This window comes from Myotis myotis, unplaced genomic scaffold (genome assembly GCF_014108235.1).
Source record: "Myotis myotis isolate mMyoMyo1 unplaced genomic scaffold, mMyoMyo1.p scaffold_m19_p_12, whole genome shotgun sequence".
Taxonomy (NCBI): domain Eukaryota; kingdom Metazoa; phylum Chordata; class Mammalia; order Chiroptera; family Vespertilionidae; genus Myotis; species Myotis myotis.
This window is the reverse complement of record NW_023416316.1, coordinates 23,306,131-23,416,818: the sequence shown is the minus strand read 5'-3', so window position 1 is coordinate 23,416,818 and position 110,688 is coordinate 23,306,131. Positions and strand designations below refer to the sequence as shown.

Here is a 110,688-nt window from a genome sequence, read left to right as displayed (position 1 = left end):
GGAACTAAGAATGTAGCTACTTTGAGGGAGAAATTTCGTTTAGATTTCTACATCCTGTCATGTTTGTTTTATTAAAAGAAAAGACTTGCAATTTTATAGTCACACTGTGTATGTTCTTTAAAGGTGCTGCCTCCTCCACTGTGTGCCAGGTTTGGCCTTCCCGCTGTAGTTTTCCCCGTATGTTGTACTATTGAGTTAATGGTTGCCGTTGTTTCTAATCTTTAGCCACCTTAGGATCCTTCCCTCAGCGTGCTCCTGGTGCTAGCTAATAGTGATGCTATATAGTTTACATTACACAGTTAGCATTGGGCTTTTAAGAACCCATTATCAACTTATTTGGAAATATGGATTGATAAATGGATATTTTGGTTGAGCTGTGATATGGCTTCTCCTGCATCCTAGTGTTAAAAACAGCCCTGAGAGTTGGGCACAGCAGTAGCTGGCAGAAGGAAAGTGACAGTTACGGCTGGTCAGCAACTTCTGAGAATGAGATTTCAAGGCCGTGGGTTGGGGAGGGAGAAATAGGTATGGCAAAGGCTGTAGAGGGAGTGCAGGACTAGGAGTCAGGGCCTGAATTCTGAGCTTGGTTCTGCCTCAAGTGCTCTGGGACCTTGGGTAACTCCTTTTAATCCTTGACTGTGGTCTTTCCACTCCATAAAGCAAGAGAGTTGGTCTAGATAATGTTCAGAATTTGCTACAACTCCTTGACTATAGGGTGGTCTGCACAGTGTTAGGTGGGTACTGCTAACATCATAATTGTCCCAGGGCATGGGTCAATAGTTTACTGCATTGGCTAAGCTTCCCTCCCTCATAATTTTGGAATTTGGGTCTTAGGGACTGTAAGTTCAGTAAGGTACACAAATACTTGTTATTTATGAGCTGCATGAAACAAATGGGTTTCAATTCATTTTATACATTATCATTTTTTTAAAAAAAATATTTTTATTGATTTCAAAGAGGAAGGGAGAGGGAGAGAGAGGAAAAAAAAAATCAATGATGAGAGGGAATCACTGATCGGCTGCCTCCTGCATGCCCCCTACTGGGGATCCAGCCTAAAACCCAGGCATGTGCCCTGACCGGGAATCGAACCATGGCCTCCTGGTTCATAGGTTGATGCTTAACCACTGAGCCATGCCAGCCAGACTATACATGATCATATTTTAAATCTCTTAAAGGAACTGGTTATTTAAAGGATCCCTGTGAAGACTAGTCTTCTTCAAAAGAAAGGATCTGTGTTCTTCACTTAATTTTTACAAAATGGACCTTATGGTGAAGAAGCATCTGGATAAAGACCCAAACTTCAATAGTTTACGGGAGACAGAACTTGACTTTCCATGTCCTCCCGCCCCCTCGGGAGCACAGGTGTGGAATGAGAAAATGCCTTTGCCTCACCTGTCCATCTGGAAATCTTGTTCATACGCAGGTTCTGCAGCTGGACCTGAGATTTTGCATTTCTTACAAGCTCCCAGGTTATGCCAAGTTCTACTTGTCTAGTCACCACCCTTCTCGGTAGCAAGGCTTTAGAGGACCCTAAGAAGATGTTTAGACCTATTCTAAAAAAAATTGGGGTTAGGTACATCTTTGTGTACACAGTGTGCTGGGTATTATTTGCTCAGAATTGACCCAAACAGCAATGTAGGACACAAGAAAATGCTCACACACGTAATGGAACTATAAAAGCATCCAACTAATTCCTCACTGAACAAATCAAGGATAATTGAGTCAGCAGCCAAAAGCCCCTTGTTCTACCATTAGTGGTATTTATGAGTTCCTAACAGTAGTTTTCAACCTTGACTGTGCATTAGAAACGGTATTTTATAAATAATTAATCCCACTGGGTCCTGGTACTGGAGGATTCTGATTCAGTTGACCTGGGTTGGGGCCTGGTCTGCTATAGTTTTTGGCAGCTTTTTAGGGGGCTATGATATATAATTGGGGATTGAGAAACATTGGAGTAGAGTTCATATCCTGTGAGGCCATGCAGAAGTAAGGAAATAATGCTCAGAGAAGAACCACCTGGCACCAGGCCCATAGCTAGTGAATGGCAAAGCAGAACCTCAGTCCCAGGTCTCTTGACTCAAAAAAAAAAAAAAGTCCCACCTACCTGCCCCTGCCCCATCCCTCAAAGCTATATAGTGGATTTGTTATATCTTGAGAGCCAGGTCACATTACATGGTACTTGTAGTGTCTCTATTCAAGAACAGGTCCATCCCAATTCATTTTACTTTTATTTTTTAAAAAATATTGTTATTGATTTCAGAGAGGAAGGGAGAGGGAGAGAGAAACAGAAACATCAATGATGAGAATCATGGATCGGCTACCTCCTACATGCCCCACATTGACTGGGAATCAAACCGTGACCTCCCCGTTCATAGGTTGTGCTCCAGGAGGCAGATTAGAAGACAGACTGCGGTTAGAGGAGACTGGGATCTGTGAGATGAGGCAAGAAGGTTTGGTCCTGATTAGGATGAGATGATAGGAGGACCCAGAGGAGGCTGTAGAGAAAATGAGGGAGACCAATGTGAAGGGCATTGCAGAAGTGAAATCAGACAGGATGGGCAGTTGATTGCTTTTGTTGGGGAAGAGGGATAGAGTTTAAAGCTAGATGCCTGAAAGAATGATGCTTGCCCTAGCTGGTTTGGCTCAGTGGCATCAGCCTGAGGACTGAAGGGTCCTGGATTCGATTCCAGTCAAGGGTACATGCCCAGGTTGCAGGCTTGATCTCCAGTAGGGGGCGTGCAGGAGGCAGCCAATTAATGATGCTCATCATTGATGTTTCTTTCTCCCTCTCCCTTCCTCTTTGAAATCAATAAAAATATATTTTAAAAAATAATGATGCTGCCTCTTGAAATAAAGGAAGAAAGGATGCATTTCTGGCTTTGACCCATCTTAAGAGAGACCCACACACAAACTAGTGCATTGCCTCAAACACTGGCATCTCCTCTCATTTCCTTGGCTGTCACTCTTTGCTCTGATTTCTGCCTCTTCAGCTGCCTGTTCATCTGACACGTTAGCCCCTCCCTGCTGGGTCCTTGTCACCCCACTCATTTGGTACTGCCTCTGCCATCATCACCTTCATTGCAGCTGGTGGTGTGTCAGTCCCCTTCTCTTATACTGACTTCATACTAGAAAGATCAGAAAACACAATTTCTTTACCTTGAGCTTTAGTTATTTTCTAGACAGATGGTATCTATAAATCTCATTTTAAAAAAATGTCCCATGTTGTATAAAGGAGCACTGGCTGGGAGGGGTTGTTATTCCCCGTGTATGCTTGTTGCAGCCCCTAAACGCATTGGCTTTCTTTTTTTTAAGAGAACAGAGGAAGAGGGGTGGTATGGTGAGAGAGTGCATCTGAGTTGTCGGCAGCCACCGCGGTGTCAGATCAATCACATCAGCACTTGGTCTGGACCAGGGGAAAGGAGTGGTTCTCCTGCCTCCTGGGAATGTCAGAAGGACCCGATAATTATATTTGGCAAAGCCAGGAAGAGTGGCTCTGTAATGTCATTGCTAAGAATTACCCTTTCGATAGCATTTCTGGATGTCTGGGCTTTTCAGATGGAATGACACTCCCTTTCCACGGTGGCTTCCCTTTCTGTTGGGCAGCTTCCCAGCTGGTCCTGTTCGTTCTTGCCCTCACGTTGAGATGTTTGTTTTTTCTTCTGTTTTCCTCCTTCCCAGCCCTGTTTCTCCAACCCCTCTGTCTGTACCTACAACGTTCCCACTTTCCCTGTTTTAGAGATGTAGTCGTGTGAAAATGCGTGTGAGGGAAGTACTTGCTTAAGGACAGCAGACAACATCTGGTGTCAGCGAGGTGAAGTATAGCCTTAAACTGGCCCAACTACCAATGACTTGCTTCCAGGCTGCACCCGCTGCTTCTGTGCCGGTGGTACTCAGAAGTCATGGGAGAGGTCGCCAAGGATCCGTGACTACAACACATTCTTTTCCTAATTGCGCCATATGTCATGCCCTTCAACACAACTTACTAATCTCTGCCTCAGTTTTTCCATCTGTGAAAGTGGTGTAATACTTATCTACCTCCCTTGAATGTTGTGAAGATTAGTCTGTTAGCAAAACACTTTTGAAATAAAGAGTGATGTAAAGCATTTTAACATTATTGTTGTCATTGTGAAATGGATGCCCTTCTGCAGAAATGCCGCCCTGTGGGGGAAGACCCCGTGCTGGAGTCCAGCCCCAGCGGTCCGGGGGTTCCCAAAGGTGTGGACGGAGTCCGCGAAGAATGTTTTACACAGAGACAGCGTTCAGAACTCTCTAGCTTTCCTTAGTCTCCGTGGATCTTCATGTGCCTGGCTGAGGCCACAGAGAAAGATCCCAAGGCAAGCTGAGCCTTTATTTTATAGTGAGAGGTAAACAAGGTAGTGGTTACCAAAGTTACACTGTTCTTGTGAGTTTCACTTGTTTACACTGTTCTTGTGAGTTTCACTTGTTTACACCATGGTTATACTTCCTGCACTTCCTCAGCCCATTAGCTTCCCAGATAAGATCTAGGGAGTGTTACAAGGTCAAGCCTAATTATGCTAAGAGGACTGTGCCCTCTAAGCTGGGAATTGTTTGTGACTTTGCCCACAGGTCAGTCCGAGGCTTAACCCTATATCAGCTCCCCACAGTCCCGGGTGTGCCATGGTTTAGGAACACCCAGTATAGAAAAATTCCATAACAGATACAAGAGTGTGATTATTTGTGAAAAATTTCAACATGGCATTTCCTTAAATAGCCTTTTGGTGCAGTTAGCATGAGATTCAATTTATAGAATGGTGATTTGCATAAGATTTTTAAAGTATACATCTATTGAACTTGTATTACACAATGTAATTGTTGGATTTGCAAGCTGAGTGTTAACCTAACTGTGCAGTTTATCATTATTAGATGGGAAACTTCTATTTCTACATTATCCAGATCCCCAGATTGTGTGTGAAGGCTTCTCTCACGGTTGCCACTGATTGGAATGGGTTTGTTGGGGAGAAAATTCCAAATTCTGTTATTTAAAATGGGTTAGTTTTAATCAAAAGGATACTTGTTATAGCAGATTCCAGTTCCTTTTCTGTCCCATCATCTGATTCAACTTCCAGAATAACAAAGAATGGAAGGTCAGAGGCTGGTACTGTGCTGGTGAGCTACATATGGATCTAGAATTCTAGATTCTTATCTTTGAGTCTCAAAAGTATCTTTAGATGGGCTGATATTATACTTTCTACAGGACTGGAGAGTGGTCACTCCAGTCACTCAGCGATTGGGAAATCTGGTGGGTAGCTGGGGAAGATCTACTCTCATGTGGTCATGCTGAGCCCCATGCTAAAGGGGTAGAAGCTCTCCTCGTTGTGACAGCAGAAGTACAAGAGGGCAGCCCAACTGTGGAAGCACAGCTCAAATTGCAGTGTTATATCTGCTAATATCTCCCTGGCCAAGGCAAGTCTTCTGATTGAGCCCAAAGTCAAGGGGAGAGAAGTAGACTCCTCCTAAGAAGGTAAGAAAAGGAGGTGAATATTTTTGCACAATAATCAAATCTACCACAGTGTCACAAGTGGGAAGGGAACTAGTGGAGTACCAAGAAATTGAGTCCAAGACTCTCTTCTCCCATCACAAACCTTCATCCTAATCTCTCCTTCCAGCTTACCCACTCTGCGACCCTTCCCAAACATACTCATTGGTCTCTTGGTTGCAGAACCAGGCTCTGTGAAATTCTATTGATCCCTCTACCCGGAGTGCTCTCAGCTTCTCTACAACTCCTTCTCATCACCCATGCTGCTGAAGTGTCACCCATTCTTCAAGGTCATATGACATCAGGACACATTCCTGGAACCTGGGCTGTGGTCCCAGCTTTGCCAGTAACTCACCATGTGATTGAGGACAACTTAACTACATTTCTCTGGATATTAACTTGATTTCCTCATTTGTAAAATAAAAGTGTTGGAAGAGAGGATCTTTAAATTCCCTTCACCTATTTTATTTTATTTTAAATATATTTTTATTGATTTCAGAGAGGAAGGGAGAGGGAGAGGGAGACAGAAAAGAAAAATCAATGATGAGAGAGAATCATTGATTGGCTGCCTCCTGCATGCCCCACACTGGGGATTGAGCCTGCAACCCGGGCATGTGTTCCTGGCTGGATTCGAACCTGGGACCCCTCATTCTGCAGGCTGATGCTGTATCCACTGAGCCAAACTGGCTAGGGCAGTGATGGCGAACCTATGAACTCATTTTTTTTGGTTGATTTTTCTTTGTTAAATGGCATTTAAATATATAAAATGAATATCAAAAATATAAGTCTTTGTTTTACTATGGTTGCAAATATCAAAAAATTTCTATATGTGACATGGCACCAGAGTTAAGTTAGGGTTTTTCAAAATGCTGACATGCCGAACTCAACAGGTTCGCCATCACTGGGCTAGGGCATTCCTTCACCTATTTTAAATAGTCTAATTCTGAAGCTAAAGTTACATCATGTAACCCAAGTTTTCAATTTCACATTCTCTTTAAAAGGTAATGTATACTGCCTGGCTGGTGTGGTTAAGTGGTTGAGCATCAACCCATGAACCAGGAGGTCATGGTTTGATTCCTGGTCAAGGCATATGCCTGGGTTGCAGGCTCAATCCTGGGGGCATGCAGGTGATAGCCAATCAATGATTTTCTTTCATCATTGATGTTTCTATCTCTCCCTTCCTCTCTCTAAAATCAATAAAAAAATTCTTTTAAAAAAAGATAATGTGTACATAAATGGAGTTCAAATGCTTTATCCAAGTTGATCAGCTCCAAGGTTGAAAGCACCATTTGTGAAATTTATTGATGAGAGTATAATGATGTTCATAAAACAATCTAAATATAGTCAGTACAGAATTTCTATATAATGGGCACAAAAGGGTTGTTGCTTTCCGAAATATAATTTTCCCAACAAAATGTAATTGGCTGCTGTTTACTTATCTGTTTCAAATTGCCCAATTCTCTAGAATATAGAATCCTTCTACTTTCTAAGTTGCTCCATTCTAAGGCATACTGTGCCCAGAATATGTACATTTTTGAATATGCTTTTAAAATTCTCATCAGTTGATTCCAGTAGATGATATTTGTTATAAACATCCAGGGCAGTCTAAAAACCTACTTCAGCCCTAACCAGTTTGGCTCAGTGGATAGAGCGTTGGCCTGTGGACTGAAGGGTCCCAGGTTCGATTCCGGTCAAGGGCATGTACCTTGATTGTGGCACATCCCCAGTAGGGGGCGTGCAAGAGGCAGCTGATCGATGTTTCTCTCCCCTCGATGTTTCTAGCTCTCTATCCCTCTCCCTTCCTCTCTGTAAGAAAATCAATAAAATATATTTTTAAAAAATAAAAGCCTACTTCAAATGTGAGGAAGGAAGTTAGCATTTATTGAACATTTTCTGTGGGTCCTAGGCACATTTGTATATTATTTTGCTTAATTCTTAAAGTAACCTGCAGAAGTAGGTAATATTATTCATGTATTAAAGATAACAAAATGGCCGAAACCGGTTTGGCTCAGTGGATAGAGCGTCGGCCTGCGGACTGAAAGGTCCCAGGTTCGATTCAGGTCAAGGGCATGTACCTGGGTTGCGGGCACATCCCCGTTGGGGGATGTGCAGGAGGCGGCTGGTCGATGTTTCTTTCTCATCGATGTTTCTGACTCTCTATCTCTCTCCCTTCCTCTCTGTAAAAAAATCAATAAAATATATTTTTAAAAAATCTTGCCGAAACCGGTTTGGCTCAGTGGATAGAGCGTCGGCCTGCAGACTGAAAGGTCCCAGGTTCGATTCCGGTCAAGGGCATGTACCTGGGTTGCGTGCACATCCCCAGTAGGAGATGTGCAGGAGGCAGCTGATCGATGTTTCTCTCTCATCGATGTTTCTAACTCTCTATCTCTCTCCCTTCCTCTCTGTAAAAAAATCAATAAAATATATTTTAAAAAAATCTTAAAAAAAAAAAAATAAAGATAACAAAATGAAGCTTAGAGAGGTTAAGTGACATTCAAAATCACACAGCAAAAGTTCTGGAGATGATTGCATAAATGTGAATGTATTTAATGTCACTGAACTGTACACCTAAAAAAGAGTAAAATGGTAAATTTTATGTTATTTCACCACAATAAAAAATAAAAAAACACACTTAGCTTAGCTAGATTTAGATCCCAGTATGCTTTGGTTAGGCAGTTAAAGGTATGGAAGGAAATAAACACTTTGTCTGGTTATATTTATGAAGGCATGTTAGGACTGTGGAGCCAGAAACAAAGCGAAGCAGAGAGAAGAGATGAGTGATGTTAGTAAAGATGTCCGCAGGGGCAAAGGTGGTACCCGAATCTGTCTGAGAGCAGACGGGGAATCAGTGCCCAAGACAAAAAGGAGAAGTCACCCATCAGTCTTGCCAGGCAGATGAGTGTTTCTCCAGTATTCTGAGTGTGCAAAGGAACCACCTGGGCATGCTGTTGTAAACACAGATTCTGATTCAGTAGGTCTGGGGTGGACCCAGATGTTGCATTTGACAATCATGGGCCACACACTGAGTAGCAAGGATTTTAGATCACGGTGACCTCCAGGGCAGCTCGCTGGGCGTCGTTTCAGATCCCTTGCACAGGAGAATCGGGGGTGCTTTCTCCAAGCAAATAATGGGCCCCAGCCCAGACCTACTGAATCAGAACCTCTGAGGGCAGGGTGGGAATCTACACTTGGCACCAAGCTTCCCAGTTGCTTGTCAAGTATCAACGTTCGGGAATCCCTGCTGATAGGACATCACCATGGTCTTACAATGAGAATCGCTTCACTTGCATCCCTGTTTCCCGTTTGTAAAGGCTTTCACATCCTGTCTCTCCTGAACCTGTACAGCAGACTCACGAAGGGGATACCATTAGTCCTATGCTGAAGACAGGAAGCTGACTTCTCCAGTGGCTAAGTGCTGGATGCAAAGATTTTCTGACTTCCAGGAAAGTTCCTCTTATTATTTCACGGCTTTCTCTCTCATTTTACCACATCCTCACTTATACTGCTGCACAATTAGAAGTTCTTTTATGTCAAAAAGCTTTGCAGAGCGATTTTCTTGCTATGATGCTTTTAAAGATTTCAATCTAATTTAGCACATTAAAGACAGTTTATGCTTATAGGCCTAAAGTGATCCAAGGTCATGGCAAAAAAAAAGTTTCAAGTATTGAAGAAATAGACTGCATTGAGTTCTTTTTTCACCTTTTTTTTTTTTTTCATCTGGATATACCAGTTGTTAACATTTTGCTTTTCTCTCTCTCTCCTCTTTCAACCACTTGAAAGTTGCAGACAGTATGACACTTCACCTCTAAATTCTTCAGTGTGCATGCACTAAAAACATTCTCCTACATTACCACAATCCCATTATGACACCTAAGAAAAATAACATCAAAGATAATATCATCTATATGTAGTCTACATCCAATTTCTTCAGTTGTCTTAAGAATGCCTTTATTGCTTTTTACGTACTTGGATCCAACCCAGGCTTATTGCGTTTGCTTGTCTTGTCTCTTTAGTCTGACTTAATCTAGAACAAGCCTCTCTCATTTTTTTATCTTTCATGACATTCAATTTCTTTTTAGTTCAGGCCCTGTCAGTGCACCCTACATTCTGGATTTATTTTATTACTTCCTTGTGATTAGATTCAGGTTAAACTCCTTTGGCAAGACTATCATGTAGATAATGTCATCTACTTCTCATTACATCATTTCGGGAGCTACATGAGCAAAAGCTGCCCCACCATTGGTGAGGCTAAATTTGATCACCTGGTGAAGGCTATATCTGCTAGATCTCTCCATTATAAAGCTATTTCCTTTCAGTCATAGTTAATAGGTTGTCTGTGGAGTAATACTTTAAGACTGTGAATATTCTTTTCCCTAACAACCTTTCATACAATGGTCTTAGCATCCATGGATGATCATCCATTACTCAGTTATTTCATGGGGATTGAAAAATGATTAGGTCAACCTTTGCCATTTGCCAGGATTCATATGGAAGAAAGGTATGCCAGATGTGAGAACATCTGAATTCAGGTCACCTCAAGTCACACTGGCTACTCAGAAAGCAAAGGCTCCACTTTGCCCCAACGTTCTTAAGAGATCAGCTCCTTTAGAATTCCTTTGCTGGAGGTGAGTAGTAGGAAAGATAGTTTTTTCTCCAATGCGGATAAATGCTCACCTGAGAAAGAAGGCTCCTAACTCTCCTCTCCTCGGCACCCCTGTTCCAGGCTGCTTCTCTACCTAGAGTCTGTGGCCGGTGCTATCCATCTCTCTTGAACTCTTCTGGGGGAATTCACACGCGTTCGCTCCCCTTATCATCAATGACCACTTCAATTTTTTCCCCCCTTCTCAAATCTGATCCAAAATTTCTGTGTAATAAGGATTTGGGACAGTAATCTGGTCGAAAGTGATATCTGTTATATACATGGCATGTTATAAATCATTTTTTAAAAAGTAACTTTTTATGTAAGATTGAGGAAGCAATTGCCTACATCAAAGATGATGATGAAGTTTGGGGTGGAAAGGCTAAGAGGGGGCTGATGACGATTATGGTGGCATCAAAGCTACCTTAAGCTACCTTTTGATGCAGCCACTCCCCCTCGCCCCCCCAATACCCCCACCTGACTCTACTGCCCTTCTCTAGCACCTAGAAGCCAGGATTCAAGAATTTCCTCAGTATTTCACTACCGTACCCACAAAACCACGTGTATCAGCTTTCATTCTCTCTACCTTCCTCTTTGATTACAAAGAAGAAAATGTCTACTCTAAAAAGTTAGTCATTCCATCTGTGCTTTGACTTTCACCCCTTCATGCCTTATACAACTGGTAATTATCTTTCACCTGTGTTGTGTAATCAACTCTCTCCCACCCCCTGAAATTGTTACAGTCTCTTCTAGAAACGTCCCCCCTCCAGCCACAGTCACCTCTAGCTTTGTTGCTCTTCTCTTCACAGCCAAGCTGTCTAAATGTTCTGCCTCCAATTCCCACTTCCTACTCATGTCTCAGTAAACTCTAATCTGGATTCTGCCCCAACCACTTCACCAAATGGCTCTTGCTAAGATCACCGATGACTTCAAGTGACTGTATGCATTGGACACTATTCAGTATTTATCTTGCTTGACCTCTCAGCAGCCTCTGACCAGTTGACCACGTCCTGCTTTTTGAAACACTTTTGTTCCTTGGTTTTCCTCCTATTTTCTGGTAGTTCGTTCATTGTTCCCTCCACTGGAGCCCCTCAGGGCTTCAGCCTAGGCCCTCTTCTAATTTTATGGTATCTCATTAAGTCATCACGCCCACTTCCAGGACTTCAATTAATTTATCCTCTGATGACTCCCACACTTATAGGTCCATCAGACTTAAAATCCAACCGCCGCAGGACAGATCAGTACAGATACTTCACTGGCCCCTCATAACTGAACTCATCACCCTTTCTCCAAACCTGCTTTTTCTCCAAAGATGGATATTTTAGGAAATGCTGCCGAACAAGGAATGGCCCTGGCTTGACACTTTCTCTCCCTCACCTCCCAGTTAGTCACCAAATTCTATTGAGTTTAGCTTCTTAATCTAATTCATTGACTTGTCCCTATCTTCCCTAGTCAGAGCCATGATCATCACTCACCTAGACCCTGGCCATAGCTCTTCCACGGTTTTCTTGGGTATGTTTTGCCTTTCCAGTCCATTTTGCACACTGCAGCCCAAGTGATTTTTAAAAATAGCTTAATTGAAATACAATTAACATACCTCACATTTAACCAAGTAATCTTTTAAAAACGCAATTCTGAGCAGGGTTGTTCCTTGTTTATAATCTTAGGCCCTAGTCTGAATCTGGATTCTGGCTTAAAAGGCCCTGTATGTCCAGCCCTTATTTCCGGGGGTCTCCAACTTTTTTCTTTGTGTGATTCGCCTCCTCACTGGGATCAGCCACAGATGCCTTATCTCTGTTTCTTGCCCTACTCTTTATTTCATTTTTACACATGGAACTTTATAGAATACTGTTCCCTCTTTACCCCCTTCTAACTCTTCATCAGTCTTTTAGCCTTAATTTAAATATCACTTCTTTTTTTAAAAAATTTTTTTTATTGATTTCAGAGAAGAAGGGAGAGGGAGAGAGAGATAGAAACATCAATGATGAGAGAGAATCATTGATCGGCTGCCTCCAGCACGCCTCACACTAGGGATCGAGCCTGCAACCTGGGCACATGCCCTGACTGGGAATTGAACCTTGACCTCCTGGTTCATAGGTCAATGCTCAACCACTGAGCCACACAGGCCAGACTAAATATTACTTCTTTGGGGGAAGTTTTCTTAATACCTCCAGCCCTTGGTACCTTAGGGGGTCCCTGTCTGATGCGTTCACGCATCCCTCATAAAACTCTTCACAATTGTAAATGGTTGTTTAAAGTCTGACTTCCTGGTAGACTGTAGGACAGACACTGTGTCTATTGTTCCTTTCCATCCTCACTGCCTAACATGGCTGCCTGGCACGGAACACAAATACTGTTAGATAAATGTTGGATGAATGGTGGTGCTCTCCATGCCCTGCCCTGCCCCTGCTCCATTGTTGTTGAAGCCACCACTGCTAGAGCTGCTCTAAATCTTACCGCTGTTGCTCTGTGTTGAGAGGGACAGCATCAGAATGTGGTCTGTTTTACAACTTGTTTAATTAGGAACCCAGACTAAGTGCCGAGTCTAACGGTATTAACCCTGAGGTTGAGTCCTGAGGCCATCAGACTGTAGGGAATACTTTTCAACTGGGAGCCAAGGGAGGAGAGTTAGAAAACAGCTGTCACAATTCAAGTTCACATGTACTGTACAGATGAGTGGCTATATACAGTAATGTGTGCATGGATACACATATGTAAGTGTGCATGTACAAACACAGGGCCCAGCTGTCACACTCAAATATGCATGCATGCATGCTCTCACAGAAGCAACCTGATACATACTCATTTCTAACATATGTGCACAGAATGCAAATTGACATATGCTTGGCACTTATGCATATGTACCAAGGCAAGCTGATACATTCACTACATATGTACACACACAGGCAAAGGACATATGTTCAATACATATGTATACATACAGAGGCAAGCTGACATATTTAAGCACATGCAGTAGTAAAATATAATTATTTAGCTCCATTTGACTCACTCTAATTCTTTCATGTACTTAGCTTCTTGCTTTCTCTCTCTTTCATATTTCTTAGCTCAGTGGGTGCCAGGCTCAAGTTTCCAGGCTCTTGGCTGTAACCTCGTGTCCTTCCCTTTGACCCACCTGGCTCTTAGTCATGACTTTTCTTCCCAGTCGTTTGGCTGTCCCTGCCAGCACCCTCCTGCAGGTGTCTCTAGTAGCCAGACAGCTCAGATCAACTCTTTTGACTGCTGACTTTCAGTCCTTACGTTTTGTTTTGGACCATAAGCTTTGGAGTCAGAGAGATCTCAATTTGAGTCCCAATCCTGCTGCCCACTCGCTATGTGACCTCTGACAAGTTACTTAACCTCACCCAACCTCACTTTTCTCATCTACAGGATAATAATAGCACCTTCCACACTAGGTTTTTGGGAGCATTAATTAGATAATCCATGTGGAGCTCTTAGCCTCGCATATATATGCAGTTAATGGCTGCTGCTACTAATAATAGCTAACACTTATAATGTGCTTACTATGCCACTATTCTTTCTAGCCAATTATTTATTGAGTACACTTACAATGTACCTAACATGATTCTAAGCACTTTACTTATACAGACCCATTTTATCCTTACAACAACCCTGTGAAGTAGGTACAAATTTTAGCTCCAACATTACAGATTATGGGGCTAAGGCATAGAGAAGTTGAGTAACTTGTCCAAGGTCATAGAGCTGGCAAGTGGCAGAGTTCAGATGCACAACCAGATGGTTCAGTTCCAGAGCTTACACTCTTAATTACGATGCAATACCTCTTACCATTCATGTCTGATTAGCTTTGTCAGAAAAACTATTTCTTCGGTATAATCCTTTATGACTTAAACCCTTGGAGAAATTTTGGATTGCAGCTGAAAATTTCCATTTGCTGAAAGATGGAGAAATGTCTTCATTCTGTATTCAGAGCAATACTGAACAATAAAATGACAAGACCTGTAGGAAAAACCCAGACGTGCCTCCTCGGTCTCTCCACCCACTCACGGGGACTGTTTGGGTGAGAAGTGTTTCACATCGACAGTGGGGAAGCCTGCTCTCCTCCAGGCAGAGTGAGGCTGCCTCTCTGGGTTCCCACTGCACTTTTTGTTCAGATATCGGTGATCCTTGGCTCCTCGGCTTCTGTGCATCGATGTAATTGAGGGCCATTAAGGGGATGTGGGTAGCAATAATAGTGCCTTCAACTGGAGTTGTAATTATAAGCAATGCGATCACAACAGTCCCTGGCTGCAGGCACAGAAGCCTCCACAAAAGAAAGCCACCTGCTACATTGGCAGGGGGCTCAGGATGCTCAGGGTGGCTCGCGCACACTCCGTGGTGGTGGCAGTCTTAGCGATGCCAGTCTTTGCTCCGTCTTGTATCAGGTGATGACGCTTCTCCACCTGTTCATGCTAGTGATGTGGTGGGGCTTTGAGGTCAGATGGAACCAGGTAACTCCAACTTCCTAGCTTTGTGGTTTGGGCAGGTCACTTACTCTTACGCATCTCCATTTCCTCATTTATAAAATGGAAATAATACCTACCAATGGGGCGGGTGGGAAGATTAGTGACAATAAATACGAAGTGCCTGGCAGTACCTGGGATGTATGTAGCAGGTCTTCAGTAAATGATAACTGCTATTGTTATGGCTGGATCCAACAAGTAGTCTCTCTCACCAATATTATTATGATGGGGGTCTCCCTTACTAGACTAAAAGTTCTATGAGAAGCAGGGTCTTTGTTTTGTTCACTGCTCTTTCTCTGCTTCTAGAACAGTGCCCAGATCCTAGTAGGTGCTCAGTAAGTATTTGTTGGATCAATGAACGAAATTTAAAACAAGTTGACCTTGCTCTCTGTCCTTATTGGACTGGCCTGCACTCAGACCTTATACTCACAGGCCCTTTGCTTATGATGTTCCCTCTGCCTGAAACACATTCTCTTCACTTGGTGAAGTTCTACTCACCCTTCTGATCTGTGCCAGTCTAACAGGTAAACCCTCTGACCTTCCCCTTCATAGCATTTATCAATATTGTTGTAGTTTTATTTGTATAATTGTTTAATATTTGACTGTAAACTTCATAAGGACCATTGACCAAGTCTGTTATACTCATCATTGTATCGTCAAGGACCAGGAATAGGCCTTCAATAAAAAATTACTGTCCTAACTGGTTTGGCTCAGTGGATAGAGCATCAGCCTGAGGACTGAAGGTCCCGGGTTCAATTCCAGTCAAGGGCACATGCCCAGGTTGCGGGCTCGATCCCCAGTAGGGGTGTGCAGGAAGCAGCTGATCAATGATTCTCCCTAATCATTGATGTTTCTATCTCTCTCTATCCCTCTCCCTTCCTCTCTGAAGTCAATAAAAATATATTTAAAAAATTACTGAACAAATTTTTTTTTAAAGACCCCTTTCTCTAGAAAATGAGGTCCGATATCTCGTGCTGGGCCGGAGGCCAATCCCAGGCTTGCTCCAGCGCTGCCCCATGAATCATTCCGACGCTCCCTGATGGAGCTCAAGCGCTGTGACTTTCTCCTACGGGGGCCAATTTGTCAGCCCCAAATTGTCTCATTACTGCATATCAGGGCTCTATTATGCCGCAATACCCTTCAGCAGGAGGTCCAGAAAAGCCAGACTTTTGTCTGGGCTGGGAGTGTGGCTTAGGATTTACCATTTACTCTTCCCTCCTACATCCCCAAACACACACACACACACTGCTCCATTTTGATTTATCGTTTAGCACACTGAGTTGTAGTTGTTAATTTTCAGATTTCCCTTCTCCCACCCGTCACATCCCCCCTCCCATTGAGGCAGAGCTGTCTCTGGCCCCCAGAGGCTACCGAGGTGCCTAGCATGCAGTGAGTGGATGCTCACAAAGACTTCTTGAAGGAATGTAATGTTTTCCATGAGCAGAGCTTTGTTGAGGACAAAAACCAACTCATTTGAGAGGACACTACCTCTGGTTTTTTTTTAAAAAAAGAGCGGAGCCAATCTGTGTTTTGGTTTGTGTTTTCTGCTACTTGGAACTGAAAACATTCAGCAGAGCATAAATAATAGTGTTTAATTATAGGATTTCTTTCAGATAGATTGTTAAAAAAAATACTCATTGTGTATTCACTCTCACTCACTTCCTTAAGAAGAACAGACTTCCGTACCTACTGTCTTTGAGCTCAGCTATGAGACTTGCCTTATCCAGTGGGATGTTAGCAGACGGACAAGCAGGGGTGTGAAATGTATAGTGGGAATGTGCCCTTGGACACAGGCCCACTATACATTTCCATAAGAAGATTTTTCCCTTGATGGACCTAGAGCAGTGATGGCGAATCTATGACATGCGTGTCAGTGGTGACATGCAAACTCATTTTTTTGGTTGATTTTTCTTTGTTAAATGGCATTTAAATATATAAAATAAATATCAAAAATATAAGTCTTTGTTTTACTATGGTTGCAAATATCAGAAAATTTCTATATGTGACACGGCACCAGAGTTAAGTTAGGGTTTTTCAAAATGCTAACACGCCGAGCACAAAAGGTTCGCCATCACTGAGTCCTAGAGGGTATTATGCTGAGTGAAGTCAGACAGAGAACGACAAATACCATATGATTTCACTTATATGTGGAATCTAAAGGGCAAAATAAACAAACAAAATAGAAACAGACTCAGAGATGCAGAGATGGTTGCCAGAGGGAAGAGGATGGGGGTGGGGCTGGGTGAAAAAGGTGAAGGGATTAAGAAGTACAGATTGGTAGTTACAAAACAGTCATGAGGATATAAAAATGGCCCTTGCCAGTTTGGCTTAGTGGATAGAGCGTCGGCCTACGGACTGAAGGGTCCTGGGTTCGATTCTGGTCAGGTACCTCGGTTGCAGGCTCCACCCTGGCCTGGGCCCTGGTCAGGGCATGTGCAGGAGGCAACCAATCGATGTGTTTCTCTCACATCAATATTTCTCTCTGTCTTTCCCTCTCTCTAAAAATCAATGGAAAAGTATCATCGGGTGAGGATCAAAATATAAAATAAAAATATAGCACAGGGAATATAGTCAATAATATTGTAAACAGCTTTGTATGGTGCCAGGTGGATACTTGAAATATTGGGGGATCACTTAGTAAGGTATATTATTGTCTAAGCATTATGCTGTACACCTGAAAATAATACAGAATAATACTGAATGTCAACTGTCATTGGAAAATAAAATTTAAAAAATAAAGAGAATAATTCCTCCTGGATAGTTGCTGCGCCTTCAGCCAGGCCCCAAAATGAATAATACTGGAGCAGACCAGAGCTCCATCAGCTTGAAGCAGAGCCATTCAGCCAACCCTAGCCTAGATTAGTCAACACCCAGACCTATAAAAAAATGAATGTTTATTGTGACACGAGGCTGACATTTTGAGGTTGTTAGTAAAAGAGCAACAATAACTGGCTGATCAAGGTTAGGCCTGGGGTTTTCAAAGTGGCAGTGCAGCTGAGTTACTTACAGAACTCTAATATAAATAAGGGAGACTTGAATTTCCCCCAGGATGTCTGGAGTGATGTTCAGAAATCTACATTCTTTAAAACACTCTGAGGTGGTTTCATGTAGCAAATTCCACACTCTTTGCTCTCTGACATTTTGGCGTTACTAATATTAAAGCATGTGATGGGGGTCGTATTAGATGACCACTAAGACCTTTTTTCCTCTCTGAGATTGGAAGTCAGAGAAATCCTGTTTCTGAAGTAGGGTCCTTTTCAATTTGAAAACTTTTGAATCTGTGTTGAATTTTTCTTACCTAATTTGTAGAAAGATGCAGATGTAAATTAATTTTTCATTTATGGCTACAGGGTTTTTGCTGTTTATTTAAGAATCATCTCGCCCTAGCCGGTTTTGCTCAGTGGATAGAGCGTCGGCCTGCAGACCCAAGGGTTCCAGGTTCAGTTCTGGTCAAGGGCATCTACCTCAGTTGTAGGCTCCTCCCCAGCCTGAGCCCTGGTCGGGCTACTGCAGGAGGCAACCAATCGATGTGTTTCTCTCACATCAATATTTCTGTCTTTCCCTCTTCCACTCTCTGTAAAAATCAATGGAAAAATATCCTTGGATGAGGATTAAAAAAAAAAAAAAGAATCATCTCCTCTTAATATTTCTGCCTGGGCTGTGGTTAGCAGTCAAATGAAAGAGGCAGAATACTGAGGCTGGGAGAGCCAAGACGTAGAGCAGGAAAGAAGCACAGGGAAGGTCAAGTTTACCAGAGAAGCTGCTGGAGAAGGGGTCTGGGGAGGAGCCCTCAGCTGTAGTTGAGCAGTGAGGAACCTGGATCATACTTGATTCAAAAGCCAGAAGTTGAATCTCAGTTGTAACAACTGCCATGCCACTGCTTATAGGTTAGAGGTTTGGGGTAAATCTTAATAAAATGTTAAAGATGTGAACTTATGTAAAAAGCTTCATGAAAGTAAAATCTAAAAGGAAAAAGCTTTTTCAAATATAACAATAAAAACTTCTATTGAAAAGAATTCAGACAAAACAGCCCACCTTACAGAATTTTAATATATTACTGTATATTCTTTTTGACATTTTTTCCTATGGATGCATACACACACGGATATTTTAGGAAAATAGGATTTTCTTATACCTACTCATTAGTACCCTGATTTTCTCCATGTTCATAAACACTAACCCCATCATCACTGTATAATACTCCAATGTTCAAAGAGGCACCATATTTTATTTCTCATGGATAGACATGTAGAATATATAAGCTGTGATGAACATTCATATATACATTTGTTGTTGTTGTTAATCCTCACCCAAGGATACTTTCCCCAATGATTTCTAGAGAGAATGGGAGGGAGCAGAGGGAGAGAGAGAAGGAAGCATTGATTGGCTGCCTCCCTCATGAGCCCCTAGTGGGGTTGGGGAACCTGTAACTGAGATACATGCCCTTGACCAGAAATCGATCCTACCACCCGGTGCTTTAACCACTGAGCCAAACCAGCAGGGCAAACATTTATATATATTGTGTGTGTGTGCGCGCACTTGTCCAATTATTTCCTTAAAATAAATTCCAATATGTAGAGTTGTTAGATTAAAGGGTAAACATATTTTAAAAGTTTTCATACATGGTTGAATTGCCCTCCCAAAATGTATAAATTAATAGTGCTAGGTTTTGTCCATTCTTTTAGGTATTTATTTTTAATCATCTATGGAAAAGAGTTGTGGTTTTAATTTGCTTTTTATTACTGAATATCTTTTTATATATTTACTAGAGGCCTGTTGCATGAAAAGATTCATGCAATAGGCCTTTCCTTCCCCTGGCTGCCGGCACCCGGGACCCAGGCGTTTGCTCCGGCCAGAGCCGCCTCCACGCCCCTCGCTGCTTCAGTGGGAGCCGCCTTCAAGCCCCTCACTGCTCCTGCCAGAGCCGCCCTCAGTCTTCGCTCCTCCGCTTCTCGCCTAAGTATGCAAATTAACCGCCATCTTTGTTGGAGGTTAATTTGCATATCGCTCCGATTAGCCAATGGTAGGTGTAGCAAAGGTATGGTCAATTTGAATCTTTGTCTATTATTAGATAGGATTGTCTGTATTTTATGTGATAAGGCATAAAATACAGATAGCTTCCCATTTTTCTGTTATGTCAACGTTTTCTTCTTGATTTATATTAGTTCTTTATATTATTTACACTGAAAATATTTTCCCTAATGTGGCTTTGCCTATGGTGGCTTTTCACAAGTTTAAAGAAATGTTATGAGTAAAATTTATCAGTTTTTCAATGAGATTAGAAAAGTCCTTCTTGGGTGAGAGGCAGCATAATGGGATGAAAAAAGGCAGAGATCTTTTAAACAATTTAGCCCATAATCTTCCTGCCTATGACTGGTTCTTCCTTATCATAATGTGATAGGAAGAGCACTGGACTGGGAGTCACTTTACCTCTCTGGGTTCCAACTTCCTCATCTGTAAAATTAGGATGAGAATGAAAACTCCCTTGTCGAGCTATAAAAAAGAATTGGAGAGAATGCACGTAAAGAGCTTGGTCCAGGTCGGGTATATAGCAAATCTCTCTATATTAGCTATAATTAGTGGGAGAGGGCAATATAGAATCTTTTGTTGACAGAGCATAAATGAGCTCAGGAGGCTTTGGCTAGAAATAAATGATAATGATTTGTTCAGGGGTCTTAGGTTTTGCAAACCGTTAACTAGGTAATACCAGAGTGTTGCAAAGAAGAAAGAAAAGCTGAGGGTTCTTACAGTAAAAAGTACATTTTTGAGAAGAATCAGTCCTGGGTTGGTTTTCAATGATAATCCTCGATGACCAGTGGTCTGGATAGTGGATGTCAGGTTAAGTGACATTCTGCGTATGTGAACATTCTTTCCTTAATCCCTCAAGTGGTTATCAGAGGGTTTTCTGGTGGTTTCCAGTCCCTATGCAGCACTAGAAAGCTCAAGGGTGAAGGGATTAAGCAATCCTATAAAATAAAAGCCTAATATGCTAAGTGTCTGGTCGTCCAGTCGTCTGTTCAACCAATCAAAGCGTAATATGCTAATGATATGCTAAGGCCACTCAACCATTGGCTATGAAGTGCACTGACCACCAGGGGGCAGATGCTCAATGCAGTAGCTGCCTCCTGATGGTCAGTGCATTCCCACAGGGGGAGTGCTGCTCAGCCAGAAGCCAGGTTCATGGCTGGCAGGGGCGGTGGTGGAAGCCTCTCCCACCTCAGCAGCAGCGCTGAGGAGGTCCAACTGCCAGCTTAGGCCCATTTCCCGCCCCTGCCCCCGCAACCCCAGCTGTCAGCGGGACATCCCCCAAAGGTTCCTGGACTGAGACAGGGTGCAGACTGGGCTGAGGGACCCTCCCTCCCCCCCCCACTCCCAGAATTTCATGCACCCAGCCTCTAGCAAATAAATAAATAAATAAATAAATAAATAAATAAATAAATAAATAAATAAATAATAGTTCTTTTAAAAAAATTAAAATTAAAAAAGTTTAAGTTCCCAGGCTAGTTAAAACAAGTACAGGATCATTTTCTCATACCTCCATCTACTTGATTTCAGTAATTTGCCAGCTTGACTATGGTGACTCCCTTTTATTTCTTCACTCTATTCCTTACTTTAAAACAGTATTTTAAATTCAGTTGGTGTATGTGGGAATGGGGTACAGAGGTGAGGATCCCAGAAATTTAGCCATTTACCCCCGTCTCTACGAACTGCATAACTGGAGCCACAACTTGGGTTCCAATTCTGGTCCTGCCCATTTCTTGGCCGTGACCTTGGACGAGTCTCCTTCACCTCTCCAGGGTTCAGTTTGTTCACCGAGAAAACAGATAGGGAATAGACACTTGTCTTATTTCCCACCCCGCTGCTGGGCGAAGGAAGGACTTCAAACACCGTACAGAGGACGGCAGAGATGCCGGCTAGGGCTGTGCCCACGGAGCACCCCCGGCGCGGGCTGGCCCACCGTGACCGGCCCGCGGGGTGGCCGCGACCCCCGCTCTCCGCGCGCGCCCCGCCGCAGGAACAATAGCTCCCCCGGAGGCGGCGCCGGCCACGGGCGGGGACCGGGCTGCCGGCGCGGGCGCCGGGGGTGTGCGCGGGGCGGGGTCGCCGCCGCCCCTCCCGCCGCCCGATTTGTCACGCGCCCCTCACCGGGCGGGCCGGGGTCTTTGTGACGCGGTGGCGACAGCCGCGGACACAAAGGGAAGGCGAGGAGGCGAGCAAGGGGCTGGGCCCGCCCCCGTCCCCGCCCCCGCGACCCCCGCCGGCCGCACGCGCGCGCCCGCTCGCTCCCCCAGCCTCGGTCTCCCCTACGCGGGCTCGCAGCCCCGCGCGCACCCGACCCTCGCCGGCGCCCCGACCCTCCGACTGCCCAGGTCGCCGCGGTGGGACCGGGATGCCGAGGGGCTGCCCGCGGGCTCCCCGGCGCGGCTGCTAGGAGGCGCCGAGGCGGCGGCGGGGCTCCCGGCGCGCGGCTGGATGCCCCGGGCCTGCGGCTCCCTGCGCTTCCCGCCGTCCAGGGGCGCCAGCCATGGGCGCCGCGGCCGCTGAGGCGCCGCTCCGGCTGCCCGCCGCGCCCCCGCTCGCCTTCTGCTGCTACACGTCGGTGCTTTTGCTCTTCGCCTTCTCTCTGCCCGGGAGCCGCGCGTCCAACCAGCCCGCCGGTGGCGGCAGCGGCAGCGGCAGCGGCGGGGAGTGTCCCGGCGGCAAAGGCAAGAGCATCAACTGCTCAGGTAGGACCGGCCGGAGCCTGCCCGGAGCCTGCCCGGCGGGCCCTCCCTCCCCGGCGCCTCCGCCACGCTCCGGGTCTCCGCGGCCGGTCTGGGAAAGGCCCCGCGCGCGCGGGGGTCCCGGGGAGCGGGCCCGCGGGCGATCGAGGGCGATCGAGGGCGGAGGGCGTGGAGCCGGGGGAGCCGTGCGGGCTGGGGGACCGGCGCTGGGCATGGGGAGTGGCGGTGCGTGCGTCCGTGTGTGTGGGCGGCGGGGCGAGGGTGGCCCGGCGTGGAGGGAGGTGGGGAGGCCGGGGCACAGCGCGGCGGAGGCAGCCTGCCAGGGCTCCCCGTGTGATCGCGGGTGTGCAGGCGGGAGCGCGTGTTTATGTTGTGAAGGCTCCGGGGAGAGAGTGGGGCCCCAGGCAGGGAGTGGGGTGTGTGTGTGTGTGTGTGTGTGTGTGTGTGTGTGTGTGGCGGTTGAAGGGCCGGGGGACCGAGACTGTCGGCCAGGGGAGTGACCATGTGCTGGGGAGGTTCTTAGGGCACTGGGTCTCGAAGCAGTGGTGTGAGTAGAGGGAACAGGAGGCCCAGAGGACGAAGGTTGGCGATGTAGAGTCACTGTGTGTGTGTGTGTGTGTGTGTGTGTGTGTGTGTGTCCTTTGGGTGCAGAGGTGGGCGCGCTGGGAGGTGACACCGGCTCTGTGGATCTGAGCCAGGAATAGTTCTGGGGCCCAGGAAGTGACCCTATGTTTTTATGTGTCGTGCATGGGTGAAGTTTGGGGCTCAGGGATATGCCCCGGGGTATGCATTAGGAGAAGGTCGGGGTCCTGGAGTGAACCCCGTTGTGCCGATTCAGAAGGAAGGAACTAGGGAGTCATCCTGTGTAATAGAAAGAGGTAATTAGGTTCCAGAGAGTGCCTCGTGTAGCAAGGTGTGACCCTGGGTTATTGAGGGGGTACGGAACGAGGGGGTGATCCTGTATGTGTGTGCGTATGTTTTGCGGGAGAGCCTGGATGTTGGCAACAACCGGAGCTAGGGAGTGAGTGACCTCTCCCCTCACTCTGAGGCCGCCTGCCTCCCCCACGGCCCCCCCCCCCCCCAACACACACACACACAGCTGTTGGAAACAAAGAGCTTTCTGGGACTCTAATGGATGAGGCTGGGGAGGAGGGTCTTTGGGCAGTCAAGTTCCCTCTTCCTTTCCGTAGGGGTCCCAGAGGAGCCCTGGGGCTAGGAGAGGCAGGCAGGTCTCATTTAGGGGTGGGTGGGTCCTCCTGGAGCTGGCCTAGCAGATGCTAGTGATCATAGCCACAGCCTTGCCAACTTCCCCTTTTATCAATTCTCAAGTCTCCATTTGTCTTCTTTAAACTAAGGGGGTGGGACTAGAGGCTTGGGGTGGGGAAGGGAATGTGAGGGGAGGGGAGGGGAAGGAGGAGGATGGACATTAGGCCACTGGGGATCCACTCGCGTGCCTGACAAGACAACCTTTGTACCTTTGAGCTATCGAAGGGGCTTTGTTTCTGGGAGGAGGAAGCAAGAGGGCCTTAGCACAGACTCCTATGCTACCCTAAGTGAAGAAAACCTTTGGCCCGCTGTTTCGGTTTAGAGGTCTAAAACCTTTTAATAATTTTCATAATGGTATGTTTTATGATGGGGGCAGGATTTTGAGCACAGTAAACAATGGCATGCCATTAAAAGCCTTTCCCTCCATGTAATAACTTTTACTTTATTTTTCTAATGTTAAATGGGATATGGGGTAATGCTTTAATAAATAATCACACGCTAATGGTTGAGAATAAAAGCCATTTGTATTTTAGAGTGCCTTTTGGTAACATTGGTTATCAAACTTGGTAAGTGATCACACCATGTCAAAGTATTTTATGGGCTAATGTGCTGTGGTTATGTGATCTTGCTAAGCTAATTTTTCCTTAGCATCATATACTGTTGATGGATGTTTTGTGTATGTTTTCTAACCCTAGTGCATAGTACAAATTTTAAGGAAGGACACAGAGGGCTGGGAAACCATGTGGTGTGGGAAAAGGGAACTAACTGATTTGGGGGTCATGGCGCTTGTTAAGCAGCTGCATTATTGGAGCAAATTAATTTTTCTTACTTTCTCTTCTATTAAAAGAAGGGCTTGGATTTAATAATATCTGAATCTTATTTAAGGATATATTTATATAAATGTCAATAAATTAGGCTGATCAAATAAAATGTTTTCTAGTGCTAAGATACACTTGAATAATTCTAGTCTAAAACTAGTTTTCCTCTTTTTTAAAAAAAAATTTCAGAGAGGAAAGGAGAGGGAGAGAGAGAGAGAGAGAAACACCAATGGTGAGAGAGAATAATTGATTGGCTGCCTCCTGCATGCCCCCATTAGGGATCAGCCCATAACCCCGTGTGTGTGCCCCAGCTGGGAATCTGAACCATGACCTCCGGGTTCATAGGTCGACCCTCAGCCACTGAGCCACACCAGCCAGACAAGCTAGAGTTTTAACTAAATGCATTTGTAAATTCTTGTCAGGATGAAGACCTGGGAATGATTCATATGGAAACAAAATTTTTTAACTTGATTAATTAGACAATTAGAGTAATTGAGCCTGGACATATGCATCTATTAAGCATCTTGAGATTATGTAGATTTTTTGTTGTTGCTTTTATTACCTAGATATTTCCCACATTGTCTCCTTTTGTAGAATCTAAATGCTGGCCTTCACTCCCTGTTGATTTTTGGTTTTGGACCCTCAATTCAGCCCACTCTGACCTCTTTCTCAAGAGGTCAGATTCATGGAAAAGGCTGGAATTCTGTGATATTTTACTGGAGACTTCCTTCCAAATTGGTTGATGTTCATACATTAATCAAACAGATGTTCAACCAGCTAGCTATACATCTTCCTAGTAAAGTTTAACAGATTTATGAGCTTCTGCTGTTCCACATTTTCCCATTTTTTCCACCAGTCTATCATTAACAGATTCTGTTAGAATCTTTTATGTATTTGTATGTATTACCCTCCCTTTTTTCATTTTAGTAATCCTATCAAAAAGCAAATGTTGCGTAGCCTGCCTCAATAAAGACCCCACGGTGGCATTTTCTTTTTATTGTGTTCAAAAACTTATTTAGCCATTCTAAAATTTTTCCAGGGATTCATAGCAAATTTACCCTAGATATTTTTCTGGATTCATATTTGCTCCCTTTTTGAAAACTGAGAATACATTCTTTCATTCCTGGCCTTTTCGGCTACTTGTCAAGATAGGCTAGATAATCAGCAATCAGATCTAAAAGTTTTGTCAGTATCACGAAGTGTGATTTGTTTGGGTCAGAAAGCAAATTCTTTTGAGCTAGCTCTGTATTCCATTACCATCCACTCGCCATGCCACTTACCTTAAATGTTAGCCCCCTTCTATCAGAGTGGTGCCCTTCCCAGTTTAAAGATCATATTCCTTGATGAAGAATAACCAAAGCAAATAAGAAGCTAAGTGGATCTGCATTTATCCCTGTCATCTCTTGATATTACATCATCTTCCTTAAGCAGTGAGTTCTTTGTTGAGCTCTCTTAAGTCTACACAAGCTTTTATTTTTTTAAATTATTCTCCTTTTGCCGCAGCTTTCCAATCATTCTTGACTTTATGCTTATTGCTTTATTTGTACCTATTCTTTTAAAATCTAACTTATTAGAAAGTTCCCTGTTTATCTAAAGAGAAGAGAGTTTGGAAATGCATGATTCATGTGAAGAAAGATGAACTTTGAAGAAAGGTGGCCTCAGACATTGATTTTTTTTTCCATTTGTAACATGAAGATAATGACCCTTTTTGGCTCTAGAATGAGGAGGAGGAGGAGGCCAAATATGTGAATATTTCTATTTTAGGGAATGTGGTTAAAGAGGTAGAAAAACATGGTTGGAGCATCATCTTGTGCACCAGTAGGTTGCGGGTTCGATTCCCAGTCAGGGCACATACCTCGGTTGTGGGTTCCTTCCCCCATTGAGGGACGTAGGGAAGGCAACCGATCGATGTATCTTTCCCACATCAATGTTTCTCTCTGTCCCTCTCTCTCTAAAATCAATTAAAAAATGCTAAAAAAGTCATGGAAGTTAGAAGTTGTCCTCAGTTGTGATATGGTGGTAAGGCTGGTTTAAATGGATGACATACATTTTAGATTAAGAGAAATGCCTTGTTAGTGGTAGTGCAGGATTCTGGGAAATGAAAAGTGAGTTTTCCCTAATTAGCATGGAATCATGGTCAGGGCACTTCTAGATCCCTGGTATATAACATGTGGGTATTTATTAATTTATTTGGTGAACCTTGATTGACTGCCCGTTTAGTGTAATCTAATATACTAGACCAGAGGCCCGGTGCACGAATTCGTGCACCAGTGTGGCTCCTTGGCCTGGCCTGCGGGATCAGGCCGAAACCAGCTCTTCAACATCCCCTGAGGGGTCCTGGATTGCGAGAGGGCACAGGCCAGGCTGAGGGACCCCACCAGTGCATGATCGGGGCTGGGGAGGAACGTGGGAGGTTGGCCAGCCAAGGACGGACTGCGGGAGGGCTCCAGGGTATGTCCGGTCGCCTGGCTCAGTCCCAATCGGCCAGACCCCAGCAGCAAGCTAACTTACCAGTTGGTGTGTCTTCCCCTTGGTGGTCAGTGCACATCATAGCGACTGGTCGACTGGTTGACTGTCTGCCCCCTGGTGGTCAGTGCACATCATAGTGAGTGGTTGAATGGCCTTAGCATATCATTAGCATATTATGCTTTGATTGGTTGAACAGATGACTGGACACTTAGCACAATAGGCTTTTATTATATAGGATGTTAAGGGAAATACTATTTATGAGAAGCTATCCCTGCTTTTAAGGGCCTTATATTTCTAAAAGAGGTGGTTATTAGCCTCTTGGAAATATATACAGTGGAAATTTCTGTTTAACACACCTGGGGTTTCTCTCCCATCAATAAGCACTTATTGAATGCTGACAGTACTGAAAAATTTTAAGGTCTGCAGTTGTTTTCAGTATATTCACAAAGTGAGGCAACCATCACCACTATGTAATTCCAGAACATGTTCATCACACCAACAAGAATCCCTCATACTTATTAATAGTCATTGCATGTTCCTCTCTTCCCCCAGTCCCTGACAACTATTCTACTTTCTGCCTTTATGGATTTGTCTGTTTTGGACATTTGCATATAAATGGAATAATATAAGATGTGGCCTTTTGTAATTGGCTTCTTTCACTTTGTGTGCTGTTTTCAAGATTCATTATGTAGCGTGTATCAGAACTTCATTCCTTTTTGTGGCTGAGTAGTATTTCATTGTATGGATATATATCACATTTTGTTTATCCATTCATCAGTTGATGGACATTTGAGCTGTTTCCACTTTTTGGCTATTATGAATAATGCTGCTATGGACATTCATGTGCTAGTTTTTGTGTGGACATATGTTTTTAATTCTCTTGGGTATATACCTAGGGGTAGAATGGCTGGGTCACATGGTAGCTGTTTAACATTTTGGGGAACTGCCAAATTGTTTCCCAAAGCGGCTGTACCATTTTGGGTTTTTACTAGCAATGTTTGAAGGTTCCAGTTTCTTCACATTCTTGTCAACACTTATTATTATCTTTTTGATTATATTCATCCTAGTGGGGGTGAAGTTGCGTATCAGTGTGGTTTAGATGTACATTTCCCTAAGGACTGATGACCGTGAGCACATTTTCATGTACTTGTTGACCCTGTAAATGGCCATATACATTTCTTATTTGGAGAAATCCCTATTCAGATTCTTTATTGGGTGTAATTTTAAACTATACTAACCACATTCCACAGCACAGGGATGCTCAAACTGGTAGGTTAGTTCTAGTTTGCCATTTGGTTTCTCTGCCTGCCAAGAAGAATTCCATTGTGTTTGTTCTCAAATTTATTTGTACTTCGGGTATTTGTGAGTATAAATTAATAAGTATTAGTCACATTGATTAAATATGAGTGCAGAAAGACTTGTTTTTGTGAAATGCTTTGAAAAGACTTGATAAAAGCATGAGGCTGAAAGAATTGCCTTTCAGTGAATTAGATTGTGGTCAAGATAGCTGAAGCAGATTGGAGAAACCTTGTCAATCTCTGGAAGGATTCTGCTCCTACAAAACTTTGCAAGTATTTTTTGAAGTCCTTGTTAAAGGGAAAGAAAATAGACGTTGTGGGTAATGGATTATGGGTGTGGTTTAGCCAAGAAAGTGACCCCCATACTCAAGAAATTTTGGTGCTACGTGGGGAAAGGAATGTACATTTATATGTTTGAAGTTAAAAATGATTAAAATATGTACATAACATTTCTACACGACTCCCCGCCTTACGTGACTTTTTTGCTTAATTGGTCAGCGATTACTTTTGTATGTTTTTGAAAAGAGGGTTTCCACCGTACATAGTTCTCTGTGGAAGATACAAACACAGTGACAAGGGAATGAGTACTTTTGATTTGTAGGAACCAAAATCACTTTTCCTGAGTAAGTGGCACTTGAACTGGGCTTTACAGACAGAGTGGAATGTCATCTCGGAACTCCAGGCACACTTGCCTGAGGCCTTTGCTGTTGACGTTCCTTTTGCCTGGAACCTTCTTGTCCCAGTTATGTACCCCTCAGCTCTGTCAGGCACTTCCAAAATGATGCCTCAGAATCGCAGCCTTTTCTGCCTTCCATCTCCTCTGCCCCTCTGCCATCCTCTTCTTCCTTTGTCCTTTTTTCCTGCTCCAAAGCACCTTTTCCTGTGTGATGTGTTACTTACGTCTCCTCTGGGTAGCTCCATGAGGACAGGTGTTTTTGGCTGTTTTGTTCACTGCTACAGAATCAGTGGCCCTTACATATTTAATGTATGTGGAATGAATGAGTGACTGAAGGAACACAGAAACTGAGGAGGGTTGGGAAGGATATTCTAGGCGGAGGGAATGGCATTAGAAAAGGCACAAAAATGGAGCAGTGAAGGGAATATTTGGGGATCCTTGGATATGGGGGCTTGGGTAGGAGATGCGTCACATGCTGCACCACATTAGGTTAGTGGAGGGCCTTGGAGTCTGATCTGATGAAGACAAAGGGAAACTTTTAACAGATTTGAGTAACATGGTTTTAAAAAGCAAAGTCTGAATTGCTGAAGATGAGAAGGAGAAGGGAGGAGACTAGGAGTGTGGTGAAAGATAACAGTGGAAATGGGGGGAACCCAGAGGACTTATTTGGCTTACATGGTGTTTTTAAAAATTGCCATTAAAAATCTGGAGGTTTCACTTAAAAATCTGGATTTCGGTCTCTTGTCTGAAGTTGGAGGTATTGGCAACATTGGGCTCTCATTTCTACATGGCAGAAATCAGCCAGAGCTGTTCAGTGGAGCTGAGCTCTTGACTTGGCTGGCCTTTCATTGATCTTTTTCTTCCGTAGCTTTGGCTCCTGGTGTAGGAGACGGGGTGAATTGTGATGCTCTTAATTTGGGATGGAGAGCCAGTTTGGAAGAGAGTCAAATTGGCGAATATTTCTTCACTCATTCTTGTTATTCACAATCAGCAGGTCGGATGGAAATCTTTACTTCTGCAGTGCCACCCTTCCTGTCTGAAACCCCTCCAGCCTGTACTCCTTGCAATTCCACTGGACTCTGTTCTTTTCAACTTTTTCCTTAAATCCACCTCCGACCCCTTTGTATTTGAAAGCTACGCTGCTATCTTTCATTATACCATGCTCTTGAAATGCTTTCTAATGATTTTTTTAATCATATCTATTTTCCATTATTAATTTTACTAGAGGCCTAATGCAGGAAATTCGTGCAAGAATAGGCCTTCCTTCCCCTGGCTGCCGACACCGGCTTCTCTCTGGGACCCAGGCTTCCCTCGCAGCCCTGGCTTTGTCCGGAAGGTCATCCGGAAGGATGTTCGGTCTAATTAGCATATTACGCTTTTATTATAATAGAAGATATCTTAGTTTTAGTACTTCCCCCTTTTCAACTTTACTTTTCTTTTTTTGCCTTTCTAAATTTTTAGGTGGAAATAGATCATCATGTTTCTTTTTCCTTTCCACTGATAAAATCCCTTTCACTATTGTTATAAAATATATGAATTTAGATGTGTTTACAGTTTGTTTTGTTTTTTTTTTGCATTATGGTCTAAGAATGCATCATGGAATTTCTAGCTTTTGTATTGAAATTAGGTGTGTCTCTGAGTCCTAGTATGAGAACAAGTTATGTGAAAGATCTTTATACTCCAGGAAAGAAAGTGTTATTTCCTTGGCTTCTAAGTCCGCTATTATATACCTTACTTTTACTTGGTCATTTTTATTTTGAGTTAATTTCAAACTTAGAGAAAAGTTGCAGGTTTCCCAGTTGTTAAAATTTTACTACATTTGCCGTATTGTCTCTTTCTGTATCTATCTAAATCTTTCTTTTTCTGAACCTGACTCTGTCAAGTTGCCCTACTTAGGGGAATGGTTTAAAATATACTTCATGTCAGTTCTGTAATTTTCTTTGTTTTGTCACCTCCTGGTAATGAACTATTGAAGCCTCCAATTACAATGATACAGGTTTATTTTTCACAGTTTTCCAGTTTATCTTATATTTTTGTTACTCTACTTAGGACATATACATTTTCCCAAAGAAACAAAATTTTATTTTGTTTCATATTTTTTTTGTACTTTTAATTTTTGTGTAGGGTGGATTTAAGGAATCTCCGTAAATCATAAAGATACCCATCTTTTTCTGGATTTGTGTTTATCTTTTAGTTTTTTAGTGTTAGGATTTGTTTCCCAATACAGATATAGACCATTATTCTGCCTTCATAGGCATTCACCCATTTACATTAAATGGAGTAATTATGATAATTGTGTTACTGTCCATCATCATCATTTTTTTAAAAATATATTTTATTGATTTTTTACAGAGAGGAAGGGAGAGAGATAGAGAGTTAGAAACATCGATGGGAGAGAAACATCGATCAGCCGCCTCCTGCACATCTCCCACTGGGGATGTGCCCGCAGCCCAGGTACATGCCCTTGACCAGAATCGAACCTGGGACCCCTCAGTCCGCAGGCCGATGCTCTATCCACTGAGCCAAACTGGTTTCGGCCATCATCATCATTTTTAAAAGTGTATAACCAAGTATTTTTTTTAGTATAGCCCCAAGGTTCTGCAGCTGTCTCCACAATCAGTATTAGAACATGAATGTCTTCCTCCCAAAAAGAAACTTCATATTGTTTAGCAGTCACCCCGCAAACCCCACTTCCCCAGCCCTAGGCAACCATTAATCTACTATCTTTGCTGTATATTTGCCTATTCTGGACATTTCCTATGAATGGAGTCATGCCATATGTGGCCTTTTGTGATTGGCTTCTTTCACTTAGCATCATGTTTTCAAGGTTCATCCGTGTTGTAGCATGCATTAGTATGTCATTCTTTTTAAAAATATATATATATTTTATTGATTTTTTACAGAAAGGAAGGGAGAGGGATAGAGAGTCAGAAACATCGATGAGAGAGAAACATCCATCAGCTGCCTCCTGCACACCCCCTACTGGGGATGTGCCTGCAACCAAGGTACATGCCCTTGACCGGAATCGAACCTGGGACCCTTCAGTCTGCAGGCCGACGCTCCATCCACTGAGCCAAACCGGTCAGGGCAGTACGTCATTCTTTTTGTGTCTGAATAGTATTCCATTGTATAGCTATAGATAGATATAGATATAGATATAGATATAGATATAGATATAGATATAGATATAGATATACAGACTATATATCTAAGTAGATATATAGTCTATAGTCTATAGACTTAGATAGATATATAGTCTATATCTATATCACATTTTGTTTATCCTTTCATCAGTTGATGGACATTTGGGATGTTTCCACTTTTTGGCTATTATGAATAATGGTGCTGTGAACATTTATGTACAAGTTTTTGTGTAGAAATATGTTTTTAGTTCTCTTGGATTTATTCCTAGGGCTAGAATTACTGGGTCAATGGTAACTCTGTGTTTAACATTTTGAGGAACCTGCCAAACTGTTTTCCAAAGTGCCTGCACCATTTTATGTTTTCATCAACAATGCTTGATGGTTCCAGTTTCTCCACATCCTAGCCATTGTTATTGTCTTTTTTTTTAACTTCATTTATTATAACCAAGCTTATTCTTTTTTTTTTTAAATTGACTTTTAGAGAGAGAGAAGAAGGGAGAGGGAGAGAGGGAAACATTGATGTGAGATAAGTTCCTTTAAGTTCATATTTTTTTTATCCCTCATTTCTCTAGTATACATATGTGGTTTCTTTAATGGAATTTGAATTCTCTCTTCTTTTTAAGCTGGATTGGAAGGTAATGCCATCCATCCTCCTTCTCCCTCTTTTTTTTTTCTCCCATTGTTAGAAACATGGTTCTAACAAAATTGTTTTCATTTTTCCTACTATTAGTTTCATTATTAGCTTCTCTCATGGGAGAAATGAAGCATTTAGGGCTCGGCCTACTTCTCATGCACTTAAAAATTCTATGTTTAAATCTTAAAATTCCCTTAGTATTTGCTTTTAGTTTATCAAATGATTTTAATCCTTTGCTACTATTTTAATATATATATTTTACCAGTGTCATGTATTTTTCATGGCTCAGTTGTTTCATCAGTTTTTGAAAAGTCACTTCAGGTTCTGATGTTCTTAGCATATTCTTCCAATTTCAAAAACCCTGACAGGTATTATGCTTTCAGCCACATCTCCATTTCTCTCACTTTTGTGCAAGTGTTCTGAGCCTCTCTTTTCCATGGTTTCAAAAAAAAAAAAAAAAAAAAGAAAAAGAAAAAAAAAATCACACCTTTTTTCTTGGTTATAAAGGCAGTATTTGTTCGATATAAAAAATTTGAGGAATATGGAAAAATATACAGAAATGTGTGATGATTGCCATCTGCCTCTCTAATAACTTAATGTGTATGCTGAAGTTATTGCATTTTATGCCAGCCACATTTTGAACCTTTTTCTTGATATTAGTGTTTGCTTTGACATTTTTGGTTTAACCTGGAAGTCACTATTGTTCACAGGTCAGATCTCCTTTCAGAATTTTAAAATTCAGTTTATTTTGTCTTGTCAGCTTTCCTCTAATACTGTTTTGTAAGTGAATCTAAACTGCTGATATTTCTATATCAGTTCTGTTGTTTACAGCCTTATTGATATATTTAGTTTCTTCATTGTTCACTGGTCAGCGCAGTTGTTTAGTATGCTGTGTTCATTTTTCATAGTATTTTTTCTCTTCAGAGTAATTTGAGATATTTTTTAGGTGGTGCAATTGTGTTACCATTATTGTTTCCCTTTTCTAGTTTAGACCATAGTGCTTCCTAATTGGCATTTAATTAGACTTAGTTATTTTTTTTTAGTTCTTCACTATTTCACAACATTTTGCTGGGGTTTAAGGTTGTGGTTGCTTTAGAGTTTGGGGTATGGTTGTTTCAACCAAAGAAGAGAAGTATCCTTTATAGTTTCCGATGCTCTTTTGTAAAGATCTCACTCATCAGCTATGTTTAGCAAAAATATCAAAATTTAATATTATTTATCTCACTTAGTCCTTGCAGTCGTAGAAGGGATTATTATTATACCTGTTTTTACTCCAGGCAGCTGTGATTGGCCAAGATCATGTAGTTAATCAAATAATTAGAACCCCTACAACTCGGAGCTCTTTCTAATGCACCAGAGTTTTGTGAAGTCCTTTAAAAATTCTCTTTTAAAATAGTTAATATCGTGTTCTCCAGTGCCCCCCGGTTGTTTTGTAGATTTTTGTCTTTGTGGGTGACGTCCTTGGATTCTGGCTACCTCCTATTCCACTTGGTGTTGCAGACACTAAGGTATAGTGTTTAGAAATAAAGGCAGAGGACGATGTTCTTATGTTCAGGTTTATTTATTGATATTTAAAAAATTTTGATGAAGGAAATGTGTTGAATGTACTTAGAAAATCTTAAAATATAAACATGTACATGTTGCAAAATAAAAATGGGGTTATAACTCTTTATGTAGTTTTATAACCTTTTTTTCACTTCACTTCCCCTTAGAGAGAAAGGGAAAGGGAGAGAAGGAGAGAAACATCAATGATGAAAGAGAATCACTGATTGGCTGCCCTCCTGCACACCTCCCACTGGGTATGGAACCCCTAACCCGGGCATGTTCCCAACTGGGAATCCAACTGTGACCTCCTGGTTCATAGGTCAACGCTCAACCACTGAGGCACACTGGCCAGGAGAGAAGCTAACTTTTAATATAACCCTTATGATGTGTCCTACACTACTCTGAGTGCCTTCCATGTCTTTATTTAGGTCCCCATCAGCATTATGAGATAGGTATTATTATTCTCTTGTACAGATGTGGGAATGGAGGCACAGAGGTAAATTACTAAGGTCAAATAAAGCTGATGAGTGACAGAGCCAGGATACTCATCTAGGTGGTCTGGTTCTGGAATCTGCTCCTTAAATACCAAATTATAATGCCTGTTCATTTTTTTCAACATTTAATATGATTTATCTGATTTTTAAAATTATTTTTATTGAGATATCATTCACATAACATAAATTTTACCACTTTAAAGTACACAGTTCAGTGATTTTTAATATATTCACTAAGTTGTGCAACCATCACCAATATCTACTGTCTAATTACAGAACATTTTCATTACCCCCAAAAGAATTTCCAGACCTATTTACAGTTTAGTCCCACTATTTCTCCGCCCCCATCCTCAGGCAACTACATAGAGATTTGGTGTCTTTATGGATTTACCTATTCTGGACATTTCATATGAATGGAATCATACAGTATGCAGTATTTTATGCTTTAACATATATTTTAAAGATATACTACATGTTGTAGTATACAATTGTTTGATCTGATTTTTAAAAGTAATAAAAGTTCATTGTAAAACTCAATTCAGGAAAACATAGAATTAAAGGAGAAAGTTTAAATTTTACCAAGAGATAACTGTGGTTCCTATTTTGGTGTATATACCTTCCGAATTTTTAAAATAGGCATTAAAACACAAGTAGTGTTTTACATTTTTGAAAATCTGCCTTGTAAAAAAAACTTCATGTTATCACGTTAGGAAATGTGCAGAGTCTCCATTATTCATTTAAAAAACTGTAATATAGCAGAGTTAGTTAATGGGTCTGTGAGAAGGAAACACACAGGTTTGGCAAGCTAGTCATAAACAGGAGTACGGGAGAGTACCTGTTCAAGACCTTTGGCTGGAGCTGGATAGGGCTAGAAAGACCGTGAATGCCTTTAGTCCCCAGCTGGGGATCTAGGTCTTTTTTTCTTTCTGATCATGCAGTAGGTTGTCCTCCCCGTCACCGTGGCCGAGCATCCTGACACAGGCATTTAGAACTGAAGGCGGCAGCAGGGAATGATGGTAGGTGTTCGGGTGGAGGATTGACACCATCAAAGGGGCGTTTAACAAAGGGTAGGTTGACAGTAGTAGTATGTAGAATGGGATGAAAAATATTGGAGTTAGATAACTGTGTGGCATATGTGAAATTTCTCTGCATAAATATAGCTTAGAGAAGTTTTAGTCATCTCTGCTGTCAATGCTTTTTAATATTAATGTACACTGCTTTTGGTTTTGTATTGTGAAATACTGAGTACAGGTTATTTTCTCCCTTATGTCTTCAGAGTTGAAGATAACTACTGGTTAATTTAGTAAATAATTTGAAGATAATTTCATTTCTAATTCATCCCATTTCCTGGGACTGGAGTCAACATTTCTCAAATCTCTTATTCAATTTCACCCTGAAGTGTTTTTTTGTTTTGTTTTGTTTATTTTGGTCATTTGTGTCATTAAAGGTGTCCCTTGCATTGGTCTGAGGAAATAAAAGAAGTGAAGTTTTATTTAATACCCATTTGGTCTAGGCTTTTTAGTACAGATCTAATCATTACAATATCTAAGGAAGGTGTTATTATCCTAAAAGGTGAAGAGCTAGCATGTGAATCTGGCCCTACTGATCTCCAAACTAATGCTTTGTCAATTATATAGCCAACTAGAGTCCCGGTGCACAAAAATTTGTGCACTCGGGAGGGGGGGTCCCTCAGCCCTGCCTGTGCCTTCTCGCAGTCTGGGACCACTCGGGGGATGACCACCTGCTGGCTTAGGCCCGCTTTCTGGGGGATTGGGCCTAAGCTGGCAGTCAGACATCCCTCTGGCAGCCCGGTCGTTCTGCTGTTAGGGTCAATTTGCATATAATCCTTTTATTATATAGGATAGAGGCCTGGTGCATGGGTGGGGGCCGGCTGGTTTGCCCTTGAAGGGTGTCCCGGATCAGGATGGGGGTCCCACTGGAGTGCCTGGCCAGCCTGGGTGAGGGGCTGAGGGCCGTTTTCAGGCTGGCCACAGCCCCTTCAGTGTGGGGGTCCCTGCTGGGGTGCCTGGTCAGCCTGGGTGAGGGGCTGATGGCTGTTTGCAGGCTTGCCACAGCCCCTTCAGGGTAGGGCCCCCCCTGGGGTGCCTGACCAGCCTTGGTGAGGGGCTGATGGCTGTTTGTAGGCTGGCCACAGCCCCTTCAGTGTGGGGGTCCCCACTGGGGTGCCTGGCCAGTCTGGGTGAGGGGCTGAGGGCCGTTTGCAGGCTGGCCACAGCCCCTTCAGGGTCGGGGGTCCTGCTGGGGTGCCTGGCCAGTCTGGGTGAGGGGCTGAGGGCCGTTTGCAGGCTGGCTAAACTCCCCAGCGGGGACCCTCACCCCATGAGGGTGTGGCCAGCCTGGGTGAGGGGCTGATGGCTGTTTGCAGCTGGCCATGGTCCCAAGCCACCCAAGCTCCCAGTGGAGGCTGGCTGGAAGCAGGTATCTGGGATTTATTTGTCTTCTATAATTGAAACTTTGTTGCCATGAGCGGAGGCCACAGCTGGCTCAGGGCAGGCGAGAAGCTTGGCTTCCTCCATCGCCCAGGCAACCAAGCCTCCTGCTTGCTCCAGCTCCGTGGCTGCCGGCTGCCATCTTCATTGGGTTAATTTGCATACAGCCGTTCTGATTGGCTGGTGGGCGTGGCTTGGGGCCATAGCGAAGGTACAGTCAATTAGCATCTTTGTCTTTTATTAGTGTAGATTGTCTCTGGGGTTGTGTTAGAAATCACCCCCTGTACCCCCATATAACCATATAGACTAGAGCAGCCGTGGGCAAACTACGGCCCGCGGGCCAGATCCAGCCCGTTTGAAATGAATAAAACTATTGAAATAAAAGACCGTACCCTTTTATGTAATGATGTTTACTTTGAATTTATATTAGTTCACACAAACACTCCATCCATGCTTTTGTTCCGGCCCTCCGGTCCAGTTTAAGAACCCATTGTGGCCCTCGAGTCAAAAAGTTTGCCCACCCCTGGACTAGAGGAAAAAAATCATCATTTAACTGGTTGTATATACAGTCCCTGTTACCATTTTTGTTTTTTCCTGGCTGGATTTTCCTACATGTGTTTTTCATGCGCAATCATAGCGCTTTTGTTAATTTTTGCCTTCTGCTTTGTCACTTGATATTCATCTGCATATTTTCATATTGTCAGATAAATATTGTCTGTATAATATTCCATGGCTGCACCACACCATTCCCTGGTGTGGAGTATTTTCAATGTTTAAATGTTTTAAATGTGTTTTCAGTGTAGAGATTGTGGAACTGTCTCCTAGACAATTGGCTGCAGCATCGGGAACAAGCTGGACTTGTTTTGGGAGTGAAACCGTCCCACAGGGGTGCTGTCAGATTGGATTGCTGTGCTTTTCTAAAGAATGGAAGGTTTTCCAAGTACTATTAACACCTCAACAATGTGTATAAATCCATTGAAATTGGGTTATTCTATCGAACAAGGTAAAAAGTTTGAACGTGTCCTGGGGGGAGTCAATAAGGAATCACTTACAAGTGCACTGAAGATTTCCACATGTTGATAAGTACTCTTGAGAGCATTAATTTATAGGGCTTTCCCCAGTAGTGCTCTGGAGACTGGAAATAGCACTGGCTAAAGCAGATGAGATGGCTTCAGTAGGGTTGGGGAAAACCAGATTTGAAGACTCAGAGTGGTGGCAGTGGATGAGACTACTGCGGGAGAAGAGACAGGATGAGATAACATAATGGGATGGCTGAGGGCAGGACATTTTTATAGACAGTGTGAGCAAAAATAGGTTTACACCTGTTTGTATGGGAAATAATACGATGACTAATAAATAATCATACAAGAATAAATTGTGTTTCACATACTGACATCTGTAAACCTACTTTTGCCTCATTCTGTATAGTAGGAGACCCCCTTGTCTTGCTGCTGTAAGCTTCTGGTAGTTACTTGGTTAATCAAGGGAGTTATTTAAATTGGGGAGTCACAAAAAGTGATTTATAAATGTATGTGGCATTTTATTTTAACGTAAAAGGTATAAACTTAATAAACAACATTTTGAATGAAGTTGTTTTATATATATATATACATATTATATATATATACATATATATATATGTGTATATATATATATGTATATATATATATATATATATATATATATATATATATATATATTGGTTTGAGGGAGATGGGAAGAGAGAGAGAGAGAGAGAGAGAGAGAGAGAGAGATGGAAACATCCCTGCATACCCCCAGCAGGGATCGAACCTGCGACCTCCCGGTTCCCTGGTTGATGCTAAACCACCAAACCACACCATTGGCAAAATTTTTTTTGAGAATAGTTGAAATTTCCCCTTTCTTGAATAAACCCCATTCATAATACATTGATTTTAATTTCCAGTTTTAATCTTTTAAGAAAGGAACTGATAGACTTGTGGATGCAGAAGTCTAGATTATCTTGTTATCTTGTCTTTACCTAATGCAACAGTGATTTTTAAAAAGCACCTTGCTTTTTTAAAAAGTCTTTTCAATTTTGTTTTCAGAGATACAATTTATTTTCACTTTTATACAATTTATTGTCACTTTTATAGCTGGCATCTAATGGGTAGATGTTGCTAAACACCCTCCAGTGCACAGGAGAGTCCCCTACAACAAAGAATAATCTAACCCAAAATTTAGTCATGCCCAGGTTGAGAAGCCCTGAATTCTGCAGTAACAGCTTGCATAGTTTAATCACTTTTGGCCCTCTGTGTTAGTTAACTCATAAGATCCTCAGAATTGCACTCGGTTTAATGGCAGGGTGGTAGAAAAGTCAGAAATATTATTCTAGGGGGCCAATGGGTCCCATTTTGAACTGCAGCCTGAATCCAGTTAGTGCTGCCAAAAGTTAGGGATTTTGACACCTCCGGTTCATAGGTAAGGAGGGTTCCTCCCCTAGTGTGTATTGTTTCCCAGCTTTGAAATGTTAATGAAAACTGAGACAAGTCTTACATGTAGAGAGTTGTGTGATGGGCAGATTTGCAACCAAAGCAAAATATTTCTGTTTAGAGCCACTCTTCTGAGTGCTTCTTTGTGTGAAATATTTCTATTTGGAGAGCTGAGCTTTGAGGGCTTCAATAATGGTTCCTCTATTTTGCTGAATTTCCATCTTGGGCTCAGGAAGGCAGGTGTGTAATCATCATCACCACTGACAGGTGTAGAGTCCCCTCTTGATGGCTGGTACTGTACAGAATACTTGAAATAACATTCAGAAGGTGATCCCAAAATAGAATTCCTCCTGTTCTGAGTTTGAGCTAAGGCTGTGATTCTCATATTTGTGAGGAATCAGAGCACCAGGAAGTCATGATGGTCTTGATAAATCAATTTTATTACATGACATAGCATCAACTTAAGACTTTTGCACAGAAGTTATCTTAATTAAATTTATATGCAAACATTATATCAGGATTGTGTTTAATTACATGTGCCAATAACTTGTGGCTTGAATAAGGGCTTTATTTATGTGTGTGTTTATTTCTTACTAGAGGCCCGGTGCATGAAATTTGTGCATTCAGGGAGGGGGTGTCCCTCAACCTGACCTGCGCCCTCTTGCAGTCCAGGAGCTCCCCTATGGGGAGTGGGCCTAAGCGGGCAGTCGGACATCCTTAGCGTTGCCATGGAGGTGCGAGACGCTCCCGCCACCGCCTCTGTGCTCACCAGCCATGAGCCCGGCTTGTGACAGAGTGGCACTCCCCCTGTGGGAGCACACTGACCACCAGGAGCCAGCTCCTGAGTTGAGCATCTGCCCCCTGGTGGTCAGTGTGCGTCATAGTGGCCAGTCGTTCCGTGTTCAGTCTATTTGCATATTAGCCTTTTATTATATAGGACTAGGAGCCCTGCGCACGAATCTGTGCGCCAGTAGCTCGCTGCCGTCCTCCAGTAGCTCTCCGCCCACTGCCCCGCCCTCCTGTAGCTCCCTCTGCCACCCCTCCCCCCTCTCCCCCTACCCCGCTCATAGCTTGCTGCTCTGCCCCCTCCTGTACCTCTCCGCCATCCGCTTGTAGCTCGCTGCCCCAACCTCCTGCAGATCCGTGATCTGGTCATTACACAGTTGGTCTTTATGCTTCACGGTGTAACGACCATTTGCATATTACATCTTTAGTATATAGGATAACAGTAAGTCTGGAGGGATGAAATCAGGCTAGTTGTGGTGATTCCCTAATACTCCTTCTGCATTCTTGCTCCTGTCTTTCCAGTCTATCTATAGCTTGTAGCTTTCATCTGCTTGCATGTAAGATAGCTGCCATAACCTTGGGCGCAGGTTTGCTCTCCAGGCAGGAAGAGGAATGGAAGAATGAGGGAGGAAGGGGCAGTGCTTACTGATGAACTGTGGCATGGAGTGAGGGAATTTGGGAAATACAGATTATTTCACTGAGTACCTTTTTTCCGGGACAAAATCGAGGTTCCCTTATTAAGTAAGAAGGGGAGAATAGATTCAAAGAAGGCAATTAGCAGTGACTGCCACAATAACAAAACAATTTAAAAGGTACATTCATGACCTTGTGACACTCAGGATGATGTGTTCTCATAAAACACGGCTGGAACTTTCTACTAATATTCTTTACTTACTTGTCGAACCTTAGTTTTGTTGACAGCTAGCAATCTCAAATATTGACAATTTAGAAATATAAGCGAAGAAAACTCTAAAATGAGAACATTCTTTCCATTGAGGAAATGAAATTCTTACTTTTTTAAAAGATGAAGGTACACTATGACACTTAGTTTTCCTAGACTATTAGTTTTCCTAATATCAGTAGTTTGGGAACCACTGATATTAATATTTGTGTGTACTATTAAATGATGTATGTCTCTTTCACTAAGGTTGTTTTCCTAGATAAGAACATGCTTTTCTCTCTTGATATGACTCATATATTGAGGGCAATTCAAACATTCTTTATTTTTAAACATCTTTCCTAAATTCTGTATAATGATCCTGTATTAATTTAAAATATATAATTATTGATTTCAGAGAAGAAGGGAAAGGGTGAGAGAGATAGAAACATAATTGAAGAGAGAGAATCATTGATCGGCTATCTCCTGCACGCCCGACACTGGGGATCCAGCCCACAACCCGGGCATGTGTCCTGACCTGGAATTGAACCGTGATCTGGTTCATAGGTCAATGCTCAACCACTGAGCCATGCCGGCTTGGCCTATATTAGTTTTATAATCAGAATAAACGTCTTACTAATTTTTTAGAATCAATGCAAGTCTTACTATCTCTGACATTGTACCTTGTGCTTCAAATCTATTTTTTAAAATTTCCTACTTCTTGAAATTTCAAGAGCTGTCTTAGTCTGTACTACACAGCTCTCCTGTTAATTATAGGCTACATTGAATTCATCACTAATTGCTCCATATGTTAGCAAGGCCATACGCTCCCTCTTACGTATTTTTCTGAATCCCAAATTCTTAGCATAGGATTAGTTACATAGTAGATAATTAATTGCTTCTGATCAAATAAATAATCACATTTAATACATTAGCACAGGAAAAGAACATGGATTTGTTAGCAGGCTAGGCATAAAGTAAAACGACTAATAATCAGGTAATCAGAATTTCATTACTTTTACCTTTTCCTATTAAGGTAGGACTTCTAGCTCCTCTAGGGATGAGGGATAGCTGGAGAATTGCTCCCGGAGATCTGCTTGCCAAGACCTCACCTTGATCTAGAGCTGCAGGAGACCCCGTGCTCAGCCCAGAGTTTCAGCTATGAGTGTCAGTCAGAAGCTAACTTAGGTCTCTCTGCTCCCACTGCACTGGGATGTGCTTTTTAAACAATCATTTGTTTATTGTTTGCATAAAAGCATTTGTTGTAGCTCTCATTCCCCACATGCAAAATGTGAAAACTGCTTTGTAGTGGTTTTTACCCAATTCCGCATGATTGGCAGCTTTACATAGCACTACCTTGAAGCAATTTATTAGGTTTCCTAGAAACCTAAATTTGATGCTTTTAGAGCAAGACTGACAGTCTTGGAGTAGGAGCAAAATGACCACAGAATGCTAGTATTGGCTGTGTTTCCTGTAGTAGAAAAAAATTAAATCAGTGATTAAAAATTTTTAAGTCTGATAGATTTTGAATCTCTTTAATTTTGTGCACATAAATGCTCCATATATATCTATTGTATGAAATTCAAGTTCACTTTATAATATTTGTAATTAAAATGGTTTATTTGCCTAGACGAGTAAGTAATGATCACCCTAAATTTATTCCAGGCACCACAATAATTATTATTCCTTTTAGTTACTTTTATTCCTTTTTCTCTTTCATTTTTTTTGGCTTCTTAAATGATGATTGAAAATGCTTAAAGTCTTGTCATGTAATATTTTATCATCTAATAAAAGAATACCCCTAAACTAAACAATGTTGTATTTTTCATGGTTTAGAGCTTTGTGTAAATGGTGTTATTCTGGATGTGACTTGTCTTTTTTTTTCTTTTTCTTTTTTTTTTTATTGAGGCTTAATTGATATATTAGTTTCAGGTTACAACATAATGAATCCATACTTGTATACATCGTGTAGTTATTTGTTATCCTTAAAAGTAGAAATCATTAGAAAAATAATTTAAAATATTAAAACAATGTTAAGAAGATTACTCTAAGGTCTTGGGAGTCCAAAATAGAAAAGTTGTTGATTTACCTTTGGAATTATGTGAAATCCTGAAATTTAAATCTTGAGTTTTATTTTGGTTTGGATTACTTGCATTTCATTATGCAAGAGTCTCATTGGGGAATCCTGAACATTTTGTGTCCTATAGAACTTGCTTTTTGTATGTCTTATTATTATTATTCTTGTGAATGAAATGCTCTACAAATTTTAAGGATTTTTTTCATTTACTTACATATGTATATTTTGATACAAAAAGACAAACACTTATATATGAAACAATTTTTCCTCTTTTACAGAATTAAATGTGAGGGAGTCTGATGTAAGAGTTTGTGATGAATCATCATGTAAATACGGAGGTGTCTGTAAAGAAGATGGAGATGGCTTGAAATGTGCATGTCAATTTCAGGTGAGAAAACCCAACCCTATTTTGAAATCTTTTTACATTTCTCATGTTTTATAATTCTTCATTCTTCAAATTACAAAGCTTAAAACACCTTGGACCCCACAAGGAAGTTGGGCTCAGGGCCCACTAATTCTTTCTTATCAGATGAAGTGCTATTACCTCTGCTTCTTTCCTTGAACTACTAGTAAATGGAGGGACTGACAATAGCAGGTGTGAAGATACTTTGAAAAAATATTAAAGTTTTATTCAAATGTATAATTGTCACCGACAGGAAACAAAGTACAGGTGGTAGTTGAGTCTCTTATTTAAAATGTGGACATTTCCCCCCTTTCCTTCTCTTTCTAGTCCATTTCTTTCCCTCCTTATTTGCTGCGTTCTCATCTTTTTAGGACAAAGAACATCACTGACTTAATGCCTGAGGGTAGGTCATGGTTAGAGGTGGACTCGAATGGGTAACCTCAGACTAAGATCTTTGCTTTTCAGGTGCTGTTTTAGTTGTAATTCTATTGTTTAAAAAGAAGTATAAAGAAAGGAAGCAAGCCCGGCCAGATTTGCTCAGTGTTTGCGCATCGATCTATGAGCCAGAAGGTCACGGTTCGATTCTCAGTCAGGACACATGCCTGGGTTGCTGGCTTGAACTTGGTGTGGGGTGTGCAGAAGGCAGCAGCTGGTCAAGGATTCACTCTCATCATTGATGTTTCTCACTCTCTCTCTCTTTCTCTCTCTCCCTCCCTTCCTCTCTAAAATCAATAAAAATATATTTTTTAAAAATAAAGGAAGCAAAATGTGTTACCCTCAGTTGTTTCTTTTTGTTCATTTGATATGATTGAATTACAATCTGTTTTTAGTATGTTGCTCACAAGATGGTCCCTGATTCAGGATTCCAGATGAGACAAAGAAGGAGCTAGAATCCCCCCCCCCCCCCCCCCCCCCGCAATCATAATCTTATTCTAATCATACCCACTGTTTCATTGATGAAACAATTGAATTGGCTGAACTCACATGGCAAAATCTTGTTTTCCCTATTGTGGCAGCAACACAAAAATCAGTTCATTTTTTTTAGCCTTAGCTTGGCGGCTTGGAATATGCCCCATGAGTGGTTCGAAGTCAGCCAGAAATTTGGTCTGAGTTTGTATACAGAAGCTGGACTTCCCTCTGACTCTCCTTTCAGGTATTTTCTCTCTCACTTTTCAGTTGCCCTGAACTCTGACCTCTGGTTCTGCAACCCAGAAAGATTGTAGTTTTTTTTATTTATTAGTGTTTTAGCTACCCTGTATCAAGAAGACTGGGACTGTTTCTCTCTTTCAATTGTCTTATAATTTCCTTAGATAAATTCCTTGATGTGGAATTGTTGGGTGAATGGGCGGCTTATGTGCAGATTAACATTTTCACCAACAGCAATATATTAGACCGCTTATTTCTCCTGGGCTTGTGGGTAGTAGATTTTGAAGTCCTTTTACATTTTATAAATCTGAAAGGCAAAAACATTTTAATTTTTATTTGATAACCAGAGCTATTAAAAATGTTTAATATTTACTGGCTACTTTTTTATGAATTAATATTTCATATTCTTTGCCTATTGTGGGGAGTATTTTCTTTTTCCCTTATAATGGCTTGTAGAGATATATTTATATATATATATATATATATATGTATGTATATATATGTTATATACAACTGTTTCATACATATATATGTATATGTATGTGTGTACATGATATGCAATACATTATTTGAGCACTTACATATTGTTTACTGTGCTGAGCATTTTATTATTATTTAATATATTATTATTTAATATTTTATTATTATTTAATATATTATTATTTAATATATATAAATATATATTATATATAATATATATAAAAGTTTGTAAAATCTCATGAGAATCTACATGTAGGTACTGTTCTGATATTTTTAAGAGAGTAATACTATATGCTCATAGTAAACAACTTGAACAATATTTAAGAATATCCTATCCCATGTACTAAAAGTGCAATATGCTAAGTGTCTGACCAATCAGTCAGCCAGTCGCTATGATGTGCATTGACCACCAGGGGGCAGATGCTCTGACCAGTAGGTTAGCTTGCTGCTGGGGTCGAGCTGATCAGAATTGGGCAAGAGGGCCAGACATGCCATGGAGCCCTTCCGCAGTCCCTTCTGGGCCAGTTGGCCAACCTCCCTTGATCCCAACCCAGCCAGCCAGCCCCCATCGGCTCCGATTGGGACCGGGTGAGATGGCCCTGATCGCCCCGATCACCAGCCAGGCCGAGGTACCTCACCTGTGCACAAATTTGTGCACTGGGTCTCTAGTACAGTGGTTCTCAACCTTCCTAATGCCGCGACCCTTTAATACAGTTCCTCATGTTGTGGTGACCCCCAATCATAAAATTATTTTCGTTGCTACTTCATAACTGTAATTTTGCTACTGTAAACAATATGTGCAATCATATATGTATTTTCTGATGGTCTTAGGCGACCCCTGTGAAAGGGTTGTTTGACCCCCAAAGGGGTCGCGACCCACAGGTTGAGAACCGCTTCTCTAGTAGCTGCTATAAAGAAAAATGTCTGCTTTCCATTCCAGACTACCAATTGCTTTTCTCAGAGGCAACATCTATTACTTCTTGTATTTCCTTCTAGAAATAGTCTGTCGTATACAAATGTGTCCTCTTTCTATTTCTTTTTCTTTTTTTTTTCTGCAAAAAGCTTATTGTTTCATTTGGTCCAATGCATGGGAGAGGGCTTTATGGTGGTAAAGAATGGCTACCAGTTTGGGGAGAGGCTCAGGTAAAAGCAGACACCAGGGAATGCCGAGGGGCCCCTCAAAGGCCTCTGAGCTCCAAAGCCGCCTCCTCGTGCTTGAGGGTGAGCCTTTCCAGAGATATTCGCCCAGCCCAGCCTGGGGGCCGGCTGGCCTGCAAATGTGAACCAGGTGGTCGCCCACCTTCTTGATGAGTTTCACCTCCTCATCCCGGAAGTGGTTCTCCGGGAAGTCACGGAGATGAGGTGTGCGGGTAGAACCCAGGGCCAGCAGCTCCAAAAGAGCCTGTTTCAGGTTCCTCTCCAAGGCCAGGGCGGCGTCCATGGCCCTGAATTTTGCCCATTCATTTGGGGAGGCTTCAGCACGTCCTGGAAGAGGATGCAGCCACGGCGCTGGTTTTGCAACTTTTAAGAGACGCTCAGCGCCCTTGCGCTTCTTCTCTGCCAACTCATGGAAGAAGCAGCCCACGCCCTCCAGAGCCACATCTCATTGTCGAAATAGAAGCCCAGAGAGAGGTAGGTGTGTGAGGCCCGCAGATGCGGGTTGACCAGGCTTGACCGCAGCCTCTGCCTTGGTGGAATAATTCTGACGAATTTGGGAGCACATGGCTGTTCAGCAATAAGGAATGAAGTTATAAAAAGAAAAACACACAAAACGGTGTGTTGGCAGGTCCTGGAGGTGGTTCTGAAGGTGGTGACTGGATAAGACGCAGGAGAGTAGCCAGAGGCTGGAAGAAGGGGCGTCCCTGGGTCTGCTCTGCCCAAACAGTGTTGAAGCAAGAGATGGTTACGGGACCACCGAGGGCACTGCCTAATTTCTCTTTTAAGCACTAAATCACTTAGTAGGTTTACCTTAGAGATGGTTCCTTTTCTGTTTAGATTAGAACTCTGTATTTTAAAGAAGTTATCCTGTTGTCATTTTCATTTTTGATAGTATTAAATTTTCACATCATGTTTGTCTATTTTTGTCTTTATGATTGTGATGTTCATTCTTTGGAAGTCTTTCCCTGTAACTCTTAAAGACAGTGTTTTTGACCTTTTAAACAAACGTGAACAGCTAGAAAATCCTCTCATGATCTGCCTGAATCCCTTGCATTCTTACTGGTGGCAACGAAGGAAAGGGAAATAAAAGTTAGGAGTTGAGAGCAGTAGACACTTATCCAGTGCTTGCTTTGTACTATGTGCTAGGCTAGATGCTGAGGATATAAAGATGTTTAAAGTTCCTTGCCTTATAGGAGCAAACTGCCTAAGGGCTTACAGCTGATTTGATCCTGCTGCTGGGCCAACCTTCCTTTGACTACTACTCTGCCTCCTTATAAGCTTATAAATGACTTAGACTCTTGCTAGTTTAAGAACAACGACCTCATAAGCCAGTTGAACATATGAGGGTGCTTTAGCTATATCTTTCAATTCATTTAAAAAACTTGGTTATGATTTAGCATGCTTTCAGTGTTAATATAAGCTTCCAGGGATGTCATTGTAATAAAAAATAACAAGATTTTAAATAAAGTCTAATTTTTTTTTGTCTACAAATAAGAGCTATGATATTTTGCCACATTATGTACACAAAGCTACTTTTATTAATTTGGTACAAAGAGAAATGATCAATACTGCATCTTTCCATTAAAACTTGAGTAATATATGAAGAGGAGTGCCTGCGATGTTTTCCCTGCTTTCTTTCTTCCTCTTTGTTCCAGTTCAAGTCTGAAGATCTGCGAATCAGGTGAGCTGATAATGTAAGTCTCAGTCTGAGTCAGACACCCGAGAACCAGAAGACTAACCCATGTTCCCATTCAATAGGCAGAGAGAGGGAATTCTTTCTTCCTCCACTATTTCATTCTATTCAGGCCCTCAGTGGGTTGGATGATCCCAACTATAATGGGGAGAGCACTTAGTTTGCTGATTCAACTGTGAATCTCATCTAGAAACACACTCACAGACACATCCAGAAATAATGTTTAATCTGGGCAACCTAGGTTCCAGTCAATTGACCCACTAAATCAACCATCACAACATTATTATTTTCTAAACTACTTCAAAACACTTCCTGCTCAAGAGAAGGTATAGTGGAGAGTTCTTTTCCCCAGTAAGGGAGGTGGTATAGAGAAGGCAGACCTTAGGCTAGAGTCAGTGCCTAAGTCAGGAGTTGCCATGTGAAAATTGCCCACATCCCTTAATTTGCCCATAGCATAAGGAGAGGTTCCTAAGAAAGACCCTTGGAAATGGACTGACCAAGGAATAGCTGGTCTACTTCTCCTATCCTATGCTCACTCCTAGGTATGAGCTTGTTAGGTTGAATTTGAGGGACATTGCTCAGGCTATGTTAAGTCCTCTGTTGCTACCACCAGGTGACGTATGACTTGTGTAGTGTTTAGAGTATATCAATTGTGAGGAAATGAGGTCTTCCACTTATTAGCTATGACCCTGGGCCTACTTAAGAGTCAGAAATGATAATAGCAATACCCAAACCAGCTAATGTTGATTGAGAATTTACTGTGGCCAGATATAAATGCTAAAGATGAATATCTTTTATTTAATCCTCATAACATCTTTATTAGGTAGATATTATAATTACCATTTTCCAGGTGGGGAAAATGGCACTGGTGTTAGCCCATAATCACATAGATGGTGGACCCAGGTTTGGAGTTCAACGCTTACTTGAGAGCCCAGGCTCTAAGCCAGCCGTGGGCAAACTACGGCCCGCGGGCCGGATCCGGCCCGTTTTAAATTAATAAAACTAAAAAAAAAAAAAAGACCGTGCCCTTTTATGTAATGATGTTTACTTTGAATTTATATTAGTTCACACAAACATTCCATCCATGCTTTTGTCCCGGCCCTCCCGTCCAGTTTAATAACCCATTGTGGCCCTCTAGTCAAAAAGTTTGCCCACCCCTGCTCTAAGCACTGTCATGTGCTTCACAGGATTGTTACGATATTTAAGTTAGATAGGACATAACTTGTCACTAGTGTTGACTAGATGTAAACTCTTGAATAAGTGTTAGCTATTACCTTAGAGATTTTCAGCCCTATCAGACTTAATGACCCTTTTTTATAACCAATAATTTGTATTCTGTTTCTTTACTATTCTTTAATGAAATTCATAGATAATGCAACCTACATAAACACATAATTAAAGAAATCAATATAATATATAATTGCAATGTAAAGGAGAAATAAAAAAATTATAGTAAAATAAATTATTCTACTATAAATTATTCAACATGTAAATGCTTGGGCATGATTACAGTAGAAGAAAATACAGTAGTCACATGCTTATATCTATCTACTTGTGATGAATGTTTTCATTTACTAAAGATTAGTGCTATTTTATAGCAGAAATATCTAAAGACAAAAATGTAGAGGTATGGTGGATGCTAGAATAAGAACTAATATTAGGATAAGTTATAGCAGAGCAGCCTTACTTATCTATAGTAAGTCTTGCCATAGTTCCCATATGAATGGCTACAGATGCATTCAGAAATTGTATAGTGTGTGTGTCTTTGTTGTGTGGTACTGTTTTTTCCTTTGCAGGACATACATCTAGCTAGCATCCATGGAATCCATCTGCTAAATGACAGTGATGTTCTTTATCATTGTAACAACCAGAAAATCTTTCTGCTAAATGACAGTATCATTCTAACAACCAAAATTCTTTCATAGGGACATCTCTGCCTAGGGAGCGCTATTAACACCTTTGAGAGCACACCATTAAAAAGTCATTAAGCATTTGTTGAGCAAAGAGTTGGTTGAAAAGTTCATAGAGTTAGCACTTGACATCTTGGAGCTTATGATCTCCTTTACAATTATGCATTGTTTAATTACAAAAAAAATATTGACTCCTGCAGACATCATACAAGTTATTATGTACAATTTAGGGGAAGAGAATGGAGGGATGTGATTCATGAATATTGGAGCAATAAAGTAAAACTTTAATTTTAATTGAAGTTATTGTAGGAGTCTGCTGATAATGGATAGCATGCAAACTTGCTCATAAAATATTTTATTAGAGATTGTTTTTACCAGTGCTTGACTTGTGGTAGCATGTCATATTTAAGAGTAAACAAATGATAAAAATAAATCTTGTGCATTGGAGAAAAATTGAGGAAAACACAAAATAATGGAAATAAAAAATCATGACAAGTAATCTGAAAAACTTACTGATGTTTTGTTCCAGGATATACTTTATGAATGTTTATTTTTCTAAGTAATTGAGAATATATATATATATATGTATATATATATATACACACACACATATATATATAATTTTCTTGCTGTATTTTTACTTATATCATTTTAAAAGTTGCATTCAGTTTTGTGAACTAAATAATACATTTTAAAATGGCACAGAATTCTCAGAAGTTTATATATGTGGCATTGTTGCCTGCTTTATATCTAACAATATGTTACCTTTATCTGCCACACAGTATTCTTTTAAAAGGTAATTCTCAGTGACTGTAATATTAATTACTTGAACAGATATAACATGCTTTATATTGTTTTTACATTTTTTTATACTAATACATTTTTGTTTGAAATTTGAACAGACTCATATATACCTAGAAGAAATGGATGATTGTCAGAGGGAGGAGGCTTGGGGGACTGGGTGAAAAAGGTGAAGGGATTTAAGAAGTACAAATAGGTAGTTACAAAATAGTCAGGAATGTAAGGTACAGCATAGGGAATATAGTTGATATTGTAATAACTATGTATGGTGCCAGGTAAGTACTGGTAATATTGGGGGAAACACTTTAAAAACTATATATACATTGATTTCAGAGATGAAGGGAGAGGGAGAGAAAGATAGAAACTTCAATTGTTAGAGAGAATAATCCATCAGCTGTCTCCTGTACACCCCACACTGTGGATTGAGCCTGCAACCTGGGCATGTGTGCTGACTGGGACGATTTGAACTCTTAACTCCTGGTCCAACTCCTGGTCAATGTGCAACCACCTGCCATGCCAGCTGGGCTTGGGGGAAGCACTTTGTAAAGTATGTGATTACCTAACCACTATGCTGTACACCTGAAACTGATACAAAATCATATTAACTATAATTGAAAAAATAAATTTGTAATAGTTTCCTTCAGATAGATCCCTAAATATGTAATTCTGGATCAAAAACTGCATTCCTTTTTCAAGACTCTTGAAATGTGTTGTTAAATTATGTTCTCGCCCACCAAGATGAAGTTTTTGTTTCTTTAATAGCCAGTTCTGTAAGCTAAAAGTAGTATTTCACTTTATTGATTACTAGAGAAGGTCAGCATTTTTTGTATGTTAATTGGCCATTTGTAATTGTTCTGTAAATTTGTCTTTTGTCCATTTTTTTATTAATTTATATAATCTCTTTTTTAGTAATGATAATAACTTGTGTCATATATTCTCTCCAGATTTTAAGACTTTAGTTGTTTTTGACATTTTTGACATATAGAAGTTTAAAATTTTTTAAAACATACAGGTCTTGTGTCATTTCTTCACCTGTCTTATTTCTACTCATCCTTCAGGGCCCAGTTCACATTTCACTTTCTCTGAGAAGGCTTTTCTTTTTTTTTTTTTTTTTAAATATGTTTTATTGACTTTTTACAGAGAGGAAGGGAGAGAGATAGAGAGTTAGAAACATCGATGAGAGAGAAACATCGATCAGCTGCCTCCTGCACACCTCCTACTGGGGATGTGCCCGCAACCAAGGTATATGCCCTTGACCAGAATCGAACCTGGGACCCTTCAGTCCGCAGGCCGACGCTCTATCCACTGAGCCAAACCGGTTAGGGCGAGAAGGCTTTTCTTGAATACTCTAGCTTACAGTAGTAGGTATTAGATATTGTACTTATTGTCTACTCTTTTGATTTAGTACATGCTTTATCACATATATGTACTAAAATATATATAGAGAAGAAAGATCATGTATTTCTTTGTGTCATCTAGCATTTACCTTGGGACTGTACCAGAGGTATTGAATAAATGAATTTTGATCATAATAAAAAGACATTTAATTTTTAGCACTCATTATAAACATTGCCAGCAATTTCCTCTTAACTTATCTCACTGGATCTTTATAGCAAGCGTATAAAGTGGATAGGAAAGGGATTTTCATTCTTATTTTTATGGGTAGTTAATAGTTCTTTTCATTATGAATATGCAAAAGGTAGGAGAAAGTAGTCTCTTTTTTTAAACCAAATAAAAGAAAAAACTATTCTGTAGTTAGAAGTGTGTCATACTGCTATGGTAGTGCACTCGTGAATACGAAATAAACTATTAATATTCATGCCTATTTCTGATACTTACTTTTGTTTGTTTTGTAGTGCCATACAAATTACATTCCTGTCTGTGCATCAAATGGGGACACATATCAAAATGAATGCTTTCTCAGAAGAGCTGCTTGTAAACACCAGAAAGAGATAACAGTGGTAGCAAGAGGACCATGCTACTCTGGTATGTTGTGATATTTTTCTCAGTAAATGCAAGAAATGGTTCTGCCATATTTCCTAAAAGGAAGTTTGCAGTCAGAGGTGTATTCTCAGAACTGCTGTATGGATTGGTGGGGATTGTGTAGGGAATAGGGGGCTCTTTTCCTCCATATCATTTTTTTAACCCCCAGTGGTCATGAATCAACAGTATACTTTTTTTTTTAATATATATTTTTATTGATGTCAGAGAGGAAGGGAGAGGGAAAGAGAGAGAGAAACATCAGTGATGAGAGAGAATCATTGATTGGCTGCCTCCTGCACGCCCCCCACTGGGGATCGAGCCCACAACCTAGAATCAAACCTATGACCTCTTGGTTCCTGGGTCAACAACGCTCAACCACTGAGCCATACCCGGCTGGGCTTCTCAGTATACTTTTGATGCTTAATGCCTTTTTTTTGTGGGGACTTGGCATTTCTTTCGCTTGTGGTTTGACTATTAGAATAAGATCTGGGGTGGGACATGATATGAGCCCCATTTTGTTGATTTTTATTTTTTGGTGGGAGGAAGGGGTGGGAAATATTCATAGAAAGCCATTAGTGGCCTCCCAGGATGTGTCTATTTCCAAGCCCTTCTTTTCCTGTCTTCTTTTTTCTGTCTGTCAACACTCGTCACCCCTCTCCTCCCACTTGTTTATATTTACTTCCTTCTCGCTTCCTTCCTGAATGGGTGATGGTTTATTTTGGAAAGCATCAATGTAAGTTTCCTACTTGCATTTGTATTTGGGGGCAGTGATGAAGATAAGGTATTGTAATTAGAATTATTGTATGAAGGTTAGCAGTAAAGATAGCGACTACTCTTATATGATGTATCCATTCCTTTCTTTCCCTACTTATTACAGTGCCTATGTTCAGAGTTATTATTGGGCCTCCTTTACATAAGCATGATTGATTGATTGTCCATGTGGTTGATTTTAAACTCCAAAGCCCCCACTTTAAATTACATGGTTGGTCTTTAACCCAAAGACTATTGAATGTGGCAGGCCACACCCTAAGATCTGATGTGGTCAGTACCTTTCCTAAAAAAGACACTTCTAGAAGGTATGACATAGATGCCCTTCCAGAAGCTGAGGACAAAGGCCAGACATCTCTTTGGGCAAGGCCAAATTCTTTTCCAGACACTAAATCATTAGGCGCTTGGTGAAATTATTATGTTCTTAGGCCAGTTAACTATCATTTGGTGTGATTCTTATATATGTTGTGTTTCAAATACCTAATTTAGAGACCATAAAGGAATATGGGGTTCTCTGCAGTCCCCAATTAATCGTGCATTATTTGTGAAGAGTATGTATTTAAGACACCAAATGCTTTGATAGGCAGTGAATGTTAAACATTTGAAGGCAGAGTGGTAACTTGGAAAGAGCACCACATAAGGGTTAAAAAACCTGCCTTTGAAGTAGCTCCAGCTCTTATTCACTGTCTGACTTGGACAAGCCCCTTAACCAAACTCGGAGCCTCAAACCGTGAAGTGCATATCGCCTCTTGGGGTAGTTAAATGAGGACTGAATAAGCTCAGCTCTAAGGCACTATATCAACGTGTTGTTTGCTGGACGGGCCAGTGTTATTCTTGTCATTTGCTCCTTGATTGGTCCTATTCCCTGTGCTAAAAATAGCATTTTCTTTTGTTTACTTGAAAACTCTTAATGATTTAAGATCAAGGTTAAGCCTTTGCTCCTCTGTGAAATCTTTCTTCCATGCCATCTCCTGGCAGAGTTTGTTCACACTTTGTGCATATGCCTCACTGTATTTCATTTATCGGACATACCTGTTTCTAGCCAGGTCAGTTATTTCTCAACTGGAAGGCAGTATGCCCTGCCTAGGGAGGCACATCATAATCCTAGGGATGGGTGGAGTTGTGTGGGCTGGGGAAGGCGTGTGTACAGTGAAAATACAGAATTCATCCTCATTAGCAGAGTAGTCATGATGCTCCCAAGCAATGGCTTGCTGCCCGTGCATAGAAGCCAATACAAAATATTGGCTTTTGAGAAAAGAAAAGGCTTTATTGGCATGTCCACAGGCAAGGAGGCAAGGCTCAAATCTGTCTCCCCATTGAGGGTTTGGGGTGGAAGTTAATGGGTTAGGGTAGGAGGGGCAGGTTTCAATTGGAGGGCTTTAAGTACTGGATCTTCCTGGACCCTTTGCTTCTGAAAGGATTCCCATGATTGAGTTCAGGTCCAGTCTCAGCTCTTTGGTTGGGGAAGGGGCAGGGGATGTGAAACTTTGGTTCCTGTTTTATTGGTCAGAATTCTCTCCTCTGCATGTGCTACGGCTGCAGGACATAGATTTGTTCTGTTGTTTTTGAAAAACCAACTCAGTATCTGGTTAGACACAGGATAAGACCAGTTTGAACTGGCTATGCAGTTATAACAATATTTAATTTATTGGGAAATTCTAAATAACACTAAAAGAAGGTATTAGATATTTTATTTTTTAACTTGGACATGGGTTGTAAAAAGATTGGAAGTGATTAAGTATCTCATCCGCTGGGACTGCCTTATTTATCAATTTATTCCTCACATTTACCATGTTGTCCAGCATATACTATATATACCCAATCAGTGTGGGATAGAAGAAAAAGGGAGTGTTTTCCTGAGAAAATTTTAGTCATAAAAACTATTTTAAATTGAGTTCCCCTCTTCTCTCTTTTTCTTTTTCTGCTTTCACTCCTTATTTTCCTTACTACTTAGAGAAGATGTATTGTTTTTTTTTTTATGGCTGATCAAAATTGAACGCAATGGAAGACTTTCCATAAAACCCCATGAAGATTTTGCAGTGGGCACTACATAGAAAATGTTTTTCCAATTTCTGCCCCATCTGGGGATTCGATGACTGTCTGAAGGAGCTGGAAGAGAAGGCAGCAGTGTTGTTATAGGTGTTGTCTCCCACTCTAGAGAACTGTTTGGAGAGCTGGTGGGTTCTCCAGTATACCCTCCCCTGCAGAGTGCTGATAAAGTGGGAGGCTCTTTACAGGCCGTTCCTGCTATTTTACTGCTGGGTGCCGATGATCCTGCAGCATGACTCTCTATCCAGCGTGCTCTGTGCCATATGTTGGTTCTCTTAGGATTATAAAATCAGTATTTTACATTCATTACGTTTTAGCCTGGCTTCTTGCTGGTAACTTTGAGGGAGGCTTTTTCGTTTCACTAGTAACAAGTCTCCCACCTACATCTTGGTGAGATTCCTTCTGGTTAGGTTTCCTAGAGGAAGTGAATTTTCATCAAGAATATGAAAACCGTAACCCTGAGGGTTTTTTCCTTCTGAACCTTGGGGCATTTCTTAACCTTTTGGCTTTGGGGTTTTAGCCACAGATTTCATTAAGAAGATATTTGGAGCAAGACCCAAAGCTCTTTCTCTCCCTTTCTCATAAAAACAGCTTCTTCCGTATTTCTCTCACGCTTTAGCAAAATCAAAGTTTTCTTCTACCTTTTAAGTGAGTTCATTAAAATATTTTCTATTTAGCCATTTGCTTTACAATATTTATTGGTCTCTACTCTGTGCAAGGCCCCTGGATATTTCCTGAATGGGCTACAAAGACGTCTGAGGTATAGATGGTTATGTGTCCAAAGAATTTATATTTTGAGAAAGGTACAAAATAGGTATGTAAGAATGAACTGGTAGATAGTAAAAAGAAAATGAGAAAAGGGCTGCCTGAGAATGGATATCCCAGTTTGATTTTTGATAAGAAAATTTCTGTTTGATGAAATGTCCAGGAAAAGTGTTCATCTATACTCTTTTCTTTTTTTTCTCTCAGATAATGGCTCTGGATCTGGAGAAGGAGGTAAGTTTCAGGTACCTTGTGAAGGGCATTTGTTTTCTTTCACTTTGTAAAATAGCTTTATTGAGCTAAAATTCACATACCATGCAGTCTGCCCATTTAAAGTGTACGATTCAGTGGCTTTTGGTATGTTCACAGAGTTGTACATCACACAGTCAATTTTAGAACATTTTCATTATCCAGGAAAAACTCCCACCCTTAGCCATAGCCCCCCCTCCCCCAGTCCCCCTGTCCCCCGTAGCCTGGCATCTTTGTTTCAGGCAGTTATTTTTTTCACTAAAGATTTGTTGTTAGAGGAAGGGGAAATGTAGCTCCTGTTGAGCTGAGGTTGTTCCCGAGTGCCTCTCCTGGGATCACCCCCACAAGTGATTCTAGCTTGGACCAGGGTATTTGTAACTCTCTCCCACCCCATGCTTACACAGTTTTACTCCCAAGGAATTTTCAGGATACAGGTTTTCAAAAACTCTAGCGTGAGTTGTGCACAGCAAAGAGAAGACTTGCGGAACAAACTCTGGTGAATCTAAAGTTTAATTTAAACCATTAAAATGTTCCTGTTTGGTTTTAATTTTATTGTGCAAATATATGAATTATTTCTGCTATAGAAAACTAATATTTGGGAACAGCCTATAACAAAGTTTACTCTAGATGAGAAGAATTAAGAGTGACTAATCTATCTCAGAGTTTAATGAAGCTGTGATTCTTAATGAGTATCCACTGTCTACAAAATAATGTTTGAGGTTCTATGGGGATACACTAACAGAAAACTCACTGGTAAGGTTCACACTTATACAGATGAAACAAATATAGTGTGATCCTTTCAGCACGATTTAAAACCTTACTCCAGACTTAGCGCATTTCATAGAATCCTAAAATTTTACGTTTGGTAAGGATTTTAAGTCACCTAGAGAATAGAAGAACTGTCCTGAGGAAGAAGTTCAGGTATGACAGTTTCAGCTTAAAAAAAAAAAAAAAAAAAAAAGATTACAGCTGTTGAACAATAGAATTTGATTTAAATGGACATATTTAAGCAGAGACTTCATGATCATGTGTGAAAGGTCAGGTCATAAGTTCCAGATCTTAGAGCTGGAAAGGATTTTAAGAGATCATGTGGTCAGACATTAATTAGGAAACTGCCCTCATTATTATATTGAAGAAATGGAAGTTGATCACAGATATTGGATGTCTTGCCCTGTGGATGTAAACTGAATTGAGTTAGAAAGGCTGAGAGGTTTGCTCAGATTAATACACGAACATATGCGAGCTCCAGGTGACTGTGTAATTTCTAGATCTCATGATGTTTCTGGGCCTTAAATATATGTAGGATTATGGTCCTTGGAATCTGTTTGGGAGTGTTCATGAGAATCCGGGCTTAAAATATAGGCAGACACTAAAAATTGGAAGTTTTATCAAAAGGGCACCTTAGGTTTGGGTACTTTCCTTTTAATACCTTTTTACTGATTGATATGCCTTGAATAAGGTGTTTTTCCCCAAACCAGATTGGGAAATTCCTTGAGTAAAGAGTAAATTGGCCTCAAAATGAATCTCTCTGTCCAGTTTGAGATCATTAGGATAGGGTCCACTCAAATTGAGACCCACAAATATTGGGCTCCCTAAAATATGGGATGTGAGCTGAATTGGGGTCTGGTGGTAGTTATTGTTTTTTTGAGATGAATCATGGGATTCCCACACACTTCTGCATTCTGGGTGTTTTTGGCTGTGCTAAGTGGCAAAGCAGAAAAAGGGGCACCCTTTGTAAAGAGACGCCCTTTCCTTCTTGGAATTTGAGGATTTTTTAAAAAAACTCTGGAATTAGTTGTTATCTAGTTAGAAAGGCAATTTCAATAGAGTAATCACTGGACTAAAATTATTGCTCATGTTTTTTCCCCCCTCTCTCTCTTAAATAATGTTATATGGTAATTCTTGTAAAGGAACTAATTATTAAAACCTACTGTATTGCTCCTTTGTGCATAATTTAGTGGATTATTTTGCCAGCACCAATACTTGTTTTTCTCACAGAATATGTTGTACTCAGTATTGGCAACCTTCTTGGACTTTATCGTTGATAGATTTTGGAAGTAATTGTTTTTAAGAGCTTGCGTACCTTTCCCCCAGAAATAGAATATTTGCTGCTGAAATATGAAGCATATCTGGGAAGGATCCTAAATCTTGGTTGAAAATTTAATTTTTCTTTTTAAACAGAAGAGGAAGGGTCAGGGGCAGAAGTTCACAGAAAACACTCCAAGTGTGGACCTTGCAAATATAAAGCTGAGTGTGATGAAGATGCAGAAAACGTTGGGTGAGTTGACTGAGGAAAAGGGATAAACTTATGTGGAGGGTTTTTGTTTTTGTTTTGTTTTTAAATTATGTTATAGGAAGGTATCATTTAACCTGCTTCTGTATATTTTATGTGCCTTTTATTTTATTTTTCTATTTAATGCTAGTCTATTGACTTCTCTCTTAAGTTGATATAATGCTGTAGTTATTCAAGTCAGTTTAAAATGTTATATTTTAGAATGAAAATCCATTTGTAATATTTTTTGGTTTTACCTCTGTCTTTTTTTTTTCATTGGTAATTTTATACCAAAGGCTAAAGCAGAAGTACTCTTATTCTAAATTATCCTATTATACTTTCAACTAGTATCAATACTAGTTTCTTCTTACCTTGAATTTTTACACAAAAATTTTTACGGATATTTTCATGTATTAAAAATTCCAAAACCGCTTCAAAATTTTAGATGATAGTAAGTAAATATTTTATATAAGTAAAATTTATGTATAGAAATCCCAGTTGCACAGACTGACATTATATTGTTTTATTTTTTCGCTCATGTTCAGCCTGGGTAGCATTGTCCAATTTTCCATTCATTCCCTGTAAGAAGCGGTGTTGTTTGGTGGAGTAGTAATAATTAATCATCAACACAGTCATGTCTGTTTCTTCCTTTCATCAGGTTGCTGTTTATTCCTAGCCTCAACCTTCTTTTATTTCCCTGTGGTGCTTGCCTTTTTTATGGTTGATTCTAAAAGCCTTACTGCTGACTCCAGGACCTTAGAGCACAAATGGATCTTCCCTGCTTCAATTTACCCTTAGTGCATATTTTAAAATACTTATAGAGATTTACTCATTCTCTCTTACTCATGTGTATTTTTTTGCTGTGTATTTTTCAGTCCTGTGCCTTATTCAGCCTTAAATGCTATTCAAGCCTTTCACTGAGTAGTAGGAATATGCTTTAATTAGCACTAATGCCCAAAGCGAGTTTTACAACTCGCTTACAACAGGATAACACCATTTTCGGCATTATATAATGTCAAAATCAGCTATTTGGATGGGAATTGGTAAAATTAATGTCTGATAATGTACTTGGAATGTATTTCAAAATAGGTGAGAATTGGCCAAAGACCAGTAAGTGCAGTAAAAAGTGAATTCACCAAAGCCCGAATTTGCTGTTTCCGCTCGCTGGTCACTTGGATTGACGTGTCTATCCATTTCAATCTGAGTGGTTTGATTTGGAAGAACATGTTTTCCAAAGTCGATATCAGTCCAAAGACAAGAGAGAAATGAGTAATATGGACTTGCAGAAAGAACAGATAATAGATGTTACACTCTCTTCTTCTCATTTTGTATTAATAATATGGCATGATGAAACACCATTGTGTGTGTGTGTGTGTGTGTGTGTGTGTGTGTGTGTGTACAGATTTAGTTCTTTTCGGTGTTTTTCCTCAGGACTGTTTTATAATAGTGTCCAGAGTCAAAATAGTTGTCCGTGATTGATTGGCTTGGTCTATTGATCTGTTTTTATTCCTTTGACAGTATCTCTCTTCAGTCCTATTTCGTACATTTTTTCTGCTCTCATTTTTCACCCCTAAATTGAAAGAGATCTTGGGCTTAGAAGTGGAACAGATTCCATCTAGTCTCAGAGGTGGCCCCAAATGTGACATCCGCACGGTGACATACTCATCTTTCTATGAACACCTCCCCGTGATATAATGGGTAGTCTGTGCCCAATCAAGGCAACCCTGTTGTATGTACTGAATCAATTTTGTGTGTTCTATTTATTTGAGAACTTGCAACCACTGTTCTTGCAGATACAGACTCTCAGCGTAAGGAAGTGGGCACAGACTAGGGGAGGGCTTCCCAGCAATGAGCATGCAGACTAAGGAACCAACACACACTGGGACGGGCAGCTTTGTCCAGGCCAAGAGGTGATGTAATCACCGGGGAAAACATGAAGGAACAAATTGGTTCCTTTACCTACACAGTAAGTGATTAAGTGACAATGGTTGTTCCTACCACGGAAGGAGACAAAAAATAAATGTTAGGGGCATCTAATCTTTTAGTCTATAAAATATTTATTATTGATTGTGGTCAAGTTTAACCATTTATATGTATCTCAGTGATGACTGTGATTTTAAAAAATTCTACTTTTAAATGGGTCAAGGTACCAAGAAAGATATATACAGTTTTTATAACTACTTCAAGGTCCCTTCTATATGCTTTTCATGAATAGTAACATTTGTCTGAAGGTAATTTTGACCCAGCTATCTAGACCTTTTGGGTATAGAAAACTGAGATGCTGAAATATGGTATTAGCCAGCGTGCCTTGACTTTTATGTAAAAAACCTATTATTTATTAAGAAGGTGTTATATAATTTTTTATTAAAAGATAACATTGTATTTATTAAATACAAGGTCTAAGTTATAAACCACATATTCCTTTCATGACTTAATTATTATAAATTCTACCAGAATCAGAGAATGTTAAGGTTGAATAGGATCTTGAAATTTATTTTCTAATTTAATCCTCTCACTTTACAGATGAGAAAATTGAGGACTGAAGTCAGAGGGTTTTGTAGGGCGGATTCTCCTAAGTTCTAGAACAGTGTGTTTCTTACATCTACCTCCCTGTATTTGTCTGTTTTATTCCTAGAATGAAAGCTATTATCTTTTTCCTACTTCATAGACTGATGCTTAATGACTTTTTAAACGTTATACTTACAAATATGTTTTTATTGATTTTTTTAGAGAGAGAGGGAGGAAGGGAGAAGGAAAGAGAAACATTGATGAGAGAGAATCATTGATTGGCTGCCTCTTATACACCCCCTACTGGGGATTGAGCCCGCAACCCTGGCATGTGATGACCTCTTGGTTCCTAGGTCAATGCCAACTGCTGAGCTACACAGGGGCTGGGCTGCTTGATGACTTTTTAAAAATAATGCCCTCTTCTTCAGCCTGGTCCCAGCTATGAATACAGTATGCCCTTATCATCTCCTCTTCACTCTGAGTACTAGGTGCTTTAAAATTTTGTTTAGTTTTTATCTAGACCACCATATGCCAGTTTATCGATTTGCTTATCAGTGAATTTCAGACGTTTTGACCACAACTCCATTTACACTGTGACCCAGCACTGGTATACACATACATATGGTAATAATGCATATTAAGTAAAACAAAATTCTATGAAATATTACATGCAGTGCACTTTAATATTTCTATCCTATTTTCTTAACAATTGCTGGTAGTGATTCACTAAATTGACTTCATAATCCACTAGTGACTATGACCTTCCGTTTGAAAAATATTGCTCTATAACTATAATAGGTATGATATTTCATGTCATACTTTCAGATATGGGCATTCATTTCAAATATTTTATTCTTTCTCATTTTGAAATGTCTTCCCTGTCAGAAGAGTTGTTATATAACCTATCTGGTTTCCCAAGGGCAGCTAAACTCTTTCTCTTGCTTTAGAAAGCCTTTTCTCTTTATCTTGATCATAGTTTTTAAAAAATCTGGCATTTGGCAAGAGGGGATAAATGGTACCTTGTTGATTTTCTGGTGGTAAGAGAAGTGCTAATTTTTTATTTAGCCATTTAAATGGAAATCGATTTAAGTGTATTGTCATCTTAAACAGAGTGTACAGAACATATTTCAACAACATTAGTGTTTAGACGTTGTTACATAAATTACTTTTAGCTCTGTATGGTGGGTAGGGCGAGGAAGCATTATCCAGGCTTTCCAGGTGAGGCTGAATGGCTTGTAGCTAAGCAGCAAAACCACTGTGCTGTGCGTACACGTGTTTACCATACTGTTCTCAGGGGCCACTGGTGTTCTCAGTAACAGTTTGTTTCACCCCTACGCCTAAAAACCAATTCTGCTTTGTGTTTTGAGTTCTTATATAGTTTCTTTTTAAATATATTTTATTGATTTTTTTACAGAGAGGAAAGGAGAGGGATAGAGAGTTAGCAACATCGATCAGCTGCCTCCTGCACACCCCCCACTGGGGATGTGCCTGCAACCAAGGTACATGCCCCTGACCGGAATCAAACCTGGGACCCTTTAGTCCACAGGCTGACACTCTATCCACTGAGCCAAACTGGTCAGGGCACTTACATAGTTTTTAAAAAATAATTTTTCTTCTCCAGTAGGACTCTTAGCTTCTAGGTCTGTCAGTGTGCCTTGCCAGTGGGCCTGACTGTAGATGGCCCCAGCTCTTTTTTTTTTTTTAGATTAGAACCTTCTTCAACTTTATTTTATTATTTTAAAAAATATATTTTTATTGATTTCAGATAGGAAGGTGGGGGCGGGGGGAGAGGGAGAGAGAGGGAGAGGAAGAGAGAGATACATACATCAAGGCTGCCTCCCCAGTGGGGATCAAGCCCACAACCCAGGCATGTGCCATGACCGGAAATTGAACCATGACCTCCTGGTTCATAGGTCCAAGCTGGCCAGGCAGCCCCAACTCTTAACTTGCTTCTCCACTTCTCTCGCATAAGAAACAAAATGCATGTAGGAACTGTAGCCAATGTAAGAATAAATTCTAAATGTAAAATCAGAGTAAATAGGTCCTTGAGTGAAATGCAGAAACTTTACTCATTGCATGTATTTTATCTCTCTTGTCTGCTCGGTGGCTATTTTAAATTTTTATAGTTTGAACTAGAGGCCTGGTGCTCGTGTACTGGTGGGGTCCCTCAGCCTGACCTGTGCCCTCTCACAGTCCGGACCCCTCGGGGGATGTTGGACTGCCGGTTTTGGCCCCATCCCTGTGTGCGAAGCAGCAGGCGGCCGGGGAAGAGCCCGAGCTCGGGCCGGGCGCAGCACCGTTCCTGCGTTCCGCTCATCCCAACTCCGCTGTGCCTGCTGCTGCCACCATCATGGAGGCGGGAGAGGCACGTGCCACCACAGCTGTGCTTGCCAGCCTTGAGCCCTGCATCTGGTGCTGTCAGTCAGCTGAGGGGTGCTCCCGCTGTGGGAGTGCACTGACCACCAGGGGGAAGCTCCTGCATTCAATGTCTGCCACCTGGTGGTCAGTGCATGTGATAGTGACTGGTTGACTGGTTGTTTGGTCATTTGGTTGCTTAGGCTTTTATATATATAGATAGATTATTTTTGCTTCTGAGAGGCTTCTTCTGCCCCTTCTTCCTGAAGCATTGTCTCTCCAGTGGCATTATGGGCTCTGCATGGATTTGTGATGGATATCTTCATTCATGCTTAGCTTTTGAATTGATATGTATGGTGAGGAAGTTGAGCTTCCCAGAAATTCGACTCCCGCATGGGTGAGGTTTCAGTATCCCATTGTGACTTTTGTGAAATGTAGAGGATCGACTTTGTACTTAGGCTTATAAGTTGAAGTACCTGTTTTACAGGAAGTTGTGTTTCTTAAACCACATATTCTTAGCAATCAAACCCCGTCTTTATCTAAACCGTGTTTCTAATCTGAAGTTATTGTTGCAAGATAGCCGTCAGCCGTTATCTGGACGGTGGGCCAGGTAATCATAGAACTCCTTCACATCAGTGTCTTTTATTTTTTTTTTTTAATTTATTTTTTTATTTTTATTTTTTTACCAAAGTGAGTCATTACTTTATTTTTTTTTTCTTTCTTTTTTTTTTCTTTTTTCCCCCCGCCCTAGACAGTCCCCTAGCCCCCCCCCCATCCCCCAATGTCTTATGTCCACTGGTTATGCTTCTATGCATGCATACAAGTCCTTTAGTTGATCTCTTACCCCCCTACCTCCTGCCCCGAAACCCTCCCCGGCCTTCCTGCTGCAGTTTGACAATCTGTTTGAGGCGGCTCTGCCTCTGTATCTATTATTGTTCAAAAGTTTATAATGGTCTCTATTATCCATGAATGAGTGAGATCATGTGGTATTTTTCCTTCATTGACTGGCTTATTTCACTTAGCATAATGCTCTCCAGTTCCATCCATGACGTTGCAAATGGTAAGAGTTCCTTCCTTTTTAGAGCAGCATAGTATTCCATCGTGTAGATGTACCACAGTTTTCTAATCCATTCATCTACTGATGGGCACTTAGGCTGTTTCCAGATCTTAGCTATGGTGAATTGTGCTGCTATGAACATAGGGGTGCATATATCCTTTCTGATTGGTGTTTCTGGTTTCTTGGTATATATTCCTAGAAGTGGGATCACAGGGTCAAATGGGAGTTCCATTTTCAGTTTTTTAAGGAAACTCCATACTGTCTTCCATAGTGGCTGCACCAGTCTGCATTCCCACCAGCAGTGCACAAGTGTTCCTTTTTCTCCACATCCTCTCCAGCACTTGTCGTTTGTTGATTTGTTGATGATAGCCAGTCTGACAGGTGTGAGATGGTACCTCATTGTTGTTTTGATTTGCATCTCTCGGATGATTAGTGACTTTGAGCATGTTTTCATATGTCTCTTGGCTTTCTGAATGTCCTCCTTTGAAAGGTGTCTATTTAGGTCCTTTGCCCATTTTTTGATTGGATTGTTTATCTTCCTTTTGTTAAGTTGTATGAGTTCCCTATAAATTTTGGAGATTAGGCCCTTATCAGATATGACATTGGCAAATATGTTTTCCCACACAGTGGGTTTTCTCGTTGTTTTGTTGATGGTTTCTTTTGCTGTGCAGAAGCTTTTTATTTTGATGTAGTCCCATTTGTTCATTTTCTCTTTAGTTTCAAGTGCCCTAGGAGCTGTATCAGTGAAGAAATTGCTTCGGCATATGTCTGAGATTTTGTTTCCTTTGGATTCTTCTAGAATTTTTATGGTTTCCTGTCGTACATTTAAGTCCTTTATCCATTTTGAGTTTATTTTTGTGTATGGTGTAAGTTGGTGGTCTAGTTTCATTTTCTTGCATATATCTGTCCAATGTTCCCAGCACCATTTATTGAAGAGACTATCTTGGCTCCATTGTATGTTCTTGCCTCCTTTGTCAAATATTAATTGAGCATATTGGTTCGGGCCGATTTCTGGGCTCTCTATTCTATTCCATTGATCTATATGCCTATTCTTGTGCCAGTACCAGGCAGTTTTGAGAACAGTGGCTTTGTAATACATCTTGATATCTGGTATTGAGATCCCACCTACTTTGGTCTTTTTCAGGATTGCTGCAGCTATTCGAGGTCTTTTTTTATTCCAGATGAATTTTTGGAGAGTTCGTTCTAGCTCTCTGAAGTATGCCGTTGGTATTTTAATGGGAAGTGCGTTGAATTTATAGATTGCTTTGGGTAGTATGGACATTTTAATGATGTTGATTCTACCAATCCATGAACACGGTATGTTCTTCCATCTGTTTATGTCTTCCTCTATATCTTTTTTCAACGTCCTGTAGTTTTCTGAGTAGAGGTCTTTTACCTCTTTAGTTAAGTTTATTCCTAGGTAGCTTAATTTTTTTGGTGCGATGGTAAACGGGATTGTTTTTATAATCTCTCTTTCTGAAAGTTCACTATTGGTGTATAGAAATGCCTCGGATTTCTTGGGGTTAATTTTGTATCCAGCTACATTGCCAAATTCATGTATTAAGTCCAGTAGCTTTTTGATGGAGTCTCTAGGGTTTTGTATGTATAATATCATGTCGTCTGCAAATAAGGACAGTTTTACTTCCTCTTTTCCAATTTGGATGCCTTTTATTTCTTCTTCTTGCCGAATTGCAATGGCTAACACTTCCAGTACTATGTTGAACAGGAGTGGTGAGAGGGGGCATCCCTGTCTTGTTCCTGTTCTTAGGGGAAATGGTGTTAGTTTTTGTCCATTGAGTATGATGTTGGCTGTGGGCCTGTCATATATGGCTTTTATTATGTTGAGGTATGATCCTTCTACTCCCACCTTGCTGAGAGCTTTTATCAAAAATGGGTGTTGAATTTTGTCAAATGCTTTTTCTGCATCAATTGATATGACCATGTGGTTTTTTTCTTTCAATTTGGTTATGTGATGTATCACGTTTATTGATTTGCGGATATTGTACCATCCTTGCATCCCTGGGATAAATCCTACTTGGTCATGGTGTATGATCTTTCTGATGTACTGCTGGATCCGATTTGCTAAGATTTTGTTGAGGATTTTGGCATCTATGTTCATGAGGGATATTGGCCTGTAATTCTCTTTCATTGTGTTGTCTTTACCTGGTTTTGGTATTAGGGTGATGCTGGCTTCATAAAATGAGCTTGGAAGTGTTCCTTCCTCTTGAATTTTTTGTAGTAGTCTGAGGAGGATAGGTTTTAGTTCTTCCTTGAATGTTTGGTAAAACTCCCCTGTGAAGCCGTCTGGTCCTGGGCTTTTGTTTGCTGGAAGCTTTTTGATGACTGCTTCAATTTCTTCCATAGTTATTGGCCTGTTGAGATTTTTAGATTCTTCCTGATTGAGTTTTGGAATGTTGTATTTTTCTAGGAATTTGTCCATTTCCTCCAGGTTGTCTAGTTTGTTGGAGTAGAGCTGTCCATAGTATTTTTTAACAATCATTTGTATTTCTGTGGGGTCTGTTGTTATTTCGCCTCTATCGTTTCTGATTTTGTTTATTTGGGTCCTCTCTCTTTGCTTCTTGGTGAGTCTGGCTAGAGGTTTGTCAATCTTGTTTATCCTTTCAAAGAACCAGCTCTTGGTTTCATTGATTTTCTGTATTGTTTTTTTGGTCTCTATGTCATTTATTTCTGCTCTAATCTTTATTATCTCCTTCCTTCTGCTCACTCTGGGGTTTTCTTGTTGCTCTCTTTCTAATTCTTTGAGTTGTAGAGTTAGATGATTTACTACCATTTTTTCTTGTTTGTTGAGATAGGCCTGTAGAGCTATAAACTTCCCTCTCAGGACTGCTTTCATTGTGTCCCATAGGTTTTGGATTGTTGTGTTTTCATTGTCATTAGTTTCCAGGATGTTTCGAATTTCTTCTTTGATTTCATTGGTAACCCAATCAATATTTAATAGCATGCTATTCAGCTTCCAGGTGTTTGAGTATTTTGGGTTGTTTTTATTGTAGTTTATTTCTAATATTATGCCATCGTGGTCTGCGAAGACGCTTTTTATGATTTCAATTTTCTTGAATTCACATCAGTGTCTTTTAAATACCTGACCTAAATCCCTGCCCACGACTGGTTTGAGCAATCTGTGGATTCATCAGGCATAATGTCGGTGCAGGTGAGTCATAAAAATCCTCAAATTATTTCTTTGAACTTGTCTGTGATGTGCTTTATGGAAATAGTTCCTGCTCTTCTGCCTCTTTGATGTCAGTCTCTTTGGAGAGGCTGTTTCCCTTTTTGCCCTTGAGTGATGGAAGAGCGCAGAGTTGCTCAGAGAATCGTGGATGTGTGCAGCATGACCAGCAGCCTTGATAAGCAGTTCACCCACCTGCTGGACATCGCTCTCAATTTGGGTGCCATGTTCTGTTTTTGATGCAGATTGCTGGTCAGTCTCACAATCTGATCGAGTCTCTCTCTGTCAGGAGGTGCAATGAAATCTTTTTCCTTGTTCACACACAGAGAGGAATGCTTTATATACATCTGTGTCCTCCATCATGCCCTCGTTTCTGGAAACCACATATGCTTCTTAAAAAAAGAAACAAAGAAGTAAATTTTCTGCCATTATCTACTCGTCTATTCTTATTCCCTCCTAATCAAAGATAACTATAATTTTCATCATTGAACATTGCCTTACTCTGGATCCATGGAATAGTAGACTTTTAAAACTACTTACATTTAATAAATTCCTATGGTGGCCCCTTAGATGGTAATGGAAAAATAACTGTATGTTGCTCTTTTCCTCCGGATAATAGGAAATAAACACTACCAAACTTTACTTTATACTAAGTGTAAGTTGGATGTTAGCAATGACAGTCTCCTTTGTCCAGAAATAGTCCCTGGAGCTCTCCACAGCTGCAGGAAAGGTTTCCTTTGAGAGGTTTGCTTTTAAGATGCAGAACACCATATCCCCATGACCTCTTGCTCTGTTTTCCAAATGCTGTTCCCTTTGATACTACTTTGCCTCTGTTATTTCTTTTGTCTGGAGTCCCATCCCCATTTTTTCTGCTTGTTTCTACTCTTCCTTCCAGACGTGGATGGAGCATGACTTGGGTCCGAATCAGCACCTCTTCCTGGAAGCCTCCCTTGCTTGCTCTGTCCCCCAGGCCCTGTGAGTTAGGGGACTGTATTCAGTGCTCCTCCTCGGTCTTGAGAACCAACCTCTGGATAGCAGTTACTATGCTGCTGGGAACACTAGCAGATTGTAGGCTCCCTGAGGACAGGGCTTTGTCTTGCTGATTTCTCTACTGGATGGATTTGCCAGGAGGTTGGGTACCTTAGGGGCCCTCCATAGGTCTTTAGTGAACACATGGCAGTTCACACTAGGGCTTCATTATGCTCCACACAGGGTTGTTTGGAGGATTTACTAAAATGTGTGAAAGAGACTCGTCTTGTGCTGAGTCTGTCACAGGTTTCATTAGGTATTTGTTAAGTCTGAATAACTTCACATGAATTATTTTAAGCTATTGTTTTCTCACCTGCTAAAATAAACTTACCCTGTTGAGAAGGAATGGCACTTTCTATGTAGAGTAAGGAGAAAGGAAGGGGAAGGATAGATATTTTTCAATAATAATAAAATCTTCCAGATGTGTATAGTATTTGATGACTTCAAAGGACTTTTCGCAAAAGCTTATTTGATTCTTTCACCAGTGTTATGAGGTATTATCCCTATTTTAGAGGCGAGGAGTTGTGACTTGCCAGCATCATAGAGCTAACTCATAGAAGTCATTGAAGCATTTCTTTATGTATGCCTTCATGAAATTCACAATGTTGGGAATTCAAAAACTTGAAGAGACCTTACACTAACAGGTCTGTTTTCCCAACCTCCCAGTTGTCTGTGCTAGAGGCAGTCACTGCAACCTGTTTCTAATTTAATCTCCCAGAGATTTTATGCATGTACAAGCAAATATGTACATCTTCTCTTTCTTTTCTTTTTTCAAACTGATGACAGTACACTATATGCTTTATTTATAACTTTTATTGTAAAATCTACATTGCATACAGACGTGTTTAAAATACAAAAGTTAAGGAATACTACACCTATTAACACCTTGTGTACAAAATCGAACATTGCCGGATTACCAGTGCGAAGCATTAACCCAGCCATGGAAAAGCAAGGGCAGTATGGCCACTGGCACATGAACGCTTGCTGAAGGTACATGGAACAGTCTTTGGGTCAGAGCTGGCTTTCAACTTCCTGGAGAGTTTACAAGATTCCCTTCTTAGGAAGTCGGTGGGCAAGACCATGAGGGAGTCATGGGAACATAGGGCTCTGTATAGTTGAGACACCTGTCAGGATCCCAGCGTCACCATGGATGGATGACTGGCAGAAACGCCTTCAGAGAGTGGGCTGTTGTGTGTTTTCTACTTCTAATCTCACCATGGCCGACTTCCAGGTCTTGGGAGTATCGGTTAAATGAGTGCGCTCATTTGGTTCATGGAGGGGAGTCTAGGAACTTCATCACTACACGATCAAGAGAAGTTAAATACAGGTCAGACTCTGGACCAGGGTTACCTGGGCATCCTGTCCTCTGGCTAAAAAGAGGACCCAGTGGCCTTAGGCGTCTTGGTAATGGCAGCCAGCCACACGACTGTCTACAGAGCTACAGAGGTAAAGTATTTCAGTGTGGACTGGCTGCCCTTCCCATCATGTATGTAGTTGTCTTCTCAGGGTCTTTTTTTAATGAATGTCTTTTCCAACAACAATCAGTTCTCCAATTCTGTACAAACTGGATGTCCTATAATTAATTTCATTTCAGTTCTGACACTCTCCACTTGGAGTTCGCATAGACCCTGCAGGTGAAGGGCTCAGACCCACGAGACTGTCTCCACTTTAGACACTAGTCACAAATGAGGCCTCTTGCACTTCTGCCCAGCATACTATTAATTTGGAGACCTCCCCTACATTCGATAATTTGCCAAAATGACTCAAATGATTATCGGAACTCAGGAAAGAGCTATGAGTCATCTCCTTAGCATACAAGAGACTCTGCTATCACTGAGAAAGAATGTTTAGGAGCTCTGAGCCAGGCACAGAGGACGAAGACAAAATATATTTTTTGTTATACCACAAGTATCATCCTATAAATTCCTTTATGCCACCCCTATATAGGATACTTTGAGGTTGGGGTATTTTTTTTGGTAATTTTTGCCTTTAACTTCTTGGTTTTACTCTCTCATTTTAGTATATCCTTCTGTAGCTTCTTGAGAAAGGGTACAAGATATTTGAAAATATTCTTCACCTACAGCTAATACTGTAACTCAGCAAGTGCATGATTCTAGCTGGGAGGTCATTTTCCCTCAGAACTGTGAAAGCATTGTTCTATTGTCTCCTAGCACCCGGTGTTGCTGTTGAAGTCCGAAGCCATTCCGACTCCTGACCCTTTGTGTATGAGTTGTTTTCTCTCTCAGACCATCTTCTTTTGGTCCCCAGGGTCAAGAAATTTCACAACATTATGCCCTTTCCTAGAAACTTAGTGACTTTGGACTTGTGAAATCTTCCAGTTTATTCTTTGATGATTTTCTTGCATCTCTTTTTTATTTCTGGTACTTCTGTTATTTGGATGTTGGACAGCCTAGATTAGTCCTTTCTCTTTTCTCTCCTATTTTCTATTTAAAAATACTTTTGCTGTGCTTACCCAGAGGTTTCTTCAACTTTATCTTCCAGTACTTTTTTGAGCTTTTTGTTTCTGCTATAATTTTTTAATTTCCCAAAGCTCATTTTTGTTCTCCTGGTGCACCTTTTGTATAACATCCTGTTCTTGCTTTATGATTACAGTATCTTTTTTATGCCTGTGCATTATTAGTTGGTATTCTATCTGCTGTAAGGATGAGATTTTCTCTTATTCATTTTTATTCAATGAGCTATAATCTGTATTTTGTTTAAGGTTATATGGCTTTATAAAATAAAGTAGGGAGTGTTCTTTCTAGTCTCTGGATGGCTTTGTGTAATAATAGAATTAACTCTTTCTTCTGGATTTGATGCTGTCCTTTCAGGATTTTTCTAAAAAAACAACTGATTTAATTTCTTTAATGATTATAGTATCATTTAGCTTCTATTTCTTTTTTGGTAAAATTTGATAGTTAATGTTTTTAAAGTTATTAATTTCACTTGTTTTCAAACTTGCTAACATAGTCATTTATAATAACTTTTAATATTTTAATCCATAATTCCCATTGAGTCTATCATCTTTTTTATTCCTAATATTTTTTTCTCTTTCTTTTTTTTCCCATCCTGCTTTATCAATTTGAAAGTCTATTCAAAGGACCAACCTTTGGCTGTATGGATCTTCTCCATTGTAACTGCTTTTTCTGCTAAGATATATATCTATAGTTCTATATTTGTATTTATATATTCATAACTATATCATCTATATTTCCCCTGTTTTTGTTTTCATTGGATTTACTTCATTACTAATTTTCTAACTTCTTACATGGATTTAATTTTTAGCCATTCTTTTAGAATTTGAGGAAAAACTTGAAGGAAGTGAAGGACTGAGCCAGGTGGGATATTTGAGGCAAAAGTATTTCAGGGAAAGGGAAAGCCCTGGGGTAGGAGTGTCCTTGGTGTGTTTGAGAGAAAAGCGAGGCCAGTTTAGTGACAATATTTTTCATGACATAACTGTGAAAATAGCTATGTACTTACCTCCTTTCATTTGTCAGTTTTTATGCTGAGATACATGTTTTATGTAACAGCTATCTATGTTACATGTAATTAGTAGAAAGAACACCAGCTCAGCACTCGTTCATTTATGATCTTAGACTTTTTAACTTCCTTCATGTTCAGTTTTTCTGTTCATAATTGGTTGTAGTCAGAATTAAATGAGGCACATGTGACTATACCCTCCCGGTAGGTGCAGAGTAAATGGTTGTTAAATGTTTTGAATTTGTCATATTTACTAACGTGATTTCTTTCCACTTCACTGCACACTCCTGTGCTTTGGGCATCCTGCCCTCTGCTGCTGTTGCCCGTCTGCAAACACCTGCAATTGCTGTAATCAGTTGTATCAGTGGCCCCTGGAGTCTAATATTTTCTTCCTCTGCTCGTTGTCTCACTGAGCTGGATTCTCCTTGAGCTGGTAATTTCATTTTCTCTCCTTGTGTGCCATTGAAAGCAGCAGCGATGGTTTGTTCTCACAGCTCCTGGTCTTCCATGCAGTGGTGCCATCCCATTGAGGGGGCCGTCTGCCAGACACTGGGCCAAGGCAGGTCCTGATTGAGCGGCAGTGCCCACAGCTGAGTCACTTGTTTCTGGGCTGGAATGGTATCTTGCCTTTGTTGATGAGCCTTTTCACAATCCTGAAACAGTTCTGTAATGCTTTCTTCCATGGGCCACCATTTCTGTTTTACTGCCATCCCAATTTTGTCCTAAACCTGGGTCAACAAAGTTTATCAATAAAGGGCCAGATGGTGAATATTACATACTTTGCAGGCCACATGTGGTCTCTGTTACATGTCCCCCCCCACCCCTTTAAAAATATAAAAGCCATTTTGACTGAAGTTAGTAAATATTCTTCTTATGAATTTTTAATTGTTTTCTGATGCCTTAATTTTAAAATTGTGATATAGAGCATTTATTCAAAAGTGAGTGAATATTTACACGTTTGGTTTAATGCACAAAAATGAAACAAACTTTTGTGAATGCTATCTCCCAAGCCAGAAATATAATATTATTAATACTTCAGAGCTGCCCCCCCACAAATCCCTCTCTAATTGCATCTTTCTCCCACCAAGAAGTTAGAAATTGAGTAATGGAATAAATCCAATGAAAACAAAACCTGCTATACTGCATCTTGTGGAAATTGTGTCTTTGCTTACTTTATAGTATTACCACATGTGATAGATCTAATAATAATATATTATTTGGCTTTTGATTGATTTTGAATTTTGTATAACTGGAATCATACTACATGTACCTTCTTTTGCTCAACATTATGTTTTTGGGATCCATTCATGTTAATGTATACAGCAGTAGTTCATTCATTTTCGGTGCTTATTGAATTCATTTGTTGGACTATACCACATCCTTTTACAGTCTATTTTACTGTTGGTGGACATCTGGATTGTTTCTGGTATTTGTTCTCATGAGTGATGCTGCTGTGAACATTCTCACTCAATTCTCCCGGTGCACATGTGTGAGAGATAATCCTAATAGGAAGTTGTTGGGCTTTTGCGCATCTAGCTTTTCACAGTAATGCCTGGTTTCCAAAGTGGTTGTACCAGTAAGCTCTCCCCCCAGCAGAGGAAGAGAATTCCCTTTGCTCCTCATCCTTGTCAACAGTCGGTATTGTTCTTGTTCTCAGTTTTTGCCTTTTTAGTGAATGGGATAGTATCTGTTTCATTGTGGTTTTAATTGCATTTTCCTGATTATTGAACAGTTGAACATCTTTTCACATATATTTTTCCTATAAGCTTCTTCTATCATTCCTACTTACTTCTATTTATTTTCTATTTATGGCTTTGCCCACTTCTTACCCATTAAGTTATATATCTTTTTTAAAAGTAGATTTTTGTTTATATATTCTAGATACTGATTATTTGTTTTGTTATTCGGCTGTATATTTATATTTTTGTTCTCTTTATGGGACATCCTTCATTTCAAAGTTAAATTTATTGGTCTCTTATTGGTCTAGGTCTTCTGTAACTTTGCCTTTTAAATATAGGTCTTTAATTCACCAGGGATAAGGAAATCTTCAAGCATATAGAAAAGGAGAAAAAAAAGTAGAGCATGACCCCTTCTCATATGTCCATCACTCAGCTTCAAAAAGTCCAGTTTTCTTTCATCTATTTTTACCTCCCCACATTTTGCGGGAGTGGAGGGAGGGAAGTAGTTTAAAGAAAACCCCCAGCATCATGTCTTTCACCTGTAGATATTTTAGTTTTACTGATGTCTGCTTGATATATGACTATAGAGAGAGGCATATTAAGATCTACTATGGTGGATTTGGCTATTTCTCATTGTGGTTTTATCAATTTTTGCTCTATAGATTTTGAGGTTATTTTAAAATGTTTAGAATTATTATATCTTCCTGGTGAATGAATTTTTTTATTATTATGAAGGGACCATCTTTCTTTCTCATAATCCTTTTTGCTCTGCAGTCTCTTTCATCTGATATTAGAGACCCATACAGGTTTCTTCCATTCCAGGTGTCCTTTTATTTTCAACTTTTTGTATCATTAAATTTTTTCCAACTTTTTTTTTGTGGTAAAATACACATAACATAAAATTCACCGTCTTAACTACTTTAAGTGTATAGTTTAGTGGTATTAATACATTCATAATGTTGTGCTACTTTATCACTATCTACCTCCAAAACTCTTTTCATCTTGTAAAACTGAAACTCTACCTATTAAAAAATAACTCACCATTGACTCTAGCCCATGGCAACTACCCATATCATTACATTTTAACATTTATCTTATAAGCAACATAGAGCTGGCTTTTGTGTTTTTATTTGGCTTATCTTGGTTTTATCGCAGGAAAATTTAGTTCGCATAAATAAATTATAAGTACTGATATATTTTGATTTTTTTCTATCTTATTTTGTTATTTGACCTTTCCTTGCCTTTGTTTCTTCTTTCTTGCCTTCTTTGGATTTTTTTCTCTATTAGTTTCATGTTATGGGTGTCCCTTATTTTAGTGGTAATCTTGGTAATTTTAACATGCATATTCATCTTATCACAATCTAAAGTTCATCAATATCTCTGTTCTTAAACACTATAATTTCAGTTCTGCCCAATTTGCCTGCTATCATTATAATGTATTTAATTTCCTGTTTAAAATAAACCAGTAACCATACAGAACATTGTTGTTGTCCTATATAATCGGTATTTTGTTAACATTACCTACACTAGAGGCCCGGTGCACAAAAATTAGTGCACTGGGTGGGTGGGGGGGAACCCTCAGCCAGGCCTGCCCCCTTTCACAGTCCGGGAGCCCTCAGAGGATACCTACTGAGCTCTCCATGGGGAGTGGGCCTAAACTGCAGTCTGGCCTCCCTCTGTGGGAGGTGACCAGGCTGATCAGAGGAAGACACTGCCCCCATCACCCTGCTGCTGCTGCCACTGCCGGCTGTGGCGGCTGTCTGAGCCCATGGCTGCCATGAGCCCATGGGCTGCCTGAGCCCATGGCTACTGTGAGCTCTGGGCTTCGCAGCTGCCTGAGCCCATGGCTGCCATGAGCCCTGGGCCTCGCAGCCGCCGGGGCTCAAGGCTGCCTGAGCCCATGGCTGCCTGAGCCCCGGGCCTCGCAGCCACCGTGGCTTTGTCCAGATGGACGTCCACCCTAATTAGCATATTACCCTTTTATTAGTATAGATATTTATACTTTTGTTCTTCATTTGTGTTTGCATTTCAGTTTTTCCGTATAGGATCATTTTTCTACTGCCTTTAGGATATCTTTTACTAACAGCAGGTGGCAAACTCTCTAGGTTTTTAATTTTTCCAAATTATTTTAATTTACCCTCATACATGGAAGATATTGCTGTATATAGAATTCTATTCTGTCTCAGAACATGGTAGATATTATTTCACAGTATTTTGGGTATAAATACAAATCTGTCTTCAGTATTGCTTTTGAAGGCACTTGTCCCTCTTGCTTCTTTGAAGGTAGTCTTTCTGGCTGCTTTTAAAATATTCTTTTGTTATAAAATTTCATTGTGATATTTCGGTGTCTATATTCCTTTTTAATAAACCTGTTTGGAATTTATTTGGCTTTTTGGATAGTTAGATGATCTTTTTCTAGTCTTAGGAAGTTGGATGGAAAATTGTTGAGCATATTGCTGTTACCTCTTTTGTTTAACTCCTGGAACTCCATTCACATTTTTTTAGGTCTTGTGACTCTGTTATCCACATCTCTTAATCTTTCCTATGTTCTGTCTTTGACTCTGTGCTGTGATCTGGGTAACTTCCTCTGAACTGTCTTCCAGTTTACTGATTCACTTTTACATGATCTAATCTGCTGTTAATTCTGACTGCTAAATTTTTTGTTTCTACTAATAATATTTATTACAAGTTTCTGTCTGGGCCTTTAAAAATAGGCTTGCTCTGCTCATGGTGTTTTAATTCCTTGTTTGTTGTGTATATGTGAGTGAGTGGGAGTGAGCTGCATATTTCTCTCAGAACTGTATCTTGGGAAATGTTTGAAGTCCAGGATAATGAAGTTGGGTTTCTCCAGAAGAGATTGCATTTGCTTCTGTCAGTTGCTTAGGGCCCCTTGTACTCTTTGGCTTTTATAATAAATTCTAGGTTTGAGGTTTTTTTTAGAACACCCATGTGGTGTTTTAAGTTATAATTACCCATGTGAGGGCTGGATTGTGGTTTTAAATTCTCAGGGGAGATGTTTTTCTTCCCTCTCTTCAATGCTTTGGCTCAGGGCAGCACTCCCCTCTGCCCCTTTAAACAGTCCCCTTGGAATATGGCAACTCATTTTTAGTTTACCCTCACACAGTGGGTTGTAGCTTTTTGAGGTACCAGCTCTTCTAGGGTCTTCAGATTCCTTGCCACAAGTAGGCCAGTATTCCTTGTCTCCTCTTCCCAGAAGCCACAAGGCCATTAGTAATTGGATTTACCCAGTTTGGCCAAATCCTTCAAGCGGAACATTAGCTTTAGCAAACTCAGTTGACCTTTCTGTTTCTGTCTTCATTTAACTTTTGTCCTGCATATTCCTTGCTTTCTTGCCAACTTATGAATGCATTTAAGAGAATGATTAAAAATATTTTACCCAGGATTTTTTATTGTTTTCAGCAGGAGAGTTAGTCCAGACCCTTTGTCCACCATGTTGCTGCAAACTGGTGTCCCTGCATTTTAAATGTTCATATTCCCATCTAGGTTTTACTGTTCTTGTGAGGAGTGACCATGCCTTGGACTCCCTTTGCCTTCTCTGTAATGAAGTCTTGGTGTTCATTGGACACTAAGTTATACAGGTAGATGTACTGATTTTGAGGACTTCCATTTTATGTTTTATATGTTATTTATTTTTAAAAATTGATGTTTATTTTATTTCTTTTAAAATATGTTTATTGATTTTAGAGAGAGAGGAAAGGAGAGAGAGAAAAAAAAACATTGATGTGAGAGAGAAACATCGCTTGGCTGCCTCCTGCACGCCCCCTACTGGGGATCAAGCCTGCAACCTGGGCATGTGCCCTGACTGGGAATCGAACCAGCTGCCTTTTGGTGCACAGACGACCCTTCACCAACTGAGCCACACGACCAGGGCTATATCTATTTCTTTTAAAAACTGTCTCAGTTACTTGGTGAGGTAGGTATACTATTATTACTTCTTTTTTACAGATCAGTAAACTAAGATTTGGAGGAAGAATCTGGGACACAGATCTGGTAATTACTTGGGCTAGGATTTAGACTCATGACTTTTGAGTTATAATTCTGTGTCCTTTCTAGGATACCGTGTTGCTTTCCAATGGATGTTGATGACAGTTGACATCTCCTGCTTATTGTATCTAGATATGAAAATTCTAGAGTAGGGGTCCTCAAACTACGGCCCGCGGGCCACATGCAAATACAAATATTGTATTTGTTCCCGTTTTGTTTTTTTACTTCAAAATAAGATATGTGCAGTGTGCATAGGAATTTGTTCATAGTTTTTTTTTAAACTATAGTCCGGCCCTCCAACGGTCTGAGGGACAGTGAACTGGCCCCCTGTTTAAAAAGTTTGAGGACCCCTGTTCTGGAATATTAATTTTGGGGTGAGATTATCTCTAAATTCTTGCCTGAAAGAAATTATTAGCTGAGGATTCACTTGGCTTAAACCAGTCAGGGACTTAAAACAACATGTTGATGTTTGCTACAGAAAGCAGAGACACAGAGGTTCTCTTCTTTGAGGTTGCAGCCTCGTGAAATACATTTGTTGTAAAATAGACCTAGGAGGTAATTTTTGTCTTTTCCTACAGGTGTGTATGTAATATAGACTGCAGTGGATACAGTTTTAACCCTGTGTGTGCTTCTGATGGGAGTTCCTATAACAATCCTTGTTTTGTTCGAGAGGCATCTTGTATAAAGCAAGAACAGATTGACATAAGGCATCTCGGTCATTGCACAGGTAAAATTCATTCTACTTATCCAGAGTCCATTCTTTAATTTGTATGTCTTTTATCTTATTTATACACTTTGATAGTGTTCCAAATTTGAAAAATGAGAACTCGATGCTTTATTTTCTTTTTTTATATTTTTGAATTTCTTTAATCTATTGCTATTTTAGATTTTTTTCTCTCATTTATTTGTATCTTCTGAAAACTCAAACCATGCTTTTTGATTATTTAGTTATGAAGTGGACTTTAACATGGATTTCTAGATACATTCATACTTCTTAAAGGTTGTCTTAAATTTATAATGATTATAGCTGTTTAAGAATTAATCAATTTACTAGTATCTTAATTATAGTAAAACTGTAAATATTGCCATATTTTCTTCGTCTTTTTCTCTAAAGCATAATAGTTTACTTTGTTTCCACAGTCTTTCTGTAATTTTTTTTGCCCCTACATATTATGTACTATCAGAACTTATGGTGTGAAGTTATAGAATGTAAGGAAAAATAATTACCTTCAGTAAAAATTCTTTTTGCCCTTTTTGCTTTTTGTCATAGTTTAGAAGCCATGATCCCAACTAAGAATGAATTTTTGTTTTCCATCCCTACTAGAGTTACTCAGGCACTGAAGACAAATGTTTTCAAACCTTTCCTCAGTAAGATGCACAAGGGCTGGATAATGTATTATTTCCTAGTAACATGCAAGGGCCAGGCACATGCTCATGGACTAGCATTGTACACTGTGATTGCTTATTAGGTCTAACCACTCTCCTCTACCTCCTTCCTTTTTTAAAAAAATTTTTTTAAATTTATTTCAGAGAGGAAGGGAGAGGGAGAGAGAAATAGAAACATCAGTAAGAGAGAGAATCATTGATCAGCTGCCTCCTGCACGCCCTCTACTGGGGATCGAGCCCCCAACCCAGGCGTATGCCCTTGACTGGAAGCGAACCTGGAACTCTTCAGTCCGCAGGCCGACGCTCTATCTATTGAGCCAAACCGGCCAGGGGCTCCTTCCTTTTTTGGACTTATTAAAGGGATATGTTTTTAACTGATCTAAGGGGAAAAGATTGTAAACCAAAATTTGGTACTTTATATTGGTAACAAATTATTTGTGTAATACTGCAAAACTATGTGCAATACTTCTGGTCTAAGCTACCAAATGATACCCAAGAAACTCACCTGAGGATTTCAAGGGGGGCATGGCAGAGGAAACCATTTGCTGATAGATAGGTAGATAGTCCACTTAGCTTTGATCTCAAGAAAGTAGTTTGGTTTGTCTTTCTGTCATGTGGTGGCATTTAGAGTCTAGGTTGAAAGAAGAGCTTGGAGAAAATATCTTTTTTCCCCCCAGAAGAACTGGAGCATGGTTGATGATACTACCTGGAATTTCAAATTCAGAGCTGTTGGCCAAGCTTAAGAATTTTGTGAAATGAAATTCATGCAGATTTAGAATCCTTTGGAGTAGTTGACCCTTACCTTTTATTTTGGTCCCCTGTATAATATTTCCATCCACACCTAACTGTATCTTCCCTCTCCTCCCCCATGTGTATAGGAAGCTTCAGCTTGTGCTTCCCAGCGGGTATTTACGATTCATTTACAGCCTTCCAAGTCTAGAGACAGTGCACTGTCCGGGGTCATTTTTATAGTAAAATTGTCTGAGAACAAGTTGAGATTCTATATTTATCTTAATCTGATATGTTTCCAGGGAAACTGTGGTAGAAGGTAAATCTCGAAACCATTGTCCCTTGGAGAAAGGATTAATCCTTTTTCTTCAGGGTATGCATTATTTTAGTTTGCCCCAGGAAGACTTTTTAAGGCGAAGACATTTGAGGTGCAGTCTGAATGAAATCAGACTGTTCGCCTGCAGAGCGTGTATACATCTGGGAGGCCCGAGGCCTGAGGCAGAGATGCCACAATAGATCAAGAGAATGGTGGGGAATGTGAGCAAGGGAGTGGACAGAGTTGGGAAGGACCTGGAACATTTGTAATATTTGGGAGTTACCTGGTGTGACTTAAACATCATATGTATCTTAATTTGAAAACTGTTTTCTCTTATAGACACCGATGACACTAGTTTGTTGGGAAAGAAAGATGATGGACTACCATATCGACCAGATGTGAAAGGTACCGAATCATGATTTTTAAAATTTTGGCCAACTATTGAAATGTAGTCACTAGCTGTCCTTAGTAATTCTATGTCTATTATAATGACCTTTCCAACTTGGCTCTCTGTTAAGCAGTATACATTCTGCAGTGATTGTCTAGCTAACAAAAGCCTAAGCGACCTCTATGGCGGAGCAGCCAGAAAGACCGGTCGCTATGATGCGCACTGACCTCCAGGAGGCAGATGCTCAACTCAGGAGCTTCCCCCTGGTGGTCAGTGTGCTCCCATAGGGGGAGCGCCTCTCAGCCAGAAGCCAGGCTCATGGCTGACAAGCACAGTGGCAGTGGCGGGAGCCTCTCCTCTGTGCACAGGTCTTTCAGCCTTGTTCCCTCTGCCTGGAACTCTTCTTTGCCTATTATTCATTTCAGGCTCAGCTTAAAAGTCATTTCCTTTTGGGAAGTATTCCTTCACCCTTAAATCTAGATTAGGTGCCTCTCTCATATACTTCCCTATCCAAGCACATAGTCTACTCTAATTATAGTTGCCTTTTTACCCATCTGTATCTCCCTCTAGGCTATGAGGACAGGAGGCTGTATCTATCATGTTCACGTTTGTATTCCTGACATTTAGTAGAGTGTCTGTTCCATACTTGTCAAAGAATGGATGCAGCTCTAAGCAGCTGTAGGATTTATTTGTGCAAAATCTTACATGCAGTAAAGGTCTGAGCAGAGGCTGGGTTCCGGGTCCCTTGACCTCATGTGCACTGCTCTTTTACTTCTCATTTTCATATCTATTATTTCATTTGATTCTCACAACTACTCTCGGGAAAGGACCAATCGAAGCTGAATGAGGTTACATCTAAGAACCAAAGGAAGAGCTGGAAAAATTGTAAGACAGTTCTCAGCAAGAAAGATCTTTTAAGTTGAGCTCTTGGAGGAGAGTGCTCATGAAATGGAGCATTTGAATGTCCAGCATGGAGGCTGAATTAGTGCTTTTCTTGGCCTGTTGAAAAACCACCGGTAACCATTGAAATTGCAGTGTCAGAAGCTTTGTTGTAGATGTTGAAGGCATCAAGGATAGGATGGCTGAGCATGAGGTGTGTGGGAGATGGGTATGTGGCATTTTAAAAAGCTGATTATAGAAAATATCAAACATGTGAAAACAGAATAGTATAATGAACCCTCATGCACCCAATACTCATCTTCAACAGGTAATCAGCATTGTCATTCTTGTTTTGCCTTTATAACCCCATCCACTTGATTGTCATTATTCTTATTTTACTGTTGTTTTTTTGAGGTATAATTTACATGCACTGAGATACACAAATGTTAGCTATCAATTTTGACAAATGGGGATATCCCCATTTGTCAAATGGATATCCCCAGTACACTACACTTTATCACAATCTATAATAATTCCATCTACCCAGGAAGTTCCTTTGAGGCGTATGACATTTTAATGAGGCCATTTTTTATCAAAAGATATTTTCAGTCTAAAATTGAACCATAACACCTTTTTATTACCAAGACATTTTTGCTTCTTTCCTGATCTATACCTCACCCTCACCCTCACCCTCACCCTCACCCTCACCCTCACCCTCACCCTCACCCTACCTATGACCTGTCTTTCTCAGTAGTCTCCTTGCCTGCTGACCAGCAATATCAGAGAAATATTCCATTGCTTGGAGACTGTTGTTGATATATTCTAATACAGCTCTTTTGATATGACCTTTTAAAAATGGTTTTGGCCTGGCCAGTATGGCTCAGTGGTTGAGTGTCAACCTAGGAACCAAGAGGTCATGGTTTGATTCCCAGTCAGGGCACATGTCCATGTTGCCGGCTCAATCCCCAGTAGGGGGCTTGCAAGAGGCAGCTGATTGATGATGTTTCTCTTTCTTTGATGTTTCTATGTCTCTATCCCTCTCCCTTCCTCTCTCTTTCTTTAAAAAACCAATGGTTTTGAAAAATTCTGCCTCATCTGAAGGTAAGACTGAGCCAGTTGCTAAAATCACCGAAGGAAGTCTGAGGGTGTGGGTTGTGGAGCATGGTGGAGAGTCACAAAGAGGATGGTTAGAAGGATTTGTAGGTGGACGGCACAGACCCCTAAGAGAGGAAGGTTGTTGGGAGAGAGGATGGAATGCTGATCTGGAGGTGACAGCAGGGGACGGTGGGAGGAAAGGTGTTTTAGGAAGGAATGTGATCTTGGTATGTCAGAGAGATGAAAGGAATATTTTCTAAGGGAATGAGAAGGTGGATGCGTTTATTCACATTAGAATAGGTGTTTCACTGGGCAGAGTGGAAAAGCTAGGACAGGAAGAGTCAAGGTTGGTGTGAAAAATAGTGGATTTAAAAATGAAAGAGTGGGAAGTGTTGGAGGGCAGATAGGCGTGTTTACCTATGTAGAAAATTCTTTGATGGGGTCCAGGAAGACTGCAGTTAGGGAAGGATATATATAGAGAGATGTTAGTGATGAAGCTTGGGGTACAAGGTAGTATAGGGGAAAAAAGTAAGGGCATATTATATCTTTTAATTGGGGATTTGTAGAAATAATGAACCCTAGACTTACTGATACAGTATCGATGTAGTTGTGGCTTCGGCACTTGACTTTCAAAATGCATGTCTTGGTTGTTAATACAACTCCTTGTGCTTTGTTTGGGTTGTTTATTGATGGACCAGGACAGATAGCTGGTGGGACACGCCTTTGCAGATAAGCCATGTGGCGCTGGGTTTCCTTACATCATGGTCACTTAGAACCATACTCTCCTTTGTATTTGAAAACACTGCTGCTGCTGGTGGATTTGTTTCTGGGTGGGAGGAGCCGCTGGGTGGCCAATAACACTTTGTGTGTTGCAGACACACAGAACATTGTTCAGGGACCAGTGGCCGCAGCTGTTATTCCTGGAGCCTGCCTGTCACCACTTGCCTGAGGACATTGTTTAGACAGGACCATTCTCTGCCCAGTTCTTGCTGTGCGAGGTTCTGCTTCTGCCCCTGCTTTATGGCATCTTTAAAGCCTTTTTAATCTTTCCTTTTTGAAGTTATTAATTTACTTGGCCTAGAGAGCAGGTGCTTGGACATGCTGCATTTGTCCATTCCCTACACACCTCCCAGGGTAGCTTGGTGAAATAATAGTGTGATGGTAAAGAGCTTGTGCTCACGGGTCAGACTTGGTTCACATTCAAAGGCTGTGTGGCCTGATTTCTCGGCGCCTCAATCATCACATCTATAAAGTGGCATTAATATCTACTGCCTAGGATTTCTCTGAATATTAAATGCCACATCACTGAATTTATTATTGATGTTATTATGGGGATTGTTAATACTTTTGCTTTCTAGTTTCCTTGTTGGTAGCCTGACTATGCTTCCTATCTACAGCATGTTTAATGATTCATGAGGAACAACCACAGGGCATTCACCATTCAGCAATTATCAATTGAATACCCTACTATGTGCCAAGTGCTTTCACATATTTGTATTATTATTTAACCCTCATTACATCATGTTTTCCTCATTTTGTAGATGAAAAAGCTGAAACTGAGATTTTGTGGCTTGTGTAGAATGACAGAGAAAGGACTTTCTGACACTAAACCCTGGCATTCTTTCTCTTCTATCACAGCTATTCTAGAATTCTGTTCTGCTCCCCTTGCTTTCTTTCTTAATTTCCTTCCAAATAGGTAATCTACTGTCAGCTATCATCTTGGCAAAATTTGTTCTCTAGCCTTGATCTTTCTTTAAAAAATTTTTTTTCTAATCTTCACCCAAGGATATATTTTTATTGATTTGAGAGAGAGAGAAAGGGAGGAAGGGAGGGGTGGTGAATGAGAGAGAGAGAGAGAGAGAGAGAGAGAGAGAGAGAGAGAGAGAGAGAGAGAGAAACGTTGACCAGCCACTTCATGCACACACCCTGACCGGGGATCGAACCCACAACCTGGGCATTGCCCTGACCAGGAATCAAACCTATGATCTTTCGGTGTACAGGATAATACTCCAACCAACTGAGCCACCCGGCCAAGGCTGGGCACCACTCTTATGGTTGTATTAAACTATCTAAAGCAGCGGTTCTCAACCTGTGGGTCACGATCTCTTTGGGGGTCGAACGACCCTTTCACAGGGGTCGCCTAAATACATCCTGTATATCAGATATTTACATTACAATTCATAACAGTAGCAAAATTACAGTTATGAAGTAGCAACGAAAATAATTTTATGGTTGGGTCACAACATGAGGAACTGTATTAAAGGGTCGCGGCATTAGGAAGGTTGAGAACCACTGATCTAAAGGATTGTTGGACTGGGGAAGTTTGACCTTAAGAAAAATAATCGGGCAATGGGTTAGTGGGTGAACAGACATGGGGGAAATCTACACAAAGTTCAAGGAAGAGAGATTTTATTTAACATAAGAAAATTTGGTAATACTGAAATTAACTGTGTTGAGTTTCTAACATCTGGAAGTATGCAGGTAAAAACAGGCTTGCGGGGTTATTAACTAAAGGGATTCCTTCTTCAGACAAGAGAGCCTGCAGGGACCATTCCAGATCTGAGTTTTTAGCTCATTTACTTTCCAAAGCATCTTCAAGCCATATTTATTTTTCCGCATCTCTAGTATCTATTCCTACTGCTGAACTCTAGCTTAGCTTTTTCATTGTCACAAGTTTGGATTATGTAGTGACCTTCTAATTGGTCTTTCTAGTTCTCTTGCCCCTTTATCTTCCAGGCTGGTATCCAATTATTTTTTCCCCCCACAGCTTTTTGAGTCTTTACATACTATTAAGTTCACTTGTTTAAAATGTGCAGTTCATTGTGTTCTTGTTATATTTACAGAGTTGTACAAGCATCATCATAATATAATTTTAGACCATTTTCATTACCTCCCAGGAAAACAACTCACACCCATTAGCAGTTACTCTCCATCCCCCTTAACCACCAGCCCTAGGTAACCACTCTCAGTTAATTTTTTATGTAAAACACGGCTTTCATTGTGTTGTTCTTCACACGATCAAGAAAACATTTCTCACTTGGAGTTCATGTTTTTCCATAATTTGACTTCACCTTATTTTTCCAACTTTGCCTGATACCCTTCCCCAGTCTGAATGTACAGATCTTTGTAGGTTCATCTACTACTTGTTCTTTTTATTTTTTTTATTTTTTTATTGATTTTTTACAGAGAGGAAGGGAGAGAGATAGAGAGCTAGAAACATCAATGAGTGAGAAACATCGATCAGCTGCCTCCTGCACATCTCCCACTGGGAGATGTGCCCGCAACCCAGGTACATGCCCTTGACCGGAATCGAACCTGGGACCTTTCAGTCCGCAGGCCAACGCTCTATCCACTGAGCCAAACCGGTTTCGGCATACTACTACTTGTTCTTGAGAACTGTGTCCTACCTTCTTTTTGATTTCCACCATTCCTCTATAAGTCCACTCCTGGACTGACTCCTAGGTCAAGGTCTCCAGCTATCCTAGACTTCCCTCATCCCTGCCTTGGCCTCCTGTAATTCTCAACTTGCAAGAGTTACTAATAATACATCACTTTCATATCTAAGTACCAATGCTCTTTTCAGTTACTGAGCCACACTTCTCTTCCTTCTTCCCTTGTATTTTCAGCTTTTTGTTTGTTAATCCTCACCTGAGGATATTTTTCCACTGATTTTTAGAGAGTGGAAGGGAGAGAGAGAAACGTTGATGTGAGAGAGAGACATCAATTGGTTGCCTCCTGCACACAACCCGACCAGGGCCAGGGATTGAGCTGCAGCTGATGTTTGTGCCCTTGACTGGAATTAAACCCAGGACCCTTCAGTCCACAGGCCAATGCTCTATCCACTGAGCAAACCAGTTAGGGCTTGTTCAGGTTTTCGTGTGTATATGTTGATTTCCTAAATTGATTATAAACTTTTTTTCAGGACGGGGACCATATATACTTTCAATAAGTATCTTGTGTAGCTTAGCTGAGCATATGGCTGTGCACAGAAATAGTATGTAAATATAATGGAATGAATAGCATTGGTATTGAGCAGAAGGCCGAATCTGGATTCTGTGACAGCCACAGACTTCAAAGTTTTATTAGACATGTTCATGTTTTATACAGCTTCACTTTCTCTAGAGCTTGACACCACATTCTTTTATTAATTCATTCAGTAAATGCTGTTGGGGCCATACTTTGTCTATTAATTTCTCAAAACCCTGTTCTTAAATTAGTTAACTTTTTCTCATTGCTGTCATGTAGCTGAATCCTGCTAGCTTTCAGCTCCGCATTATTCTGGAAATTTTCTGCTGTTTATAGGACTTTCTTATGGTAGATGAGCACATTACCACAGTCTCTAGACTATCCAGTCCTATGGTTATACACCTTGTAGGACTTTATTACTATAGGTTGGTGCATAACCTCAGTCTCTATGGCCCCTTTACTTACTTCCTTGTGTGTGACACCAAGAAAGTACCATGTTCTGAGAGGTGCGGGGTGATGAATGCTGTGGGAGACACTGCTTTTTCCCTTACGCCACTTAGGGCTTGATTTCAAACGTAGAATAGCACTTTCAGTTTAAAACCGGAGCAAGAAAAGTACTACCTCCCAAGTGTTAAGAGTTATACAGAAATGAGTAACACAAACGTCTAGGTCCTCAAAGGCTCTGAGAGTCTCATGGTAGCGATTGATTTAAAAACCCCAAATAGCTGTACGACAGTATCCTGAGTATTGGAGTAGACGAGTGGGTGCTCAGGATTCCAGCAGCCTACAGGAGGGCTTGATTTCTTTCTGCACAGCGGGATGACAGTTTGGGAGCCGGAGGAGAGCTGGTGAGCCCTTTGAGGACCGGATATGTCTTGATTATTTTTCTATCTCCCATGCGTAGCGGAGTGCCTGACATGTGGGACATGATCAGTAGATGAAAAATGAATAAGTCATCCATTCTGTGCTGTCCAGCCTGGTAGCGACTGGCCACATGGGGCCACTGAGATCTTGAAAGGTGGCTGGTGGGAATTGAGGTGTGTTGTGAGTGCAAAGGGCTTACCAAAGGGATTTTGAAGATTAATTTAAGAAAAAAAGAGTGGAAAATACCAGTTTTACAATAAATGTTGATTATAGGTTGAAATGATGTTTATTTGATATATCGGGTTAAGTAAAATAGATGATTAAAATGAATTTACCTATTTTTACTTTCTAAAAATATGGCTACTAAGGAAATAAAAAATGACATATGTCTTGTATTTCACTCCCGTTGGACAATGCTGATCTCATTTAACTCTGTTAGAGAAAGTGAGACCAAGGTCACAAAACAGCAGAGATGCCCTTAAAATTGAGAATTTATATGCTGTGCTTCTTGAATTCTAGTGTAGTTCTTTTTCTACGCATAATTTAGTACAATGTAAACACATGAATTTTGAGGTTAAAAGGCATCAGTTTTGTCTTGTTAGGGATGACATGACCTTTCTGCTTTAGTTATCCTATCATTGAGCTTGATCATCATTAAAATTTTCTCCTCTTATATGTAAATTTTGATCTTCAGAAAAATCTACATTTTTAGTTCTCAGTTTTTTCTGCAGTTGGCACCTCTATTCCCACTTCTCTCTCTTGCTCTTTCCTTTCTCATAAACACACACACACACACAGCCTCCTATTTTACTCCTTCTTTTTGTTTCCATTAACATTCTTCAGATTATATTAGCATCTTTATTTGTCTTTGGGGGAGATAAGCCTTTGCTGTTACATGGGGTGCTAGCTGGTTGTTTTAGTGTATTGTACATGCAGTAATTATCTCACGTAGTCCTTGAAACCACATGATGTATAGGCCCTATTATGATTCTGATTTTGCAGTTATGCAATGTCAAGCTTACAGAGAGCAGTATGCTCAAGGTCACACAGCTAATAATACACAGAATCTGTAAGCTGGAACTGTCGAAAGAAACGGCAGGAAATGGGAAATTGACAGGCCTGTACACATTGGGGAACTCTGGGTTCATAGAATTGAGGATTAATGTGCCAGAAAAAAAGTACAAAAATCCATTCCAAAACCTGTGCCTTTGTGAATGAGCATGTGTATGTAAGTTTGAGGGGGGGGGGGGCGGATAGAGAGGGATGGATGGATTATGCTAATCGAAATAAGCCAGTCGGAGAAAGATAAATATCACGTGATCTTACTCATATGTGGGAAATAATGATGAACAAAAATAGATCCAGAGACAAATGACAGGGGAGGTGGTGGAGGTGGGGGGGGGGCGGTTAGAGATCAACCAAAGGACTTATGTGCATGCATATTAGCATAACCAATGGGCACAGCCCCTGGGGTGGAGGGGGCTTGCCCTCGGAGGTGGGAATGGCAGGGGGTGGCGTGCGTCAATGGGGGAAAAGGAGACATATGTAAAACTTTAGACAAAAAACAAAACCAAAAAACTCCCCATGATGTAGCAGTTCACTGAAAATTAAAAAAAAAGAGAGAGAGAGAGAGAGGGATGGATAGAGAGTATGGATGAATGAATATGATTGATTTTGAAGACTGGGCCCCTATGTCTTCATCTGTCCTGCCTCTTTCTGTTTTTCCTTCCTGACCCTTTCCCCATTTCTGACAGTGGAATTACTCAGCACACTTCCATTTTCTTCACTTCAGCTCAGTTCAGTTCAAATCAGTATACCTAAGTCTGAACAGCTGTTTACAGTAGTTTTCTGTGGATAGGGGGATCTCAGGTGATTAAATATATTTTGTCCTCTATATTATTTGACATTTTTTACATTAACATATACTGAAAATGCTGTGTAAAAAGAATAGCAAAAGTATTTCCATTTGGAAAAAAATCAGTGTGCTTGTTAGTGTTCATTCCAAAAATAAACCTTTTACCTTAAAATTTCAGCATCCCATAACTTTCTGCCATTCCAGTGTTCCTTGGCCTCAATTTCATAGCCCCCAGGTGAATGATTAGAATAAGCTGATTCTCCAAAAGCCAATGGCATAGACAGCATCTCTCTGTCACAGAGATGAGCTTTCTCATAGAAGTCACATTTATGTCTTTAACAAAGATGTTTAGTTGTGTGGGTTATTTTGGTAGATTGTTTTTAAATAACAGGGGCTCATAGTGGTCACATCCTGCAAATACTTTCAAATGCTTTGAGTTTGAACCTGCTGTGTTTCTGGCATTATGTGACCTTGATTCTTATCCAGCCTGCTACTTGATAAATTTCCTTTCCAAAGTACCCAGCAAGGGGTGAATTTACTTATTGTCTCAGAACCCTTGAAAAGTACATATTTCTCAATTTGCTTTTCATTATTTATTGACCTGGTTTATGCTCTTTTAAGATGCTAGTGATCAAAGAGAAGATGTTTATATTGGAAACCACATGCCTTGCCCTGAAAACCTCAATGGTTACTGCATCCATGGAAAGTGTGAATTCATCTATGCTACTCAGAAGGCTTCTTGTAGGTAAGTCGGTACCCCCAGGTCAGAGATGAGACATTTTTTTCCCATCGGTGGTCCCTGCTCTATACAAGGCAGTGAAATGTGGATGAGCTGTTACCAAAAAATACTGTTTACTTGCAGTGGAGATATTTTAAAAAGCGTCATTTCAAAAAACTTGGCAGATAATATGCAAAACAGCGTTGTATTAGGATTTTGAGATTTCACATTTTTAATATGATGTTATACGTATATTTTCATATAAAAATAAGTATACTTCAACACTATTTGGTTGTTAGGCAATCTGTCATAAGGTGGTTGAGGGACTGAGGAATGTGGGAAGAACAGAGAACATGTAACTCAGAATACATGCTAAAATAGATTTCTAAAAATAAGGAGATGAGGATGGAGAACCAGGTGTGATGGGAGAGATGGAAACGGAAAGGGTGTAAACCTGTCTGATTCCAGAGAGCTTATGTGACTTGTTCACAGTTAGCAGCAAGTTACAAATAGAGTTGGGACAAAATTAGAGCTCTGATTTTCGGATATTCAACCTGTGTTAGTGCTTTTTGCTGTTCCGTGTCTGTCTACCAATAGCCCTTCTTGCTGCTGCTGCCTGGAGCTCACCCTCTCCCTCAGGTTGGTCCCGTTAGCCAGGTGCCGTTTCCATAGACGAGGGGAGACGGGTTATTCTGCTCACTCCTGCCTCCTGAAGTTTCACCAGAATCCTTTTTTTCTTTTCTTTGTAAAAACATCAAAACATGGAGAAATAGTATACTTTTCTTTTGTTCTGCCAGTCTCCAGGCCAGTGACTCTCGCTCTCTAAGACGTAAAAGAGGCCACTTGCAATCAGGTCTCTTGGTTTCTGTACTCCTCTAGCTCCTTTCCCCCGACTCTTTCATTTTCCTCCTCTCCTCCTGCTTTCCAAAACAAAACAGAATAAACAAACAAAACCTTACTGTAATGCATATCACCTTCTAAAATAACCATTTACTTATTACGTGCATTGACCCTCCCTTCCCCAGCTAGAGGGTAACCAGGCCAGGGATCTTTATTTCTTTTGCTCATTGATGTTTCCCATATGCCCACTACAGTACCTGCTACATGTCAGGTGCTCAGTGAACATGTTAATTGAATGAATCAGCACTTGAGGCCATGGAAGTGAATGGGATTACTGTGGAGGGTATGTGGGGTGAGAGAATAGAGGGTAGCGTAGCCTGGATCTGCCTTTAATGAATAGCAGATGAAGAAGTAATCACCTAGAAGTTAATACTCAAGGTATTTTGAGAGCATAACTCAAAGTGAGTTGCAGAAAATAATATCCAGGGAGGATTGCCTGAACAATAAATGGCCTATACATTCTTTTTTATATTCTGATTTTAATCTTTGGATTAAGCTTAACTGTCAGAGTGCTGCATATCTAGGACAGTGTTATAGCTCCCTGTGGAACTTTTTATTTTACTGAGCTTTGACTTCTGGCCATTAGCTTACCATGAAAGATTATTTAAAATCTCCTAAGGGACTTGCTCATATTATTGAATTTATTGCAGCTGCATTGCTGAGGATGGTGTCCTCTGTACCAGAGGGTTGCCCCTCTTTTAATGAGGACCACTGAGATAAAGTTCCCTTGAATTTAATAACAATAGCAACTGTGGTTCTTTGGAACAGCTGCTTTGATTTTATTTTGTGGAGATTGTATTCTGTGTCAGTGATCTTACCACTTTCTTTCGTTTCATTTTTTGGGGGACAATTCAATGGTTTTTTAAAGTATATTTGCAGAGTGTTGCAGTCGGCATAATGAATTTTAGAACATTTCATCACCCCAAGAAGAAACTCCATACCCTTTAGCAATTACTCCCAAACTTCCCATCCTCCTCAGTCTTAGGCAGCCACTAATCTATTTGTCTCTCCAGATTTACCTAGTCTGGACATTTCATTTAAGTGGACTTATATGATATGTGGTTTTCTGTGACTGACTTCTTTCACTTAGCCTCATGTTTTCAAGGTTCATCCATGTTGTAGCATGTGTCAGTACTTTGTTCCTTTTTATGGCTGAATGAATTCTATTGAATGGATAATACCACATTTTTAATCCACTTACTAGTTGATGAATATTTGGATTGTTTCCCCTTTTTGGCTATTATGAATAATGCTGCCTGAATAATTGTTTGCAGGTTTTGTATGGATTTATACCTAATTTCACTTAGGTAAATGCCAAGTGAAATTGCTGGGCCAAATGGTAACTCTGTTTATAACTTTTTGAGGAAATTTTAGACTGTTTTCAAAAGTGGCTGAACTATTTTACATTATCTTTAGTATCCTCGCCAACATTTGTTAGTATCTGAATTTTTTTATTCTGGCCAAGTGGTATCTTATTGTGGTTTTGATTTACATTTCTCTGAAGGCTAATGGTGTTACTATCTTTTTATGTGTTTATTTGCCACTTGTATATCTTATTTGGAGAAATGTCTGTTTAGATCTTTTGCCCATTTTGCAATTTTTTGTTAAGGAGTTGTTATAGTTTTTTATGTATTCTAGATGTAAGTCTCTTATCAGATATATAATTTGCAAAAATTTTCTCCCATTCTGCGGGCAATCTTTTCACTTTCTTGATAGTGCCCTTATGCACAGATTTTAATTTTCATGTAATTCAATTTAACATTTTTGTTGTTGATGCTTTTGTGCTGTTGGTGTCATATCTAAGAGATCATTGCCTAATCTAAAGGTATGAAGATCTACTTCTTTTTTCCCCCCTGAGTGTTATAGTTTTAGCTCTTAGTTTTAGATTTATGATCCATTTTGAGTTAATTTTTGTGTATTTTGTGAAGAAGAGGTCCAACTTCATTTATTTGTCTGTGGTCGTCCAGTTGTCCCAGCATCATTTGTTGAACAGACTGTTCTTTCCCCATTGAATTGTCTTAGCACCATTGTCAGGCATGAGTTGACCATAGATGTATGGGTGCATTTCTGGGCCCTCAATTCTATCCCATAGTCTATATATCAACTTTCCTGCGTTTTTGTTTTGTTTTTGTTTTGTCTGCTAGGAAGCTTAGAGCCCAATGTGACACCTTCTGGCAGAAACCTCAGGGTTGGGATTGGTGGACTCACATCACCCCTGGCTTCCCCTGCTTTATCCCTGTCCCCAGGTTTCTTGTTGTTATTATAAATGCTTTATTAAAAAAGCTTTTTATTTTTTGTAATGAAGTGTGGGACATGAATAAATACACTGTCTGTACACTCCAGATGTTTTATTAATCATTTCCAACTGAAGGCTGCCTAATTCATGCATTTTACTTCTGTCAGCTAACATTGTAAATTTTCTGTTAACTATCTTAAATGTTTCCTCCTGTCATATTATTATTATCACGATATTGTTGCCTTTTTATTTATTTTTTAATTGGAATTAGATAATTTCTAAGATTAGCAACTACTCCACTGCTTGTCTTCATTTTTATTATTAATAACTTATCTCCTGCCTGCATCTTCAGTGATGATATTATTTACATTGAAAAGTGTCCCGACTATAATTTGGTGCTGTGTTCAAAGAACTGTAAATGTTTATACCTATTTATTCAATAATCCCATTTCTAAGTAGCCTAAAGAATAACACTAATATACAAAAGTATACATTCATCCAAGATGTTCACCACACCTAATTTATAATTGTGAAAAATGGAAAATAACTGATAGGTCTTCGAACAAGAAATAGATAAGTTAGCTCTGTTATAGTCACTGAGTGAAATATTATTTATCTATTTTTGAATGAAGGTAATAAAGACTAGCAACTTTAAAAATTAATGTGATATAATGATGGGGGGAAAAGGCACCACGTAAAATAGATATATTAAAAAGTGTAAGGAAATCCACAAATGGCAATTTTTTTTTTTAAGTAGTGGGAGGGTGCCTGATTTTCTATACCTATTAAAATATATCATTTTTATACCTTTTACTTTTAAAACCTGAAATTATTGAGATTTGTAATTCTCATAGAAATTCCTTCCCTCCTGCCTTTTCAGATGTGAATCCGGTTACACTGGACAGCACTGTGAAAAGACGGACTTTAGTATTCTCTACGTAGTGCCAAGCAGGCAAAAGCTCACTCATGTTCTCATCGCAGCAATTATTGGAGCTGTGCAGATCGCCATTATAGTAGCTATTGTCATGTGCATAACAAGGTAGGTGATGACCTAAGAGACAACAACTTAGAATTAGAGGTGGGTAGCTGTTAAACTAAAGGAGAACCTTGAAGCTCAGTCTAAATCAGCCGTGGGCAAACTACGGCCCGCGGGCCGGATCTGGCCCGTTTGAAATGAATAAAACTAAAAAAAAAAAAAAAAAAGACCGTACCCTTTTATGTAATGATGTTTACTTTGAATTTATATTAGTTCACACAAACACTCCATCCATGCTTTGTTCCGGCCCTCCGGTCCAGTTTAAGAACCCATTGTGGCCCTCGAGTCAAAAAGTTTGCCCACCCCTGATCTAAATGATAGGGGCTTTTAAGTCCACTAGTCTATTAGGAAAAAATCCTAGGGTCCCATGTGGATCTGACCTCTCCCTGTCTTGCTTCTTAGAGGATGGCCAGAAACTCATTCTCAGGGTTTTGGGTCTATCTGAGCTGCAGGTAGAGGGAGCATGAGGCTATTCAATGGCATAAAGGAATTTAGGGATCTGAGAACGGTGTGTCGGTTCTAAGCACTGCACTTGGGGACAGTAATGGTAGGAGCAGACTCTTTGGAATGGTCCGCACACACACAGAAGAGCCATGCTGAAAGTATTCAAGCCCTGCTGACCTGCAAGGTGTTTTATGTCCTAAGAATATACTTTATTGGTAGTAAATATAACAAGAAAGGAAGAAACCTGAGGTTAAAGAAAACTGCTTTTCTTCTTATATCATTATCTTAACACTACTTCATTTTCTGGAATACAGTCATGACTACTAAACTTTAAAATTCTGTGTTACAACTAAGACCATTGGAATTTATCATAACTAAGCTGCAAATTAAACACTACTTGGACTGCAGTAGCATAAAATGGGTGTTTCCTACGCTGAGCTGAAATATCTAAGTCAGAACTGACCTGGACCTGAGAAAAGTCAAAGCAAATCAGGTTCATATTGTCTGTATGTTTCCCAGTCTCGTGTCTTGTCTTGCTTGCCTCTTCCTTACCTCCTTTAAGGTTTGGTTCAGAAGTTTCATAAACATCATCCATATACTTTTCTGCATTATTCTGGGCAGGGGAGTGGAGCATATCAAGTACAGAGATTGGCAGGCCAGAGAGGATTTATGACTCTACCCAAGGTCTGGATGGCAGCCAGACCTTCAGTAGTCTCAGCCATCTGGAGCTGGAATGATAAATCTAGAAATGATAATAAAAAAAAAAGTGTTCTCTGAGTAATAGATATTTTTCATAAAATTCAGGCAGTAAAGTCAGTGGATTTTATTCTGTAGAACAGATGATCTGCCCTTTGGCAAGACGACTGAGTATAAAATTGGGCAGTAGATGAAAGTAGGGACATAATGATATAAAAAGTAATGACTGCAGAGAGAGAAGATAGGAAGGAAAAAAAACAACAGGCAACAGCAGGCCTGCCCATGGCCACTTAAAATAGGCTCTCAGGGGTTAAGGCATTTGTCTGTAAGTGGAAGGGCCTGGACTGGATGGAGTGCTGCCCGGGTCCCAAACCATTCCTCTTTCCACTGAACCATCTTGGGAAATATATTTGCTAAGTGTGAACATCACAAGGGAGCAAGCTTCCAACTTGATTTTCAGGGTTTTGAATGGAGGAGGGATTTGGTATAAAACATTTTTTTCAGAGCGTTAATTTGAGTGTCATCTGCAAAACTCAGTGGAGGAGAGAAAATGTGAGGTCAGGGGCGACCATTTAGGACATTATTAGAGTAAAGGACTAATGGAGTAATAAATGATTTGGAAGGTGAAAGAAATAAGGTAGAGGTAAGGGAAGATTTTGAAGCCCAGTGATAGTGCCTTCTTAAAGAAGATCAAAGGATGTCAGAGTCAGCAGGAAGCAACTTTAGTTCAACCCCTTTGTTCTAGACTCTAGAATCTAGAGAAACGAGGAAACTGCAGTCCTGGGATGGGAAGTATCTTACCCAAGATCAGAGAGGACATGACGCCCGTGTACAAATCCTAATCCAGCCTTTTATCCAGCTCTGTGCTGCTGTTCTCCGTGTGCTGTAATCCTCAGCTACTATATTAACTTATCTGGCTTGTAGTTTTCAAGTTAATACCCTCCAGTTTATACCCATTTGCTACCCTCACAGACACTTGGACATCACAGTATATTTTTAACTGTGTTATACCGTATCTTTACCACCCACAGGTCTCCATGACCAAAGGGTCATCTTGTTGATTTCTTATAAGTCTGTCCTTGAGGCCTGTTTTTTTATTGTGGTATTTCCTCTCCTAGAATGTCTTGCTCTCTTGGATTTAGAATATTATAACTAGAGGCCCGGTGCATAAAATTCATGCACGGGTAGGGTCCCTAGGCCTGGCCTGCGATCAGGGCCGATCAGGTTACCCATCTCCTTGCCTCCTCCTTCCCTCGCTCCCTCAGTGCCCCGCTGCCGCTGGTTGCCTGCCATGTTCCATGCCACTCCCTGGTGGTCATAGCGAGCGATTGAGCTCCTGGTCAAACTCCCGAGGGGACACTTTGCATATTAGCCTTTTATTTATATAGATTGCTTGGACTTATCTCCTTTGAATTTTTAGGGACTGCCTCTCCCACGCAGTCCATTATGGAGCAGCTGTTCACTTATCCTATGGTGGCTGTTACATGAAAGGAATCTTCCTTTGAAAGGATGTTCCCGCTGACCCACTCATCAAGACTGCATGAGTAACATTGTTTTCTTTTATGCTTGGAATCTATTTTCTTGGTTTTTTGACTCATAGAATGACTGATTGGCAGGGACCTTGGACATCATCCTAGACAAACCCCCTTAATTTATAGATGAAAAAGCCATGGCCTCATGGAGTTGGAACTTTTCCAGGTCATAGTGAATTAGTGACAATTAAAAGAGGGGTCGCTTGACTTCTTAACCAGTTTCCCCATTTAGGAAATAGAGATGATTCCAGCACTATCTCAGAGTGTTTTTATGAAGATTCATGAGATGACATTTGTGAAAAATAATACATAAAATAGAAGTGCTACCACCAAGGCCTTTAAAACAAGGCAACAAATGCATTGCTCTTTGAAATTGACTAAAAACATGGAAATTTAGGAGTACTCATTATGCAAGACTTTCTTTCCATTTGATTATAAATTACTTAAAATTTTTTTTGTATCCTCATCCAAGGACATTTAAAAAAAAATACATTTTATTGATTTTTTACAGAGAGGAAGGGAGAGAGATAGAGAGTTAAAAACATCAATGAGAGAGAAACATCAATCAGCTGCCTCCTGCACACCTCCCACTGGGGATGTGCCCACAACCAAGGTACACGCCCTTGACCGGAATCGAACCTGGGACCTTTCAGTCCACAGGCCGACACTCTATCCACCGAGCCAAACCGGTTACGGCAAGGACATGTTTTTTTTTAATTGTTGAGAGAGTTCACTTGCCTCCCTTTCATATGTGTCCTGACCGGCAATCAAACCTGCAACCTGGGCATATGCCCTGATGAGGAATCAAACCTGCAACCTTTTGGTGTACAGGATAATGCTCCAACCAACTGAGCCACCCAGCCAGGGCTAGATAATAAATTTCTTGCTGGCAGAGATTTTAGAAGTTAGTCGAACTCTTAAAATTTTACGTATAGGAAAAGAAGGTTGCACAGCTAGTTTTTAGCAGAGCTCAAGCTCAACATTACCAGAACTCATCCCAGTCCCTTTATCCCACATTGCATAGCACAGTGCTTTGTGCAGACACAATAAGAGCTCATATGTTTGCATTCTGTGCACAGGCACAAACACAGTTACAGCACGATGAGATTTATTCCACCTGGAGAAACACGTACAGTACAATGAGAGCAGAGTCCAGGAAGTCCCCTCACCCACAGCATGGCTGTGCTTTATTGGGTTCTGTGGTTTGCCCAAGCAGGGTGTGGGACGACTTGCAGTCATTGCCTAAAATCTCTAGGCGTTTCCTATGTATTCCTGTCGGAGGTTAAATAAGCATCTTTCTTCCTGATTTCTCCCTTCATCTAAGCTGTTCTTGTCATCTTGGGGGTGTCAATGTTCAGGGCAAGTAGATAGGCCAGGATCCTTTCTATTGTCCCGGGTTTATATGTTATCAGTTTCTGGCGGGGGGGTGGGGGGTAGGAGAGGTTGTCCAGCCAGAGGAAGGGTGGGATTCCTCTTGGGGATGCAAGTCAGCAATGTCTGGACCTGCATCTTATATCTAACCCTCTCACCTCCCCATTTTGTCAGGAAGATAGCAGTCTGACATATTGGGTCCTCACCTTGTCTTGTATCAACTAGCGTCCTGCTTCCCTTCCGTGGGAGGGCATGCAATACGTTTTTATGTGTGAAATGTGCATTACTTTGGAAACATTTGAATATCCTAAACAAAATGACGTTTTTCTTTTTCTTTTTTTTAACTCAACAGAAAATGCCCTAAAAACAATAGAGGACGACGACAGAAGCAAAACCTAGGTCATTTTACTTCGGATACGTCATCCAGGATGGTTTAAAACGATGGCTTTTATATGTACACTGACCATGTGATGTACATTTATTATGTCTTTTTTTAAAGAATGGAAATATTTATTTCAGAGGCCTTATTTTTGGACATTTTTAGTGTAGTACAGTTGGCTCGTATTTAGAATATTCAGCTACAGCAGTTTTGGACTGTTTAGTAGTCTTTGTTTTATGTTTTTAAAGACAGAAATTGATTTCATAAATTTGTACCACATGGTAATTCTAAGACTCGTTCTTTACCCATGGAATGTAATATTTTTGCAAAGGTGGACCACTTCACAAATGGTTGTAAAGTCATACCCACTTCTTCCACAATGACCACAGCAAATGACTAAGCATGAACTAAAGGTAAAGATGTTTACAGATTACTTTTCTTACAAAACAAATTTTAGAAGACACTGTGTTTAAATAGACATTTAAATGTTTCGAGATTTAGTAACTGTTTTTCTAGACACTGCCTATCGCATGAACTGTAAAGCCGTGTGTGTTAGGTGTAAAATATTTATAAGATGTATGGACTGGAATTTGATTATTCCTTCCTTTGAAAAAATAATTCTGGTAACTCAAAAAAGTATCTGGTAGCAATGATGGGACAGATCACTGGGAAGTAGATTTAGACATTGTGAACATTGTCTGTTTAACAAACAGACTGGAATAAAGCCTACCTTCTCAGTTAAACTACTTTAATACACATTAACTTTTAAAGAAAAGATTTGTTTTAACATAAATAATTGTATCAGTGTTTGTGAATAAAATGCAAAAATGACTAATGATTGGTGCTCTTAAAGTGAGCTTAAAAATTACCTAAGACCTCTATCCAAATTTGTCCTGTAGTAATAGCTATAATAATAGATTGTCGGTGTTTCAAGATCTGAAGTGCGAGTAGAATGTATTCAGCTGTTTAACGTGTAGTTTAGATATTCAGAAGTATGCATGTAGAATTTAAGATGTTCAAAATGGAATATTAATTTTAATATTTGATCTGGAAAAGCATGTCATAATATAGTGTTTTCACTATATGGCCTTTGTTTTGGTGTGTTTATTTACTACATTCTTTGATATGTCAGTGAAATGCATTGAAAAAACAGAGTTTTGCTCACAATTCCCCTTTGCTTTTATAAATGCTGCTGGAAATTACCTAAAGGCAAAAGGCTCACCCAACATTTGGAGTTCGCTTTTTTGGTCACTTGGCCTTTAGGCTTAATATTAGCAACATGGTGGCTTCCGGGAGCTTTTTTGAAAAAAGCTTTTCTCTTCTACCCACACAGTCTTATTTGAGTCCCTTAGTCAGTCCGTAAGCATGTTTGGAACAGTCCCCAGTGCTCTCTGCAAGGGCTCATATTGCAGAACTGTCACATATGGGCATTTGTAGTTATAAATACTTGACCAGTCTCCAGGGGTGGGGCTTCCAACCCTTTAAACAACCCCGTGGCCTGTTACCAAGCTGTTTGCTCGAAGTGCCGGAATTGGTTGTGGGAGGCCCTCTGTAGCTGAGAAGTAAGTAAAATGGAACATAATGGGTCTGCTTCAAATGCCGATAAGATCCACCAGAACCGCCTGTCGGGTATGGCCGAAGATGAAGACCAAGACGCTGCCCTCACCATCGTGACGGTGCTGGACAAAGTTGCCACCATCGTGGACAGAGTGCAGGCGAGCCAGAAGAGAATAGAAGAGAGGCACCGGGTGATGGAAAACTCCATCAAGTCCGTCCAGATCGACCTGCTGAAGCTTTCGCAGTCACACAGCAACACAGGCTATGTCATTAACAAGTTGTTTGAGAAAACCCGCAAAGTCAGTGCTCACATTAAGGACGTGAAGGCCCGGGTGGAGAAGCAGCAGGTTCACGTGACGAAAGTGGAAACGAAACAAGAGGAGATAATGAAGAAAAACAAATTCCGGGTGGTGATATTCCAGGTAAGCTTGCGCTTGGGTTTACCCTGATTACTAGTGCAATCCCTCGCCTGCTTTCACTGCCAACAAGTCCTATCAGAGCATTGCCTCTGAACTATTGTGTATATGCACGTAGTAGAAATCTCTATCAGCATATATCTCAGGATCAGACCACTTTTAAGTGAACGAGCGTACTATCAGGTCAGTATTTTGAGCCTCTCGACCATTTTGTGTAATATGAACTGTGGGCTGTAGCTGAGGCTGTTTCTTGCCTTTGAAACTTAATATTGGGGAAGCTCTTTCAGCGCATTAGCCATCTTAGCGTGATGCCCGCACATCGGCTTTAGAACATTCGAACTGGAAGAGACCTGAGAGGCCTCTGGTGTAAAGCATTCTATACCAGAAAGAGGCTGAGGACCAGCAGCCTCACAATGTGGTTTGTTTTGTTTTTCTTATTGTGGAGAGCCAGGGAAACCCTAAGCAGAACAACGTAAGCTTTTCAGAATATACCCTATTGGAATTTTTACACACGAGTTACGATGATAACAAACCATATTTTGCAATGCATCGGGCAATAGTTCTTATTTTTGTTATTGTTACTATAGTTATGCCAATGTCGGAGTCACAGAAGTGATTCCTTATATTTAACTACAAAGTCTTTTTACTTAGCTGATAATAGTAGTTTTTGTGTGGCATTGCTTATTGAGCTAAGTTCCTATATTACTGTACAGTTGAACTCATATTTTTTTAACTAGAACCATAATCGTGGCAAATGCATACTCTCTATAATATATTTTAAAACTCTTACAAATCAAAAAAAAGGTTGAACTTTCCTCTCATGGTAGAAAAACGGGAAAATCATTATCAGACAGTTTACAAAAGACAAAATAAAGGAGCAGAATTCCACCTTCCCCTACTTTTTTGCAGTTACTAAAGCACAACATATTCAGAGCTTAAGGGTAGAAAAAAACAAGCACCTCACTGTTCTGCTAGTAGGATAATTAATTGGCACAACATTTCTGTAGGGTAGTTTTGTTAATACATATGAAGAATTTTAAGAATTCACAAATCTTTTGGCCCCAAATATTGTTGTCAAAGATTGTGTTCTAAGTATAAAATCAGTAATATATGCAGGGATGTTCAATGGTGCATATATACATTATTATCATTACTGTATTTTTTAAATGGATGCCCATTGGCTTAGGGAGAAAAACCTAGAAGAATGAAAACAGAATGAAATAGGAGGGCGGTTGGATTATGTAGGCAGATAATTGTAAGATACTAGGGATGTGGGCCCTAACCCCCCACAGCATTCTCTACACGTTAGTCAATTCTCCATAGCCCTCTCCTAACTGATAAAGTTATACATAGTGGTATTTTGAATCTGTTGGTTATTTAGGAAGAAGAATAGGGAGGAGAGAGAAGTATTGCTTATTTCAAAGTTAGGTAGGTTGGACTCTGTCATTTCCCTTTCCTTCCAGATCCCTGGAAGTTCTTCTCCAGACTTAAAAAACCTGAAAAGAATTAGTCACCTTAGCTTCAGAGCCCAGTTCCAATGTCAGTGTATGTAATAGGGATCTAGATTTGGTATTGGAGAATGTGGTATCTGTTCTTCAATTCACTTTCCAAGGGCATTAGCAGTAACAGGTACACATCAGCCTCCCCTTGCTTGGGTCATGCCAGCAGACATTCTTAGTGTCCAGCATTTGTCCTGAGGACCTTCGAGCCAAGATTGGAGCAGGTGCCAGTCAAGCTGTACAGAGGCTAGAGCACAGAGGTTTCTGAAAAGTTCTAATCGACTCTTGTTTGTCTATTGACGTAATTCTTTTTTTTAAAGTTACGATGTTTCTATATTTGTTCACCATTTATTCCCCGAAACTTGCTATTTTTTCCCTCTCTCTCTGAGCCCCCATAGTTACTTGAATTTATAGAAGATAGTATGAAAAAATCGCTGAGAGGCGCTAGTTAGGTTAGATACCTTTCCTTGGAAAATAGAGTGTTGTGAAGATTTGTGAAATTAAGTTTTTGGAGTAAGCAGCGGTTAGTCAATAAGCAGTCAACTGTAATGGTAGAGAAAAGACAAAGGCAGATAACAGTGAACATAGAACTCAGATTTGATGATTCATTAGATGTTAAAACACTATACAATATTCACATGATTACTTTTAAAGCTCTTGTCATTCATTCTCATAGTTAATATGTATAAGTGGTTATATTGAGAATGCTCCTTCTACTAAAACGAACTTGAAGCTAATTAGCTATAGGCTATGTGCATTTCCATTTGGGTCCTTCCGCTAAAAGTTTTCCCTCGATATATCTTTTGGTGGCAACCCTTATTGGTATTTTATCTCCCACAGTTGTGTGTGGCTGAGCTTTCACCTAATCCTGGACATTGGCATTAAAAAAATTATCTATTTCTCATACAATTACCATTTTTCTTTGAACATACTTTCACTTTGATGACCTTTTGCTCATACAAAACAGGAGTCTTAGCATATCTTCTAACAACTTTGCTTACTAAGCACATGCCTGTGGTCACCAAGTGAGATCTTTGCCATTCCCTAATGGTACGTCCCAGACTTCTATATATTCCAAGTTCCCCCAGCTTTATTACCATGATATTCAAGTTTGACCCAAAGTACTCATTTTGTTATACAATTCATCTTTTTTTTTTTAACCTGGACTTTTACATAAAAAGTATGTAATAATCGTATTTGGAAATCAATTATAATTCAACCCTATAATCTTCAATTATTATTACAGTGTATTCACTACTGACTCATGTATCTCTGACTCATGGGATTTACACCAAATGGATTCATATAACAAGTACTGTTCCTGACTCTATCTCTGTTTTCTGTTAAGTCTGCTTTTGTATAATTTGTTGTGTAATTGGAGAAGGATATGTGATTTCTGAGCTCTATCTGATTTCTGAGTTAGATCTGATTTCACAGCAGGATTGAGATGGATTTTTTCCCTACCAAGCAGTAATTATTTTTTGGCTCTTACCTAATTATACCTTCTCAGGCCCTACCCACCCACTTGGTGTTGCTGAAGCTACTCCCTGCAACAGGTGTCAAGAAAAGGGAGGAATAATCTCGCTGCTTCTGATTCATCAGAGAGCTATGAGACGCCCACCCTGCCCTTTTTTTTTTAAAGCTCCTAGACTCTCTAGTCCTGTAGTCAAAGATTTTAATTTTAAATATGCATCCAAAGAAATAAGATTCCAGGGGTTCTTCTTCACCATCAGTCTGGTAGGTTTTGGAATATATGTCAATGTGTTTCTTACATTTTATTCATTTTTTTTTAACAGGTTTATTCTGGATATCAAGTAGGAGCACAGTCTTCATTAGGGAATTTTAACTTGGGGGTTCAATTAAAAGTCTTGTGATCTTCAAAGTTTTCCCTATTGTTTTAGAAATAATCCCTAAATAGTTGGGTTCCTTTAGCAGCTGTGTTTCTGGGCTGGTAAGGTCACCAGTGTCCGTGTTCCCAAATCTAATTCTCATTCTCCTTTGACACATTTGATAGTTAGTCCCTCCCTCTTTTCTTGAAACTTCTTTTCCCTTCACTTCTAGGAGGGTAGGGGTGGGGCTGCTACTCTCTCTTGGATTTCATCATGCTTCACTGGCTGATCTTTCTCCTTTTGGTTTTCTCATCTCTTCTTACCTACAAATCTGAAATCCATTTATCTATAACACCAAAATCTAAATTATTTAATAACTTCTTTGGCAGCAAGACCTTACTTAACCCAAACTCAGTCAATGACAAAACCTGACCTGAGATAGCATGAGGCTGTTTATAGTCTTTAGCCCACCTTAGAGTGAATATTTATATTTTTTCTACAAAAATGCTTCTTCCCAAGATCTCATTGGGAATGTTATATTATTTTTTCCCCAAATCTGAAATATTCTGAATTCTGTAACACACCTTGGCCCCAAGGAGTTTGAATAATAGAATGTGTAGACTCATTCACTCAATGTTTTCGTGATCGCTTTAATCTAATCTCATGTTTTCTAAGTTAATCCTTATGTTAGTGACTCCAACATGTTTATTTCTAGTCCAGACCTCCCTTCTGAAATCCAAACTTACATATTCAGCTGCCTACTCAACATCTCTGCTTAAATTTCCAGGAGGTATTTCAGAGTCATCACATGTCGATCTCATCCTTCCCTTCCGGTCTCTTCCTCCTGCTGTCATCTTTTTTAAGGAAAAAATCTGTCCTTTAATTGCTTAGACCATGTACTTGAGAATTATCATTTGTGGTCACCAAATGATAATGCTCTTTAATACTCACATCCAAATCTAGCAGCAAATCCTGTTGGCTTCTACGTTCAAAGTGGAATCAGACCACTTCTCACCACCACCTCTGCCAACACCCTGATCCACCCTCATCTGACTTATCTCAGTGGTCTCCAACAGTTCTCCCTGCTTCTTATCTTGCCCCCATAGCCTATTTTCAACAGAGTGACCCTTTTACAACATGGGTCAAATCATGGCACTTCTCTCCTCAGAACTCTTAAAGGCTTCCTCTCACACTCAAAATATTGGATACAGAGCCCTACACGATCTAGCCCTCCTGTTACTTCTCTTGCTCACTCTCCTCCTTTTGTTGCCTGTCCCCTGATCACTTTGCTCCAACCACCTTGTCCACCTTGCTGTTCCTCCTTCCCTCCGGGGTATACCCATTACCTGTAGGTCTAGGCTAGAATGTCACCTTATTAGTGAGGCCTTTCCGAGCACCCTTCCTAGTCATTGTATTTCCCCCCTTCCCTGCTTTATTTTTCACCTCTTTAGCACTTACCACCATCCAACATACTTTACAATTAACTTGTTTATCTCTCTCTGAAACTATAAGCTCTTCTACTCTGTTTTCCTCATGGAAGGTTGTTCTCAGTTCCTAGAGCATTGACTGTGCATGTTAGGTGTTTAGTTACTATTTGTTGGATGAAGATATAGCCTCTTTTTTAACCCAACAGTCATACTGGGCATAAAACTTAAGACACCTCTTTGTCTTCATGAACTTTTCATTAAGTGAAAGCCCCTGGGAGACATTTATAACTAAGTAGGGTTCCAATTAAATTCAGACTGCGATAAATGCTATAAATAGAGGTATGTACGTGTCATTTTGATGTAAATTGGAGACACAATTAGCCTCTTGGGGAAGTTGGGACATTTGAACCCATTCTTGAAGAGAGATATTTTTTACAAAGTTGAAGAGAGGTGAAGGGGTGTTCAAGGAAGCAAGACCCACCTATGCAATGTTTGCATTACGTGTTTGAGGAACTGAGAGTGGCTGTGTGTTGCTGGACAGGGGAAAGTGGCTTAGCTCAAACTGCAGAGCATTCTCATCATATTAAAGAGTTTGAACACTATCCTTTGAGTCATGATGCGCTCCCAAAAGTTTTAAAGTAGAGAAAGGATGTGATCAGAGCTATGCTTTAGACATATTTCTCAGGAAATGCTTAGGTGATGTTTTGAAGGTAGAAGTTTTACACAGATTCTGGCCTGAGGTGACAAGAACCTGAATTAAGTCCTTGGTAGAGGCAAGGAGGAAGGAGGAGGGAACAGGTGAGTTACTAAGCAGTATTATTAATGGTATTTGGTGAGCAGTTAGATATGGGATGGGAAGAAGAGAAAATATTTGGGATGATGACTCAGGTTTCTAACTGAGTGGCCCCTGGATGGGTATTGGTACTGAGAGGTTCAGGAAGGGAAGTAGCTGTGGAGAGGATGATGAGTTAAGTTTGAGATACTTGTGCTACTAGGTGGAGGAGTCTGTCCATTATTTAAAAATGTGTCTTCATCTTAGGAGAAAGGGAAAGGTGAAAATATTTGTGAAATTGCTTACAATTGGATCTTCAGGCAGAGGCTTAGAAAAGGTTGCTCAGGGTGAGCTTGGGAGATGAAGAAGGAAAAAGGGCTAAGGAGAGAATAACCTGGAGAAATACCAACATTTAAGGAATAGGCAGTCCGGCCGGTATGGCTCACCAGTTGAGTATTAACCCAGGAACCAATAGATCACTAGTTCGATGCCCAGACAGGGTACATGCTCGGAATGTGGGCTTGATCCCCGGTAGGGGGTGTGCAAGAGGCAGCTGGTTGATGATAAGCCTCTCTCATCTCATGGATGTTTCTATCTCTCTATCTCTCTCCTTTCCTCTCTCTCTAAAAATCATTAAAAACATTTTTTAGGATGTGAGGGCGATCTGGCTGCGACATCTGTCACCCCATTGATCGCCAGGGTTGATTCGGCTGATCTGGCTGGCTAGGCGGGTGTCCCCCTCCTCCCTCACCGATCCATGTGCATCCCTCCCGAAGCTGTGCGCTCGGTCGAAGAGGACGACCTTCCCCCCCGAGGAGAGGACCGGTCTTCGGTCAAGGGTATACGAGTAGCTGCGCTCCCCTGCTAGAACCTCCAAACGAGCAACAAAAAACATTTTTTAAAAAGAGAAGTGGGCAGAGGATAAACAGCCTATGGAGGAGATTTAAAGGCACAGCAGAAAGTAAAAGAACTGGTCTCTAACATGCTTTCTTTTTCCTTCAGGAGGAGATTCGGTGTCCAACATCCCTGTCTATTGTTAAAGACAAAAACGTAACTGAGAATCAAGAGGAGGATGATGAAGATGTCTTTGATCCCCCAATAGATCTGTCTTCAGACGAAGAATATTACGTTGAAGAAAGCAGATCCACGAGGCTTAGAAAGTCAGGCAAGGAGCGCATTGATAATATCAAAAAGGCATTTTCCAAAGAAAACATGCAGAAGACACGGCAGAATTTTGACAAGAAAGTCAACAGAATGAGAACTAGAATAGTGACCCCGGAGAGGAGAGAGAGGCTGAGGCAGTCCGGAGAGAGGTTGAGGCAGTCCGGAGAGAGGCTGAAGCAGTCAGGGGAAAGATTTAAGCAATCTATTTCTAACGCAGCTCCATCGAAGGACACTTTTAAGATGCGTGGCCTTCGGAAAGCTAAAGGAGGAACGGTGGCCAAAGGTCCGGAAGAGGTCAGGGAGATGGGCGTGGACATCATTGCCGGGAGCCAGTCTCTGGGCCCCATCAGTGAGCTCTACGGCAATGAGCTCAGTGAAACAGACCATGAGGAGGCCAGGGTGGTGCATCCTCCCAGCGAAGGGGGGGAAATCCCGACTCCTGAGCCTTTAAGAGTTACTTTTAAACCCCAGGTGAGAGTAGATGACGAATCTCTTTTGGTAGATTTAAAGCAGTCTTCATAGGGAGGAATTAAGTATATTTTCAGTGTAAATCACCTTAATCATGCAGTTCCAGTTTAAGTAGTATAGTCACTTAACCTTTATAGGCCATTTAGGAAACAATAAATGGTATGATTTTTATTTCTTATGTTTAAACTCATAAAGGTAATACCAATATTATATACACTTCCTAGTAACTTCCTTGGGGCTTCGTTCTTTCTCCCCCGGGCTTCTAAGATTCTAGCAGCATCCTCTCATTTCATTCTCGTGGCAGCTGTGGATTCTTAAAAGTTCCTTTCTCTTGCACACCAGAAAAATAGTTTCCTAGAGAGGGCCAGTTAGGTGTTTAGTAGTTGGGCAGATTTGTGGCCATGATTTGCAAGTGAACTCTCGATTTTGGTCTAGATTTAAGGGGATGGCTGACCTCGAAGGGGATTATATCATCCATATGTTCAAATCAACAGATTGGTTAGTAAATTAGCAATCACACGTCTTTTTTATGCTTTTGCACGAAGAATGGAAGTTCTGAATTGAGCATTTGGTTCTGGGTCACAGCTGTTCTTACAGTGAGCGCTTGACACGTTGCCTGCTCATAAGCTCATCAGTAAATTGGAGAGGGTAGGCTTGTCCTGCCCATCTCAGAGCACTGTTGTGAAGATCTAAGGAAACACTGTGCATTCTGGGGGAACAAGAAACACATCCAGAGGAAACGAGCCCTACTGATTTCTCAAACACAGAATCAGATTAATTCCACCTGAAAAAGTCCTGCAAGCCACGTGGTGAGGACATAGGTTGGACAGACACTCAAGTTGGTCTTCAAGTCTTTCCACAGAATCAGCAATGAAAAATGTTTATGTGACATCTTTTTTTTTTTAATCAAAGATTAAAAGGAAACCTTGGTTTTGAGTTGGATCTTAAGTTTTCTTGAAAAGTCCTTTTCTAATTTTCTTTTTATTTAGATCTGTGGTGGACTATAGAAACATTTGTTTGAGGAGTGTGCTGCATGAGACTGTGGCTATGTACAAAGTCAGCCCTGGTAAGGTGGGGTTTGGAATCAACCTCAGATATTTCTGCTTTATAGAGTGAAGCCCTCGGGGTGTGTCTGTCCAAAACAGTATTCATAGGGGTTCATTATAGCTTCTCTGGGAGGAAGCCAGATTCCACTCTTAGCCTTAGGCCTAGCCAATCCCAAAGTAGACATTATTGCTCAAGAAAGATAGACATGGTTATACTGGTTCTGCCCTTCTGGTAATATTTAAATATCTGGTTTTGTAATAGGGAGGAGATGATGGAATTGTTGAATTTGAAGAGTTTGGATAATAGTCAGCTTTCAGGTCAGTTTTGGATGCTCATGTAGTAATTGTAATCAATGTACACACATCATAGACAAACATAGAATAAATCAACTTTAAGATATTTGACTCAGTTACCCCAGATATTTGGGTTTGGGAGTTTGATTCAGCATCATTTCTTCTTCAACCTGCATGAACACATAAAATCATACATTGTTCATCTTTTTATATTGAAAACTAAAGTGTATACAATGTTGAACACTACAATGGGTAATTTTAAAAATGTTACTTAAAGAGAGCTTGGATGCCTAATCACATATTTCCTTAAAGCCATAATAAATTTGAATTTTAAAAAAGACATTTTACTAAGTTTGATGTCAGTGTCCTATTTATAAGTATTGTTACTAGTAATGAATGCAAACAGCATGGTGTGAATTTGATAAAACAACCTTTCTTATAAGAGGTATGTTTCTAGGTTAAGAAGAATGTAAACAGACATAAGCTTTTTCTTTTCTTACTAGCCCTATGCAGACTAAATATCAATTGGGCTAAAACACTCTTCAGCAAATTCCTTTTCAAGAATCTTTGTAACATCTGTGTGCTTACTGACCCATTGTATAAACAGATTTGACATGTTATGGAACTTTTCCCATATAGACATATTTGAATTTTGATGCCGAAGGAGTTATAACATGGTCAGTCAGCTCTTGATCACGGTAGACATTGTACAATCCCAGAAACACTCAAACAAGTTCATGTCCTCAGAGGTTCATTGTGATCTTGTCCTGCATTCTTGAATTAGGATTTTTCCCCTCCAAATTGCTCTCTCAAATTGCTCCCCATATTTAGGATATTCCTCATTTCTGCATGCATAATATTGTCTTCTTTTCTTTCCCCTGTTTTCTTGATGTAAAGAATGGCTATTTATAATGGGCTGCAAAGTCACGCATTCCCACTTAATGCAAGGAATAGGCTGGTCAGCATTCCTTATTGTAAAAGACAACACAACCGATTTTCTGCTCATTTTACTCTTCTCTGTTTTTGAAATTATACATGCCAGATTTTAAACAATTTATTCAAATAAAATTACTAGCAGGATGCACCCCCTTTTTTTGTGTGAGGCAGGACAATGCAACATCCATGGGTCCCAAG

At 40.4% G+C, this 110,688-nt stretch overlaps 2 protein-coding genes across 2 annotated transcripts; both read left to right on the top strand.

Moving 5' to 3' along the window:
- The first annotated feature begins 21,867 nt into the window (after positions 1–21,867).
- On the top strand, positions 21,868–100,282 carry TMEFF1 (transmembrane protein with EGF like and two follistatin like domains 1). The gene is made up of 10 exons (XM_036330188.1): positions 21,868–22,341; positions 43,600–43,709; positions 52,769–52,898; positions 56,682–56,708; positions 58,905–59,001; positions 78,871–79,019; positions 81,063–81,128; positions 90,392–90,515; positions 94,505–94,663; positions 99,056–100,282. The coding sequence occupies exons 1-10, from the start codon at positions 22,140–22,142 to the stop codon at positions 99,138–99,140; spliced, it is 1,149 nt and encodes a 382-aa protein (XP_036186081.1). The 5' UTR covers positions 21,868–22,139; the 3' UTR covers positions 99,141–100,282.
- A 278-nt stretch (positions 100,283–100,560) lies between these two features.
- On the top strand, positions 100,561–109,896 carry CAVIN4 (caveolae associated protein 4). Its single transcript, XM_036330186.1, has 2 exons — positions 100,561–101,061; positions 107,585–109,896. Exons 1-2 carry the CDS (start codon positions 100,654–100,656, stop codon positions 108,266–108,268), a joined length of 1,092 nt encoding a protein of 363 aa, XP_036186079.1. The 5' UTR covers positions 100,561–100,653; the 3' UTR covers positions 108,269–109,896.
- The last annotated feature ends 792 nt before the right edge of the window (positions 109,897–110,688 follow it).

What these genes read in the sequence shown, in the direction of transcription:
- TMEFF1 (XM_036330188.1), top strand. Translation starts at nt 22,140, where the DNA reads ATGGGCGCCGCGGCCGCTGAGGCGCCGCTCCGGCTGCCCGCCGCGCCC. An exon ending in AAGAGGACCATGCTACTCTG is followed by an intron (nt 52,899 to 56,681) that starts GTATGTTGTGAT and finishes TTTTTCTCTCAG; the next exon opens with ATAATGGCTCTGGATCTGGA. An exon ending in GAAGATGCAGAAAACGTTGG is followed by an intron (nt 59,002 to 78,870) that starts GTGAGTTGACTG and finishes CTTTTCCTACAG; the next exon opens with GTGTGTATGTAATATAGACT.
- CAVIN4 (XM_036330186.1), top strand. Translation starts at nt 100,654, where the DNA reads ATGGAACATAATGGGTCTGCTTCAAATGCCGATAAGATCCACCAGAAC. An exon ending in TCCGGGTGGTGATATTCCAG is followed by an intron (nt 101,062 to 107,584) that starts GTAAGCTTGCGC and finishes TTTTTCCTTCAG; the next exon opens with GAGGAGATTCGGTGTCCAAC.